We start from the raw sequence: 144,179 nt of genomic DNA, 5'->3' as shown, positions 1-144,179 counted from the left end.
TTGATATCTGACAAGGCAGTCCTCTGCTACACCTGCAGCCAGAGCCATGTGTAATCCTTGGTTGGTGGCTTAGTCCCTGGGAGCTCTGGAGAGTCTGGTTGGTTGATATTGTTCTTCCTATGGGGTTGCAAATCCCTTCAGTTCCTTCAGTCCTTTCTCTACTTCTTCCATTGAGGACTCCACACTCAGTGCAATGGTTGGCTACAAGCATCCTTCTCTGTATATATAAGGCATGTGGTCTGTTAATTGTATCTCTAGTATTCTGAGCTTTTGGGCTAATATCCAATTATCAGTGAGGGTATACCATGTGTGTTCTTTTATGACTAGGTTACCTCAGGAAGATATTCCTTAGTTCCATCCATTTGCTTAAGAATTTGATGAATTCATTGTTTTTAATAGTTGAGTAGTACTATCAACTATTGTATAAATGTACCACATTTTCTGTATCCATTCCTCTGGACATCTGGGTTCTTTCCAGCTTCTTGCTATTATATATAAGGCTGCTATGAACATAGTGGAGAAAATGTCTTTATTACATGTTGGAATATCTTTTGCATATATTCCCAGAAGGGGTATAGCTGAGTTCTCAGATAGTACTATGTCCAATTTTCTGAGGAACCACCAGACTGATTTCCAGAGTGGTTGTACCAGCTTGCAATCCAACCAGCAATGGAGGAGTGTTCCTCTTTCTCCACATCCTCATCAGCCTCTGCTCTCACCTGAGTTTTTGATCTTAGCCATTCTGACTGGTATAAGGTAGAATCTCAGAGTTGTTTTGATTTGCATTTTCCTGATGACTAAGGTTGTTGAACATTTCTTTAGGTGCTTCTCAGCCCTTTGAGATTCCTCAGTTGAGAAATCTCTGATTAGCTTTGTTCCCTACTTTTTAATATGGTTATTTGGTTCTCTGGAGTCTATGAACTTCTTGAGTTCATTGTATATATTAGATGTTAGCCCTCTATCAGATGTAGGATTGGTAAAGATATTTTCAGCATCTGTTGGTTTCCATTTTGTCCTATTATCAGTGTCCTTTGCCTTACAGAAGCTTTGCGGTTTTATGAGGTCCTATTTGTTGAGTCTTGATCTTAGAGCATAAGCCATTGGTGTTCTGTTCAGGAACGTTTCCGCTGTACCTGTGTGTTCAAGAATTTCCCCCACTTTCTCTTCTATTAGGTTCAATATGTCTGGATTTATGTGGAGGTCCTTGATCCACTTGGACTTGAGCTTTGTACAGGGAGATAAGAATGGATAAATTTGCATTTTTCTACAAGTTGACCACCAGTTCAACCAGTGCCATGTGTTGAAAATACTGTCTTTTTTCCACTGGATGCTTTTAGATCCTTTGTCAAAGATCAAGTGACCATAGGTGTGTCGGTTCATTTCTGGGTCTTCAATTCTATTCCGTGGATCTACTTGCCTGTTACTGTACTAATTCCAGGCAGTTTTTAACAAGATTGCTCTGTAGTACAACTTGCGGTCCTGAATGCTGATTCCCCTAGAAGTTCTTTTATTGTTGAGAATAATTTTCACTATCTTGTTTTTTGTTTTTTTTTGTTTGTTTTTGTTTTTTGTTTTTTTTTTTTTGTTATTCCAGATGAATTTGCAAATTGCTCTTTCTAACTCTATGAAGAATTGACTGGGAATTTTGTTGGAGGTTGCATTGAATCTGTTTTATTGCTTTTAGAAAGATGGCCATTTTTACTGTATTAATCCTGCTAATCCAAGAGCATGGGAGATCTTTCTATCTTCTGATATCTTCTTCACTTTCTTTCTTCAGAGACTTGAAGTTCCTGTCATGCAGATCTTTCACTTGTTTAGTTAGAGTCACACCAAGATACTTTATATTATTTGTGACTATTGTAAAGGGTGTCAATTTCCATAATTTCTTTCTCAGCCTGTTTATCCTTTGAATATAGGAAAGCTACTGATTTGTTTGAGTTAATTTTGTATTCAGCCACTTTGCTGTTTGTTGTTTATCAGTTGTAGGAGTTCTCTGGTGGAGTTTTCTGGGTCACTTAAGTATACTATCATATAATCTGCAAATAGTGATAGTTTGACTTCTTCCTTTCCAATTTGTATCCCTTTGAAGTCCTTTTGTTGTCTAATTGCTCTAGCTAGAACTTCAAGTACTATATTGAGTAGATAGGGAGAGAGAAGGCAGCCTTGTCTAATTCCTGATTTTTAGTGGGATTGCTTCAAGTTTCTCTCCATTTAGTTTGATGTTGGCTATGGGTTTGCTGTATATTACTTTTACTCTGTTTAGGTATGGGCCTTGAATTCCTCATCTTTCCAAGACTTTTAACATGAAGGGATGTTGAATTTTGTCAAATGCTTTTTCAGCATCCAATGAAATAACCATGTGGTATTTTATTTTATTTTTTTTGAGTTTGTTTATGTATAGGATTACATTGATGGATTTCCTTATATTTAAACATCCCTTCATCCCTGGGATGAAGCCTAATTGATCGTGGTGATTGATCATTTTGATGTGTTCTTAGATTTGGATTGTAAGAATTTTATTGAGTATTTTTGTGTGGATACTCATAAGGAAAATTCGTCTGACGTTCTCTTTCTTTGTTGGGTCTGAGTGAGGTTGTGATATAAGCATATCTGCGGCTTCATAGAATGATATTTGGTAGTGTTCTTTCTGTTTTTATTTTTTGGAATAATTTGAAGAGCATTAGTATTAGATTTTCTTTGAAGTTCTGATAGAATTCCTCACTTAACCCATCTGTTCCTGGGCTGTTTTGGTTGGGAGATTTTTAGTGACTGCATCTTTTTCATTAGGGGTTATGGGACTGTTTAGATTATTTATCTGATCCTCATTTAACTTTGGTATTTGATATCTGTTAGATAATTTTGCATTTCATCCACATTTTCCAGTTGTTTTGAGGATAGGCTATTGTAGTAGGATCCAATGTTTTTTTGAATTTCTTCAGTTTCTGTTGTTATATCTCCCTTTTTATTTCTAATTTTGTTAGAATTAGAACGAATTTTGTTTCTAATTTTATTTCTAATCTGGTTAGTCTGGCTGAGGGTTTATCTATCTTGTTGATTTTCTCAAGGAACCAGCTTCTGGTTTTGTTGATTCTTTGTATAGTTCATTTTGTTTCTACTTGGGTGATTTCAGCCGAGTTTGATTATTTCTTTCTGTCTGCTCCTCTTAGGGGTAGTTGCTTCTTTTTGTTCTAGTGTTTTTTGGTGTGTTGTTAAGCTGCTAATGTATGCTCTCTCCAGTTTCTTTTTGGAGGCATTTAGAGCTATGAGTTTTCCTCTTAGTACTGCTTTCACTGTGTCCCATAAGTTTATGTTGTGCCTCCATTCTCATTAAATTCTAAAAAGTCTTTGATTTCTTTATTTCTTCCTTGACCAAGGTATCCTTGAGTATTGTTTAGCTTACATGTGTATATGGGCTTTCTGTTGTTTTTGTTGCCATTGAAGATCAGCCTTAATCTGTAGTTATCTGATAGGAGGCATGGGATTATTTCAGTCTTATATCTGTGGAGGTATTTGTGACCAATTATATGGTCAATTTTGGAGAAGGTACCATGAGGTGCTGAGAAGAAGGAATATTCTTTTTATTTAGGATGAAATGTTCTATAGATAGCTCTTAAATCTATTTGGTCCATAACTTCTGTTAGTTTAACTGTGTCTCTGTTTATTTTGTGTTTTCCTGATCTGACCATCACTGAGTGTGGGGTGTTGAAATCTCCCACTATTATTGTGTGAAGTGCAATGTATGATTTGAGCTTTAGTAGTTTCTTTTATGAACGTGGGTGCACTTGTATTTGGAGCATAGGTCTTCAGAATTGAGAGTTCTTGGTAGATTTTTTTCTTTAATGGGTAGGAAGTATACTTCCTTACCTCTTTTTGATGACAATTGGTTGAATGTCGATTTTGTCTGATATTAGAATTACTACTCCAGCTTGTTTCTTGGGACAATTTGCTTAGAAAATTGTTTTCCAGCCCTTTATTCTGAGGTAGTGTTGTCTTTGACACTGAGGTACGTATATTATGTACAGCAAAATTCTGGGTCCTATTTACTTATCCATTCTGTTAGTCTGTGTCTTTTTATTAGGGAATTGAATCCATTGACATTAAGAGATATTAAGGAACAATGATTGTTACTTCCTGTTGTTATGTCATTTTTATGTTTGTGTGGCTATCTTCTTTTGGATTTGTTAAAAGATTACTCTCTTGCTTTTTCTAGGGTATAGTTTCCCTCCTTGTGATGGCTTTTCCCATCTATTATCCTTTGTAGGGCTGGATTTGTGGAAAGATATTGTGTGAATTTGGTTTTGTCATGGAATAGTGTGTTTTCTCCATCCATGGTAATTGAGAGTTTTGCTGGGTATTGTAGTCTGGGCTGGCATTTGTGTTCTCTGGAGGTCTATATGAGATCTTCCCAGGATCTTCTAGATTTCATAGTGTCTGATGAGAAGTCTGGAGTAGTTCTGATAGGTCTGCCTTTATATGTTACTTGACCTTTCTCCCCTTACTGCTTTTAATATTCTTTCTTTGTTTGGTGCATTTGGTGTTTTGACTATTATGTGATGGGAGAATTTCATTTCTGGTCCATTCTCTTTGGAGTTCTGTTGGCTTCTTATAAGTTTAGGGATATCTCTTTCTTTAGGAAAGTTTTCTTCTATAATTTTGTTGAAGGTATTTTCTGGCCCTTTAATTTGGGAATCTTACCTTTCTTCTATACCTATTATCCTTAGGTTTGGTCGTCTCATTGTGTCCTGGATTTCCTGGAAGTTTTGGGTTAGAGCTTTTCGCTTTTTGCATTTCCTTTGACTCTTGTGTCAGCATTTTCTATAGTATCTTCTGCACCTGAGACTCTCTTCTATCTCTTATATTCTGTTGGTGATGCTTGCATCTATGACTCCTGATCTCTTTTCTAGGTTTTCTTTCTCTAAGGTTTTCTTCCCCTGTGACTTCTTTATTGTTTCTATTTACATTTTTAGAACCTGTATGGTTTTGTTCAATTCCTTCACCTGTTTGTTTGTATTTTCCTGAAATTCTTTAAGGGATTATTGTGTTTCCTCTTTGAGGGTTTCTACCTGTTTACCTGTGTTCTCTTCTATTTCTTTAAGGGAGTTATTTATGTCCTTCTTAATCATGCCTTAATTATGTCCTCTATCAGCATCATGAAATGTGATTTTAAATCAAAGTCTTGATTTTCTTATCCAGGACTCAATGTAGTGGGAGAACTGGGTTCTGATGATGCCAAGTAGCCTTTTTTCTCTTGCTTATATTTTTGCCCTTGCCTTTTGCCATCTGGTTATCTGTGGTGTTAACTGTTATTGTTGTCTCTGACTGTGTCTTGTCCCTCCTGCAAGCTTCTGTGTCAATACTCCTGGGAGACCAGTTTGCTCTTGGAAGAATTTATTAGGTATGAAGGGCTGTGGTGCATGATCAGCTTCAGGGTGCAGACAGAAACCAGGAGGATCCTGTTCCCAGCTGTTTCTTGGTTCCTGTGACCATATGGCTCTGGGAAGGTTGCTATTGAGCCAGGAATTTGAACAGAAGTGGTGGTCTTACATGTGCTCAAAAATGTGTTGGCTCTCTTGGGGAGCTGTTTGGGTATGAATCCCAGTGGCAGAGCATCAGTTCAGCTGGCGCAGATGAGAACTGAAAGGCTCCTGTCCCAGGCCACTCCTAGGTTCCTGTGCTCTGAGGATTCTGGGTGGGTCCCTCTGAGCAGCAGTGGTGATTTTCCCTGTATGCACAGGCTTGTTGGCATTCCTGGGAGGCTAGCTCTCTCCCTGAACTAATTGAGTATGGATACCTCATTTACTTTTTAAAATGATTTTAATTGAAACAGAATTATATCAGAAACTGCTTTCTTTTTTCAGCTCCTCTAAACTACCTTTTCTTGACTTCTCCTATGTCCCTGTTTCAAGATGACACTATTTTTATTTGATTATATTTATTACATATATATATATATATATTCACAACTTCCCCTTCCCCTCTGTCTGTCTGTCTGTCTGTCTGTATCTATTTTTTTGTTGGTAATATAGTTTCAAATTTGGCCACTCTACATTGGACAAACAGTAAGTAGGCTCAACCATGGGAGAGGCTAATTCTCCTTCTATAATACTCTGTACGACTTCTATAAGGTTGCTTGTTTTGTTTTCTTGTTTGTTTGTTTGGTTTTGTTTTGCTTTTAGTCTAGGGGCAGGACTGTTAGAAAAATTTCCCCTTTCAATGGAAGGAAGAAATTAAACAATCCTTCCCAGCTGTAGCACCTGTTCTTTACAACATTTAGTATCAGGGTTAAGATAAGCATTACATTGCAGGATGTGGCACTAACATTTTGGTGCCAATGAACATCTCTGTCTTAATCTCTCCTCAACAGGCAGGGCATTATTCCTAGTATTGAAAACATAGATAGATTCCTAGGGCAAGTTAGGTTATGAGTCTTACAAAAAACCTACTGCTGCTACTTTTATAGACAAGCATAAATCTTTCAATATTTTAAACTTGCTCTTTTACTCACTGATAACTGTATCTACTATTGCTTATCAAAAGAAGTTTCTTTTTATGACAAATAGACTATTGTAGAAAACAATAATTGGACACAATGTACTCATCAACAGATCATGGGGAATCCAGAATCAATATGATTTAGACAAAGCACTGTCTAGTTTAGTTCTCAGACATCTGCATCCTGGAATGCCAATTCTCCTGAGCACTTTTTTCCTTCAAGGAAGGACAGTGACAGTGGAGCACCACTTCACCCTTTAGAGATGGAAATGAGCTAAGTATTCCTTTGCCTGAGTTTGAAGTTTACCTTCTTTACTAGTGACAAAACTTGTGGTGATTTTTTTTAAATATGCTATTCATACTGTTAGTACAGCTATGATTGATGTTTTTACCATGTACTTTGCATAAAGTCCTTTGTTTTAATAATTTTCCTTTATAATAATTTTGTTTTATTAATTTATAACAAAATAATTTGTTTTAATAATTTTCCTTCCTAATAAATTTTGATGGAGCTGGAGAACATCATACAAAGTGAGGTAACCCAGTCTCAAAAGATCAATCATGGTATGAACTCACTAATAAGTAGATATTATCCTAGAAAACTGGAATACCCAAAACATAATCTACACATCAAATGAGGTACAAGAAGAATGAAGGAGTGGCCCCTTGTTCTGGATAGACTCAGTGTAGCAGTATTGGGCAAAACCAGAACAGAGAAGTGGGAAGGGTTGTGTGGGAGAACAGGGGAAAGGAAGGGGGCTTATGGGACTTTCAGGGAGTGGGGGACCAGAAAAGGGGATATCATTTGAAATGTAAATAAAAAAAAATATATCGAATAAAAAATTATTTTTCTTAATGCTTCAGTCCCTTAGGGAATAGGACACTGTTGCTAATTAGAACTAAGATTAAAACCTTTCTTAATATTTAATGTTTGAGATGTATCATTGTTTAATGTTTGTTTTATTTTACACACGATAAGGCCCAAATCCAGGAACTGGCATGTGTAGGTAAGGATGTGCTTTGCACCCTCTGAAATATAGTTTAAATTTCAAGTGGTTCCTTTATCATATGCTGATTCTCTGATTAAAATATAGATATTTTAAAAAATGTTTCAAAAATTACAGGTTGAGAGTTCCCCATACAAAGATTATAATGGGTTCATGAATTTGAAACCAAAAACCAAAAACCAAAAACTCAATGTACCAATATGATGCCACAAGAAGACAATTCTATTGATTTTATGTCATGACATTCAGTCAAATAGGTTACACTACAAATGGAAATATTAATTTCTGGCTTTTTATATAAAATATATTTGAAACAGTAATGAAGTTATACTTTGACTGTAGACATCCCTATTATGCCTCATTGTAAATACTTGAAATTGTGTATATCTATATATTTATATCTATATTTATCATCTATCTGCTGCCTATCTATCATCTATCTGTATCTTAATCTACATCTACATTATCTCTCACTCTCTCTCTCTCTCTATATATATATATAATATATATATAAATATGTGTGTGTGTGTGTGTGTGTGTGTGTATCCTCAACTCCAAACATTTCTAGTTCCTAGTATTTTGATCCTCAGCCTGCACTAGAGAATTTAGGTAATGAGAATCAAATTTGAACCTTGGCTTATTTCTTGGAAAAAATAAATTTATAATTTAAAATATAAAAAAGTATAAAAAATAATTGTCATAAAAATAATTTAGCCAAGAAAGATGTGAGCTGTACAATACACCAATATCAAGAGACAAGGAAGGAGAAATGGAATGAAGGAAAAGAAGGAGGTGATGCAGTATTAAATAGTTACAGAAGACAGTTTTCCCAAACTGATTAAAAGAGAGAAAAGTATACACATTTAAATACCAAATTCTAGGTCTGTTGGACAAGAGAATAAATAGATATACAAGGGCAGGTGGTAAAAATTTCAACTCTAAAATCAAGGGGAAGTTCTGCAAATTCTAAATGAAAGTCATAGTTTACTTAAAACAGTTTAATGTTTAAATTGTCAGCAGAGATGAAATATTAAAAATGTGGGCAAAAGTATTTTAACTTAAAAGTTTCTAACCAAGAGATTCAGCTGCTGCCATGAAAGGAAAATATTTTGAACAACTCTTTTTATGCTTACACATATACAATATGAGAACGACATTCAATAAAATATTCTAAATGTCTCATGACTCATTTCTAAAATTTGCAAAAAACAAAATCGAAGAAGCAAGACTGTTGAAAACCACTCTCTCTTCTCTGTTCTTTTACTTTTTCAGAACTATGGATATATTAAGTAAACAATGATTCTTCAAATACGAAGACATAGTACAAGGCAGTGGGTTGAATTATAAGAAGAATGAAAATGCCTTGAAAGCAAGGATGTGGGAGGCAATGTTTGGTTACTTTAAAGTGTCCTCAAGTTCTCCTTCTACATGAAGGTGGCAGACTGTGTCAAAGGAGGGAGAAACATTTTTGTAATAAGAAATAGTTAAATAGTCAACATTACTAAGAATAGAAAGAATATGTTTGAATGTGAGAATTGGGAAATGAGATATACATTCAAGAAAAACAAAAGCCTAGAGCTTATATACTGTAAAGAGAAAAGAATCATAATTTCAAAAGTAGTCATTGAGGCAGGAAATCCAAAATTAATCATCAGGTAAGAGAGAGAAATGCAGTGAAAGCTACTAGTGAGTCAACTTAATGGAAGAAGGCTGACTTCAGCTATTAAAAATACGCATTTAGTATTGTGCTGGAAGTCATAATCCAGCTATACATAGTTCATGAGAGCCATCTAGACAAGTTGAAAAATAATGAAATGGGATAAAAGATACTGAGAAATGCAAATAAAAAGAAAACATGGATTCAACATGAATATTAAGCAGGGTGAAGTCTAAGAATATAAAGACTAAATAGGATAAAGAAAGATTATGTGATCCCTAGAGCTATAATTTGTCAGGAAAGTATGACAGTCATAAATCTTTCAGGTCCAAATAACAGTTCATCTAAACATGTAAATTGAAAAGTATTAGAAATACAAAACCTTGATTAATATGTTCTTTGATAAGAGCACTTTAATTGAAGTTTTTCATAAGATAGTAGAAAGTTATTAGAAAAAAGAAAAACATAATAAAATAACTCAATCATCAAGACTATTTTATAAATATTCATACATCTTAACATCATCTAAAAAGGAGAGCATAATTGTATCATTTACACATACAAAATTCTACCAAGTATTAAGCACACGCAAAATCTTATCACATTATATAAGGGGAGATATAATGAAAACTGTATGTTGATAATAGTCTAGTAAATTTAAAATTTGAAAGAGTAAAAATTAACTAAAATTAAACTTCTGACTAAAATTAACTAAAATTAATCTTGGATTACTGAATATCAAAAGTCAAATTATAAGCAATTTCCCTAAAAAGGAAATGAAATTATAGTGATAAAACTTAGGCAATATAACTGTAACTTATTTAGAGGTGCTTCAAGAGACAAATGCTTTCATAAATTCAGAAAATTAAATAATCATAATTCAGGTATAGAATAATAAACTCTTTAAGTTAGGAATTATAGACTACTTTATCTCATTGGCAAATATAATGGACTAGAAGAAAAATGACCTAGAAAGGAAATAATTTAAAAATTGTGTATTGAAATTCAATAAATAAATAAATAAATAAATAAATAAATAAATAAATAAATCACAGTGAAACACTAATGCTGTGCTTTTGAAACATGCTCAAGATACAATGCCCACTCTAAGAAATATTGTCCAGTGCAATTTGAAATGTTAGACACACCTGTATGCAAAAATTCACTTAATAATAAAGGTATCATTTTAATGAATATATTCAATACAATTTATCTAAAACTGTAGTTCTTGTAAAAATACATCACAATTCAGACATTTCAAACTATCGAAGATTTCCCACTATTTTTCTCAAACACTAAAGATTAGGAAACTTAGCCAATACTTCAAAAATACTTTGAAATTTTAAAAGCAGAATACAGCCTTTCCAGAGTTCCCTGTTATGAATTCTTGGTTTAGTTCTATACCCAACATTTTGTTTGTTTTTTGTTTTTTCGAGACAGGGTTTCTCTGTGTAGCCCTGGCTGTCCTGGAACTCACTCTGTAGACCAGGCTAGCCTCAAACTCAGAAATCTGCCTGCCTATGCCTCCCAAGTGTTGGGATTAAAGGTGTATGCCACCACCGCCAGGCTTATACCCAACTTTTTGATTGTGTTGCTTGTTTTTTGGTGATTAGCTTCTTGATATCTTTATATATTTTGGATATTACCCATCTATAGGATGTGGGGTTAGTGAATATTTTTTTCCCAATCTGTAGGTTGCCATTTTGACTTATTGACTATGTCCTTTGCCTTATAGAAGCTTTCCAGTTTCATGAGATCTTATTTATCAATTCTGGAACTGAGAGCATGAGCTGTTGGAATTCTGTTTAGGAGATTTCCCCTGTGCCAATGAGCTCAAGGCTCCTTCTCACTTTCTGTTCTATTAGATTCAGTGTATCTGGTTTTATGTTGAGATCTTTGATCCACTTGGACTTGGGCTTTGTGCAAGGTGACAAATATGGGTCTATTTTCATTTTTTTACATACAGATAGCCAATTAGACCAGCACCATTAATTAAAGATGCTTTCTTTTTTTCTATTGTATACTTTTGGCTTCTTCGTCAAAGATCAAGTGTGTGGTTTTATTTCTGGGTCTTCAGTCCTATTCCATTGATCAACCTGTCTGCCTCAGTACCAATACCATGCAGTTATTTTTCAGTAAAAATTATTATTTTATTGGATATTTTCTTTATTTTCATTTCAAATGTTTTTCCCTCTCCATGTGTCCCCTTCAGAAACCTCTTATCCCATTCCCACTTGCCCTCCCTTAACGAGGATGCTCACCCACTCTTATCTTCCCACCCTGGCATTCCCCTACACTGGGGCATTGAACACCAAGGGCCTCTCCTTTCACTGATGTCCATCAACGCCATCCCCTGCCACATATTCGGCCATAGCCATGGGTCCTTCCATGTGTACCTTTTGGTTGGTGGTCCAGTCCCCAGGTGCTCTGGGGGGATGATTGGACTGTTGACTATGTTGCTCACGCCGTGGGGCTGCAAATACCATCAACTCCTCACTATTGCTCTGTAGTAGAGCTTGAGGTCAGGGATAGTGATTTCCCCCAGAGGTTCTTTTATTGTTAAGAATTGGAACAACTGGAGGTCAGCATGCAGAAAAATGCAAATCAACCCCATCTTATCTCCTTGTACAAAGCTCAAGTCCAAGTGGATCAAGGATCTACACATAAAACCAGACACACTGAAGCTTATAGAAGAGAAAGTGGGGAAGAATCTTGAACATATGGGCACAGGGGGAAAGTTCCTGAACAAAACGCCAATGTCTTATGCACTAAGAACAAGACTCGACAAATGGGACCTCATAAAACTGCAAAGCTTCTGTAAGGTGAAGGACACTGTCAATAGGACAAAATGGCAACCAACAAATTGGGGAAAGGTCTTTACTAATCCTACATCAATACAGGGCTGATATCCAATGTATAAAAATAACCCAAGAAGTTAGTTTCCAGAGAGTCAAATAATCCTATTAAAAAATGGGGTACAGAGCTAAACAGGGAATTCTCAACTGAGGAAACTCAAATGGCTCTAAAGCATCCTTATTTATCAAAAAATGCAAATCAAAACAACACTGACCTCACACTGGTCAGAATGGCTAAGATGAAAAACTCAGGGGACAGCAGATGCTGGAGAAGATGTGGGGGAAAAGAAACACTTCTCCATTGTTGGTGAGAATGCAAGCTGGTAATAACCACTCTGGAAATCAGTTTGGCAGTTCCTCAGAAAATTAGACATAGTACTAACTGAGGACCCAGCTATACTCCGCATATACCCAGAAGAAGCTCCTACATGTAAGAAGGGCACATGCTTCACTATGTTCACAGCAGCCTTATTTATAATAGTCAGAAGCTGGAAAGAACCCAGATGTCCTTCAACAGAGGAATGGATACAGAAATTGTGGTATATTTACACAATGGAGTACTATTCAGCTATTAAAAACAATGAATTCATGAAATTTTTAGGCAAATGGATGGAACTGGAAATTGTCATCCTGAGCGAGGCAACCCAATCACAAAAGAACTCACATGCACTCACTGATAAGTGGGTGTTATCCCAAAAGCTCAAAATAAACAAGTTAAAATTCACCCAGCACAGGAAGCTCAAGAAGAAGGAGGACTTAAGTGAGGGTGCTTTGGTTCCTCTGAGAAAGGGAACAAAATATTCACAGGAGCAATAAGGGAGACAAAATGTGGAGCAGAGACTGAAGTAAAGAGACTTCCCTACCTGGGGATTTTTTCTATAAACAGTCACCAAACCCTGACACTACTATGGAGGACAAGAAGTGTATACCAAAAGGAGCATGCCATGGTTGTCTTCAGAGGAGCCCTGCCAGAGCATTACAAATACAGAGGCAGATGATAGCAGCCAACCATTGGTTTTGGGTTGGGGTCCCCAGTGGAGGAGCTGGAAGATGGTCCAGAAGAGCTGAAGGGGTTTACAGACCCATGGGAAGAACAATGATGTCAGCCACCTAGATGCCCAGGACTCCCAGGGACTAAACCATCAACCAAGGGGTACACATGGTCCCAGCCAAAAATTTGGCAGAGAAATGCCTGTTGGGCATCAATAGGAGGAGTGGTCCTTGGACAGATAAAGGCTCAATAGATGCCCCAACACAAAGAAATGGTGGGAGGAAACCAGGAAAGGTTTTACCATTGGAAATGCAAATGAAGATTATATTCAATAAATAAAATTAAAAAAAAGTTGTTTTCCAATCTGTTGGTTTCTGTTTTGTTCTATTGACAGTGCCCTTTGCCTTATAGAATCTACGTAATTTTATGAGCTCCCATTTGACAATTCTTGATCTTATAGCATATGCTATTGGTGCTTTGTCCAGGATATGTTCTCCTGTGCCAATGTGTTCAAGGCTCTTTCACACTTTTTTTTGTATTGGTTTCTGTATATCTGGTTTTATTTGGGGGTTCTTGATCCACTTGTACCTGAGCTTTGTATAAGGAGATAAGAATGGATCAATTTGCATTCTTCTACATGCTGACTACCAGATAACCGGCATCATTTGTTAGAAATGTTGCACTTTTTCCACTGGATGGTTTTGGCTCCTTTGTCAAAGATCAAATGACCATAGGTTTGTGGATTCATTTCTGGGTCTTCAATTCTATTCCATTGATCTACATGCCTTTCCACTGTACCAATATTATACATTTTTTTTAGTCAGGATTGCTGTGCAGTACAGCTTGAAGTCAGAGATGGTGATTCTGCCTGACATTCTTTCATTGTTGAGAATAGTTTTTGCTTACCAATCCTATATCTGATAGCTTACCAATCCAATATATACAAAGAACACATTAAGTTAGATTCCAAGGAACCAAATGACCCTATTAAAATGGGGTACAGAAGGAGTGCAGTGGTGGTGCATGCCTTTAATCCCAGCACTTGGGAGGCAGAGGCAGGAAGATTTCTAGGTTCAAGGCCAGTCTGGTCTATATAGTGAGTTCCAGGAGAGCCAGGGCTACAAAAAGAAACCCTGTCTTGAAAAAACAAACAAACAAAAAAATTACTATAAAAATGGGATACAGAACTAAACAAAGAATTCTCATCTGAGGAATATCAAATGACTGAGAAGCACCTAAAGAAATGTTCAGCATCCATCATCATCAGGGAAATGCAAATCAAATCAACACTGAGATTTCCCCTCACACCAGTCAGAATAGCTAAGAAAAAAACTCCTCCATTGCTGGTGGGATTACAAGCTGGTACACCACTCTGGAAATCAGTCTGGTGGTTCCTCAGAAAATTGAACATAATACTCAGCTTACCACTCCTGGGAATATTGCCAGAGGATGCTCCAGCATGTAATAAAGACACATGCTCTACTATGTTCACAGCAGCCTTATTTATAATAGCCAGAAGCTGGAAAGAACCCAGATGTCCCTCAACATAGGAATGGGTACAGAAAATGTACATTTACACAATGGAATACTATTCAGCTATTAAAAAACAATTAGTTCATGAAATTCTTAGGCAAATGGATGGAGCTAGGAAATACCTTCCTAAGTGAGGTAACCCAATCACAAATGAACATACAAGGTATGCCCTCACTGATAAGTGGATATTAGTCCAAAAGCTCAGAACACCAAAGATACAATTCACAGATGACATGAAGTTCAAAAAGAAGCAAGACCAAATTGTGAATACTTTGGTCTTTCTTAGAAGGAGGATCAAAATACCCATGGGAGGAGATCAAAGACAAAGTGTTGAGCAGAGACTGAAGGAAAGGTCACCCAGAGACTGCCCTACCTGGGGATACATCCCATGTACAGTTACCAAACCCAAACACTATTGTGGATGCCAACAAGTGCTTGTTGACAGGAGCCTGACATATCCGTCTCCTGAGTGACTCTGCCAGACCCTGACAAATACAGAAGTGGATGCTCATAACAAACCAATGAACTTATCACAGGGTTCCCAATGGAGAAGCTGGAGAAAGGACCCAAGTAGCTGAAGGGGTTTGCAACCCCATAGGAGGAACCACAATATGAACCAACCAGTACCCCCAGAGCTCCCAGAGACTAAACCACCAACCAAAGAGCACACATGGAGGGAGCCATGGCCCAAGCTGCACATGTAGCAGAGGACGGCCTTGTTGGACATCAATGAGAGGAGAGGTCCTTGGTCCTGTGAAAGTTGGATGACCCAGTGTAGGGAAATGCCAGGAGATCGAAGAGGAAGTGGGTGGGTTGGTGAGAAAGGGGTTAGGGGGTGGGGGTGGGGGTGGGGGTGGAATAGTGTTTTTTGAGGGGGAAATGAGGAAAGGGGATAACATTTGAAATGTAAATAAAGAAAGTATCTAATTAAAAAAAAAGAAAAATAAAGAAACAAAAAGAATTGTTTTTGCTATTCTGGGTTTTTGACCTTTCCTGATGAATTTGAGAATTGATTGTCTTTGAAGAATTGTGCTGGGATTTTGAGGGGGATTGCATTGAATCTGTAGATTGCCTCTGGTAGGATGGCCATTTTTACTATGTTAATTCTGCCAATACATGAGTCCTTAGTGATCAGAAAAATGCAAATCAAATGGACACTGACATCCTACCTTATGCCAATCAGAATGGCTAAGATCAAAACCTCAGGTAACAGCACAAGCTGGCTAGACTGTGGAGAAAGAGGAACACTTCTCCATTGCTGGTGGAATTGCAAACTGGTACAACCACTCTGGAAATCAATCTGGTTCCTCGGAGAATTGGAAATGGATCTACCTGAAGACCCAGAAATACCATTCTTGAGAATATACCCAAAAGATGCCCCACCATGCCAGAGGGGCACATGTTCCACTATATTCATGTTGGCTTTGTTTGTGATAGCCAGAAGCTCGAATCAACTCAGATGTCCCACAACAGAAGAATGGATACAGAAAATGTGGATTATTTACACAATGGAGTACTACTCAGTTATTAAGAATGAGGACATCCTGAGTTTTGCAAACTAGTGGATGGTATTAGAAAATTTCCTGAGTGAGGCAACTCAGACCAAAAGGACATGCATGGTATATACTCACAAATAAGTGGATATTAGACAAAAATAATAATTAAAAAATACAGAATACCCAAATTACAGTCCATAGAACTCCATGTGGTCAACAAGGGGAAGCACCCAAGTGGGGACCCATCAGTCCCACTTGGGAGGGAGAAGAAAGCAACCACAAGTGGGGATGGAGGGAGAGACCTGGGAGACAAAGAGGACTGGAGGCAGGGAGAGAGGAGCGTGCTTTGGTATTGGGTGGGAGAAAAGGACTGAAGCCCTGAGGGCCAGTAGCATGAATGGAAACAGGCCAACTTGGGAGGTAGGAGGTTAGTGAGACTCTCCAGAATGTACCAGAGACTTGGGAGGTAAGAAACTCTCAGGACTCAAAGGAAGGGACCCTAGATAATAATGCCCTACAGTGGGAAGAGGAGACTTGTAAAGCCTACCTTAAGCAGAAAGACAAGGCATCAAGTGAGGGATGGCGGTTGTTATCCCACAGTCAAAACTCTCACCCATAATTGTTCCTGTCTGAAAGAACTGCATTGATGGACATGGAAAAGGGGCTGAAGAAAAGAAGGTCCAGCAACAGGCCCAAAGTGGGATCCAGTTCAAGGGCAGGCCCGAAGGCCTGACACTATTTCTTTCTTTTTTTTTATTGTTTTTTTATTTGTTATATTTTTTATTTACATTTCAAATGATTTCCCCTTTTCTGGCCCCCTACTCCCTGAAAGTCACATCAACCCCCTTCCCTCCCCCTGTTCTCACACCCACCCCTTCCCACTTCCCTGTTCTGGTTTTGCCTTATACTGCTACACTGAGTCTTTCCAGAAGAAGGGGCCACTCCTCCGTTCTTCTTGTACCTCATTTGATGTGTGGATTCTGTTTTGGATATTCCAGTTTTCCAGGCTAATATCCACTTATTAGTGAGTGCATACCATGATTGATCTTTTGAGACTGGGTTACTTTACTTAGTATGATGTTCTCCAGCTCCATCCATTTGCCTAAGTGTTTCATGAATTCATTGTTTCTAATGGCTGAATAGTACTCCATTGTGTATATATATATCACAGTTTTTGCATCCATTCTTCTGTTGAGGGATACCTGGGTTCTTTCCAGCTTCTGGCAATTATAAATAGGGTTGCTATGAACATAGTGGAGCATATATCCTTATTACATGCTGGGGAATCCTCTGGGTATATGCCCAGGAGTAGTATAGCAGGATCTTTCGGAAGTGACATGCCCAGTTTTCTGAGGAACTGCCAGACTGATTTCCAGAGTGGTTGTACCAATTCTGACACTATTTCTCATGCTATGGAATGCTCACAAAAAGGGAACTATTATGATTGTCCTTGGAAAGATTCAACAAGCAATTGAGAGTCAGATACAGATATTTGCAAACAACCAATGGACAGAAGCTGTTGACCCCTGTGGTTGAATTAGGGAAAAGCTGGAAGAAGTTAAGGAGGCAGGCAACCCTGTAGGAAAACCAGCAGTGTCAATTAACCTGGACTGGCAGACACTGGATCACCAACCAGCCAGTATACACTAGCTGATACGAGGCCCCAAACACTCTATAGGAGAAGACGGTGGTCCTTGGTTCAGTCAGAGAAGATGCAGCTAACCCTCAAGAGACTGGAGGCCTCAGGGAATTCAGGAGTCTTGTAAGATAGGGGAGATAGGGTCATCTTCATGGAGACTGGGGACGTGGGGCAGGGAGGATGTATGGGATGTGGAACAGTTGGAGGGTGGACCAGGAGTGGAATAAAATCTGGAGTATAAAAAATAGCTAAAAAGAAAAGCAGAGCACAAGTTCTTTGATTTGATTGTTGATTATTGAAAGGTCAGTTGTAAGGAATGAGACATGTAACCAGGAATTGGTGTTGTAGCCTGATTTCTTTTTACTCATCCATTGACATCCCTTGAATGAAATATGCATGGCACTCTGCTCCTCCATTCATGATTTGTAGGAGTGGTGCCCACCAAATTATTATGGCTGATGACAGGTTACAGGCTTGCCGACATTCTCAAAAAGCAATTCTGTTTTGTTTGACTCTTTCTAGATCATCTCTAGGTAACTCCAGCACTTTACTAGAGTGGAAGGGTCCTGTATTTGGTGTCCCATGCCACTCTACAACCTGTGGAGTCTTGTCAACTTTTTTATTTTTTGGCATCAGCATTCATGACCATTGTTTTATACATATATATTTCATTTTTGAACAAAGGAAGTTTAACAGAAATATTTCCTAATTTTTTTCTTTAAGATGTCTAGCTTTGTTGTTGTTGTTGATGATGTTGCTGTTTTGGTTCTTCAAGACAGGGTTTCTCTGTAGAGCCCTGGCAGTCCTGGAACTCACTCTGTAGACCAGGTTGGCCTTGAACTCAGAAATCAGCCTGCCTCTGCCTTCCAAGTGCTGGGATTAAAGGCGCGTGCCACCATTGACTGGCAAGATATCTAGTTTAAATTTGACAATGAGAAGTAAGATCTAGTGTTGTGCTCCCAAGACAGCCCTGGGAGTGAGATTTATCACCTGGGCCTTCAGGGAATAGCCTCTGAGGCTACAGGAAGCCAGAATTACCACTGCTGTTGTCAGTAGGTCTTGGGATCTCTCTACTTCCTTAAAACTAACAGTGATTTTTTTCTTCCTTCTTTCCTTCATTCCTTCCTTCCTCCCTTTCTCTTTTCTTTTTTTTTTCTATTTCTATTATTTTATTTACATTCCCTACCCCTCTTGGACCCCACCCCCTTCCATAGTTCATCATCCCATTCCTCTTCCCCTTTGCCTCCAAGAGGGTGCTGCTACCCTCGACAGCAGGCCTCCCAATTCCCTGGGCCCTCATGTCTCTGAAGATTAGGCACATCTTCTCCTACTAAAGCCTCCCCAGATAATCCTCTGCTATATTTGTGCCAGGGGCTTCAGATTGGCCTTTGTATGCTCCTGGTTAGTGACTCAGTCTCTGGACGCTCCCTGGGTCTGGGTTAGTTGAGACTGCTGGTCTTCCTATGGGATTGCTCTCTCCTTCAGCTTCTTCAATTCTTTCCCCAATTCAAGCATATAGCTCCCTGACTTCAGTCCAAATGTTGGGTGTTTAAGTCTGTCTCAGTCAGCTGCTGGTAGGGCCTCTCAGGGGACAGCCATGGTAGGATCCTGTCCATAAACACACCATAGCATCAGTAATAGTGTCCAGCCTTGGTGCTCTCCCATGAGATGGAACCCAATTTGGGCTGTTCATTGGACTGCCTTTCCTGCAGCCTCTTCTCCATTTTTGTCCATGCAGTTCTTTTAGACAGGAACACTTCTGGGTCAGAAATATTGACTGTGGGTCAGTAACCCTGTCTCTCCACTTGAGGGCTATCTACTGAAGGTGGGATTTTTGAGTTCCCTCTCACCTTTGGCTAAGGTCATCCCCAATGAGTCCTTATAGTCTGTTACTTTTAGAAGGGCCCCCAAGCAACCCACACACTCTCATGCTGCTTATCTCCATTCGTTCTCTTGGTCCTCTGGGCTTTTCTCCTGTCTACAGCTGCCCCTTCCCCAGACATACCTGATCCTGATCCCGTTCACCCCCCTCTACCCTCTCCCACTCAGATCCCTCTCTCTTGCTGCCTCCCATGATTAGTGATTATTTCCTTCCCTCTTTTTTTGTTTTGTAAATTAGGTATATTCTTTAGTTACACTTCAAATGTTATCCCCTTTCCTGGTTTCCCTCCTCCTCCCAAAATCCTGTAAGCCATCTCCCCTTCCCCAATTAACCTACCCCCGCTTCCCTGTCCTGGTATTCCTCTATTCTACAGTATCAAGTCTTTCCAGGACTAAGGGCCTCTCCCCCATTTGTTGTCCAACAAGATCATCCTCTGCTGTTGATGTGTCTGGGGCCATGGGTAACTCCAAGTGTACTCTTTGGTTGATGGTTTTGTCACCTGGGGACTCTGCTAGTGCATGACAAATAAAGAGGGAAACTCAAAGCCAGCCTTTGAACTGAGCACAGGGTCCCCAGTGGATGAGATAGAGAAAGGACCAAAGGAGCTGAAGGGGTTTGCAGCACCATAGGAGGAACAACAATATGAGTCACCAAGTACTCCCAGAGCTCGCAGGGACAAAATCCTTCCCTCTTCTAAGTGGAATTGAAACACCCTCACTTTCTTACAGTCTGTGGGTTGTATCCTAGGTATTCTGTACTTTTTGGCAAATATCCACTAATCAGTGAGTACATACTCTGTATGTCCTTTTGGACTTGAAATTCATGAAGTCCTCATTTTTAATGACTGAATAGTATTCTATTGTATAAATGAATGAGATTGTCTCATTTGGTTGAGGGACATCTAGACTGTTTCCAGCTTCTGGATATTACAAATGAGGCTGCTATAAATATGGTAGAGCATGTGTCTTTGTGGAGCATATTTTGGGTATATACCCAAATTTCCTATGCCTCTAAATGGTTCTGGAAGCACCAGATCTATAATATACTTCTTGCTCGTAGTATCCAATAAATATCAAAAGGAAAATTTTCTGCCTATTTCAGAGGTCACAAGGAATTTGTCTTTCTTGAAATATCTATTTTTATAATTTGCATATATATATATATATATATATATATATATATATATATATATATATATATATATATTACTACAATTAATGGTTTAGTATCAGACATTTTGAAGCACAACAATAATTTATAAAAATAACATATTTAACTTTAAAGTAAGTATCACAATTGTCAAGAGGGTTATATATTTCAGTTCTCTGACAGAAAATACGATTATAATAAAATATTTGAAAGAGAAAAAAACACATTTATAACATCTTTTAAAATACAAAATGTGTTCATGAAAGTATCATTATATAGTTAGGAGTACCAAGTCATTATGAGTAAATCATGTCCTCAGATATTTCTGGAGGCCCCAGCTATACCACTCCTAGGCATATACCCAGAGGATTCCCTGGCATGCCATAAGGACACATGCTCCACTATGTTCATAGTAGCCCTATTTGTAATAGCCAGAAGCTGGAAAGAACCCAGGTGTCTCTCAGTGGAGGAATGGATACAGAAAATGTGGCATATTTACACAATGGAATACGACTCAGCAATTAAAAACAATAAATTCATGAAATTATTAGGCAAATGGTTGGAACTGGAAAATATCATCCTAAGTGAGGTAACCCATTCAGAAAAGAACACACATGGAATGCTGTCACTGATAAGTGTATATTAGCCCAGAAACTCTGAATACCCAAGATACAACTCACATATCAAATCTCTCACAAAAAGAAGGAAGGAGAGGGCCCTGGTGCTGGAAAGGCTTGATGCAGCATTGTTGGGGATTACCAGGACAGAGAAGTGGGAGGGGGTTGATTGGGGAATGGGTGGTGGGAAGGGGGCTTATGGAACTTATGGGGAGGGTGGAACCTGGAAATGGAAAATCATATGGAATGTAAACAAAGAATATAGAAAATAAATAAATAAATAAATAAACAAAATTTCCATCAATAAAGAACATAAAATAAAATACACAATGTGTTTGTGAAAGTATCATTATATAGTTAGAGGAGTACCAAGTCATTATGAATAAATCATGTCTATAGGTAATAATAATACTTTTCCTTGATAATTTACCAAGAAGATTCTCAGGAATCAACATATAGCTTTGTTTACATCTGTGACTTATAGTAAAATAAAGGGAAAAGTCATAGAGGGTAAATCTTGGAACAACAAAAGGAACTTCAAAAGGTTTCTTTCCTGTAATCATAGGTGTGATGCTTAATTCACCCAGCAATATGCTAATGCCAGGTTGCTAGTCCCGGAGTCTCACAAAAGACTTAATGGCCAGTTATTTTGGTAAAGTGTTAGATACATACACATTCACATACACTTACACAAACATATACACATACATGTTCACATATACAGACATAGTGCTATGGTTTATGTAGATCTTCAAGGGGAAAATTCTACTCCATAAATACTTGCATCAAAAAGAAGTCAAACAAGGTATGGAATTAAAGTGATAGCTGACATTAAATGAAACAATGATAAAATAGAAAATAATAAAATAACTATAACAAAAGCCAGGTAAAGCTAAAATTTGGCTACATTTTCAGGAAAAAAACAAGATAAAGGTCAGAAAAATTGAAAAAAAAACAAAAAGAACAATAATGGGAATGAACATGGAAACTGTCCTATAGCATAAAAATTTAAATGTAACATAACTATGTCAACACTTTATTTTTTTAAGTTAATGTTGTAAGATGTGGTAGTTGAGTCTCCTTGGCCTTCTCATAGTGTTCATGTCTATTTCCTGGGAATTATGACAATTCCACCAACAGACTAGGGGAGGAAAATGGGCTTCTTTTCATCTGGATTCAGAATTTAAGATGCCTCTGTCACTTGGAACACTGCTTGGACCTGAGGTACTCTACTTTATTGAATTCAAGATATCCACATGGAGAATAACGGAGGCCTCTATTCAACAGGGCAGGCTGGAGTCCCAGTAGTGAGCTTACTAACCAAGAAAATAAGCTATTTTAGACATGAACCATTTAGCTTCATCAGCCTCCATATTTAATGCCATGTGGAGCACACACAATCTAAGTAATCCCTACCCAAATTGCAGATTAGTGAGCCCAGTAAATTATTATTGTTTGCTTCTAATCTACTAGATTTTGGGGATGTTTGTTGCACAACAGTTGCAGAAGAATAAGTTGTGATGAAATGATTTTACAAGGAAAAAGATGTCAGTAAATTTACTCAACACAACGATCAAAGCCAAGGTAGCTCCCTCCCAGTGGAGATGTTAAATTAGGGATTGTGGCATATACCTTTAATCCTATATTTGGAGACCGAAGTAAGAAAGTCAGGAGTTTATAGACAGTCCTAGTTACATAAGACTTTATATTTAAAGAAAATAAATGAAAAAAATATGAAGTTAAAATTTCCCATGGAAAACAAATCAAATGTTTATGCAAAGCTCATACATTCTATTCAGATTGAGGTCATTGAGCAAACAGAAGAACAACAAATGTTAGTAAGGATGGGGGCAAAGAAGACCCTTTACACTTTGCTTGTGGTATCAATATGGGAGCTTTTCAAGAACTTGCAACTAGAATGACCATATGACACTGTTGCTCTTCTTCTGGGTTTATACGTGAATTGCTTTAGTTAACACACCACTGAGGTTTCTGCATTGTTCTTAACAGCAGCAAAGTCACAGAATCAATCCAGATCCCTATCATGCGAGAAGGCATGAAGGTAACCTAACAGATGTACATATGGACTTTTGCCTTGCTATTAAGAACAATGTAATGTAATTTTGAGGAGCGTGTATGAAGCTGGTGATATGTCAGCTCAAGTGGGAACATTTACAAAGCATAGTGTTGTATGTTTAATTTCATATGTACAATCATTAAATAATATGTTTGTGGTAATGTGGGGAGGATATGAACTAGTAAATATGGTCAAAGTACATTATATACATGCATGAAAGTGTTATAAAAGCCATGAAATAAACAGAATTGGGAGGGTATGGATGTAGGTCAGTGGAAGTCTCAGTTTTATTTTTTGTTATGATAAAACACCCTGAAGAAAGAAGCTTAGAAAAGAGTAGCTGATTTTAATCTGCACATCTAATGTATGTTATAAATGAATGTATATAATAACATTAAGGCACAATCAAAGCAAAATTATACAAAATAAAACAACACACTGACCATTATCAAGAATCCATTAATAAATGAATCAACACTCCAGAAAGCTGGGAAGAATTTCCTTAATTTCAGAGGAAATTTCTTTCTTTTTTTATTGATATATTTTTTATTTACATTTCAAATGATTTCCACTTTTCTGGGTCCTCACTCCCCGCAAGTCCCATAAGCCCTCTTCCGTCCCCCTGTTCTTCCATCCACCCCTTCCCACTTCCCTGTTCTGGAATTCCCCTATACTCTTGCACTGTTATATTTTACAATTTAATTCTTAATTTTACAGTTATATATATTTAAAGATAATTGACACGTTTGATATCAAATTCTACAATTTATCAATTTCCTTATTGACAAATATAATTCAATGAACACATTTTCCACAAACTTGAAATATTTTATAATGATTGACGTCTCTTATGACTTGAATCATAAGTCTAGAATCTTTGAAACATTTACAATAGTCATTTCTTTGTATGATTTAATATGTGATGGGATTATGCATGGAAAAATGTTTAAAAAATTCTCTGTGAAGTTTTTTTGTTTGTTTGTTTTTTTGCATTTTTCACTGTTGTATTTTGCTTTTTTGTTTTTTTTTTTTAATTTTCTATATTCTTTGTTTACATTCTGAATGCTTTCCCCTTTCCTAGTTTCCCCCTCCCCATCGGTCTCATAGGCCCTCTTCCCTCCACACATTTCCCTGTCCTGGTATTCCCCTATAATGCTAGATCAACTCTTCAGAACCAGGGCCCTCTCTTTCCCTCTTCTTGGTTATCATTTGATATGCTAATTGTGTCTTGACAATTAAGAGCTTCTGGGCTAATTAATACCCACTTATCAATGATTGCATTCCATGTGTATTCTTTTGTGATTGGGCTACCTCACTTAGGATGATATTTTTCACTTCCAACCATTTGCCTAAGAATTTCATCAATTCATTCTGAAACTAATAGAAAAGAAACTGGAGAAGACCCTTGAGGACATGGGCACAGGGGAAAAGTTCTAGAACAGAACACCAAAGCTTATGCTCTAAGATCAAGAATTAACAAATAGGACCTCATAAAATTACAAAGTTTCTGTAAGGCAAAGGACACTATCAAAAGGACAAAATGGCAACCAACAGATTGGGAAAGGATCTTCACCAACCCTAAATCTGACAGAGGGCTGATATCCTATATATACAAAGAACTCAAAAAGTTAGACCCCAGAGAAACAAATAACCCTATTAAAAATGGGGTACAGATCTAAACAAAGAATTTTCACGTGAAGAACTTCGGATGGCTGAGAAGCACCTTAAGAAATGTTCAACATCATTAATCATTGGGGAAATGCAAATCAAAACAACCCTGAGATTTCACCTCACACCAGTCAGAATGGCTAAGGTTAAAAACTCAGGAGACAGCAGGTGTTGGCGAGGATATGGAGAAAGAGGAACACTCCTCCACTGTTGGTGGGGCTGTAAGATGGTACAACCACTTTGGAAATCAGTATGGCGGTTCCTCAGAAAACTGGACATGACACTTCCGGAGGACCCTGCTATACCTCTCCTGGGCATATACCCAAAGGATTCCCTGGCATGCAATAAAGACACATGCTCCACTATGTTCATAGCAGCCATATTTGTAATAGCCAGAAGCTGGAAAGAACCCAGGTGTCCCTCAATGGAGGAATGGATACAAAAATTGTGGTATATTTACACAATGAAGTGCTACTCTCTGTGAAGTTTAATGGTAAAGTGTCTGTCCAACAAAACAAGGTAGCCCAAAGCAGCTCTCATTTTTACTGCAACTTCATATGTTAATAGTCTGTACTCAGGAGAATGGTAATTTTGTGATATTAAATCTCTCTATGAAAGAGTTTGGCAAACCTTTCTTTTTCCTTTTAGTATGGATGGTAGCAAACTTTCTAGTATAGTAAGCACTTAATGGTAGGCCAACCAAAATCAGAAGCACCTGCCTAAGACATTTGTATTCATTTTTTTAATGTTCCTCAGAAGTTATATTAAGTTTTCTTGATGCCCATAACTTTGGCAAACTTTGATAGTATTTCATCTTTAAATTACTATAGTACCTAAAAGAACCATCACTCCTCTGTAGAGGACTTTTAATCCAGCAATATGACTGACCCAGTAAGAGATCACACTCTTTCAGTCCCTCTGACTGGATCACCCTTAGCATACACCCTTAAGGTAAAATTAGTTTGGAGAAGGAAGCAGCCACATTTGAAAGTGACATCTAATTGATGGGCAGGCAGAGTGATGAGTCAGAGAAAGACTTGATAGAATGAGTCAGGGATAGACTATGTCTAATTCTCATGAGAACAGTATTGGAAAGGAAAACTATTTAAGAGCACTGCAGAGAGAGAGTGAGTCAGTTCTATTCAGTGAGTCAGTTCACTTGCGTTGACTTCAGTGAGCCAGTGGTGAATCACTGCAGTGAATACAGTATTGAGTTCATTCTTGGGCTCATGCAATTCAGCAGAGACAATTGAAGCCAGTGAATAAGAAGGAGCAAGAAGATTAGAACAAATTGCCAGAGTTACTTTAAGGTCAAGCAGAAAAATTCAGTAAGAATCTAGAGAAGCCGAATTGAATCAGTCAGCTTGGAGAGGAGTTTGAGCCAAGAGAGCTGAGTTGTACCAACCATCCCTAGCTCAGAATATAATAATGAGCTTCTTCATCAGTAAGCCTCCGAGACTACAATTACATATGGTAAATAAAGGTTACTTTTACCCTTCTCTATATTGTTACATAAGACAGGCAATTCCATTGTACACCAGTCTGATTTCTGCTGCTATGAAAAAGACCATGACCAAATGCAGCATGGAGAAGAAAGTGTTTATTTCATCAAACAGCTCATAGTCTTACCAAGAAAGGAAGTCAGGGCAGGAATCCATATTCAGGAATTGAAGCGAAGACTGTGCTCACTGACTCACCATGGTTTATTCCGTCCACTCTTTTATACAACCCAGGACTGTCTGACCATCACCTACAATGAACAGAGCTTTCCTGCCTAAATCTTTAATGAAGAAAATGTACACTGCTGCACATGTGGCTGGAGCCAAGGGTCCCTCCATGTGTACTCTGAGGTTGGTGGTTTAGTCCCTGAGAACTCTTGAGTGGTCTGGGTGGTTGGTATTGTGGTTCTTTCTTTGCCCCGGTATACAGTAATGCTGGTTTGGGGAGGTGGGTGGGGAAGCACCCTCATAGAAGCAGGGGGAGGGCGAACAGGATAGGAGGTTTCTAGAGGGGAAACTATGAAAGGGAATAACATTTGAAATGTAAATAAATAAAATATCCAATAAAAAAGAAAAGAGTATGGCCTACAGGTATACCTATAGGCCTTTCTGCTGAAGGCTTTTTTTCAATTCTTGTTCTGATTTTTCTGATGACAAAAAACTAATTCGTGTCTATCCATTTTGTTCTAGGGTTCATTACAGGAAAACCTACTTTCTAATCACAATTTATTCTAGCCAATCCAAGTGTTTCTTTCCCCTTTGATTTCAGGACCCCTCCTTTCAGGTTTTCATCTTAGCTACATGTAATACATTGCATGTTGGGGTTGGAGAGATGACTCAGCAGTTATGAGCACTGACTGATCTTCCAGAGGTCCTAAGTTAATTCCCAGCAATCACATGTTAGCTCACCACCATCTGTAATGGGAGACAATGATCTCTTTTGCTGAGTCTGAAGAGAGCAACAGTGTCCAGTGTACTGACATACACAAAATAAATAATCAATCTTTCAAAAGTATATACTGCATGTATTCTAATGTATTCTTGCTTTCTAGTAGCAGCATGTTCCAAACACAGTTTTCTATTTATCCCAATTCAAAGAACCTGGTTGCTTCTAACACGAGTTGGTGTACAAGGATATTGTTATAGGAAAATTGATTCCCCTCCTATGTCTTTCTTAATGTTACCTTTCAGGATATAATAATATATGGCTTACCTCAAGCATTGCTGTTTTTGTTTACTTTTAATAAAATGTATTTATTTTCATCAGAATATTGTCTCTATCTTTACTTCCTCATCCAAAGTGCCATGTTTTTGTTCTCTATAATGTTGTCAAGAAGATTTTTTCATTACACTCTATGCAATGAGACAAGAAAGCAAAAATAATTGCAACAGATAGTGAGTAAAATATTTGAATACAGAAATGCTCTTTACTGAATTAGATACCTTAAGAAACAATAAGATACCAAAACCAGAACATCTCATAAAGAAATTTAGTAATGCAGTTGGATGCAAGGTTAATATGAAAAAGGATTAACTTTATATTTATTACAATAATACTGCAGAAGGTGCTATACATATTACCAGAAGATAAAAGTACTTTTAATCTTACCTAGTTTTGAACTCTGAGAGATACAATAATGCCTATCATATCAAACTATAATAATTCCTGGCCTGGCATATAGAGCCTAATGACATGGTATAATGACATGCCTGATTACATAAACCTACTGGTTTAACAGTGGTACAAATACCATGGAAGAAACCAAGCACTTGCTTTTTCGATTTAAGTATTGCCCCACAAGTTGAAAGCCATACTTAACACAGTCATCAATAACAAGAACATTGGCTAGACAGGTCCAAGGCCCAAGGGGAGAGCCTGCTACTTTCTGTTAATGAGATCTTGTGTTAAAGAGACTATGATTTCTCATTATATTCATAGATTTAGTGGATACCTTAAGCCTCATCTGAGAAGCTTTTTTACAGTACATGGAAATGAATGCCAAGACTCACACTGGATTAGATGTAGAAATAAGTGATTTTAGAATATGATTTTAGCCCTAAATGGGACATCTGCATCATATCCCCTCCTCCCAGTACTCAGGAATCATTTCAGGAGAGGTGGGTAAAATGATTGTAAGAGCTAGAGGTGGTTGCAAGGAAGCTGTGTTTTATGGACACAGTAGGGAATTTACATATACAAAGTAGTTACAACAATGGACAAGTCCTGTGCAAATCAAGCTGGACAAAATTCTAAGATGAAGTTGAGGAGCTGTTAGCAAATGATAGCTTCTGAGAGGGATAGTTTTCTTTAAGGGTCTGGTTCCTAGTAAGACTAACATATAACAGACTACAGTGTGTGGCCACACATCTGAGTATATAGGCAGTGCTGAGGGGAATCAGTGAATTAAAACAAACCAATGAGAAAATGGGGAATGTGGATTAAAAGAGAATGTATGAAATTCTCAAAGAATTAATAAAAATATAAGATATAAAGCCTGTGAATTTCCATCATATAATATAAAATAAGATCTGAAGAAAGTGGAAAGACATTATTTCTCTATAAATAGCATAAAAATTTCTTTTATGGCCTATGTATTATAGATACTATTAAACTTTGTATGAAAATATTTATCCAAGAATAGCTAAAATATGTGGAAAATGATAGATATGAGCTGTTTTCTAAGTTATTAAATTCTGTACATTAAATACATTCGTACTGTATCAAACAGGGTTTGTTGTCATAATGTACACCTCAAGCTGTCCACATCTCAGTGGCTTACAGAGTAAGCCCTTTTCCTTGTCGTGTGTATACAGATTGGCAGAATTAACTACTTTATATTATATTATTGGCTTTGATCTAGCTTTCTAGTTAATTTAAATCTGCTTTATTATTTCTTCACATTATTTTTTGGACTAGCAGTTCCCACCATATCTCACAAAAGGACAACAAGCTTGACTCAAAATGAGCTTGTGAAAGCCGTTGCACAGAGCAAGGTACCTGCCCAGGCCCAACATCTCTGCATGCAGTACCATTTGTGTTATAACAACACTTTAAATCTGGATGCACTGCTATCTTCAAATCATCTTATCCATAGAAATATTAATAATTTCCCAAGATCTCACAATACGGCAATAGTATAGATGGATCTGAACTCAAGGCAATCTCGTCTCACTTCTCTCTATTTTTCTTACTGTCTTTACCACTATCTCGCCTGTACTGCAACCCCTTCTAGCAGGTATCTGTTCAGATGGTAGTATCTCTGCTTTTGCTACTGAAATAATCCTTCTCATTCTGTGGGCTATTTTATAATGTCAAAAATTGTTTGTAGGAAAATATTTGTTGGTAATTTTATACTAACCTTCAAGCTCTCATAGGAAATACATCATCCTGTAAATATGTTAGCATTCAGATAGATTGATATATCTTTTAAATACATTTATATTTCATTAATCACACAAAACCTATAGTCATTTAAAAACAATAGTGATGCAGGCTAGCAAATTATCTCATGATTTGAAAATGCATGGAACAAATGTGCATCTGAACATTCTAAATGAGAGTTTGGAATCTCCCTGGGGAAGCTCTTCATCATAGCTGGATGTCACTGTCCTGTGAGATGTCGGCATCTGTTCCTCCTGTTCTCTTATGTTATCAGCCTCCAGTGTGCACAGGCTGACTCTCACATTAATTGTTAATCTATATTGATCTTTGACTTATTAATTACTTCAGTTCCCAGGCTCATTCTGCATTCATTGCATTATCACAGCTACTAAAGTGTTCTGCTCAACACAACAGAAGGTGATATTGAATTCAGCACTCATAGTTGTCAGCACTGTTTGGTCCTCAAGCAACTATTGAGATACGTGTTTTTTACAGACCCTTTTCTCCTATGCTCCAAGCCTTGAAACAATACTCAAAATTTCTTTCTCTATCTACTCAACTTCTTGCAATTCATTTCTAAATAAGTATCTCTTTATGCCTTCAGCTTGTGTCTTATTTCTCAAATTCATGCTATCAATCTAGACTACTACATACACCTTTACCAACTCAATCATAGCACAATTTAATCTATTTGGTTATATAGTTAGTGGTCTATGCAATTTTTGGTTTTGGTATAATCTGGGCTGTAGGTATGAGAGGTAAATGAAGAAATTCTGACTTGTATTTGTTAAGAATAGGAATTGTGCTTTCCTTTTACCATGAGTTGCAATTCTAACTCAATTGATAGTCTTGTCTATAATTAATTTAGTCTTTTGTATAACTAACAACCTGTATTTATAAAATTTTCCCATTGTTATAGAACTTTTCTCTAAGGACACTTGGTTATAAGAAGGTATCATGTCACCACTAAATTCTTGTCACAGCAGCTGCACCATCAGGGGTTTATGTTCCATAGAATTTTACTCTGGTATCTAGACTGATTACGTGCCAGAAACCAACCTGTTTTATTTATTCCCAACTCTATTACATTTTTATGTGCAAATTTTATTTGCTCTTTTTCGCACTTTGTAATTTTCTTCTACTACTGGATTAGATGTTTTAAAGATATAGCTATTTAACATTATATGGACAGATACTATTTCTTCTCATTTTTCTATTCTTGCCCAAACTGTGAGTGAAATTGATCACAACCCTAGAAATCATACTTAATGTCTCACCATAAAAGAACATTTCTATAAAAGAACAAAAGTCAATAGTAGTGAAGGTAGGATTTTTCTTACCCATAGTTACGTTGGATCAATAGAGTCTGATAAATAGAAAAGTCTTAGGAGACATGTTAAATCTGAAAAAATTGTACAAGAACCAATGACTAAGTCCTAACTAAATTGCAAAAAAAGAGTCATAAATGAATATGCAATGAATTTAGAGAGTCAAATAAAAATGTTATTTCTATCTCTGTGTGCATATAATAAAAATAGGCTTTCATGAACAATACTTGCTATTTACTGCATAAATTATTGCATCCTATAGTAACACTTGCTTGAAACCATAGGATATAGGAGGGGAATCAATATGTTTTTGGCTGTCTTTGTCTAGAGAGCAAGTGCCAGGCCAGCCGCAGAAGTAGAGAAGACACTTGTCACAATAAATAAAACTTGGCTTTCCTTGCTTTATTCTTGTGGATAAAGATATGGTCTCTCAGCATGTTTATCCAGATGCCCATCTTCCATTATTGACTCTATGAAACTGTAAGATAGAGGAAACTCTTCCTTCCATTATTTATTTATAATGTTTTATCACAGCAAGAGAAAAGTTACAAATACATAAGTTTCTACTAAAAGTCAGATGTTGAATTTGAAGAACCTGACCATGTATAATTTGAGGAATGCAAGCAATTTGGAACTTTGGTCTAAAAAAGTTGTTGAATGCTGTGAGAAGAATTTTATCAGCTGTTTCAATAGAATCTGGAAAGACAGTAGTGCTGGCAGTAATGTGTATTATAGAGGTTCAATAGAAGAAATTTCAGAAGAAGCAAGTACTTTAACAGCAAGTGAGCTAATGGTTATTTCTGTGACATTTTGTCAAATAATCTGGCTGCTTTCTGCGCATGTCCTAAGAATTTGCCTGTGGCAAAATTTAAAAGTAATGGACTAATTTCTCTGGTAGAGGAAACTTCAAGACTTTATAATGTTGAGTCTGCACTATAGTTATTATTAATTTCCTTCATGAAGGCCTATGATGAAAATGAGAAACTGCAGCAGAATGGAACATAAAATGAACAGTGTAGAGAGAAAAAGGGCAGCCAGGAGCTTAATGTTACAGTCAAGCTATATGCTGAAAGAAAAGCTATACTTGCTAAGCAGATTAGCACCATTAAAGAGAAACTGTTTTATATTATAAAAATAAGAAAGGTACTTCCCAGGCAAGAGCTCACTAAGCCTAGTTCCAATCTGTGAGAGAGAGTTTAAGAAATTTATAGCTTCTAGAAAATACCAATATTGCTACATAGAAGACTCCAAGGGGTAAGAGTCCATCCCAAGCTGGCAGCTAAACTTGTCCAGGTCATCCTTGTATGCATAGTTTTAGAAACATAAAAGAAGTATTTATTGATGAGGTACGTGTAGATTTTATTCTCTGAAATTTCAAAGAGCCACTGAAGCTGGGGAACCTGTGGCAGTGGAATCCCTGTGAGAGGCTTTTTTGTGCAGTTGTAAAAGTGAAGTGTGGGTTGCACAGAACACCCATGATATTGGAAATGACCATTCTACTCTGTATCTGCCAAGCAGTACATACAGAAAGCAAAATTCTTTCAGTGTATCTTCTTATATCCTAATTATTCCTATTGTCCATTACACTGTGGTTCAGAAATGAAACCTGTATTTTTTTGCAATGGTTTATATTTCAAACTTAAGGTGGCGTCTTATCAATTTAGTTTAGATTGTTAGAAAATTTGAACAATATTTTGACATCTTTAACTTTCAACATGGCACTTTCTTATGATAGAATGTAGACTGGGATTCTAAGTTAAACACACGCTTTCCCCTTATGTTAATACTGTCAGAATATTTTATCACAGAAAGAGTAGTTAAAATAGAACAAGCATATTATCATTTCTACACTACTAAGTATTAGTTATAAATTTAACATATTCTTAACTTTTAAGCAACTCTTACTACAGATGATACTTTAGGGAAATTAAACAAACTTACTGTATAGTGAGTGAAGTGAATGAAACCAATTCATCGATTGAGACCAGACGTTTTCTTGTGATACCTAGTGACAAGACAATCCCTCTTATAGGTAGGAAAATTACAATAAAATAATGAAGAATCTAACATCTATTTTTGCTTAACATTCACTGATAGAACTATTAATTCAAGCACATTTTCTAGTATTTTGCCAGAAACAATTACAGTTAGCCCTAATCAGAATATCTTAGCCTTAGTTAAATCATTGACTGAATTTGTAAATGATATGCTAATCAAAAGGTATTATGGAGGACACAGAACAGGAAGTAATTTCTAATATTTTGCATAATATAATTAGTATTTAAAATTAAATTCAATATATTTAAAGCATAACAATCATAAATATAATGTCCTACATTTATAACCAAATAAAAAGGCTAAATCCCTAATGAAATTCTACTAGCTAAAATATCATAGGTAATGACAAACTATATAATTCTTATTATGTCAACTAGAGAAAGAAATAAAAGTTACATTTTAAAAACTATGTATATGATCTTCAATAGCTCTTAAGATAAAGATCCCTCCCTGATGAAATGGCTCCCCAGATATTTCCTACCTGGCGCTTCGGCCATGTGTGAGTATGAATGAGGCCATTCTTGCCATGGGGCAAAGGTCATCTGGGGAAAACAGAAAGTAGTTTAAGGGCAATGGCCATATAAGGTAGAGTGAATGGCTGGAAGACAGTCACCTCAAACTTAGGATATGTTTTTATGTGAAAATTTGCTAAACAGTGGGACAGTGATGTAGGGCTTGGGGAGCTCAGTTACTAGGATTAAGTGTCTGTAGACGTTATATTGCTTAGGAGAAGAAGTCTCACTTGAGAGAGAGGAGCATATACCAAATACAGAAAATCTCATTGGAAAATGTAATTGAATGACTTTTGACTATGCTGAATTCCCGACAGAGTGTGAAGGTCAACCCCTCGACTCACCATGCCAATACAAAAAATGGTATACTCTTTCTTGGGGAAATTTCTATCAGTTAGAAAAATGTATGTTCATGCATTGATTTATGTGTTTATATAATGTATATAATACACAATATAATGTGTTCAGTGGTGTATGATGGAGATGTTAGGACAACTTGTTGGAGTGAATTCTACTTCTCTTTCTCTTTTAAACACAGGTCATAGGAAATAAGGATGCTGATTCAGGTGAGTTATCTACCCAGAGTTTCACAGTTCATTCCTGTGGATCCTGGTAATCAGTCTAAGATCTGTAAGAAGTGACTTTACCAACTGATCCATCTCACAACCTTCATGTAAAATACAAATTCAGTTTTTCATACATATTCTATCTGGCATACAACTTAAAAATTAACCCATGCTAATTAGCAAAACAGTATGCTCAATAATTTAGAAAAAATATATCAACAGAAGAAGACAGATATTCAGTTGATAAAGACTACAGTATAAATAGAGTGACTAAATAAGAGAAAAATGTCATAAAAGAGAAAAGGGGAATTCATTAAATAATTATAACCTATAAAATAAATAAGTACTAAAATACTTAATATGTTAAATCAGATTGAACATAGGCATGAACAAAGTAAAAGACTGAATCTACAGATGAATAAACTTTCCAAGATGCATAGAGACAAGAAGAATAAAAGGGTGAAAAAATAAAGCATAAAATATAGACAAATAATTTTATTAATGTGTCACTAGATCATTAGTAAGATATGAGCTGGCAAGTGCACCGGGACCAATATTTGAAAAGATAATGACTACTAAGTTTCTAAAATAGATGAAAGAAATCAAACCAAAGACAAAAGAAACACAAGAGTCTGGCAAATGTATTGTGACTGAACTTTTGTAAATTGAGAATAAGTAGAAAAAGTTTAACACAAGACAGGGGGAAAAAACATATTACTTTTTATGAAGCAAGATTGGTCAACCACAGAACCTTTAGAAGGAAAATCCAACTTAGTCAACTAGTCAATTAAAGAACACAGTGCGTTCTTACTGATAAAAAGGCAAAGAATAATAGGATGTTGGGATGTTGTAGAAAATCTCCAGGTGGATAACTCACTTGAATCAGCACCCTCATTTCCTACAACCTGTGTTTTAAGTGCTCAGCATCTAGAAGTTCTGCTGTTTCTTTACTTAGAGTGTAGAGCCTAGAGAAGGTTTAAGAAACGCAGCTCAAGGGGAGGGCCCAAGACCTGGCACTATTACTGAAGCAATGAAGCGCTCACAAAAAGGGTCTTTTCAAGACTGCCCTCCAAAAGAAGAAGCAGCTGAAAGAGTCAGAGGCAGATTGTAAAACACACAACCAGTGGACAGAAGCTGCTGACCCCTGTAGTTGAATTAGGGAAATCCTGGAAGAAGCTGAGGAGGAGGCAACCCTGTAGGAGGACCAACAGTCTCAATTAACCTGGACCCCGAGATCTCTCAAACACTGGATCACCAACCAGGCAGCATACACCAGACAATATGATGCCCCCAACCTATATAGAGCAGAGGACAGCCGGGTCCAGGTCAATCAGAGAAGATGAACCTAACACTGAAGAGACTGGAGGCCCCAGGGAGTGGAGAGGTCTGGTGGGGTGGAAGCTGGGATCTGAGGGGTGAGGACATCCTCTTGGGGATGCAGGGAGAAGGTGTGGGATGGGAAACAGAGGATAGACTAGGAGGGGGATAAAAATCTGGGGTGTAAAAGAAAAGATTAAATATTTTTTAAAAGAAATGCAGTGAACTAGTAAATATCATCAACAACCTATATGCCTGAGGAAGTATCAGTATGTCAATCACTGTTGGGCATACCCCAACCCACATAGACACAGCTACTCTCATGAAGGGTCTTGGGGGCACATGCATATTACCTTAGCATGCAAGAGGCTAAGGTACAAGCGTTCTACATTTTAAGTCACTTGGGACTATAGTGCATGATGGATTAGTTCAAGGATAGACTAGCCTCCAGAGCAAAACCCTGTCAAGAGCTTGAGTGTTAGGGATGGCAAGTAAAATAGGAAAATGAACTTGGTGCTTTTACTTCCCATTGCTATCCTATTACTGGAGCCTCTTTTTACTATGACCTATTACATCATAAAATGTTGATGCATTTTCCCCTTTCATACAGGTTTGAGTATAGATGACATTTTGGATTTTATTAAAATTACTCATCACATAGTTTGTGATGCTTCTTGAATGTTACAGCGTCTTTGCTTTCTCACCCTGTATCATCCCTTTTACATATTGTCTTACATGAATGTTTACCTGTATGGAAAGAGTTAGGTAAGTTTCACCTAAGTTTTATCACAAATAGCACCCAGAAGTCAGTGACTTTGAAAATCACATTATTTGTCATTTATATAAGATATATAATCAGACAGATGTATTCTCTGAGTCTTTTGTAGGGTGACTTGGCAGCATTGGCAGCTAGAATGGTGTGGATTTGTTTTCTCATGCATGACTACTATGACAGAGTGGATCTCCCATGGCATTAATCTAAACTACTCACATGAGCATACATAACTATAAAAGCTTGCAGAATGGACACTGTTGACAATGAGCCTCAACTTGTCCACAGATGCATAGTTCATAAATGTACTTTTAAACTCAGCAACTCAATCTCTTCGTATTACTTAGATCACAAATCTCTTCAGAGATATTTTGATAGTCACTTGAGCTACATGTGTTTGAGAATAAAAAGTTCATGTCATGAACTTGCCAAATAAAAATTGTTACTATAATGTTTTTCTTGCTCTTTTACTCTTCATGATACTGTGGTATTTGGCCTGCTGTAGAGGAAATGGCTGACTATTCCAGCAGCATTGAACTCCACTTCCCTCTTTGAGTCTTAAATGTTCAGATAGAAGTCAATGAAAATCTGAACTATTACTGATAATTGCAATGGCTTCACTCACACAAAGTAAATGTATTATTTTAAATAGTTTAATATATAAGCATTAATTATCAAACATTATGTATTCAAAACATACTAATGGTTGTGTTATGATTACATGTAAAAGCTGTTTTATGTAACTGAATAATATATTTGAGAAGCATAAATCAGGGTGAACATTTTTAAAGTGGAAGTCAGCTAGACACTTAAGAATGTACTTATACTGTGAAAACAGAGGGATAGCTAAGGGAGCTTTCTAGGGGAAACATTTCTCCAACAGCCTGGAAGAGTCTCTTTCTGTCTCTGTCTCTGTCTGTCTGTGTCTTTGTGTTGGTGCCTGTATCTCTCCCTCCCTCTCTCTTTTTCCCCTGTATGCTATGTGTATTCATACATACATATGTAAATGTGTATGAATATTTGTGCCTGTGTGTTGGAGAAGGTGCTGCTATTGAGGTAAGAACAGTGACACGGTGGTACAGTGGGCAAACTAGTCTGAAACACAGACTTTTTTTCTCCCTTCTGTGGTCTAACACTGTGAGATTACAGGTTGGCAAGTTTATAAAAATCATGCTGACTCACAAGGAAGTCAGACTTCTGTAACAGAGGGTGGGTGAGTCAATAGTCAGGAAGCATTGGAACAGGGTGAAAGATGGTGGTTGTATGGACCGAGTCTGGAGTCTGGCTGGCAGAAGTGATGAGTCATTGTTGAATTCTTTCACTGCTTAGGGGATACCAGTGAGAATGGCTGTGAGTGTGGGGCATGAAAGAGAGAGAATGCTAAGTAACTTCAAGGTCTGGCCTATGATAATCAGAACAATTAGAGGAACATACAGCCATGGAGAGATTAGGATCGCATTATTTGTTGTGTTAACTTTCAGAGTTGAGTTTAGACCAAGAGACAGAAGGAGTTCATGCGTGTGGATTTAATTGTAGGTAGTATGTCAGGATATTGCTAATTTAAACCCACAACACTAGATGGGTTTCAATGAAGGTACTGTTTTTGCTTTAAAAGTACAATACATTTAAAGCTCAAGGTCTAAACCCATTTGAGTATTAAAAGGTCTTGGTACAAATAGGAGCAAACAAGAAGAAAAATTAAACCAAAATAAACAAAAACAAAGAGCCTGTGATAGTTCTTCAGAGAGTTAATTGTACTAAACACTGCCACTGCATTGCTGTTAGTACAGCATAAAATAGGAACTGAGGATCCACCATTAACTGACCTTGTAGTCACTGGGGATTGGGATGACATGGTTATAGGGTTGTGCCATGCAGGAAGGAGATCTGTGAGTGGGCAGTAAAAGCACACTCCCTATAGCCTGCTCAAGCTACTCAACACATCTATTTGTGAGTATAATTTATAACTTGCTTTAATGACTTAGAAAACACAGCTATATTTACTCCATCACTTCCCAGAAGCATGACTTCTTATGTTTACATGCAAGCATAACAACTCAGTGAAAAAGGCTTTCAGTCCTCGATAGTGGACATGGTGTATGCTGTAATCTCCTTTAATCTTTCCCCACAGAATGGCAGGGAAATAGAGGCAGGTAGTTAACAACCATATCTAAAACTACAAATTTTTTGTTTGTGCATATTTATAGTCACAGTACCCAGAGAATGCCCAGCAAATCGCAAGCAGTTTGTGAGAGCTCTCTGAGTATAGCTGCAGTATGAACTGAGCCCTGGGTGCAGGGTCTCTAGGAGGCTTTCCGTCATCTCTGTATCCACAGCTCTTCACTCACATAGCTTTAGTTGAGAAGAACTAAATCAAAGTGCATATTTATTCACAAGCTAATTTGTCAAGAACTAAGAGAATGGCTTTTCTATTTCTACATGTGACCTAGGACATGTTTGGCACAATCTCAGTGTTCAACATAATCACAGATTTGTACATTCAAAAGCCACTTCATTATGCCAGTTATATTAACATTTGTTATCCTGCCAAATAATTCATTCAATAAATTTAAATTTAAAATATGTCTTAAATGCTGATATTTTACTGATTATAAAAGAGCATATGCTTATTATAGGAAGTGGGGAATATGCAGAAAAATCCAAAGGAGACAAACAGTTCGCCCTCAGTCCCAGAGTCAACAGAAAACACTTTTTATAGATTTGGTGATTGCTTTTTCTTTGTCATTTAAAGTTCACTGTTCTGGAAGTCATCGTAATAATCACAACTGTGCTGCTTATTCATACACAAGGTAAATTATTTTGCTTAAATATACTAAAAATCTTTTAAAAATAGTATTAAAACATTTCAGAAGAGACAAGAGCAAGACAGGAAGTCTGGGTTGTCTGCTCCATGGTACAGTTTCAACCCCACAGATGCCCTTGAACTCACCCCTCTGGATTCAAGTGCTATTAAATCTAATTTTCTCTCAGGCTGATAAGGTCTTTTCTGCTTTTAAATGCCCATTGCACACACTTTAACAATTAAACCTCTCTCTTGAAAGCCATCATTGATTGAGCATCTCAAAGACATAGGCCTTTTTGGCCTTGCTTTCTGATCCTCACACATAGTTTGTAAGTATACACTTGCCCCTTAGATGTGTGGTCTTCTGTTATTTGTATGCACAGAGAAAGTTATTTGATCACAATGTAAATTATTGACAAAGCAGAGGTGCTGAATTGAACAAATTGTCCAGGTGATGACGTCCTACATCTTGCTCTTTACCCCTGGACTGCATTTGGGGTTCACAACTCTCTTCCATGACTTGAATGTCAGTAAAGGGTAAGGAGAGAAAGAATTGCTCATGCTTTTCCTTTCCATGTAATATTACTTTAAAAATCTTATGGGGTAAAGGGTTGAGTGCTTTGGAATTGGAAAGCAGGGGCAGACTTGTCAGACATGGTTTGACACTTCATGAATCCATCCTGTGGATGACAGTGACAGTCATTCCTTAGTACCATGAGTAGTTCTCTCAAGGAGAGCATTGTTAGACTTATTTTCTGTAAATGAGCCCTGATATGTTAAGAAGGGAAATAAATAGCTTGGTTTCATTTTAATCTTATTTTTTTTTCTAGAGAAGACAGAATCACATCTTTGAGATACCCAGCTTTGAACAGCCTGCCAAGGTTGCTATTACCATCATTTGTTACAGTGGCTTTAAAAAACAAAACAAAAGATGCCTATATTCAATGTGTCTCTTCAGAACGCCTTTTATTTTTAACACCCAGTCATGCTTCTTTGCTGATCTTTTGTACTGTTGCTGTGCTGGCACTGGCTTTGCTATTTATGATTTCTGCATTTCCATTATGATGCTCACATGTTCATTGCAGTGCAGAAATATATTTTGACCTGCCCTAAAAATCTATTCCATTAGAATATATATATATATCACCCAAATTTTGGTGATCTCATCCACATATGAAAAGACAGGACATCCCCATTTGAATCCATTAAAAATTCAGAGGTCATTAGCTTTTCTATGGTCTCCAGGAGGCTAGTGATCTATTTTGGGGAAATACAGTTATTGTTCACCTTAATGAAACAGTAAACCCTGTTTGCATTTTAGCTGTAAAAGTTCAGGCATGGTCCTGCCCCATTTACTGAATTCCTTAATAGTGCTTAACTCTGTATTCCTGTAGGGAAATGCACATGGTGTTCTGGTTTAAAGCTTAAACACCAAGGTTGAAAGCCTTCCTCTGCTACTCAATGGCTAGACTGGAAAGACATAGATAGCACTTATGTTTGCTACAAGGAGTCTTTCTTTTTGTTGTCACAGGCTCCCCAAGTGTCACTGTTTTGTCTTAGCCCACTTCCTACCTAATATTTCTTTTGGGATGAAATGCTATGCCATTTCCTGACATTTCTGGTCATCCATAAAAACTAATGCACTTTACATTTGTATATATATTCACAGTTCTTATGAATTCCATTTGTCCAAATATGAATTAGGCAAATGGTTTCCAAGCATAGAAACATTTGCCAAATAATCCTTTAATCAATTTATTATTATTTTTTGTGTGTGATGTGTATGGGTTGGGATTAGGTGTCTGTCAGCCAGGGCAAGCATGTGGAGGTCAAAACACAACATTTTGGAGTCAGGGCTTTCCTTCCATCAGCCTAATGACAGCCTGATGACGTCAGGCTAGTGCAGCAAACACCTTTACCAGCTGATCCATCTCACGGGCCTATCATTGACAATTTTTGAATGTCTTGAATGAGGTAGGAAGCACATTACTTTTTATTGGAGGGCAGAGGTATTATAAAGCACTCAAAGATGAAAGGAAAAGCCCCTCACATAGAACAATCTGTTCCAAAATGTCCTCAGTGCTAAGATTGAGAAATGTTGCTGCTGAATTCTGGATATGAGAGCTCCGAAAAAACAACAACAACAACAACAACATAATTCCATAAAACAAAGCTTTTACAGGTAGTATGGTAAAAAGGAGTCACTCCTTGGGTTGGAGAAGGTATAACAAGTGTTACTCGAACTTCTGTTTGGAGAAATTTCAGAATGTCATTGGAGAACAGAAAATCCCTTGTCAGGCACTTGAATAAAAACTGGAAATTTCTCTTGGAGTATAGGGATCAGGTAACAGTGCCATGCAGGCATTGAGTGCAGGCAGGACAGGAGCTGCTATTTAGAGTTCTGTTCTGGAAGAATGGATCCTCTTCTCCATCACTGATATTTTCTTAGGAATAGTTCCTACCAAAGTACAGGAAAAGACAGAGAGTAAATACTTGGACACTATGTTTAGATGTTCAACTAAGAGATTATTTTCATAGTGTGGAGCTGGAGAAGCTGAAGGTGCACAAGGGACACCCACAGCCATGGACACTTGCTGTTCCATCTTCTCCACATATTACAGGCACTGTGCCATATATCAATTAAAAGTGACTAGATTATTTTCTCTCAGGTCAAAGAAACAATTGCTATAAAAAGGTGACTAATCATGTCCTAGGCACATCATTTGTTCTTGTGCACCTGGTAATGCTATTTATCCTTGAAAGTAAATCTGTAGTATATATATATATATATCATCATATATGTAGATATATATATCATCTTTATTTACATTGCCAATGGTAAACCCTTTCCCGATTCCCCCCTCCCCAAAGACCCTGAACCCCTCCTCCCACCCCTGCCTCCACATATATGCCCCTGCACCCAACCCACTGCCACCTCCCCCTTCTCGATTTCCCTTTGTTGGGACATCTTTTGAGTCTTCACCTGACCAAAGATCACCCCTCCCAATGATGCCCAACAAGGCATTCCTCTGCCACATTTTTGACTGGAACCATGTGTACCCCTTGGTTGATTGTTTAGTCCCTGGGAGACCTTGGGCATCTGGGTGGCCAAAATCATTGTTCTTCCCATGGGGCTGTAAATCCCTTCAGCTCCTCTGGACCACCCTCGATCTCCTCCATTGTGGACCCCATGCCTAGACCCATGATTGGCTGCTAGCATCTGCCTCTGTATTTGTAAGGCTCTGGCAGGGCCTAAAAGAACATGCATTTGTTTTTAATTCACATATATGAATGATTTGCCTGCATGTATGTCTGTGAACCAGTGAATATGAATACAGTGTCTGTGGATACCAGAAACAGGCATCAGATTCTCTGGAGCTGATGTTGCAGTCAGTTGTTAGCTACTATGTGAATGATAGGAACTGAGTAGTTGCCGAGCCATCTCTCCAGCCACAAAGCTGAGAATCTTAAAGTATATTCTTGTTTTGCTTACCTTTCTCAGTATTGACTTCCATTTCCTGCAATGGGGATTCAACAGAGGAGCAGAGGCTAACTGCAAGTAAAGAATAGGAGACCTCGTTATTAGTTGCTCAATTTCCTTTTGGATGCTGAAGAAAAGGTATTCATGAATGTTCAGAAAAAGTCTACCAGCAATGAACTTCAAGGTTATGAGCAAATATAATACAAAACAATAAAATAATATTGAGAAAAACAGGAGGACACATGGTATCCTGAAGAGAATTGTTGAGTTATAAGCCAGCCAGATCAGAGGAATCAGGGCTACCCTGGAGGAGGAGGACAAATGTGGTCCACCAGGAAAGTCTGATATTAGATATATGAACAGAAATGATCTTTGTATTATTGTATACATATGAACTGGATTAGGGGTAGAGTCAGATTACTCGGATTTTATTCTATTGGTTATTTTACTTATTTACATTTCAAATGTTATCCCCTTTTCAGTTTTCCCTCCACAACCCCCCCATCCTATTCCACCTTCCCCTGCTTTCATGAGGGTGTTCCCCCATCTACTTACCCACTCCTGCCTCACTGTCCTAGCATTCCCTTATGCTGGGGTATTGAGCCTTCATAAGACCAAGGGCATAATCTCCTACTGATGCCATATAAGGCAATTTTCTGCTACATATGCTGCTAGAGCCATGGGTCTCTCCATGTGTACTTTTTGGTTGGTGGTTTAGTCCCTGGGAGATCTGGTGGGTTCTGGTTGGTGATATTGTTGTTCTTCCTATGGGGTTACAAACCCCTTCAACTCCTTCATTCCTTCTGTTAACTCCGCCATTGGGGTCTCTGTGCTCAGAGACTTCTATACCCTAATTTATTACAATACGTGTATATTGTTTTTAAAACTAACATTGTTATTATTGATGTATTATTTACATGTAATAGAACATAACCTTTTCAGGAAAAATATAATTAGATATTTTCTGACTTTTTTATCCTTATAATCTCCTTACTATTAAAACAAAGTAGTTTGCTAGCTTAAGATTTTCACTTAAAGTCCCTAAAATTGGAGGAGGCACTACCTTTACAATAATTTCTACCCTGCTTCCTCCTTTTATAAATGTCTTGTTTTGCTGAATCCCTTAATCACATGGAGACAAATCTATAAAACCAATAAAAATTTGTAAATTTACAATTTATCAATGTAAAATAAATATAAATGTGAAGATTTTCCATTATCACCCTTAGGTTTATAAATACAAAACACTGGGTCAAAATACTGAGCACTATTTTAGGATTAGAAAGGATTAGAATGTCTGGCCTTGCTGGAAGAAGTGTGTAATTAAGAGGAGGGCTTTGAGGTTTCTTGTTTTTCTTTTTCTTTTTAAATTTTTTTATTGGACATTTTCTTTATTTACATTTCAAATGTTATCCCCTTTATAATTCATCCACCACAACCCCCATTCTATCCCTCCTTCCCTGCTTCTATGAAGGTCGTTGTTTTTAATAGCTGAGTAGTACTCCATTGTGTAAATACACATTTTCTGTATCCATCCCCTCTGCTGAAGGACATCTGGGTTCTTTATAGCTTCTGGCTATTATAAATAAGGCTGCTATGAACATAGTGGAGCATGTGTGCTTGTTATATGTTGGAGCATCTTTTTGGTATATACTCAGAGTGGTATAGCTGGGTCCTCAGATGGTACTATGTCCAGTTTTCTGAGGAACCACCAGACTGATTTCTAGAGTGGTTGTACCAGCTTGCAATCCTACCAAACAATGGAGGAGTGTTACTCTTTCTCCATATCCTCACCAGCATGTGCTGTTACCTTAGTTTTTTGATCTTTGCCATTCTGATTGTTGTGAATTGGAATCTCAGGGTTGTTTTGATTTCATTTTCCTGATGACTAAGGATGTTGAACATTTCTTTAGGTGATTCTCAGCCATTCAATATTCCTCAGTTGAGAATGCTCTGTTTAGATCTGTACCTCATTTTTAATAGGGTTTTCAGGCTGTCTGGAGTCTAACTTCTTGAGTTCTTTGTATATATTGGATATGAGCTCTCTATAGGATGTAGCTTTGGTAAAGATCTTTTTCCAATCTGTTTGCTGTCATTTTGTCCGACAGTGTCCTTTGCCTTACAGAAGCTTTGTAATTTTATGAAGTCCTATTTGTTGATTCTTGATCTTAGAGCATAAGCCATTGGTGTTCTATTCAGGAAAATTTCTCTTTACCCCATGTTTACAAAGCTCTTCCCCACTTCCTCTTCTATTAGTTTCAGTGTATCTGGTTTTATATGGAGATCCTTGATCCACTTGGAATTGAGCTTTGTACAGGTAGATAAGAATGGATCAATTTGCATTCTTCTACATGCTGACCAGCAGTTGAACCAACACCATTTACTGAAAATTCTGTCTCTTTTCCACTGAATGGTTTTAGCTCCTCAGTCAAAGATCAAGTGATCATAGGTGTGTGGGTTCATTTCTGGGTTTTAATTCTATTGCATTGATCTACCTGCCTGTCACTGTACCAATACCATGCAGTTTTTAAGTACTATTGCTCTGTACTTCTAAGCCATTGCATTGAAACCTGAATTCCAGTTGGAAGCTCTGGTGGCCTCTAGCCTACATCCTGTAAAGTATGCTCTGACATGGGAATACTATGCCCATTGAGATTCCCCACCAACAGATGTGTTCTATATTTTGTTACCAGTTTCAGGCCACTTCTCATTTTTCTTCCATTTTTAAGCATGTTGTTTGATAAGTAATTATTAATATTTGGGCCAGATTCTTAAAATAGGAAAGCCATATGAATTATTTCATCAACAGTTTATGGGATAGAAATGAAGAAATCCATTTAGAAGGCAAAGAAATAATCTGAATAAGCGATAGCATCTTCTGGAAGGAAAAGATGAAAGGCAGCAAATAGTAATTTGAATAGCACAATGGATGGCTAATGCTCAATAAGGAAAACAAATACATGGTTTGTAGAGGGAGAATAAGACACGATATGCAAATAAATCACAGAAGTTATAGCAGACTTGAGTGCTATGGTTAGGTGACTAGAAGTGCAATGATACAGCTGAAATTAGATAGTCCAAGCTCATGGAGAAGAGAAACAAACAAATAAAAGCCAAGCAAGCAGCAAGGAAACAAAGAAGAAAAGAGAAGGGAAGAATTTAAAGTCACCTCCTTGGGGCTTGAAGAAATCACTCTTTGTTCAGATAAAGTGAGAAAGTGCAGTTCAGTAAGGAAAGTAGTTTTCCTCCCGAGGAAATTTATTTTTCAAAGTCTGAAGGAATATGACAATATGAAGATGAAGATTGAAAGAATACAAACATATTAACATGGGAATCCAAGACTTTCATGTCTCTAAGTTATCTTAGTAGAAGAGGTGTGAAGAAACAAAATCAATAAGGTGTGAAGTTTAGGTGCTGCATGCTAAGCTTGCATATATAAAGCCCTGAGTTTTTTCTAGCCATACATGCCCCCTAACATCACACAAACTGTTAACGGGTGACAATACAATAAAGTGTTACTTCAAGTAAGAATGGATGGTATATAATAATGGAATGAGGAAAAAAAAGAAATAAGGGAAGGAGGAAAAGGTAAGGAGGAAGGAAAGTCCTGAGAGTGGAATTTTCATTTCATCATGTGTGTTATAAACAGGGCTAGAAAGAAGGTACAGATCACACCCATAGGAACTAATACTGGGAAGAGACCAGAAAAAGGAAGGAAGCATTCACAATGTACAGTTAATTGGGAAACCAGTGTGTTTGTTAAGAAAACTCAGCTTCATTATCAGTTCTTTGGGGGTTTTCTTTACCAAAATAACTCTTTGATGAGTAGGTATCTTATATAAAATACCTTAGCTTCTAATGTCTGGTATCCAACATTCACAAATAATCTATTATAGTGCACAATCAAAAATGCTATTTTAGCAGGCCAAGTGGCTTAGCATTTGAAATTGTATGTGATTCAACTTACTACTACTACTACTACTATTACTACTGAGGATAGATTTCCAACAGAAATATAGAGAAGAGACACGCCATGCCAGTGTATGTGTCTGCCTTTTGGATCTCACCTAGGTCTTATATACTGACAAACTTAGTGGATTACTTAAGAATTATAAGAAACTGTTCCATAAGAAAATATACCACCTGAGTTTCAGTGGTTTTCATAATTGGTTCTATCTGCTGTTAACTATTCTAACTCTATGGAATTTTTGCCAAGCTAATTATGGCCAGAGAATAGTGGAATGTGTGGTCAGTGTGGAGATTAATAAAGGATATGTCTACTATAGAATTAAAATATCTGGAAGGCATCATTTTAGTTGAACTACCTTGGGAGAATTATTATTTGAAAGGAAAGAAAACTAAATGCTCTCCAGAACCAAAATAGAAACAACAACCAACACCCTGTCTGGAAATACAAGGTAGCTGTCCCAGCTACATGTTGGTTAAGATGCTAGAGATCTTCCATATGTTCCAAGAGAATCTTTAAAGTGTTTCATTGCCCTCTGTAGGCCAGGGGAGTACAATATTGTCTGCTTTTTGAGGTACAGCACACTGCCTTTCCTATCACTTATCTCTTTTTTAGAACCAAATAGATTGACAAGAAGCTCATCTTTCTCTGCTTTTGTTCAGACTACCTCTTCCTTTCTGCTTTTCTCCATAATATCAAATGGTACTTTGGGATCTTTTACTTAAGCCTTTATGCTAAGATTTAATCAATAGAAAGTACATTTTTCTCCTTCTTAAAAAACAAAAAGAACATTTAAGTTTAAACTTAAACTCTGTGTCAAAGGAATGAGATAAAAGTTAAATTCCTGCATCAAAACAATTTTGACATTGGTAGCCTGAGACAATATTATAATGCCCTCAAAATGGTTGCAGTAGTATTGTCTCCATCCTTTAAGATAAAAGATACATTTCAGATCGTTTTGGATTTTTTCTTTTTATATGCATAAGAAATGATTGGCTAGGAAAGGTTTCTACAAAGGCTTACTAAACTTTGCAGAGAACACAAAGAAAATGAAATCTTTCTTGTGATAAATTCATTTATCATGTAACGCTAAGAAAGGTTCTTATCTGCATATTAAAGGGCTTTGTCATTCTTTTGTTTCTTTTGTCTGATTGGCTACTAGATAATGTCCTCTGGTAAAAAATGGAAAATTTTCAAATTACAGTACTTAAAAAAATTGCTGGGTACTTTCACAGCAAAACTGACAAAACACAGCATTGTGTAAGCAGTGGGGATGTGGACTATGAGGGCTCAGAGGCAAATTGTTTTTATTCCACTGCCCTAAATGCAAACAGACCTACCAGGATGTGTTTCCTTGGAGGAAGAAGAACTAGCATTTTCCTTATGGACAGTGTTCTTAATTCAAAGCAAGACAGAATTTCAGTAAAGAGAGAGAATGCTTGCTCTGTACATTATGAAGAACAGATTTATATGTACTTCTTGTCTGAGCAAAGGGGATACACAATGTTGTTGTTTTCATGAAAAAAGATGGTGGCTCCCACTTTTTGCTACTCTTGCTCTGACACTCAATTTTCTCTAAAATGCATACATACTTCCCATTAGGCATCTGGTATAGTTTTCTCAGCCAAGGAGGGTGCAGGATTATTATAACCTCTACTGTGTGTCCATATCAAAATGCATACACCAAAATATAATACCCAATGTAATTATATTTAGCGGTGGTCTCAATGTATTCAGCTTATGAGAATGGAGAATTCATGAAGAGGATCTGTGTTCTTCTAATTACATGGTGGCTGAATTCCAAATTCTGAATCACTATTTTTGGAGTTAACAAATGAACATTTTAGAGGATCAATTAAATAATATTTTGAAGCTTAAAACAAAACTCTGGTAGATCATATTTTGTTACTTAAATGGAATTGAGTTGCAGAGGAATGATCTTCCCCATTGGATAGCACTAGTTGTCTTTCACCCCATACCAAGCTATGAAGGAACAGCATCGTTACCCCTTCTTTGGGGAAGTCTGACTTGGGTATTCATTCCTCTGGGACTCACAGATGATCCTTTTTCTGTACAAGGAACTTTATGGTTATTTTCAGAGATAATAATTATTCTGTATGCATGGATATGATGTATGTATGCACATATAGGTATGTGGGAGAGGATACACACCCATGCACATGGGTGCAGAGACTGAAGGAGAATATTGAGAGTCCAATTTCATCATTCTCTTCCTTACTTTCTTCAGTCAAGATCTATCAATAAACTCTTAGCTCACCATTTCTGGCTTGGCTCTCTGACCAAGAAGCCTTAGTGATCTTTCAGTCTACCCTCATTTCACGAACACAGGTGTTACAGGAGCCTCTGGCTACAGGTACCTTTACAGGGGTGTTGAACATCTTCGGCCCACATATTGAACTCAGGTCGCCATGGCCATGTAACTAATACGCTTGCTCACTGAATTGTCTCTCTAGCTTAAGATGTAAATTTTAATTCTTAAATGTAGTCAATTTTAGGATACCCACAAAAATTTCTGGATTTTCTCCGTGATTAAAGTTTTCTTTGTAAAACAGAGTACATGTGAATGTATGTGTATGTTGTAGGAGGTAGTCACAACTAGGAAATGTAGTCCTTTTCTTGTGAGCATTGATAGTAATTGGCTGTGTGTCCCTGACTAATGTGTGCGTGTTTCTCATGAAAAAATTCAAAAAGACCAAATAGTTCATACAGGAAGCTTGAGCTGCAGATGGTTGTGAGTTGCTGGTATGGGTGCTGGGAACTGAGCAGCACTACGTTCTGTTAATTACTGAGCTAGCCTTCAGGCCCAATAACCTTTTGCTGTTTTGTTTTTAAACTATAGTTTCCTACCTAAAGGAAGTAAGGTGGGTGTTTAGGCTGGCTTTTTCTGTTGCACAACATGCTTTTCTGAGTCTGAGTTTTCATTTAACTGTCCATTGACCTCTGAGTCTTCTAGTGAAGATTTTAGCTAAGAAGAGCTCGAAGGAATTTAACTGTCACATTGATACTAAAATTTCTTTCCAAAATTAAGCTGGAGATCTCTGTATTTGGGACAAAATGTTGACTACATTTAAGCTTTTGAGCAAGACTTCTTGATCCATGGAAAAGAAGCACCTGCTTCAAAGAATATTCCAAAATGTGTGACAGCTAGAAACAGAGAGAGAAAGAAAGAGAAGAGAGAGGAATCAGGCAGGGGGGGAGGAGAGAGAGAGAGAGAGAGAGAGAGAGAGAGAGAGAGAGAGAGAGAGAGAGAGAGAGAGGCAGAGAGACAGAGAGACAGACAGAGACAGACAGAGATAGACAGAGATAGACAGAGGCAGACAGAGACAGAGACAGAGAGACAAAGAAAGACAGAGACAGAGATAGAGAAAGGCAGAGACAGAGAGACAGACACAGAGACAGAAAAAGACCGAGACAGAGAGAGACAGAGCCAGACAAAGACAGAGAGACAGAGAAAGACAGAGAGACAGAGACAGAGAAAGACAGAGACAGAGAGAGACAGAGATAGACAGAGAGACAGAGAAACAGAAGACAGAGAGAGACAGAGAGAAAAACAGACAGAGAGACAGAGAAAGACACAGAGAGAGAGAGACACAGAGAGAGACAGAGAAACAGAGACAGACAGACAGAGACAGAGAGAAAAACAGAGAGAGAGAGAGACAGAGAAAGACACAGAGAGAGACAGGCACAGAGAGAAACAGACACACAGAGAGAGACATAGAGAAAGGATCTTGGATCTGTCCATATGGAGGTCATCTCCATTACCCAGCTTTGCTGTACTGTAAAGATGGGCAGTTAGGAGGGAGGCAGCAAGGGAGGAAGATGAATGGAAACAGCATTTAAAATGTCATAGTCAAAACCTATGTTTTGTATGCTCTGTTGTACAAGTTAATAAAGTAAACAACAAAAGCAACAAAAAGGACAGGGTTACAACAGGAGCACAGGTCTCACTCTTTCTTGGCTATAGGTATAGAGTGTTCTGTGTTCTGTGTCTTTCCTGAAAGCGTTCATATTTTTTTTAAATGGCCATCACCATTACAGAGGCCAGCTGTGGAAGCAGACACCATGCAATACAGATGTAGCCTGCTACACAAATGCACCAGAGGGCAAGTTTTAACAGCTAGGGAGAGAGATGCAGAGAAAGGATTTGGAAGCTCGGTTTCAGCTCAAGCATTTCAAAATGCCACATTCTCTACCAGCATTTACAGGGAGAAGCCCGCAGCAGACCACACTCCCCAACTCCTGACCTGTGTGTGTAATGCTCAGTGTAATCAAGAAGAGGGTTTGGCATCTGCAAGCCAACTGCTTTTCTTTTGCAGTAGGCGTGTTTGAAAAATCTTGTGATATGTGGTCTCTCCTCACATCTAAATGCACAGCATAACCTTCGTCTATGAAGTGTTTCCATGTTGGAATCTCAGCCGTCAAGAAGAGAAATGCCAGTAGAATTGTTTCTGACAACAAGATGATATGCAAAATAGTTTTGGATATCAGTTCTCCTGGAAAAGTCTCAAATGTGAAAGCTTATTTATTTGGAAGAGAGGAATTCTCTTTAGCAGCAAACAGAGTAACAAAACAGTCAGGGGGAGTGAATGTGATTAAATAGAAATGGAGTCAGTGAAACAGCATTACATTATATTTTCCTCTAAATCTAAGTTACTATACCTGAATAGGAGCAGGGAGCAGAGAAGCAGGTATGTAGAAAGCTCGCGTCCATCCTAATATCCAAACACACAGGATGTAAGAAAGCACCAGCTACATGCCATAAGATCTAATTACCAAGAATTGCCTTTCCTGCCCCACAGCAATCATTTTGATGACAGGCTTCTCTGCACTGTAAAACAAAATGGGGAGTCTGTGCTGTATAAACTGCCTCATGCTTCTCTCCTTCCTCTGCTATCAGACTCCCTATCTCATTTATTTTCCACACATTAATGGTAGCAGTCACCTTGAGCTGGTGATGCAGAGTAATTTTCACAGAAACCTTGATCAGAAACCATAAATCAGCCTGATGTGCTTTTATGGTCTAATAACATTCCGTTTGCTCCTACAGGTCTGTATGTAAAACCGCATTGCAGTGAGTCCTCTGGATGTATTCCCCTCCCCCCTCGCCTTTGCACAGCTCACTCTTGCTCTCAAGCATGCACTTACCCGCCCTCCCTCCTTTATCCTTCCCCTGCTCTGCCTCTGTAGCATGATGTCTCCTAGGCATCCACAGGCACATAAACATCAGCAAGCCACATCAGTATACTTAATGTCTCACAAAACTGCATTTAACCGGTGTTATATGAATGCCAAGGTAGCAGGGATGCGTATTCTTTCAGAACGGTAAAATGGTATGTGTGTTAGCTTCTCAGTGGTCATTCTTAACAATGAAGTATCTCTGACCAAAAATGTGACATTGAAGGAGTCATTTGGGTGTTTGGAATGATTTTGCTACTTGTGCTTTTGTGAAAGCAAGTGGTGCAGCTGTACAGACTGTGCTGTAGCTTGGTTAACGTCACAATGAGGTCTTCCTCTGTGTGACCGTCTTCTGCAGTGTACTGATTGACAGAGGCTTGCACTCTTGCCTCACTCCCTCAGACATGGTGTGATATGGAATGGAGTGGGGGCTATTGGGATGGCAGGAAGGAGATCTGTGAGCTCAGAAGCAGTGGTGACCTTGAGTCCAAAGCAAACGCAGTAGGAGGAGAAAGGTAAAGAGACTAGTTGGGTTAGCAGTGCAGAGGACTCAGTCACAGCTGAGGGACTGAGCGTATTGAACAGATGCAACAGAGCCAGGACTGATAAGGAAGCCTCAGCATTTCATGAAGATGATGTGTCATCTGTACGAGTTAAGCATGCTGACCGTCCACCTCAGACTTCAACATATTCAGAACATCTCTATGCGTTTTGGCTCAAGGGCCAACAGTAAAAGGAAACCACCTAAACTCCAGTCTGTACCATCTCAGCCACCTGTGAGTGTACCAGCTACAAATCTTCTGGGTTTATACTTTTACTTTTTTTATTTTTTTACTTACATATACTGTTCAGTTTACTCAAAAGAGTATGCTGTAAGGGTCTCACTGTATCAACGAGAAAGACAGTAGAGCTTTCTTTCTTTCTTTTTTTAAAATATTTTTATTTTCTATATTCTTTGTTTACATTCCAAATGATTTCCCCTTTCCCAGATCCTCCCTCCCCATATGTCTCACAAACCTTCTTCTCTCCATCCATTCTCCAATCACCTCCTCCTTTATCTCTGTCCTTATATTCCCCTCCAATGCTAGATCAATCCTTTCCAGGATCAGGACCTTCTCCATACTTCTTCATGGGAGTCATTTGTTATGCGATTTGTGCCTTGGGTATTCAGGGCTTCAGGGCTAATTAATATCCACTTATCAGAGATTGCATTCCATGTGTATTCTTTTGTGATTGGGTTACCTCACTTAGGATGATATTTTCCACATCAATCCATTTGCCTAAAAAATTTGTGAATTCATTGTTTCTAATTGCCGAGTAGTATTCCATTGTGTAAGTATACCACATTTTCTGTATCCATTCCTCCTTTGAGGGACATCCATGCAGAAGAATGCGAATTGATCCATTCTTATCTCCATGTACTAAACTTCACTCCAAGTGGATCAAGGACCTCCATGTAAAACCAGACACACTGAAACTAATAGAAAAGAAACTGGGGAAGACCCTTGAGGACATGGGCACAGGGGAAACGTTCCTGAACAGATCACCAATAGCTTATGCTTTAAGATCAAGAATTGACAAATGGGACCTCATAAAATTACAAAACTTCTGTAAGGCAAAGGACACTGTCAAAAGGACAAAATGGCAACCTTCAAATTGGGAAAGGATATTCACCAACCCTACATCTAATAGAGGGCTAATATCCAATATATACAAAGAACTCAAGAAGTTAGACCCCAGGGAACCAAATAACCCTATTAAAAATGGGGTACAGATGTAAACAAAGAATTTTTCACCTGAAGAAATTCAGATGGCCGAGAGGCACCTTAAGAAGTGCTCAGCATCATTAGTCATTAGGGAAATGCAGATCAAAACAACCCTGAGATTTCACCTTACACCAGTCAGAATGGCGAAGGTCAAAACTCAGGAGACAGCAGGTGTTGCCAAGGATGTGGAGAAAGAGGAACACTCTTCCACTGTTGGTGGGGCTGTAAGATGGTACAACCACTTTGGAAATCAGTCTGGCGGTTCCTCAGAAAACTGGACATGACACTTCCGGAGGACCCTGCTATACCTCTCCTGGGCATATACCCAAAGGATTCCCCGTCATGCAATAAAGACACATGCTCCATTATGTTCATAGCAGCCTTATTTATAATAGACAGAAGCTGGAAAGAACCCAGATGTCCTTCAAAGGGTCTATACTTTGTAATGTGTAGCCATTTCTCTATTTTAAACTGAAGACGGAACACTGATGTCAGTGTTTTCAATAGGAGAGAAGCATGTGCAATTGAAAAAAAAAAGTCACTTCTGCATTGCCACTTGGTGAATTAGTGCGGGAAATGAGCAAAGATCCTTTGACTCAGACTGGAAGAAAGTCAAGCTTTGCCTTGGAAAGGGGGTGGGCGGGGAGCTGGCAACAAGCTCTGATTTTTCACTGCTAATGTAGTGAGTGCTAATTACTCCCCAGTAGACCTCCATAAATTCCAACATTCTTAACTGGTGCTTCATGAATATACCAAAGGACTGAAATGTACCCGGGTGTATTAATCAAAATTTCTAAGACACTATTCCTTACTCAGTTATGAGATACATCTCTAATTATTCATACCTATATCTATTTTAATATCTGCAGGCACTGCTCCTGTGCATGTGAGTGGTCTCTTGCATTTGGGATGCTAGTATAGCAAGCATTCATAAGGACACTCAAAATGTCACTGAAAGAATAACTGTAGAACACAGATATCGGCTTCATCTACGGGGCTTTTTGTTTTCAACTGTGAATCCCATCCATCCCCTTGTCTCACATGCAATAGTACTCACTTTAGGCAGTATTGCCGGGTTGCTATTTGTTTAAATTTATTTCTTTTAGCAAGAAAATGTTCTTTATTCTTCCATCATATCACAGTGTCTCATAACCACTGCTGCACCCTAGTCCTCAGTAACAGTTCAGCATTGAATTTTCAGAAACTGACAGGCAATTTCTCCTTTTTGCAATAGCTGGGGCTTTTCAGTGCTGCGGTAGCAAAGGCTAAATGTGAAAAGGAAATGGGGGTGAGCATAAGTCCTTTCTCTCCTGTGTCCACTGCCCTTGGATTCACAGACCAGCATTTGCTGTCTGTGTAAGAACAATTTCTAAACCCTCGTCGCTAGAGGCAATGTACACCAGACTAGTGGGGTGGGAGTAATAAAGGAGAAATTCAGTAAGGAACAAATTCTTTTCAGATTAGCTGATTGGCAGCTGTGAGTAACTGGGCTCTGGCAGGAAGGCAGCAAAGAGCAGCCTCAACCTTGGCGCTCATTATTTAGCTGTAAGCCTTTCCTGCCAAGAACATTTTTCTCTTTCAAGTCTTAAACTACTTTAACTCCTTATGATCCAATCCTGCATCCAAAAGAGCAAACTAAGAAGATCTTTATATGAACTCTTAGGTTGTTGAAGAGAATCGATTGCAAGATACAACTGCTTTCTCAAACAATTCCAATCAGGACTGAAATTATATTAGGAAAGTCTGTATTACCCAGTAGGTTATATAAACACAATCCTGTGACAAGTTTGACAGACAACTTGAGAAAAAAAAAAGAAATTATCAGAATACGTAGATTTTTACAACTGATATCATAAAGAATTTAGCCAACCTAAAGGAGCAAGACGGTACATGAAGTGATTATTTCCTGATTATTTTTTTAATATTTTTATTTTCTATATTCTTTGTTTACATTCCAAATGATTTCCCCTTTCCCAGATACCCCTCCCCATATGTCCCATAAACCTTCTTCTCTCCATTCCTTCTCCAATCACCTCCCTCCTTTTTCTCTATCCTTATATTCCCTTCCAATGCTAGATCGATCCTTTCCAGGATCAGGACCCTCTCCATACTTCTTCATGGGAGTCATTTGTTATGCAATTTGTGCCTTGGGTATTCAGGGCTTCTGGGCTAATTAATATCCACTTATCAGAGATTGCATTCCATGTGTATTCTTTTGTGATTGGGTTACCTCACTTAGGATGATATTTTCCAGGTCAAACCATTTGCCTAAAAATTTTGTGAATTCATTGTTTCTAATTGCTGAGTAGTATTCCATTGTGTAAATATACCACATTTTCTGAATCCATACCTCCTTTGACGGGCATCTGGGTTCTTTCCAGCTTCTGGCTATTATAAATAAGGCTGCTACGAACATAATGGAGCATGTGTCTTTATTGCATGCCGGGGAATCCTTTGGGTATATGCCCAGGAGATGTATAGCAGGGTCCTCAGGAAGTCTCATGTCCAGTTTTCTGAGGAACCTCCAGACTGATTTCCACAGTGGTTGTACCATCTTACAGCCCCACCAGCAGTGGAGGAGTGTTCCTCTTTCTCCACATCCTTGCCAACACCTGAGTTTTTGACCTTAGCCATTCTGACTGGTGTAAGGTGAAATCCCAGTGTTGTTTTGATCTGCATTTCCCTAATGACTAATGATGTTGAACACTTCTTAAGGTGCCTCTTGGCCTTCCCAAATTCTTCAGGTGAAAATTCTTTGTTAAGATCTGTACCCCATTTTTTAATAGGGTTATTTGGTTCCCTGGGGTCTAACTTCTTGAGTTCTTTGTATATATTGGATATTAGCCCTCTATCAGATGTGGGGTTGGTGATTATCCTTTCCCAATTTGATGGTTGCCATTTTGCCCTTTTAACAGTGTCCTTTTCCTTACAGAAACTTTGTAATTTTATGAGGTCCCATTTGTCAATTCTTGATCTTAAAGCATAAGCTATTGGTGATCTGTTCAGGAACTTTTCCCCTGTGCCCATATCTTCAAGGGTCTTCCCCAGTTTCTTTTCTTAGTTTCAGTATGTCTGGTTTTACATGGAGGTCCTTGATACACTTGGAGTGAAGTTTAGTACACGGAGATAAGAATGGGTCATTTCGCATTCTTCTGCATGTTGACCTCCAATTGATCCAGCACCATTTGTTGAAAAGGCTATCTTTTTTCCACTGGATGTTTTTGGCACCTTTGTCGAAGATCAAGTGACCATAGGTGTGTGGATTCATTTCTGGATCTTCAATTTTATTCCATTGGTCCACTTGTCTGTCACTGTGCCAATACCATGCAGTGTTTAACACTATTGCTCTGTAGTATTGCTTGAAGTCAGGGATACTGATTCCCCCAGAATTTCTTTTGTTGTTGAGAATAGTTTTAGCTATCCTGGGTTTCTTGTTATTCCAGATGAATTTGAGAATTGCTTTTTCTAACTCTGTGAAGAACTGAGTTGAGATTTTGATGGGGATTGCATTGAATCTGTAGATCGCTTTTGGCAAGATGTCCATTTTAACTATATTAATCATGCCAATCCACGAGCATGGCAGATTTTTCCAATTTCTGAGGTCTTCTTCCATTTCCTTCTTCAGAGACCTGAAGTTCTTGTCATATAGATCTTTCATTTGTTTTGTTAGAGTCACACCAAGATACTTTATGCTGTTTGTAGCTATTGTGAAGGGGTCATTTCCCTAATTTCTGGTGGAGGTTTTCGGGTCACTTAATTAGACTATCATGTCATCTGAAAATAGTGATAATTTGACTTCTTCCTTTCCAATTTGTATCCCCTTGACCTCCTTATGTTGTCTAATTGCTCTAGCTAGAACTTCAAGTACTATATTGAAAAGATATGGAGAGAGAGGACAGCCTTGTCTAGTCCCTGATTTTAGTGGGATTGCTTCAAGTTTCTCTCCATTTAGTTTGATGTTGGCTACCGGTTTGCTGTATATTGATTTAACGATGTTTGGGTATGAGCCTTGAATTCTTGTTCTTTCCAAAACTTTTAGCATGAAAGGATGCTGAATTTTGTCAAATGCTTTTTCTGCATCTAATGAGATGATCATATGGTTTTTTTTTCTTTGAGTTTGTTTATGTAGTGGATAGCATTGATGGATTTCCTTATATTGAACGATCCCTGCATCCCTGGGATGAAGCCTACTTGATCATGGTGGATGATCGTTTTGATGTGTTCTTGGATTCGGTTGGCAGGAATTTTATTAAGTATTTTTGCATCAATATTCATAAGAGAAATTGGCCTGAAGTTCTCTTTCTTTGTTAGATCTTTGTGTGGTTTTGGTATCAGCGTAATTGTGGCTTCATAGAAGGAGTTGGGTAGAGTTCCTTCTGTTTCTATTTTGTGGAATAGTTTAAAGAGCATTGGTGTTAGGTCTTCTATGACGGTCTGATAGAACTCTGCACTGAAGCCATCTGGTCCCGTGCTTTTTTTTGGTTGGGAGACTTTCTATGACCCTTTTTATTTCTTCAGGTGTTATGGGACTGTTTAGTTGATCTATTTGATCCTGATTTAGTTTTGGTGTTGGATATCTGTCGAGGAAACTGTCCATTCCCTCCAGCTTCTCCAGTTGTGTTGAGTATAGGCTTTTGTAGTAGGATCTAATGATTTTTTGAATTTCCTCAGTTTCTGTTGTTATAGCTCCCTTTTCATTTCTAAGTTTGTTAATCTGGATACTGTCTCTGTGCCCTTTGGTTAGTCTGGCTAAGGGTTTATCTATCTTGTTGATTTTCTCAAAGAACTAGCTCCTGGTTTTGTTGATTCTTTGTATGGTTCTCTTTGTTTCTACTTGATTGATTTCGGCCCTCAGTTTGATGATGTCCTGCCTTTTACTCCTCCTGGATGAAATAGCTTCTTTTTGTTCCAGGGCTTTCAGGTGTGTCATTAAGCTGGTAGTGTATGCTCTCTCCATTTTCATTTTGGAGGCACTCAGGGCTATGCGTTTTCCTCTTAGCACTGCTTTCATTGTGTCCCATAGATTTGGGTAGGTTGTGTCTTCATTTTCATTGTGTTCTAAAAAGTCTTTAATTTCTTTCTTTATTTCTTCCTTGACCAAGGTATCATTGAGTAGAATATTGTTCAGTTTCCACGTGTATGTGGGTTTTCTGTTGTTTTTGTTGCTATTGAAGACCACTTTTACTCCATAGTGATCTGATAGGAGGCATGGGATTAGTTCGATCTTCTTATATTTGTTGAGGTCTGTCTTGTGACCAATTATATGGTCAATTTTGGAGAAGGTACCATGAGGTGCTGAGAAAAAGGTATATTCTTTTGCTTTAGGATAGAATGTTCTATATATATCTGTTAACTCTAATTCTTCCAAAGCTTCAATTAGTTTCATTGTGTCCCTGTTTAGTTTCTGTTTTCCTGATCGGTCCATTGAGGAAAATGCAGTGCTGAAGTCACGCACAATTATTGTGTTAGGTGCAATATGTGCTTTGAGCTTTAATAAAGTTTCTTTTATGAAAGAGGGTGCATAGATTTGGAGCATAGATGTTCAGGATTGAGAGTTTTTCTTGTTGTATTTTTCCTTTGACCAGCAAAAAGGGTCTCTCAGAGCCTCTTTTGATGACTTTGGTTTGAAAGTCAATTTTATCTGATATTAAAATGGCTACTCCAGCTTGTTTCCTGAGACCATTTGCTTGTAAAATTGTCTTCCGGCCTTTTACTCTAAGGTAGTGTTTGTCTTTGACCCTTAGGTGTGTTTCCTGCAAGCAGCAAAATGTAGGGTCCTGTTTACGTATCCAGTCAGTTAGTCTATGTCTTTTTATTGGGGCATTGAGTCCATTGATGTTAAGAGATATTAAGGAATAGTGATTGTTACTTCCTGTCATTTTTGACGTTATTTTTTAAATTTGAATGGTTAACTTCTTTTGGGTTTGATGAAAGGTTACTATCTTGCTTTTTCCAGGGTGAAGTTTCCCTCCTTGTATTGGTGTTTTCCTCCTATTATCCTTTGTAGGGCTGGGTTTGTGGATAGATATTGGGTAAACTTGGCTTTGTCATGGAATATCTTAGTTTCTCCATCTATGGTGATTGAGAGTTTTGCTGGATATAGTAGTTTTGGCTGGCATTTGTGTTCTCTTAGAGTTTGCATGAGATCTGCCCAGGATCTTCTAGCCTTCATAGTCTAAGGTGAAAAGTCTGCTGTGATTCTGATAGGTCTTCCTTTATATGTTACTTGGCCTTTTTCTCTTACTGCCTTTAATATTCTTTCTTTGTTTATTACATTTGGTGTTTTGATTATTATGTGACGGGAAGTATTTCTGTTCTGGTCCAGTCTGTTTGGAGTTCTGTAGGCTTCTTGTATATTCATGGGCATCTCTCTCTTTAGGTTAGGCAAGCTTTCTTCCATAATTTTATTGAAGATATTTTCTGGCCCTTTACGTTGTAAATCTTCACTCTCATCTATGCCTATAATCCTTAGGTTTGGTCTTCTCATTGTGTCCTGGATTTCCTGAATATTTTGGGTTACAAGCTTTTTGCATTTTGCATTTTCTTTAACTGTTGAGTCCATGGTTTCTATGGTATCTTCAGCATCTGAGATGCTTTCTTCTATCTCTTGTATTCTGTTGTTGGTATTTGCATCTATGTCCCCTGATTTCTTCCCAAGGCTTTCTATCTCCTACGTTGTCTCCCTTTGGGTTTTCTTAGTTGTTTCTACTTCTGATTTTAGATCCTGGATGATTTTGCTTAGCTCATTCACTTGCTTGTTTGTGCTTTCCTGTAAATCTTTAAGAGATTTTTGTGTTTCCTCTTTCATGCCCTCAGCCTGTTGACCAAAGTTCTCCTGTATTTCTTTAACTGTTTTTTGTGTTTCCTCATTATTGGCTTTTGTATTCTCCTGGATTTCTTTCAATGATTTTTGTGTTTCCCTTGCAAGTGCTTCTAACTTTTGATCCATTTTCTCCTGAATTTCTTTAAGTATGTCCTTCATGTGTTCCTGTACCAGCATCATGACCAGTGATTTTAAATCCAAATCTTGTTTTACTGGTGTGTTGGGGTATCCAGGACATGCTGGTAAAGGAGAATTGGGTTCAGATTTTGCCATATTGCCTTGATTTCTGTTAGTGACATTCCTGTGTTTGCCTTTTGCCATCTAGTTCTCACTGGTGTTAGTTGGTCTTGTCAATGCTGGACTCACCAGTGCAAGCTGCCCCTTCCCAGGTGGCCTCTGGTGCACAGCTTACCTCCTGCACTGCCTGGAGACAGGGTGCTGTTGCCCAGGCTGTTCAGATCTGGAAGCAGACACCTGAAGGCTTCCGCTGGGGCCTGCTGGATTCACCAGAGCACACTGAATCCTCACAGCTGGCCTCCCGGAAGCCCCTCTTGCCTCTTGCAGGACCTGGAGATGTAGAGTTGCCGCCCAGGCTGATCTGGATCTGGAAGCAGAGAGATCTGAGGGCTCCCACCAGAAGCCTCAGGACTTGAACCTAAGCTCCGTGCCACCGGAGCAAGCTGTGTGCTCCCAGTCTGCCTCCAGGTGCACACCAGGTCTCCTGCATTTCCTGGAGACTGAGTGCTGTGGCCCAGGCTGTTCAGATCCCAAAGCAGGCACCTGAAGGCTCCTGCCGGGCCTCCTGGGTTTACCAGAGCACACTGACTTCTCCCAGCTGCTATTTCCTGATTCTTAAGGGCGTATCTTCTTGACAACAAGGATGATGCAGTTGACAAGGCAGAGTTCTTAAAGCGTTGTAACCCAAACAAGAAAGCTTCATCAGATCATCAAGAGGCCACATTGACTCGAACTGCTTTATGAGAAACAAAAGAAATATTAATCTTAAAGCCATAGTCCTACAATTTAGCCACAATATGTTTATGCATATTCAATTAAGATATCCTATTGACGGAACAAGAACTTTAAAAAAATTTGTCTCTCCACACATATCCCTTGGGTGTATATTGATATATTTCTATAGATATGTATAATAAAGTTGTTTTTACCCATGAAGCTCAAAGATTTCATTATAGTTTTAAATTATTGATGCCATTTTTCTTACTGTAAATCAATAAATGTTTAAATAAAGCATTGAATAAGAATATAATTTATCTAAAAACTGCTTTGTGAGTTATTTTACTTGTGAAAATAGTGACGGCATATCTGCAGGAATCTTAGTGATACTCTTTAGAGGGAGGAATTAATAGATCCATATTGACAGAACCTTGTCTTTGCTTTATTAATTATTGCAGTGCAAAAAAACCTAAGTGTGGTAGTTTACATCTGCCATCATTTTTCTCAGCCTTGTAGAAGGTGTGCTTGCATTTTGTGATTAATATACAAATGTTGTATAAATATAGGCTATGGGTCCTTAATAGCTAGGACAATATACAATTCATTCTTAAAGAGAGGTGTTTTTTAAAATTATATAGTAAAATAACGTAACTAAACATTTTTATGCAAAAAACAACAACTTGGGAAAATACACTTTTTTTTCAAAATGACTAGCATTTTGTTTCATCACTCTCCTCTGATATATTTGCTAGGAGATTAAGAGATCATTTTGTGGATTAATGTGCAAATATCAGAGGTTATATATAATATTTATTATAGCTAAGGCTTAAAGCCTTATCAATCAACTCTTACTAAACACTTGCTATTTAATGATTTCATGTGGTATTTTATTTCTCAATTTTTAATGATGCCAGAGACATGAGTCAATTGAATCCAAGTCTGTCTTAGTAAGAGACAGTTTGGGGTCTTTATTGCTTCAGATGTTTCTGTATAGGTGCTTCCATAGTACAAGTAGATAGAATTGTTTCTTTCTAGATGATACATGGTAATATTCTCTTATACCTTCACTTCATTGAAGTTCTGTTCAGTGCTATTATACTATAATCCTATGACAAAGCCAACAATTCCAGCCTTGAGTCTGACCTTATTTTCCTATCTGCATTTTTGTGCCCATTCTTGACTGTTCTGCCCTCCCACAGTGGTACTCAACCTTCCTAATGCTGAGTCCGTTTAACACAGTCTCTCATGTTTTGGTAACCACTATCTATAAAATTATTTTTGTTGTTACTTCATACCTATAATTATGCTACTGATATGATTGTAATGTAAATATATGATGTTCAGCATATCTGATATTTGACTCTTGTGAAAAGGTCCCTTGACCTCCAAAAGGTTCTTGACACACAGAGTGAGTACCCCTGATCTAATATATGATGCTCCTTGATTACCTTTAGGACATTTTCACTGTCCTTACAGGTCCATCCTAAATAGCATCTTCTTAAGACAATTTTCTTTCAGCAAATATGCCCATCTGTCTCTTTGATCTCTGTCACTCTCTCCTTAAATACTGACAGCTCATTTTTCATAGGTCCACAGTGCAGTCATAGTAGGCTTATGTTCCTCATTGGGCTGATTGCCGATATTGACTTCTACATACTTTTATTTATAACTACACAAAAAGGGAGTGAAGCATGACTCATGTAATAAGTCTAACTATGCTTACTGCTGATCTAAAGTCCTAAGCCTTTGCCCTCAGTATACTTAGTTTCCATTTATTGTACTTGTCCTTCTAAATATTCAGAAATTCTATTTTGTTCATTTTTGGTCTTCTGAGTCTGGTAGCATAGTCTTACAAATGTGTAAAATTCTATAAAAATTTACATTTAAATTAATTTATTATAACTTATATAGAATATATGAAATTCAATAGAAGCATAAAATTTTCCTTATAAATTCCTTTCCAAATACTCAGTATGGTTGAAGGCAGAGCACATAGAACATAGCCTCTTCTTTCTAGAAAACTATTATTTAGGAGGAGCTCGACTGATAGTTACAACTAAGTAAAAGTTAATGTAAATAATAGAAGATTACAGTTTGCTAGTCTTTTATGGGAACTCATAGAGGCACACCTATTAGAAAAGTTTTTTTATTTATTCCTTTTTATAAACCTTTTCAAAATGCTTTATATTTCTGAGAAACAGAAGTAGATAAAAGAAAGCAATAATAATACCAGAAACTGTAGATGTGAGAAAAGGAGTGTTATATACAATACTGTTTATATCGGGTAAAAAGCCCTAAGCAGTGAGTGGCCAACTTCTAAGCCAGACTCTCAGAAGGATTCCTAGAATGAAGCTCTCTTCCTAGATTGCCAGGAGGAACAGCAAGCGCAGTCATTACTGCATTCTGATTTTGTATGCCTGGTGTCAGTATTCTTTATGAGTTCACAATAACAACTCAGTTGTACAAGTTATGCCTGTGCAGAGTAACATGGACTTTAAAAGCATTATTAACCCTCCACAATGCATCTAAAAATTCCTTTAATATTTTTGATATTTATCATGTCCTATATATGTTTTTCTGTTTACCATTGTTTCTGTAGCATCCAGAGCAAGTTCAGCTTCCGGCCCAATGCTTTTCCCCGTCTCTTACAAATATTTGTTGAAAAAAAAAGTAAGTAAATGAATGTGAAAAGAGACAAGTCAGCCTATTAAAAAAGGGGATCAATACATTTTCCATTTCAGGACAATTCTGATTGTAGGATAAAGTAATTTGGTGTTCTTCATAATTTACCTACCAGTCATTATTATCTTAGACAAGTGAGCATGTGGCCATTTCTCAGGATGAATCAGGCTACATTTTAATAGTTAGTTCCGGCAGTTCAAAGTGGAATGGATTTATTTCAAGAGGTTCAAGAAAACCTCATTTTGAAGGCTCTAATAAAAAGTAAGGATGATAAAGAACACTGTTTTTCATGATAAGGAAAATTCTGCCTTTCAAGAGAGACATCATAATTTCTTCTAATTATAAGAAAAATGTTGCTGCCTTGAGTGCTCTTATTCATGTGTACAGCCAAAGGGATTTTCTGCATAAAAGAGTAATTAGGTTCTATCCCTTCATGCTAAAAAAAAAGTAATCTATTTTACTTTTCTTTTATACCTCCCCTGCCTCATATTCTTTGACCTCTACTCTGCTGAATCTTTTATATGTCATGGAAAGAGAGATTTAGAGGCTTTGATTGCTCAATGCCTTTAGTGCCTGGCAGTGTTTGCTGTGCTGAATTTGGAAGTGCCTAATTTGGGAGTTCTGTTCATGTGGGGCTATAAATTGGTCAGATTTCATTTTATGTGTGAAGATCATTTTCAGTCCATGAACTTAAGCCTTTTATTTTTCTGAGATACATTCTAAATAATGCACTGTGGGCTAATTCTTAGGGAACATCAAAAGGTGACTTGATTTTCAAGACAGAGGATATTGAGGGAGGTTTCTTTTTTTACTATCTGAAAATTCAGAAAAAGGCTTATGAGTGAGAGTCACCAAGAAGTTCTAGACTGGTGATTTCAGACCACATTTGGAACTGTGGAATTGAAAAGAAATGTGACATAGAAACTAGGCTAGACCCAATACCACACATCTATAATCCCTCATGGAACACTGAAGCAGGAGGAAGCTCAGGTTAGCCTGAGTCGCACAGAAGGTTCCAAGTTAGCCTGGAAATTTTACACACACACACACACACACACACACACACACACACACACAAACACACAAACATACACACAAACACACAAACATACACACACACAAACACACACACACACATACACACACACACAGACTCCACAATAGAGCACAGTTAGAAACTCTCATTAGTCTGATTTCTGTGGTCTATCATTTTCAGTTGTATGGAAAACCACTGTGAACATAAGTGTGTAACTATAATAAATTAAATCCAGTAAACTGTGCTAGTAAAGAGAATGGGGGACTACTTAAACTTACACTGAATAATACTAATAAAATGGTTTCAGCTTTTTATTTTTTTATTTATTTATTTTTATTTTTTTGGAGTTGCTAGACATTGACAGAAATACAATTAGGGGCTTTTGAAAGGGATCATCAGGTTTAATACAGACTAGAAAAGATGTCCTAGGTGTTAAAATACCCTAAGCAAGTTTTATGTGTATTGAAATGATTATAATAACCACCATTAATTGATGACTAATTCTGCACTAAACCTGATTTTAAGAATTTGAATTTTAAGAGTGAAGAAGAATATTATCTTCACTCCATATAGTAACTGCAAGAAGCAAAAAAATGCAGGGTGGACAAAACAACTAATTTATTTAAAATGAAAAAAAACACACATGGTTAGGAACTCGTCAAAGCAGAAATCAAAATGATTTTACATGCCATCAAGTTCAGCATGTGAAAAACGTAGGTTTCATATAGAGTTTTGATATATAAGCTGTACTGAGATATAGTTATGAAATAACGGGTTTACTTTAAGGTAATAGCATAACTTTGGCAGAACATCTTTTAGTCAGTGGAAGACTGAGTTACATTATGTTAAAGAGTGCTTTGTCTCTCTGCTGATGAGGGCTCTTTTTCTATTAATAGTTGGTGAAATTCTACCCTTCTTTTGTACATTTATTCTCCCCTCTCCCTGTTTTATTTAAATTAAGCTACCTGTTATTTATAAAGTTTTATGTACTGTAATATCAAAAGGTGCTAAATGAAATTGATTTGCATACAAAGAAGAATGCCCACTAAAACAGGATGCTCTCTGTTCTAATGAGCCTGGGCATTGTACTCAGAGTGGTAGGACAGTGTGCAGTTGAGAGCAAAGAGCAGAGGGCTGGTGCAGCACAGACGCCCAGTTCCTCTATATGTGGTTTGGGATAAGTCATTCACATCCCTGTGCTTTAATTTTATCACCTGTAAAATGTTGCTTACCACACAGAATATGAGAGTAAATGAGTTTGTGTTAAGAATGTGTTGAGAATAACTGAGTATTTAGTAAGTGGTACTGAAAAAGTGAGTGTGAAATGTTTAGATTAATTCTCTCACTGAAGTCTCACTATATTGTACAATGAAAGTCATGTTATATTTATTAAATAGATTTCTAGATGAGCCTCATATCAACTAACTTGTTGATAATTAGCTTGCAACTATTCAAACTTCAATGGTCAGGATCTCAAGACAAGTTGATATATGAATTTAGAATCTGTGATATTTTATTTAAATCTAGATAAGACCTTTAAAAGACCTAGTTATCATACTCTAAAGAAAGTCTGATATAAATTTCATTATCGTCTGGAATTCAGGGCTTAAATAATTTCAGTAGTAAGGCTCTCATATATAGTTACCTGATGTTCCACTCTTTACAAACAGTAATTCCCCCCATCAGAGACTTCTATCTGTGCACACATACAAATCAACTATAAAAATATCTAACTTTGATAATATATATTGTGTGAAAGTAATCTTTGCTTTTTGTTGTTGCTGCTAATTTAAGTAAAATATCCTTGGAGCTTTCATATTCATAGAGGCCACTTTTCAGATGAAGATAATCTTAGAAACTTTTTCTTGTCCTTTTACTGCATTTATATATTTAATCTATAAACATTATCACTTTATATAGTTATTACTAGGTATTCCCATTAAAAGATGAGAATTTCTGTGTGTGTGTGTGTGTATATATATATATAATATTCATATGTTTGCACATATATGTAGTACATATACACATATATGTGTATTTATATATTGCATAAACATGTACATATACATACTATATGTTATAAAGTATGAATATATAATATATTACATATTACATATGTATAATATAATATACTCTATATTATTATTATAGATTTCATATGTCTATCATACATACAAACATATACTTATATACATATATACATATATATACATCTATATAGATATATATGTAAATGTGTATATTAATATGTATGTGTGTCATAATGAAACATTTTATGCTTAAAATTAATAAAATCATGAAAATTGTATAGTCTGAATATTCATAAAAGTATAACTTCTTGAATTCATTTTTCAAGTTGAGTGTTTTGAAGCTAATTTAATAAGAAACAATAAATAAATATTTCTTGTCATAAGTTGGGAGTATTTAATATTTAATGTGTCCACATACTGATAGTAGGAAGAAAACATTGTGAATATCATCTAGGAATAAAGTATAATGGTCTCATAGAAGCAGGGTGATGGGGGATTGGATAGGGAGTTTCTTTGGGGGAAAACTGAGGTAAGGAGATAACACGTGAAATGTAAATAAATTAAAAATTTAAATAAATTTAAAAAAGAGAAGTGGCATATATAAAACCAATTACTCAGTAATAAAATAATTTTAAACCAATTAGAGAAGGTTAAAAAGATAAACACTTAGGCAGCTACTACATGAATTATTACAACAGAGTCATACCAGTCTCAGATTTTTACAATAAAGTTAAATAAAATGTAGAAAGAAGTAAGATGTATTAATTCACAAGAAAGAGGCAGGAGCTTATGTGCATGTATTCATAGAATCCTCAAAATAGCAGGACTAGTAGTAATCATTAGCCCATCCTGCATGAAGAGAAGAAACCTTTAAAAGAATAATCAAAAGTTACATAATTTTTAAGTGGTAATGTTATATTTTCACCAATATTTATTGAGTGCAAGAATAACTAATATTAAAATGGGATGCTTAGAAAACCAAAGCAATATGGCCATCTTGAGTCTAAACTAGAGTAGAATGCATATCCATTGAGTTTAACCTGACACACTGAAAGGAATGGGCTTCTGAGAAGGCTTTTTAGTAGTTGATGGTAAAAGAACAGTATCAAGATTATTTAAGAACATTAACAGGTATAGTATTTAGGGAGCTAACCAGTGACTTTAAGGTTTAGAGATGGACAGCTAGCTTAATGGGAACTGGACAAGGAAGCAGAAATTAGGGCAAAATATATATCATCCTGACAGGTAGCAGATGAAGATGTAGTTCATTTTTCTGAAATGGACTCCTCCATCTCTGCACATCCTATAAGATTTCTTCTATCTCCATTATCTACCAGGAAAGGATCAGTCATCATGGTTCATGCACTTTTTTTATGTCAGTGTCACCCAAGTGACAGTCACTACACCTATCCCCTGTGTTCCACACCCTTTCAATTATTGCATGCTGGTGCCTTACTGATTATTATGTAGGCACAATGCCTATAAATGTTCACAAAGTTGGTGTTATTGTATATCATCTTCCAGAAATTTTCATAGAATTTAGATTTCAGTAAATATATTATCCTTTACCCATTGGCTCATTAGCTCCTTTACCCATTGGCTCATCTAAATGTCATTAACTTGATTTTACCTTTATCTAATCATTCCCCAATCTTAAGTTTTTTTTTAATTTTTTTCCTTTATTGATATATTTTTTTTATTTCCCCTTTTCTGGGTCTCCACTCCCTGCAAGTCCCATAAGCCCTCTCCCCCCCTCCCCCGTTCCTCCATCTACCCCTTCCCACTTCCCTGTTCTGGTATTCCCCTATACTGTTGCACTGAGTCTTTCCAGAACCCGGGGCCACTCCTCCATTCTTTTTGGACATCATTTAATATGGGGATTGTCTTGGGTATTCAAAGTTTCTAAGCTAGTATCTACTTGTCAGTGAGTGCATACCATGATTGATCTTTCGAGACTGTGTTACCTCACTTAGTATGATGTTCTCCAGCTCCATTCATTTGTCTAAGAATTTCATGAATTCATTGTTTCTAATGGCTGAATAGTACTCCATTGTGTAAATATACCACATTTTTTTGTATCCATTCCTCCGTTGAAGGATACCTGGGTTCTTTGCAGCTTCTGGCTACTACAAATAGGGCTGCTATGAACATAGTGGAGCATGTGTCCTTATTGCATGCTGAAGAATCCTCTGGATATATGACCAGGAGTGGTATAGCAGGGTCCTCAGGAAGTGTCATGCCCAGTTTTCTGAGGAACTGCCAGACTGATTTCCAAAGTGGTTGCACCATCTTGCAATCCCACCAGCAGTGGAGGAGTGTTCCTTCTTTCTCCACATCCTCGCCAGCACCTGCTGTCTCCTGAGTTTTTGACCTTAACCATTCTGACTGGTGTGAGGTGAAATCTCAAGGTTGTTTTGATTTACATTTCCCTAATGATTAATGATGTTGAACATTTCTTAAGGTGTTTCTCAGCCCTCAGAAGTTCTTCATGTGAAAATTCTTTGTTTAGCTCCATACCCCACTTTTTAATGGGGTTATTTGGTTCTCTGGGTTCTACCTTCTTGAGTTCTTTGTATATATTAGATATTAGCTCTCAGGTTTTTAAATTACTCTAGAATAGGTGATTATCTTTATCTTTGCTCATCTCTACCAGATGATCCACTAAACGATATGTCTAATATGTCTGTTTGGTTATATCATTCATGTGCTAAAACCTTCAATTTTCCCCTATTGTCGTAAGGATGAAGTCTGAACTCAGTCTTTCAGGTTTATGCAGGTGTGTATATGTGTCTATGTGATTATTTTCTGCATATGTGAGGGTACCTGTGGAGACAAGAAGACATTATCAGATCTTTTGTAATTGAAGTTTCAAGTGAACAAAATATGGGAGCAAATGTGGTGACAATGTGCAGAGCAGAGACTGAAGGAAGGGCCATCCAGAGACTGTCCCACCTGGGGATTCATCCCAGATACAGTCACCACACTCAGATACTACTTTCCTGAGAGGTCCTGCCAGAGCCTTACAAACACAGAGTTAGATGGTCATAGTCAAACTTTGCAATGAGTGCAGGGTTCCCAATGGAGGAGTTAGAGAAAGGAGTAAAGGAGCTAAAGGAGTTTGCAACCCCATAGGAACAACAACAATAGCAACCAAACAGAGCTCTCAGGGACTAAACCACCAACCAAGGAGTACACATGGAGGGACCCATGACTCAGATTGAATATGTAACAGAGGATGGCCTTGTCAGGAATCAGTAGGAGAGAGGTCCTTGGTCCTATGAAGGTTCAATAAATGTAGAGGAATTGAGGGTTGGGACGTGGGAGTGGGTGGGTTGGTGGGTCCAGGAATACCCTCATAGAAGCAGGTGGGGGGTGCGAAATAGGTGGTTTCTTGAAGAGAGGTAACCCGGGTAAGGGGATAACACTTGAAATATAAATAAATTGAAAATAAATAAGTATAAAAATAAGTGAATAAATAAATAAAAAGTTTTAATAAAAGAAAGAAAAAATAAAATAAAACCATCCTGGGATCTGAAATTGGATCTTCTGCAAGACTGGTATATGCTTCTGATTACTGAGCCTTCTCTGCAGCTCTGAAATCCTAACTAATTTTGTGTGAAATATAAGCTCCTTTCTTACTTGGTTTTTGTTAACCTGGGTTAACCTCCACACTTTACATTCCCATGTTATTTGTGCTTTGGAGAAACATTGTAAAGTTCCTGAATATCCTCCTTCCCTCTGTAGCTGCATTTAAGTATTCTTGTGTTCTCACTGGACCTTTTTCTTGTATTTACACTTAATGTAACACTTATCATAGTTCATTGAAATTATTATACTTCTCACTAAATAGTGAACAGTAACTCATTTGAAGAAGAAATGAAATGCTTTTTATTGTTTATTGAAGTGCATTCCTGGCACTTCTCAAAGCAGTTGGCACATAATCATGATCAACCAATAATAGTTAAGTAAAGAGAATGAGTCCTTGGAGAAGTCACACTTGCTTCAGGAGCATGGAACAATTCCAAACTCACTGTCTGCAGAGTGACAGTCTGATAATGGCTATGGTTTCTACTGACCATAGAAACACAATCTATAGCATGAACTTCTTCAGCAGCATCAGCATCAGCATCAGCATCAGCAGCAGAAGCAGCAGCAGCAGCAGCAGCAGCAGCAGCAGCAGCAGAAGCAGCAGCAGCAGCAGCAGCAGCAGCAGCAGCAGCAGCAGCAGTCCAATGTGTTTGAAGCCAAGTACAGCTGATTTTAGAAGCAAACTATAGATGTGTTCTACACATTAGATCTTTATCTCTTGTTTGCTTGTTTGTTTGGTTGGTTGGTTGGTTTGGTTTGGTTTTTCGAGACAGGGTTTCTCTGTGTAGCCATGGATGTCCTGGAATTCACTCTGTAGACCAGGCTGGCCTTAAACTCAGAAATCCACCTGCCTTTGGTACTAAAGTGCTGGGACTAAAGGCATGAGCCACCAGGCCTTGCTTAGATCTTTAGATTTCTTTGTGCTTATTCCTAGAACATTAATCCAGGGGTTTCCTCCATAATGACTGAGAGATGCTCTATGCTGTATCTGACAAGTTTGCTTCAATGACCTAGTCTCATCCTTCAGAAGATTCATTTGTAGTAAATAATTTCTGGGACCAAACTAAAGGAAAAGATGGTGCTATCTGGTAAGATTAAGCAAGTTAGCAGATCTTACATTATTGATATAATTGAGACATATCTTTTAATTCTTTATGTTGTGTTTTACATACTGAATACTAGAGTCCCTTAAAAGCAGTACATATGTACAGTATATACATATTTCAATTGGTGGGCCACACAGAGAAAATTCTGTTTTAGTTCATATAGAAATGTCAGAGAGAAAATCCATCCATTGGCATGAGGTGAATTATATAGTCCCTTCCCCATACTTAATCTTTTAGCTATTCCTTTGATCACCAGTACAAATCCTAATTAAGATTTCATCTGATAATTTGATTTCATCATAAAAATCCATTCTGAATCAGGAGCTTTGACTCCTTAAAATCTTGAAGTTAATGAAAATCTCTAATCCAATGGATAAACAAGCAATGAAAAAAGTCAAATCATAACTTTCATGTTTTACAAAATATTTTTAAGGATTCAGGGGCCTTTACTCTGAAGAAAGATTGAGATGTGAACTTCACTGAGAGAGAGAGAAAAAAAAAACTTTGTAAGTGGGAGTGGACACCAGGAAAATGGCTTTGCTATATTAAAAATACTATAATTTCTAATGCTGCAAACCTCCCAATTGTTTAGGTAATTCTCTTCCTAGATACAAGAAAGGTCAGGAAGGTGACCCTGAGATGCATAGCACAAAGACAGGTAGGACTCTGAGAGTGGAAGCTGGGGCCTTCGTTGTTCCTCATGCTCTTGTTCTATGGCTTCTGGGTTTCTAAGAAGATGCCTCACCTTAAGTCAGAATAATGCTGAATTAATCAAGAAAAGGCCATATTTTTTCACCAGGCACCAATGAACAAATTAGGGAAGTAAATGATAAATTTATCTTTTTGAAATCCCAGGAGTTTTGGAAAATTATAAAAGACTTTTACCAATTTCCCCAAATATCCAGAGCTAATAGCAGCACTAGCATATTAACACAAATAGTATGTTATTAAGGTGTGTGCAGTAGGATGAAGCCACATTTATTTCACAGAATTTAATTAAGTATGAGAAGAAAAGGGAACTAAGAGGAAGATAGAGGCGATAAGGTCAATGTATGAGAAAACGGGACAGAGAAAAGCTCTATGGGGGCTAAATGTAAAGCCACCTATAGTTCACTATTTTGAATATTGCTGTGCAATACTATATATAGATACCTCTACAATTCCCTTTAAATTCATTTTTATATCAATCACCGAAGATGCATGTTTGTTTGATAACAACATTACAAACAATGCAGAAAAGCATACATGAAACACTTTTGCACAAATATTCCTTCAAAAACTAAAATTAAAAACCATATATATATATACTATGGTGCAGTTTCCCCTGAAAAGTTACTGCTTTTAATTTTTAAACTCATGTTTTGTAAGAATGTGTATTGATACTTCTACCCTATTCCTGAGAAAGAGCTCTTCTTTTTAAGTATAGAAACTAGGGAGTAGGGTAGGAAATGCAATCTATTTAGAATTATAGAAAGATACTAATGATGGGAAAGCTACTGCCTATTAAAGCCTTCAGGAATACTTTTTGAAAGACTTTTGTGTCTTGTGGCTGCTTTGAAGTGAATGTAAATCACCAGTCATTGAAAACTTTAACACAAAATGAGCCTCTTGCCAAAGTATACAGCTAAGAACCCTACTGTTCTTTGGTTTTTAAAATTGGTGGCTGTTTCTCAGCAAGATTTGTAGGGAAATATAAGATTTTTAGGGAAATAAAGCAGAAAATATAATGAAAAAGAATTTATCCTCTATTGTTACTGTTTCTTAGTGTGAAGAAATAACCTTCATTATTACATGAAAATGTGTGTGTGTGTGTGTGTGTGTGTGTATGTGTGTGTGTGTGAGAGAGTGTATGTGTCCTGTAATTGCTCGCATGTATGTGCATAGGACAGTGGTTCTGAAAAGAATACACAGAACTGCATGTACACACACAGCACACACACACACACAAAATACATACTCACACGCACACACATTTTAGGATTCTCTATTTTATATAAAGAACTCAGCAATTTTTATTCATATAACATACCACAAATTGAAAGTATCCTTTTAAAAAACAAAAACATATTTGAATTTGTCTCTATTTTTGCCAGATACAGCCTAAGCTATATCTAAATATAAATAACTCATGCACAGTGGACCTTAAACATAATATATCTAAATGCAAAGTAGTTATAGGAATAGAACAATTGAATTTTATAATAGATTCTTCATTTCAATACAGATATAAGCAACCATCACACACATATAAATAACTTCTCCATGGAAGCTCTTCCTCTACTATTCAATAGGACAACTTAAATTTTAGATCCAAGTATTTTCCCAGAATAATGGCTTTTATGAAGTCCAATTACCAATAAAATCACTATGTATTCCTATCAAACTTAAGCAAAATAATAAAACTCTTATTGATAGTTTTCTGTATATAGTTATGCTCTTAGAGTATGGTCAAAATATGGAGTGTGAGGTCAAACTATCAGCCCTCCAGTGACAAAAATATTTGCTCCAAGATAAACATTCTTTCTAGATGCTATATGATGACAGAAAGATGAAGAAAAAGTACATCATAATACATATGCATATATATGCATATTTTCAATGTAATTAAGAGTCAGAAGTAGTGTAGTAGATAATGATTCAGATTCAAACCAAAGAGCATTGATTTGAATTCAAGCACTATGACCTTCTTACTATTTGACCCTTCGGTATGTTAGTTAACACTTGAGCATCTTCATTTCCTTTTCTTCAACCCCAACATAATAATAAACTCTAACACAGAGCATCAGTGATACATTAAAGGCTTAATCTATGCAAAATGTTCATCTAAAAGTCAAGGAAAAGGACTTATTTTGTGTGTATCCAATATTGCAATTATTATAAAATGCAAAGCAAATATCACATACACATGCATAGGTAATGTCCATGTTGTACATATGTAATGTACAAATAATTCATGACCATACACCCATATGAAGTTAATTAAAGCTATTAGAAAAAGAGACATAGTAAAGATGGAATGAAGTAGAAAAGTCCAAATAACAAATTTAATGGTACAATTGGCTAAAAAATATATGGGTTCTTCAAGACACTTATCTTTGTTTGCATTGGTTATTATTACTTCATAAATTTTTACTGTTTATTTTAAAGGGATATGGAAAGACCCAAAAATAAATTTAAAATTTTGATCCCATACACACAGTAGTTTTTATAAAATGTAGATAGACATTATTGGGTTTTTATTTCAACAATAGAATATAGAATTATGGTATTCTATTATAAATGAAGCCATGGATATATGAGAATATGAATTTTAATATAACATATGAGTGATCCAGGAACTTTTATAGATGATAATAGAAAGCTAGGCATTGTGGTCCATGCCTAAAATGCCTGTAATCAGAAGAATCAAGAATTTCTAGAAATTCTGGAAATCAAAGCAGTTTCCAGACAAACCTGTAATGCATAGTGAGGCATGTCTCAATGAAATAGACAAACTGTTTCTACTCTAATTGTAAAGCTGGGAAAGTAGAAACTAAAACTGAGGTGGACTGAAGTCTACAATATCAGTGTCAGACAATTTATCAATTGTAGAGGAATTTTAATGCAGCAACATGGCCTATCTGGCACGGGATCACATCCAAAGGCCTTGTAGGTGGGCTATTTGATCTGGCTGGAATGACATAACTTTAATACCTCTGGCAGGAATATAAATGGACCCTTAGTACACACCTTTAATCCCAAACAATGAAGATGAAGTTAGTTTGTAAAAGGAAACAGCCATGTTTGAAAGTAACATCTAATTGAGGGACAAAATGATGAATCAGAGAAAGATTTGATGGAATGAGTCTGAAACAGGATATGCACAGTTCTCATTGGGACAGGAAAGAGAGCCTACTTAATGAGAATGAGTCAGGCAGAAAGGATAACTCAGTGGAGTGCTATGCATTCCAGTGTAGTGGAGATGAATTGGGAATGAGTTCAGTCAGTTGAGGTAGTTGAGTTGATTTCAGTGACCAGTGGTAGGTTTGAATTTGTGTAGTTCAGTGCAGGTCAGCAGAGGAACTTTCAGCCAGAGAATAAGAAGGAGCCAGAAGATTAGAATAAATTGCTAGAATTAGTTTGTGACCAAGCAGAGTAATTCAGTGAGAAACTGAGAGAAGCCAGATTGAATCAGTCAGCTTGGAGAGGAGTTTGAGCCAGGAGAGCTGAACCAGCTAGGGAGAGTTCATAAAGGATTACAGTGAACATATTTCTCAGCAAGTATCCAAAAGGACAATTGCATTTAGTGAATATAAGCTACATTTACAGAATATAAGGACATTCGGAAGCCATGTGAGCAACTTGTTTTCAAGTTGTAAGCAGTCACAAGGGCAACGTCCTATGAGGTTAGGCTGCATACATTAAGGGCAATAATTCTTGCATGGAAATATCATTCTAATTAACAATGGGTAATATGATGTGTAATCTGAAGCTAAACCCATTCTTATTTACTACAGCTGGGAGTGGCACAAAAGCACATTCCATGATCAAATCCATGTAATGGAAGAACAGCAATTACAGTCTCTTCTTTTGTTTACTTGGAATTTTCTTACAAGCTCTCAGAAATTTCCTCATACAGCTCTCTTCATGGGCCATGTTCTGACACAATCATCAATAAAATATAATATCTAATATCAACTACACTTGTCATTGCTTAGTTTCCTAATGTTTCCCCCCCACTGGAAACCAACTTTAACATTAAATTTATTTATCCAAATTTGCAGCAGAAATTTTCTACCACAAAAGGTAATTGGGGAAAGACTTCATTCAAATCTATTCCAGCAAGGAAGTAAGAATAACAAAATAGAAAAGGGAGAATAAATACAACTCTACAGGAACAAAAGATAGGCAGTATATAAGATAATCTACTGAAAAGCATTGGTGGGCCTCAGAGGTCAAATGTGTGAAAGGAATGAGGCCATTGGTGTTTGATGTTTGGTATTGATTAGAATTAAGCTCCTGAGCTCCCCTAGAAACGAACAGAAGAAAAAATAGTGGAATTTCATGACTCCATCCTCTTTTCAATATGCTACTTTTTAAACCATTATTATTATTATTGTTATTATTTTTTTTTAGAAGTTCATACATAGGAACTGTTTTTGTCACTACTCTGCTGTGAAGAAACAATATGATGACAGAAACTTATAAAAGAAAGCATTGTATTGGGGACTTGTTACAGTTTCAGAGACTCAGTCCATTAACCTTATGTCAGGGATCATGGGAGCATACAGAAAGACATGGTGCTGGGGAAGTTGCTGAGAGTGCTCCATCCTGATCTGCAGGCAGCATAGCTGCCTGGTGCCACGCAGTGATCCACTTTCTCCAACAAAGTCACACCTTCTAATCCTTTTCAGGTAGTACTGCTCCCTGATCACTACTAAGTGCTTAAATAAGTGATCCTGTGGAAGACCATTCTTACTTAAATTACCATAAGGACTATATTTACATCACATCTTCCATACTGTCTCACCATTTCCCCACTCTGCTCATTTGTCTACTCTCCACACCTTCTCAACTTCATGAACTCTTCTTCCATAATTATTAGTAGTAGTACATACAGCCTGTAATTAGCAATAATCACTTGGGATTGAATAGTTTATCTGTGGGCTTGTCTGTAGAGAAACTAATTATCCATACTTCTCTTAGCAACCACCAGTTGCCTTTAGCTCTTCATCAGGGATTGGGCCTTTGAGATTGTTTTCATTCACTTCGAGATGTCAACTGGTTTTGTCATTATACAGGCTTTGTTTAGAGGGAAGTTAGAAAAATGGAGGAGTGGGAACTTTATCTGGGGAAGGAAAGAGAATAAAGAATACTAAGGATAATTTTAAAAGTCATGAGAAAAATATGTTATTTTGTGTTTATTTTTAAAAATGCATAAGTATATGTTCACATACACATAAAAAATTAAATCTGATCCCTCTGATTAATGGAATCAGACTTAGAGAAATTCAAGCATATCTTGTATATTGGTAACATTGAAATGTTGTCAGATGCTGTTCTACTCCACTTAAAAACTGGCTCTGCAGATAGGATTTGGCTTGCCCACTCTACACTCAAACATCTTTGTTTATAAGGTTCCCCTAAAACCTCCAAAACCTGGGTCAGGCTTGCCACCTGGTTCTATGACAGGGAAAAAAATAACAAAACTCAACAGACCAGAAAAAGGACACAGCTCTTCAGCATGGCTGAGAGGTGAACTATCTTGAACGGAGGGTATTAATTGCTAAATGTAATCACAGGTTTTAGTTCTCTGAATAATGCCCCCTTCCTTTGCTTTGTTTACTCTCTTTGAAGATCCTGTTGAAATGCAAACGTTCTGTATCTCAGGTTCTGTAAAACCCTTGAAGGATAGTTGAAGAAAATCTATCCTATCTAAGGTCATGGATATCTTTAAAGATTTTGTTGAAATGAAAACTTTTTTTTAATCTCAGACTTTGTAAGACCATTGCAGTGTGGTTTAAAAAACATCTATAGAACTCTAAGCAGAAAAAAAAGTTAGCTTGAAACTTGTAACAAAAAGTATTGATAACTAAAAAATCTATGTATCGGTAAGATGGTCTATTTTATTTTATTTGCCCTAGACTAAGGATACAACACCAGGCCTAGAATCACTTGAAACTTTACCTACAAACCTCACAACTTTTCATTTCCCCTCTGCCACACCCTGACTATGCTAGGTTCATAGATGGAAGCTCATCTCACAACTCTACTAGCTCCTATCCAGTGGGTTATGCCATACTCTCTTCTGATCAGGCTATAGAGTCTGTCTCTATAACAAGGCCCCAGCTAATGAGTGATACAGCTTTGGGAAAATAATGCTTTTTCTGACACAGCTGCTAAAGAAGTCAGTCAACATCCCTAAACTCCTTCCTCTATTTTCTTGGCTCCTCCAAGACTAACTTCAACCTTCTCCAAGTCCTAATAATAGGGCCAATCTTCATCAGATGATTTAGAATCCCTCCCATCTGTTGCTACAACAGCAACCAGGCTTCGGCCTGATCAATTCACCCATGCTGGGAAGTCTGAGTTCACCTTAAAAGCATTGTAGCTTTACAATAACTTTAGGTGTAAAAGATGTACACGAAGCTTTCTGAGGACACAAGTTTGAGAACCTTAAAGGAGAGTTTAATTCTTAAATAAAATGACTTTGAAACTGAGGCTCAATTACCCATTGCCCTAAATTGGTTTCAAGTGTAAAATCCAGGCCTTAACTTTTCCTAGAGCTAATAGGACAGGTTTCAGGGAAAAATCATGCTGTTGTTATTGACTTAAAAATTGCCCGTACTATTCTTGCATGCTCCAATTATGCTTTGAAGAGGACTTATTATTTTTTTTTCAGTGACTACTCTCAATAGGCAAGTTGTAATAAAGGTTTAAATGATTAGATGTTTTCAGATTGGGGGTGGGTGGGTTATGTGCATTTTCCAGATCTTAGAAAGCATTTTAAGGTATAAGAAAAATGAGACTCAATGTTCAAAATTTAACTTGCCAGTGTTAAGCCTCTATTTAAATAAATGGAAGCTCATAAATCATTAATCTAGTCTCAGGAACAGTTATTAACACTGGCTACCAAAGTTTTCAGTGACAGTTGTAAACACCAGCTAAAGAAAGATCATGCTTCTATCATGAAAGTTGCTGGCTTTACTTTTAGTGTGGCTCAAAAGCACCAAAAGTCTGGAATGTGAGGTACAGTGTTTCCGCTACAAATGACAATGCTGGTGACAATGCCCTAGACAGACAGACACTAGTCAGGTGGACAGAAAAACTGTTATTGTGCAAACAGATCCCTAAATTCAGGAAGTTCCCTTACTACACACCAATGGTCACCTATTTCAGCAAATACAACTAGTTCCTGGTTAATACTGATAGCCTGAATCTGACCAAGAAACACAACTTGCTGACTGTCAGAAAATCTGTTTGGTTTCTGCCATTTTGCACACCACCTCAAGTCTCAGGAGTTTGATATCTATGAAACCATTCTTTTGCCCAAGCCTTTGCTGTTTAATCTTCACAAAAACATTCTTTCTATAGATAGTGTGTTCTAGTTTGGTGGTTTCACAAAGCCTTCACTTACAGTAAGACGCTATTTCTGATGACACCATACAGTTCACCAGGACATGGAGGAATTGATCTGGAAGTGACATGGAAGCCTTCTCTCTTAGGAATTCCAGTGATTTCTTCCAAGCTATGCAAGCTGGCTACGGAGACAGGTTATCAATAGTCCTACCCAGCTGGAAAGTCTATGAACCATTACAAAACCCAGCATCGAAAGTATCTATAATGACATAATAGTGCATTGACATATTCAGTAGGAGGGAACTTTAATGGAGACCTAGTTAACTATCATAGCTGTTGAGATCATGGAACCTAGGGGAGAATGTATTCTGCTTTCCTAAACCACAATAATTCCTAACTGCATTCAAAAAACCTATACTAATATCCACAGATAAGTGTAGCCCTCATACCATATGTTCTATTGCTGTGAAGAGGTACTGTGACCAGGGCAACGTTTATAAAGTATTTCATTGGGGCTTGCTTACAGTTTTAGAAGTTTAGTGCATTCTCCTCATGGCAAGGAGCAAGGTGGCATGCAGACAGACGTGGTGCTAGAGTAGCAGAGAATTTTACATAGGATCTGCAGGCAGCATAAAGAGGAAGCCACTGGACATAGCTTCGGCATTCAATCCTCTCAACTCACCCTCAGGGACACACGTCTTCAAATAAGGCCATACATCCTAATCATTTTAAATAGTAGCACTCCCTAAGCATTCAAATATATGAAAGTATGGGGGACAAGCTTTTTTTAAATTAGATATTTTATTTCTTTACATTTCAAATATTATCTCCTTTCCAAGTTTCCCCTCTGGAACCCTCTGTCCAATCTCCCCTCCCCCTCCTTATATGAGGGTGCTCTCCCGCCCTCCACCCTGACATTCCCCAACACGGGGGCATCAAGCCTTCACAGGACCAAGGGCCTCTCCTCCCATTAATGCCAGATAAGACCATCCTCTGATACATATGCAGCTAGAGCCATGGGTCCCTCCCTGTGTACTCTTTGGTTGTTCAAATTACCACACTCCTCATCAAAAAAGCTTCTTTTGGCAGTAAACAGAGACGGTAACAGAAATTAACAACTTTTCAAAATACAGAGGACAACTGACATTGGAGTGCATATCCAATTAATGTGTTTACGACCTAGTCCTCACTCAGGCTCAGGGACTATCTCAGAAGATGGTGCAGAATGATGTTATGGGCCGGAGGGGCTGGACATTTGCTGTGAGATGATATCTCCTTAGATGACAGAGAGTTGCGCTCACAACATCTTAACAATATGTTGTTGCTTTAAAGAAGAGTCTCACTCCATCATTCCTGATGATTGCTTCTTCCAGGAATGACTCCCGGGCCCCTGAGACAGACATTTCTGAATTATAAAAGTGGCAGGAGCCAGGGAGACTATTAGTATCTTAAAGTGTCAGAAAAAGAATTTATATTTAAAAACTTGAAGATGAAGGAGTTCAGGGGTCTACACTTAGGATAAACCTCTTCTGAAGTTTGTCAACCTGAGGAGAATCATGAATAACCTTAAAGATAGAAAATTTCGCACACCCCCAATATAAAAAAAGAAAAAGGTCCTATAATTGGAATAAAAATATTATAGCATAAAATCTGAGATACAGTGTGCTATATTCAATTGGATGATTTTTGTAGACTGGCATAAGTCCAGGCAGGTGCCATAGATTCTCTCTCTCTCTCTCTCTCTCTCTCTCTCTCTCTCTCTCTCTTTCTACCTTCCTTGTTTCTTTGTCCCTTCCTTTTCTTTCTTTCTTCCTTCTCTTTTTCATTCATTCATTCATTCATTCATTCATTCATTCATTCATTCTCTTTTTTCCTTTTTTGTTTTTTCTGTTTCTTCCTCCACTTTGTTTTTTGTTTGTTTCTTCCTTCCCTTTGTTTTTGTTTGTTTCTTTCTTCTCTTTTTTCTTTCCTTCCTTCCTTTTCTTTCTTTCTTCTTCCTTCCTTCCTTTCTTTCTCTTTCTTCCTTTTTTGTTTTTTCTTTGTTTCTTTCTTTCTCCACTTTGTTCGTTTCTTTTTCCTTTCCTTTGTTTTTCTTTCTTTCTTTCTTCTTTCTTTCTTCTTTCCTTCCTTCCTTTTCTTTCTTTCTATCTTTCTTTTCTTCCTTCCTTCCTTTCTTCCCTCCTTCCTTTCTTTCTTTCTTTCTTTCTTTCTTTCTTTCTTTCTTTCTTTCTTTCTTTCTTTCTTTCTTTCTTTCTTTCTTTCTTTTATACTTTATTTACATTTCAAATGTTATTATCGTTCCTGGTTTCTCCTCCAGAACCTGCCTAGCTCATCTTTCCAGCCCCTGCTTCTATGTGGGTGCTCCCTGACCCAACTACTTCCACCTCACTGCCCTGGCATTCCCCAACACTGCAACGTCAAGCCTTCACAGGACCAAGGCCCTCTCCTTCCACTGATGCCAGATAAGGCCATCCTGTGCTACATATGCAGCTGGAGCCATGTGTCCCTCCATGTGTACTCTTTAGTTGGTGGTTTCATCCCTGGTAGTTCTGGGGGCTCTGGTTGGTTGATATTGTTCTTCCTATGGCATGGCAAACCCCTTCAGTTGCTTCAGTCCTTTCTCTAACTCCCCCATGCTCACTCTAAAGATTGGCTTCGAGCATCCACCTCTATATTTTTCAGAATCTGGCAGAGCCTCTCAAGAGACAGCTATATAAGGCTCCTGTCAACAAGCACTTCTTGGCATCAGCAGTAGTGTGTGGGTTTGGTGTCTGTATATGGTATGGATTGCCAGGTGAGGCAGTCTCTGGATGGCCTTTCCTTCAGTCTCTACTCTACATTGTCTCTGTATTTCCCCCTGTGAATATTTTGTTTCCCTTCTAAAAAGTAATGAAGCTTCCATACTTTGGTTTTACTTCTTAAGCTTCATGTAATTTGTGAATTGTATCTTGGGTATTCCAAGCTTTTGTGCTAATATCCACTTATCCATGAGTGTGTTCTTTTGTGATTGGGTTACCTCACTCAGGATGATATTTTCTAGTTCCATCCATTTGCCTAAGGATTTCATGAAATCGACTGGCAGTGGTGGCACGTGACTTTAATCCCAGCACTCGGGAGGTAGAGGCAGGCAGATTTCTGGGTTCCTGGTCAGTCTGGTCTACAGAGTGAGTTCCAGAACAGCCAGGACTATACAGAAAACCCTGTTTCAAAAAAAAAAAACATGAAAAAGGGGGGTTTAATTAGGTCATTGTTTTTAATAGATGAGTTGTACTCCATTGTGTAAATATACCACATTTTCTGTATCCATTCCTCTCTTGGAGGACATCTGGTTCTTTCCAGTTTCTGGCTATTATAAATAAGGCTGCTATGAACATAGTGGAGGATATTATATGTTGGAGCATCTTTTGGGTATATGCCCAGGAGTGGTATAGCTGGGTCTACAAGTAGTACTGTGTCCCGTTATCTGAGGAACCTCCAGACTGAGTTTTCAGAGTAGTTGTGCCAGCTTGCAATCCCACCAAGAATGGAGGAGTGTTCCTCTTTCTCCACATTCTCCCCAGAATCTGCTGTCTCCTGAATTTTTTATCTTAGCCATTCTGACTGGTGTGAGGTAGAATATCAGGGTTGTTTTGATTTGCATTTCCCAGATGACAAAGGATGTTGAACATTTCTTTAGGTGCTTCTCAGTCATTTTATATTCCTCAGTTGAGAATTCTTTGTTTAGTTTTGAAACCCATTTTTAATACGGTTATTTGATTCTATGTAGTCTAATTTCCTGTGTTCTTTGTATATATTGGATATTATCCTTCTATCTGATGTAGGATTGGTAAAGATTTTCCTAAGTTGTTGGTTGTTGTTTTGTTCTATTGACAGTGTTTTTTGCCTTACAGAAGTTCTGCAATTTTATTAGGTCCCATTTGGTGATTTTTGATCTTATATCATACGCTTTTGGTGTTCTGTTCAGGAAAATTTCCCCTCTGCCCATGTGTTTGAGGTTCTTCCCACATAAAAGGTCATAAGAATGGATTGATATGCATTCTACATGCTGACTGCCAGTTGAATCAGCACCATTTGTTGAAAACACTGCCTCCCCCCCCCCCCCCCCCCCGCCCCGGATGGTTTTAGCTCCTTTGTCAAAGATCAAGTGACCATAGCTGTATGGGTTCATTTCTGGGTTTTCAATTCTATTTCATTGATCTGCCTTCCTTTCTCTGTACCAATACCATGCAGGTTTTGTTTGTTTGTTTTTTATCCTGATTGCTTTGTAATAGGTTGAGATGAGGTTTGTTGATTCCACCAGAAGATCTTTTAATTTTGAGAATAGTTTTTTGATATTCTGGGTTTTTTGTTATTCAAAATGAACTTGTAAATTACTCTTTTTAACACTAAGAAGTATTGAGTTAGAATTATGATGGGGATTGCATTGAATCTATAGATTGCTTTAGGCAAAATGGCCATTTTTACTATATTAATCCTACCCATTCATGAACATGGAAGATCTTTCCATCTTCTGAGCTCTTCTATTTCTTTCTTCAGAGACAAGAAGTTCTTGTCATACAGATCTTTTACTTGCTTGGTTAGAGTCACACCAAGGTATTGAAACCAACACAGCTGAATAGTTTCTGGTATGTCTACTAACTGGATACATAATTTCACCATCCTTACAATACTACTAAAAAATGGTAACCTGAATCTAATCATCTTAATTAGAAGAATTCACTAGCCAAACCTACACTGAAAGACATTTTCTAAATTATTTTACATTTCTCTCAGATGTTATCTATATCATTGAATAAATATACATGTTTTGAGTAAATATTTTAGATTCAAGGGACCTAAAGAGATAGAACAGCAAGAGCAGAACATGGTCAGAGGTTCTTATTTACTTAAAGAGAGACTGTTGGTGTTGTGGCAACTTGAAAAATCTAAAAACACAACTGCAGGTTAGCTAGTAATATTTTACCAAAGATAGTGTTCTGATTTGCTTAAATAATGCAGTGACAAGTGCATTATCGTGGGTGCATATTATGAAGGGTGATTGTGTTTGTGTGTATGTCTGTGTGTGTCTGTGTGTGTGTTTGTGTATGGGCATGTGTGGGTGTGTGTGAGTCTTTGTGAGTGTGTATGTATAAATGTGTGACTATATGTGAATGAGTATGTGTGTATGAGTGTGTGTGGGAGTGAGTGCATATGTTTGTATGTTTGTGTGAGTATGTGAGTATGTTTGTATGTGAGTATGTGTGTCAGTGTGTGTGAGTGAGTGTGTGAGTGTGTGTGTGAGTGTGTGTATGTGAGTGAATGTGTGTGTTTGTGTGTGTGAGTGTGTGTGTATGCGAGTGAATGTGTGTGTTTGTGTGTATTTGTGTAGGAGTGTGTAAGTGTGTATGTGAGTGAGTGTGTGTATGTTTGTGTGTATTTGTGTAGGAGTGTGTAAGTGTGTATGTATGTGGCTTTGTGTGTGTGAACATGTGTGTGTTTGTGTGTATTTATGTGTGAGTGTGTAAGTATGTGTTTTGGATATGTGTGAGTGTGAGTATGTGTGTATGTGTATATAGATGTGTGTGTGTGTGTGTGTGTGTGTGTGTTTGTTTGTGTATGTATATACAGAGGAAGAGAGGAGAATAAAATCCTGAACAATGTTGACAGGTTCCATGATGTTTGTGTAGGTCTTTGGCATGTAATCTCAGTTGCTGTGAGTCCTTGTCACGTCCAGAAGAAATTTTTGGCAGCAGTTCACCCTATTGTCTCTCCTCTCCAGGTTTTCTGCTCTTTTCCTTTATGTTCTCTGAGTCTTGAGGGGAAGGCATACAATGCACATGTCTCAGTTCAGGCTAATTTTGGGGATAGTAATTCTATTAAATGATCTAGGTATCCACATTTTTATCAAATCTTGTAGGAACCAAGCAGAAACATCATGTTCACAGGGCGATTTGAAGATACTGGACCACTGGCCTCAAGATAGAAGAGTAAGCTATAACACAAGGCACACAGAGGGCTTTCAAGAGACTTCGAAATACAAGTAAGAAATACAACTCTGGTGACATTTAGATTTTTGTTTACCAAATCGATAAATTGCTAGTTATTTGTTCTAGCAGTAATACAAAACTAATTGAAATTCTTGAAACTTTTCTGTCAGTTTGAAATTATTGTAAAAATGAGCTTTGAAAATAAGTTTCTAGACAATATCATTTAAAATGAGAGTCATCTTTTGGATTCTGATTTCTAAAATCTCAGAGGTAGGGTTTTTAGTTAAATTATGGAATTTACAGAAAAGAGAGTGAGTTACATAAAATACTCAGAAGCTACTCAATGAATGCCTGTCCTAAATATAGAAGTATTTTTCACACCTTAACAAAGCCACCATGCCAACATTTATGAGCAATGAGTAGTAATGTTCTCAACTATTTCAATTATACATGCTATACTTCCTTCGGAAGAGAAATAACCATTTTAATTATAACTATTTCAATTGTAAATGTTATACTTCCTTCAGTAAAGTTATCAGTTGGAAGAATGATTGCATTTTGTCCTATCTAGTTCTCCCAACCAAGTCACAATTTCTTTGAAGATGATTGTTCATATCTTCTCTATCACTAGTTAAAACAAAAAATAATATCCTATATTTTTTCTTCAACAAAATATGGACAAAAAGATAGCCAAAAGTACACAGGTGGATACTAAATTGATAAATGATACTGGAGTAAAAATCAACTCTCCAAAGACTGACTATTGCACAGCTCAGAAACTGGTTAATTTTTTTTTAAATTTTTTTATTCGATATATTTTTTATTTACATTTCAAATGATTTCCCCCCTTCTGGCCCCCCACTCCCCAAAAGTCACATAAGCCCCTTTCCCTCCACCTGTTCTCCCACCCACCCCTTCCCACTTCCCTGTTCTGGTTTTGCCTTATATTGCTACACTGAGTCTTTCCAGAACCAGGGGCCACTCCTCCGTTCTTCTTGTACCTCATTTGATATGTGGATTATGTTTTGGGCATTCCAGTTTTCCAGGCTAATATTCACTTATTAGTGAGTGCATACCATGATTGATCTTTTGAGACTGGGTTACCTCACTTAGTATGATGTTCTCCAGCTCCATCCATTTGCCTAAGAATTTCATGAATTCATTGTTTCTAATGGCTGAATAGTACTCCATTGGGTAGATATACCAGATTTTTTGCATCCACTCTTCTGTTGAGGGATACCTGGGTTCTTTCCAGCTTCTGGCAATTATAAAAAGGACTGCTATGAACATAGTGGAGCATATATCCTTATTACATGCTGAGGAATCCTCTGGGTTTTTGCCCAGGAGTGGTATAGCAGGATCTTCTGGAAGTGAGGTACCCAGTTTTCTGAGGAACCGCCAAAATGATTTCCAGAATGGTTGTACCAATTTGCAACCCCACCAGCAGTGGAGGAGTGTTCCTCTTTCTCCACATCCTTGCCAACACCTGCTGTCTCCTGAGTTTTTAATCTTAGCCTTTCTGACTGGTGTAAGGTGAAATCTCAGGGTTATTTTGATTTGCATTTCCCTGATGACTAGTGAAGTTGAGCATTTAAAGATGTTTCTCCGCCATCCGAAGTTCTTCAGGTGAGAATTCTTTGTTTATCTCTGTACCCCATTTTTAATAGGGTTATTTGGTTTTCTGGGGTCTAACTTCTTGAGTTCTTTGTATATATTGGATATTAACCCTCTATCTGATGTAGGGTTGGTGAAGATCTTTTCCCAATTTGTTGGTTGCCGATTTGTCCTTTTGATGGTGTCCTTTGCTTTACAGAAACTTTGTAATTTTATGAGGTCCCATTTGTCAATTCTTGATCTTAGAGTATACACTATTGGTGTTCTGTTCAGGAACTTTCCCCCTGTACCGATGCCCTCCAGGGTTTTCCCCAGTATCTTTTCTATTAGCTTCAGAGTATCTGGCTTTATGTGGAGGTCCTTGATCCATTTGGAGTTGAGCTTAGCACAAGGAGACAAGGACTGATCAAATTGCATTCTTCTGCATGCTGACCTCCAGTTGAACCAGCACCATTTGTTGAAAAGGCTATCTTTTTTTTCCATTGGATGTTTTCAGCCCCTTTGTCGAGGATCAAGTGGCCATAGGTGTGTGGGTTCATTTCTGGATCTTCAATCCTTTTCCATTGATCTGCCTGCCTGTCACTGTACCAATACCATGCAGTTTTTAACACTATTGCTTGGTAGTATTGCTTGAGGTCAGGGATACTGATTCCCCCAGAATTTCATGAGCTGGGCAGGGCTTCTTTAGAATGCAAGACTTGACTTAAGGCTTTGAGCTAGTAGCGTGGTTCAATATCTAGCAAGCTGTTGAAAATAATAGTTTTTAGGATAAGCTGATAGAGCCGATGGAGAAAACAAGGTTAGTTGATGGGTGGTTTAATAAGCAGATATCTAAGTAAACTGTGAATTTAGGGTGTGATTAATGCCAAAAAGTTTAAAAGTAACACATTGGGATTGAGTTAGAAGTTAATGGGAATTTAAATTTTAAAGTTTGTTTAGCTTCTGAAACTACCCTGAAGCACTGACTGCAATTTTTCTATTTTATTTGCAATGTGTAAATGGCTTATTTTGGCTTTTCACTGTTACTTTCATAGTCATAACTAATTACCTATTAATTACAGCAGATTGAATTAAAAGTATTTATCAAACTGAGTGTGTGCTCAGCAGCAGGCAAACGAAACAGGCCATACCTGATGCTTTAATATATACTTTGGCTCTATCTTGTTAAAAGTATGAGCAGACTCTACAGTTCCACAGATACCTGCTAATTACCTTACTGCAAAGAACAAATGTGTGGAGAGCATCTCAGCCCTGTGTAGGGGCTGTTTGAGTCTTTGTTGGTTTAGGCTAGACCCTTGATATTATTTAGCATGGTTTATTGTACATAATTAGATTCTAATTTCTGGAGAGAGACACATTTATTTTCAGCACTGAATTGGTAATTCGAGAGAGGGTAGTTTTAAATCCAGCCTGAGTGTTATTCATGCTGTATACTAACATACTTTAGAGGTAATTGTTTCTACTGCTTTTTAGGACACAGCTTGATGAATAAAATAAATTTGGAAAAGGAGAGACACAAAATGCAGAAATATAGACCATTAAAAAGCTTATAAACCGACAACAAATACTTTAATTACATTGGATGAATATAAATCATGAATGCCGAGCAGCTGGATGCTATGAAAATGTAAATGCAAACTAATCAGTGGAAGTAGAATAAAGTTGGTGGCAATATAAATCAAAACACCCATTGGGGGAAGGGACATCTTTCAGGCAGGTTTTACATTGCCAAACACTGGGACATTCCAGCACATATAAAACACTGAAGATAATAGCAAGATGTTGGATTGGGCATCCACCCTAACATTTCTCCCAGGATTATTATTTCCATAATAAGCTTACTTGAAACACGTACCTGATTTAATTTTTATGAAGCCACTAAGCTAACCTTGCTATTTTAAAGATTTGGCTAGAGCAACAGTTTTAAGCATTTTTTTTTCTTTTGAGCTTTTCTTATGGCATTCATCATAATATGTGAGGTGAAGAAAAGCAGACAGTGGAAGGTTCAGAATATCATTTGATTAGCTCACCTATGTTTTCTCTCGTGCATATTTTCTAATAGAATAGGAAGTCACCAATATTCTTGGTTACTCTGCAGAGTAACATCCAATTATTCAAACCCAGGTGTAAATTTGCCTCCTCTTAGTCTTATTAATTTAAACCTTCACATTTCTTCTACAAGTACAAAAATCTGCTTTATCTACCTATTTTCCTCCTACAACAGAAACAGACCTCCCTTAGGCCCTAGGTGTAATATACATCAAAAAACTAGATTAGAAGAAAGTTTCAAACCTGTGGGTTTCTTCCCTAATGCATTTAGAAAAACCTGGCTTTCTCTACATTTTGGCTTTAGTGATTCCCAAGCCTCAGTAAACATTAAGTTTCCCTGGGGAATTTGAACTACTATGGTTGGTCCCCTTTCACTGGAGATCTCATTTAAACTGGCTTGTAGTAGGTACTAAGAAACCAAAACTTTATCTAAAATTTCCTGTGTGATTTAAAAAAAATAAAATGCTTGTGTGATAAAATAAATATATTTATGTATGTATGGGGATATATATATATGCCAGAGATCAATTTCACTTTTCTTAGAGCTGACTCATTGGTGTTTATTTTGTTGTTTGAAATAGGATATTTCTTTGGAACCTGGTGCTTGCCAATTAGGTGAGGCTAGGCAGTCAGCAAATCTAAGAGATCATTTTCAATCTGTAATTATAAACAGGACTGTAAATTTAAACAGGATGCAGCCATCCACAGCTTTTTATATGGATCTGGAAATGAAATTCAGGTCCTTGTGACTGCATGTCAAGCACTCTGTCAACTGAGCTACCTCCCTAGAACATTATCTGTGAAGATGATGATGATGGTGATGATGATGATTGCTATTGTTGTTGTTAATTGACTGAATTAAAACAGAGTCTGGCCATAATATAATACTTACTCTGGCCTTGAACTCCTGGGCTCACTTGTTCTGCCCCCTGAAGCTCATAAGTGACTAGAATTTCTGTCATGTTCTGCCAGATCTGGTATCTAGACTTTATTTTAATATGCACAAGAGTTGTCAGAGCTGTGCTAGGTCTTTCATGGTAGTCTTTCTAAAGTGGTGAAAGTTGCACCAGCCCAAGAGCTCTCTGAACTCTCTAACAATATACACACTCCAGCTAATTTTGATATGCCTTGACTAGATCAATGGCTGGCACTTCCAAACATCCTTGTGGGTAGCAAACATTTCCCTCTGGTATTCCTGGTATAACACCTTCTAAATCTATATTTTTATCTTTGGTGCCTTATTACCTTCTGGGCAGCCTCCCAGACACCCTTCCCTCCAAATAGGGCCACGTTCCCTCTTCATCAACATTGCTGGATGATTTCTCTCCTGCAGCTCGTAAATGTCATCTCCCTTATGGTGATTGTCCTCTCCTTCCTTCCCCTCTGACTCCCTCCCTTTCCCTCTTTCTGTTGTCCCTTGCCCTCACAATCTAAAAGTCCTGCCCCGTCTCCTTGCCCAGCCATTGGCTATGTGGCAATTCTTTATTATCACCTAAAGGCAGCTTGGGGCAGAGCCACTCAGGCCTGAAGCATTGCTTTTGGGACCCAAAATAAGACAAAACATTAGAACCAATTCCCAACACCTTTCTTTTGAAAAGTCCCTGTTTGTAGAATTTTTTTGAAATGAGCAACTTCATTTTCATTCTCATTTATCACAGGACTTTCTCTCTTGTTTCTAGAAAAAAAAACTCTATCTCTTTCCAAGACCTAAGATTTAATTATTTTTCTTTCTTTGCTTATGATGTTGGCAAAGAAACTTTAATTTTTCATTCTACTCAAACCATTACTATTTCTTTTCTTCCCACTTTGTTATGCTTTTCAGTGGCTCCCACCTGGAACCTTAGACTCTTGGGACTCAAAGGTAGGGACCTTAGATGAAATGCCAAGAGTAGGGCTAGGGAACTTATAGAGCCCTCCTCGAGCAGGAAAACAGGGCAGGAAGTGATGGAGGGGGTTGCCATTAACATCTACTCCAGTGTGTAACAGGCCTCCAGACTTTACCACAACTGACTCAGTGACAGAAGTACCAGCCAGGCCTTGGAACCCAGAATGTAGACACACAAAACCGTTCATATATACATATGAACTGTTCTTATTACTGAAGTGTTTTATGACAAGAATTTGGAAGACTTTCATCAGTGAATGATAAACAATAACCAAGAAAATTAGAGAATCAGCCCCATTCAAAGAGCTTCAGAAAATCCTGCGGGCTTGCCATGAATTACATCACAAGGATTAAATCATAAGGATTAACATCTACCAGGAATGATTCTGCTGTAGTAAAAGAAAAGCTACAATCAGCTCACACACAACAACCAAGAAGGTCTGATAATTTATCTAATCACCATTTTTTCCTGGTTGAAATATCAAGAAAGGTTTTTACTCAGATTACATCATTAGAAGTTTGACTTATGTGTCTGATAATATGAGGAAATCTTAGGGAACAGATATCCCCGTGTCTGTGGATGACTCCATCTTGGCCTTAGTTTTTCCTGTCTGCAACATGATCCAAGGCACAGCATCAAAGGAACAAGAAAATATTGGTTGTCTTAGGGCATTACTTCTATCAGGGAGAGTAAAGTTTCTGTCAAAGACAGAGCATGAATATTTCAGTTTCACAGGTGCATAGACGCTACAGCATCCTCTAACAATTATTGCCAATTGTAAGGTAACTAACAGAAAAAGCCATGGGTTTACACGTATTGGAAGTCTTTAATAGTCTGCCAGTGACTACCCTGGGCTTTGGGGAACTCAGTGTAACCTCAAGCCTTTCTCAGGTTAGGGATAGACACAAAAATCATACCCTCTGTTGAGACACCTCAATTAGCAAGAACAGTTCGTCAGAAGCAGAAACATAGAAGTCAAAAGGCAAAATTTCTCCATTTATGGACTTTCCCAGAATTATGGAATTTGATGGATTAGGTGTTTGTTTTTCTTTGTGTGGCTTAATTCTGGGTTCCAAGGCCTGACTGGTATTTCTGTCACTGAGTCTGTTGTGGAAAAGTCTGGAGGCCTGTTACACAATGAAGTAGGTGCTTCCATAGATAATATGTGGGAAAATGCCCATGTGAGAATTTGGTCCACAGCCTGAAGATTGCTCATTTCTGATACACTGCAATGGACTCATTGGTTTATTACATTTCTCCATTTCATATTCAATAATTACACAGAGAGACACTCCTAACAATTTCTAAATTTCTAATTCATTTATTATCAGCAAACCCAGATATAACATCTGTATACAACTTGAAGCATACCACAGGAAAATATTCTCTATTAGTAAATACCAGTGGGGATTTAATTAGATTGCGGAAAACATATTTTACATCGTGTATTTACCTCTATTTAACTACCTTCTTTCATCATCCTATCCTTGTAATTTCAGTTTCTCTAGAATCAAGTAATGGATGATAGAACAGGATGGAATCTTGCCCATCCTGCAGTACTATATGATCTCTTTGATGATAAAGGATTTTATTTTCTCCTTTCTTTCATCTCTTTTCTCCTTTCTCCTTTCTCTTTTTTCTTTCCTCCCTCCTCTTTCTCCTTCCCTTCCCTTCTATTTCTCTCTCTCCCTTGTCCCTCTTCCCCTCTTCCTTCCTTCCTTCCTTCCTTCCTTCCTTCCTTCCTTCCTTCCTTCCTTCCTTCCTTCCTTTCTTATTTCTTCCTTTTTTCCGTTTATGGTCTCAGGTATGCAAGACTAGTCTCATTCTATTATACGACAAAAACTGATGTTATTCTGATACTCCCATTTCTACCTCCTTAGTAGTGCTGAGATTAAAACTGTGCACCACTATACCTAGATTATTCTGTCCTGGTAGTGACTCAGGATTGGGCTGATGATCAATGAGAATTTTAACAGCTGAGCTACATTCCCAGTCTTCATGATTAATTTTGTATGGTATGCTTTTTAAGGTCTATATATTAGCATGAAAGGCAAATTCACACATGGAATGCATGTCTTCTGTGTGCAGGATATCTCTCTGCCTCAGGTAGAGTAGAAGAGGTGTTAAAAAGAAGGATCCCTTAGGAAGTAGCAGGTTATTCCATATTGGAAGAACAGTATCAGATCATGTGGTTGCCAGGGTAGCTATTTGACTTCTTCAGTGGATAAACCATTCCTTTTTAGCGGGATCCTGTGCCATTTGGTTCAGGGACACTCTTGATTATATAGTTAATTTGTCAATAGTGTAGAGGCTGAGAACAGAAGCTGGCAAACAGAATCTGATTGAGTCAGTATTCTTTCTTCCAGGCTTGTTTAGTGCTATTCCATAGGGGTTTAAAATCCTGTATTGTGGAAGAGTGTCTCACTGTTAATAACCCACTTATCCAACTTTATGTTCTGGTCTGGTTTACCTGTCAATATCAGAATTACATAGATGCAAGAGAAAATACAGCCAAATTGTTTTAATCAAGATGATCAACAGTTCCCACTGACAGGCCTAATGAATGTTTTAACATGTATCTATTTCCTACTTTTCTTCAATGGTGGTCAAAATGGCTTGTCATACTTTACCAGTTCTGAATGAATCCTAGTCCCTCAATGAAAGAGAATCTGGTGTTGCATAGGAGCTTGGTTATAGCAGGTTCCCACCATAGGCAGACTTCAATTGTGATATTCTTTTACTTTCTTCCTTTTTGCTTCTATTCACAGCATGGACAATTCATTTCTGAAGGTATTAGATGGAGTAAAGGATGTCAAGGTTCATTAAGGATGAAAAAGGGAGGAGCTGTGGTACTCTGAAATACTCTACAGAGTCTAATCATGGTGAGGTGGTTGGCACAGTAGAGCAGCATGGTATGTACATCAAAGTCCCCTCAGAGCATCTGGTGAGAGCCTATGAAGAGAAGATCTTTCATTGTCAGGAGCTAAGCAGGATAAAGAGAGCATTCAAGTATAGGATGATGTGGCATCATAAGCTAAGACTGCTCTTTCCATGGAAAATCTTATCATCAAACATACAATGTATTCATACATATGTATGAGTTAACCTATTCTACTTCAGTGTTTGCTGCATTAATATTGCTGATGTAATTTATTCATCCTTCTGACACTTTATTTGCTTACCTTTAGGAGAAGCTTTCTGTACTGCCTCTCCTCTATACATCATTCTTCCTACATTCCATAAGCAATATTGCCAGTGTATATAAACCCATGCACGCATCCCTATATCTTAGACAAATATCTATGATTGACTATAAATGAAGGACAGGTAAGATGCACGCTAAGATCTATTTTGGAATAATAGGTGTACTAGTACTAGTATGGTGACTTTCATTGATAAAAATGGGCTATATATTTCCAAAAGCTAGAACAAAGGGTTTTGAATAGATTCATCTTGAAGACATAAATATTTTAATATCTTTAAAAATGAAGCTCTGAATACCCAAGACATAATTCACATATCAAATGATTCCCAAGAAGAAGGAAGGAGAGGTCCCTGGTCCTGGAAAGACTTGATCCAGCATTGTAGGGGAGTATCAGGACAGAGAATTAGGAGGGGGTTGATTGGAGAACAGGTAGATGGAAGAGAGCTTATGGGACTTATGGGGAGGGGGGAACAGGGAAAGGGAAAATCATTCGGAATATAAACAAAGAATATAGAAAATTAAAAAAATAAAAAATAAAAATATCCTTTAAACACAAATCAATGTATATACATATGATTATATATGTATATATCACACATATACATAGTATATGTAAACATTTAATGAATGTTCCCATTTATGAAAGCATCACAGGGTGTCTCATTATATATGGACTTTTACACTTCAGTGTATCCATCAAATATAATTTGAAATAAAATTTAGAGCTTAAATAATTATTAATCTATAGGCTTTCATTTATTTTTAAAGAAGAAGTAAACACTTTCCAATATCTGTATCAAAGGTCTTGTTCTGCAGAATGCTTTTAAGATTCTCAGTGTCATCACTCTCACCTCTAGTTACTAGTTTTTAGTTTTTCTTCTTTTCTGTTGGATGTTAATAGTCTCTATTTAACTCATTAAGCCAGAAGTTAGGAATTATGACTATGCCCTTCCCTGAGTCTTACTCATAGTCAGCTCACCACATTCCACTGACATTACTTGGAATGCTTCTCTGGAGCCTGTTTTATTTTCTTCTTGCTCCTTTCTATTTCTACACCTCAGTGCGGACTCTTTTCATTTTTTAGTAAGATGATTGCAAATGACATCTTGGTCTGCAATCTTATTTCTTCCAATTCATTCTCCACACTGCTTCTAGTGATCCTTTGAACTGAAAATTTTTATAATCATATCCCTCCTGCTTAAATTCTTCAAGAGATTCCCATTGCTACAAAAATATCTTAGTACTGTGTACAAGACTCTCTGGTCTCACCCTGACTGCTCTTCTATGACAATCTCCCACTTGGCTTCAATAACGTTTTACACCCTTGTATTTGACTGGGATGATTTGGAACAGGTTTCTACTGTGGATATACCTGAGTCCTGCCAGGAGACTTAAAGATAATTAATTGTCTCTATTTGTCTTCAAGGGAATTTGCCCTTGAAATAAACCTGGAATAAACAGTATATTTATATCTTGAGTCAACGAGTTTCTGAAGTCATCAGAATTGCACTCTAGGAGAAGGAGATGAAAAATAACAGAAGGGCTGCAGATCTACCAATCTCTCAAATTTAATTTCATGGACCTGAATCTACAGACAATAAAGAAAACCCTTTCCAGTCATTTTTATAACAGAAAATAGATACTTTTGAAACAAGGAATAGAGAATGGGGTGGAGTGTGGATGTATACTTAAAGTATATCTAAGTTCTCTTAGGCCCTAGGTGAATGTTGAAGTACAGAAAATACTCTGGGATTAAGGGAAATAGTGAAGAGCACTAATAAAGCATCATATGTCCTACATGTCCAAGACAAGTACGCAAGTAGTGAAAATCTGAAATCACCTAACATTACTTGAAAACACCATTAAATTCTTGATCATGGCTAACATTTTTGTTCTAGTTTAAAAACCTTTGGGAATCAAAAGAATTCATTTCTAGATTTTTGCATCTATTTCACAGGACCATACTAGATATACCTTACTGAATGTCACCTGGTCAGATCTGTTTATACAAAGTCCGTAGAGCCAGAGAAAAACTGAATAATAATATTCAGGATATATTTGTCATCTGTTTGGGGGCAGCATTTTACTATTTGGGGGTACATTTTAAGAAAATTGTGTATTTTAAAGTAGTGGACCAATTACACACATTAAAATGTATGTGATGGACTGTGGTTTTATTCCACTGTGCTCTTCATAATACATAGCACATAGGCTCAAGTGTACTTGATGGCTAACAGGTAGGAAATAACTTGTTATTATCATTTAACTGAGTCACATTGATCTGTAGATGTGTAATATTTTGACTATAAGCTGCACAGCTAATCTTCTACCAGCACACTGATATTCCCATCTCTGCATGTGCACAGAAAACGTGTTATATTTAAAGTCTGAAATTTTTCTTTGTCTTTCTTCAACATTCACTGACCACGTTCCCCAAAATTATTTCTTACAATAATAGTATTCTTATTTCATTATTAACTTTAAAAACTGCATGGACCCAGAGAAAGGATAGGGTAGTGGTATTTAAAGAGTTTACACAAAGAATATTTCTGTTCAAACAAGCTTCCAAATTACCTATGTGAGGCTACTGAAATAGTACATACATCTGAATACCTAACCAGTTATCATGAAAACTGTCGACCAGCTGGGGGGTGGTGGTACACGCCTTTAATCCCAGCACTTGGGAGGCAGAGGCAGATGGATTTCTGAATTTGAAGCCAGACTGGTCTACAAAGTGAGTTCCAGGACAGCCAGGGCTACACAGAGAAATCCTGTCTCGAAAAGAAAGAAAGAAAGAAAGAAAGAAAGAAAGAAAGAAAGAAAGAAAGAAAGAAAGAAAGAAAGAAAGAAAGAAAGAAAGAGAGAGAGAGAGAAAACTGCCAACCATGAGTTAATGAGAATGTGTTGACCATTTTGTACCCAACCATACATCCTTGGTACAGATTAGGTATGCTGAAAGACAGCCTTTTTCCCAGTAGCTTTTTTTTTTATCTTTAATTATGCTGCTTCAACTTACATTTTCACTGTCTTTGACTAGACAATGACAATCTAAGCACATTTCTACAAAGTGTGCAATTTCCATAGAAATTGAAAGTGCACTCATAAATTTAAAGTTCAGCTTCTTGCTGATCATCTGATACTTTATTTCCCACACGGACCTAAAGTACCTCATTTGGGTGTGGAGCTGGGAATAAGTATGCGTAGAGCAAATGCCTCTCTGATCATTATATTCTGCTAATTTGAAAAAAATATAAAAACTTTGAATTCCTTTTGTTCTTTTATTTAAATGCCTTCTTTGAAAATAATTTTTCTCTTCTCAAGGTTTATGCTCTGTACTTTAAAAGGCTATGACTAATTATTTAAGAGTAAATTAAAACATGACAGAATGTCTTAAAGAACATAGTTTATTAAGGTCATGGCTTAAAAATAGTATTTCAGAGAACTTTTACAATCACATGCAATTCTCTAGAAAATTGGCTAAGAAAAAGTGAAATATAAACTATTTATTTTACAATTATTTTGTTGTAGACTCCCCCACACTTCTCTTCTTTAGCATGATGACTTTTATTCATCAGACTTCCCATCAGAAGATACCCAGGGCAAGTCTGTGTTTAAAATATGGACGCTATAACTCTGAAGTACATCAAAGGCACTACCTGGTGCTGCTTACAACATGGAACATCAAGTGTCAATTATTCAGTAGGTCTGTACTATGTATTTGTTCTATGCTGGGTATCATTTAAAGAAGGGATAAGAGGCATGAGCTCTTAATTAATTCAAGATAGTGATTTGGATAAAACAGATGACAAAACAATCCTCGCAGGTAGAGACATGTTATAAAATAAAATGAAATTCAAAACATTGTGTTAAGGAATGTTGGAGATTTCGTATACAATAAAGAACATATACTTAATGGGTTAAATAAAATAATTACTTCCTTTACTCAATAGTTGCCAGTTTTTCAGGACTTGGCTGAACAGCACACCCTATCATATGATGCCAGTAGTGGTGACTTGACCCTCAGACTCCAGGTTTTCATTGACTATTGGTACTTCATCTGCACAGGAGTTTTTTGTAGAACAGTCTGGACTTACTCACTGTGGCTGATGAGTCTCAGAGTACATGTCCCAAAAGACTCCATGAGGAGGGTGGAAATCTGTGACTACACTCCTGAAACCTATGAAAGGAGTTTACTGATCTGTTGCTAAGAGAAGTGGCAGATAATTTAGCTCAGATTATTATAGAGAGTAAAAGAGAGACATTGGTGATCACAGAAAGAAGTAGTCAGAGAGGAACTCATTGATGAGTTGCTCTTTAGGTTAAGATCTATTGGCTTTAAAGAACCCAAGAATATAGAGCTTCACTATTATTCTTTCCATAAGCATGGAATACTTTTAGCTTACAAGGTACTTTAAAATGGTATATATGTATGAATAGCATATAATAATTATTTGGGATCTTTGCATTCAGCTGACAGGGCATTTTATGTAAAAGAATAACGAGACAGTATAGTAAATTCGTTAAGACAACAATATATAGATGTGCTGTTACATAGGAAAAGATTATAAAATGTGCATGCAGAAATCAGAAGTGACTTGTCTGCAAGCCATGTTTAAATTCCATTTAAAAGAGTAAATCTATTATATGGAAGATTAAGGGGAAAGAAAGCAACTGTGGTGATGCTAGGAAGGGGATGCGTATTTTAGAGAATATAAATATGTATGGAAAAATAGCGCCTCTCAGAAAATTAAAGCAACCAATAAGTACTTTTGGGGACAAGGCCTGATTTGAATCTAAGATAGACAGAAGCTTGGGCTGGACGATGAGTCAGGTTCAACAGCTTGAGTCAGTGTTCTGCTGAGAGTTAGGGTTTGATCCCGGTTAATGAAAAACCACAGGAACCTTAGCTCTAGTAATATTCTGCCATTAGAGTCAATATAGAATGGAGAGTTATGTTGAAGTATTTAAAATGCCCAATTTTCCTTTTGTATTATATCATATGCTCAGTTTAAACTACAGTTTCTGGAACTAAGATGAATGAATTAAAATTCTGGTACCAGTACTTTTTCAGTGTGAGATACTTTATTTTTCTGTCTCTATTTTCTCCCTGAAAGATAAACATAATCACAGTCTGTTTTTTCATTGACTTACGGAACATTTAGGAGAATCATTGTTTCCACAGAATCTGCATAGGAGATATTAGTCCTCCATGTTGTCATAATGATGCAATGCTCTAATTGCTTTATAGACTTCTTCCATGCCCACCTCTGCCCTCTGAGTGCTTCACAGCTATTGGAGGACCCATATTATCAACAGGGGTCCTGCTCCCAAACTTTCTGGAATTTAGATGATTTATTTATTTATTTATTTATTTATTTATTTATTTATTTATTTATTTATTTATTTATTTATAAGTATTCTATCTGCAGGTATACCTGAGTGCCAGAAGAGGGCATCAGATACCATTATAGATGGTTGGGAGCCACCGATGGTTGCTGGGAATTAACTCAGGACCTCCAGAAGAAGAACCAGTGCTCTTAACTTCTGAGCCATCTCCAGCCCCAGATTTTTCATTGTAAAGTGTTAACTATAAATATCAGTTAGACCATGGATCTTATTTCTACCACATTTGACATAAACTATGATAATTGTTTTGCCTTTTAGAAGAACTTTCTGAGTAAATTATAGTCTTCTAAACACAATGTCAATTTAAACACAGCTGGTAAAATAGTCAAAGAAATAGACCAATGAGCACTTTGTTTTTCATTGCTTATCCCATTTTATGAATATTTGCTCCCCATCAAGTTTCCTTCCACTTTCCCTCTTCTCCATAGCTTCCCAGCTCCCTGCATCTTCCACACAATACATGTAATTCTTTTCTCATATCTAATTAAAAAACATCTATTTATGAATATATTCATTAAAAATATACTCTGGTCTTGTAAAGATCTCCTTTATTTTACTTACTTTTTTCTCATATATTACATCCTGACTACATTTTCCTCTTCTACTCCTCCCATTTTCTTCCCTCACCTCTCTTGTCCTACAGTTCCACCCTTCTGTGTCCCTTCAGAAAAGAACAGGATTCTGAGAGATATCAACTGAACATGATATAACAAGTTATGAATTGACAGTAATCTAACTTGAAGTGATGTTGTTTTGTCTTAGATGCTAGTGCTTTGAAATATCCTGCAGTAGACAGTTTCTATAATATATGCATATCCACATATAAAAAGGCTTTAAATGAAGTAACCCCATAATAGAGGACATGTGTTTCCCAGGCATCATAGGCTATCAAGTAAGAAGTTCAGTATTTCATATGGGTGTTGGTTTTCAAGGTGTTGGTTAGTAGAGTCCCATAGAGTTTCACTAGAACATACTACAAGTTATTGTTATTGCTATTGGCTACCCTCTAGAACTTGATGGTAAGAGCCTCTTGCTGAAGATATCATATACTTAAATCAGAAGACAGCACATTTCTTATGAAAGAAATTTAACACATTTAAAGGTAAAAGAAGTATTAAAATATATTTCCAAAAAGTCATTTTAAGCAAATGGTGGTCACTATATGGAAAAATATGGCTAAATCCATAGTAACTATTCATGACTAGAATAGATGGTGAAAGGGCATGTGAATTTTTTCTTCAAATTCCCTGTTATTCTCATGTTAATTGGGTGGCACATTTCCTGCAGGCAATGATGCTGGGCCCTAGCATGCATCAACTTCCTTGCTGAGGGCAATGGCTTTTGTTGTTTCTTGTGCTGGCATGTGAGCACATGCATGAAGTTTCTAAGGCTCCAATAGCACACTGCTTCCTGACCCATGCAGTAACTAGTTAGCACAGATATCTAGAAGCAGCTGCTTTTTATTTTTCCTACAATAAAATAAAATCAACCAACAGAAGACAGACAATGCTGCAAAGGAAAAAAAAAAAAAAACCAAAAGTCGGTGCCATTGGTATGTAAACGCAAAGCAACTATTTCAATCTCACTCTTGGAAATTACAAGCTATATATGGTGTTACCATTGTTATTTAGCACATATCAAGTACCAACTGTGAAACAGGTTCTGAATAGAATATTAAGAACCGACTCTTGTTTCCCAGGAGATCTGCAACTTAGATAAGACAATCAGCAAATGAAGAAGAATACAGGTCCACAATGATAAAAGACTGGTGACTGACTTCTCACACATCTGTGAGCTCTTTGTTCAGAGGACTTGATTGTCCTTTCATTTTCCATTATCGACTCTGGTGTGTACAGCCACCCAGCACCACTGATGTGCACACATATCAGCCCTACCGAATAAATGCTTCAGATGAAACAGAACTGATTGCTCTGTTCTGTGTGATTTTAAAACTGGCATTGTCTTTTGGGGGAATATGTTGCATATTGGCATATGTAGGGATCTAACCACAATAAAAAAATCTCATTCTAAGCAAATCCAGATCTTATTTCTTTAGTAATGCTACAACACTCAACTTTATTGACAAGTGTTCAGACACTAATTATAAAAGTGTGGGAGTTTAATAATCTTATGAAGATTTGAAATCAGTATACTCATTGTTAATTATTAGTAATACTTGGAAATTTGTGAATTCTTTTTTTCAGTTAAGTCTGCCTTCCTTTTTGACTTGTTAATTTGAATTTGAGGTATACATTCAAATGGAAATGCTATAACTACATAATGCAAAACCCACAGATTTATCATATTTTTAATATCAGAAAGAATACGCTATATATTCTTTGCCAAGGGTCACAAATACAGATTTTTAAAACATAGAAGTCAGCAGAATTACAAAAATCTTCTTTCAAAAACAATTCTTTCCAAATAGCCCCATCTCAAGGATCACAGGTTTGGCACGCTCTTCTCTAGACTTTATAGTCATTTGACAGTGACTCTCCCAAGCAAATGTAAAAAGCAGTCAATTGACAAATGCAAATGGAAGCTTAGAAATAGTAATGGTGATTTAGATATGAATATTTAATACTTACCTGGAATGAGGAAGGAAGCTAGGCTACATCCTTCCTGTTTACATCTAAGACCAAGGTATTTCCCAGAGCTTTTCTATGAATTCTTGATAGGATTCATAATGATGATAAAGTGGGAACTTGCAAGTTGTGCTGAGTGAGTTTGACATCAGTATAAAGGCTGTTTCAGAAACAGAGGAGCATGTTAAATATGAAATACCCCCAAAGAAATAGGGTTTCTGTGAAAGGTTAAATCATGGTCAAGGATTTTATTTACCTACCTCACATATGCATGCCTTACTTTAAAGCTCTAATTTAGGACCAGAGTGTTGACACACTTTCAGTCCCATCCCTATAAATCACCTCCTTGGCAATCACATTGCTTCTTTTTTTTCCCATTTTTTTTTATTCGATATGTTTTTTATTTACATTTCAAATGATTTCCCCTTTTCTAGCCCCTGACTCCCCGAAAGTCCCACAAGCCCCCTTCTCTCCCCCTGTCCTCCCACCCACCCCTTCCCACTTCCCAGTTCTAGTTTTGCCGAATACTGCTTCACTGAGTCTTTCCAGAACAGGGGGCTACTCTTCCTTTCTTCTTGTACCTCATTTGATGTGTGGATTATGATTTGGGTATTCCAGTTTTCTAGGTTAATATCCACTTACTAGTGAGTGCATACCATGATTCACCTTTTGAGTCAGGGTTATCTCACTTAGTATGATGTTCTCTAGCTCCATCCATTTGCCTTAGAATTTCATGAATTCATTGTTTCTAATGGCTGAATAGTACTCCATTGTGTAGATATACCACATTTTTTGCATCCACTCTTCTGTTGAGGGATACCTGGGTTCTTTCCAGCATCTGGCAATTATAAATAGGGCTGCTATGAACATAGTAGAGCATGTATCCTTATTACATGGTGGGGAATCCTCTGGGTATATGCCCAGGAGTGGTATAGCAGGATCTTCTGGAAGTGAGGTGCCCAGTTTTCAGAGGAACCACCAGACTGATTTCCAGAGTGGTTGTACCACTTTGCAACCCCACCAGCAGTGGAGGAGTTTTCCTCTTTCCCCACACCCTCTCCAACACCTGCTCTCTCCTGAATTTTTAATCTTAGCCATTCTGACTGGTGTAAGATGAAATCTCAGGGTTGTTTTGATTTGCATTTCCCTAATGACTAATGAAGTTGAGCATTTTTTAAGATGCTTCTCTGCCATCCAAAGTTCTTCAGATGAGAATTCTTTGTTTAACGCTGTACCCCATTTTTTAATAGGGTTGTTCGGTTTTCTGGAGTCTAACTTCTTGAGTTCTTTATATATATTGGATATTAGCCCTCTATCTGATGTAGGATTGGTGAAGATCTTTTCCCAATTTGTTGGTTGCCGATTTGTCCTCTTGTTGGTGTCCTTTGCCTTACAGAAACTTTGTAATTTTATGAGGTCCCATTTGTCAATTCTTGATCTTAGAGCATACACTATTAGTGTTCTGTTCAGAAACTTTCTCCCTGTACCGATGTCCTCAAGGGTCTTCCCCAGTTTCTTTTCTATTAGCTTCAGAGTGTCTGGCTTTATGTGGAGGTCCTTGATCCATTTGGATTTGGGCTTAGTACAAGGAGACAAGGATGGATCAATTCGCATTCTTCTGCATCTAGACAGGACTGCCCCCTTTCTCCTTATCTTTTCAATATTGTACTTGAGGTACTAGCTCGGGCAATTTGACAACATAAGGAGGTCAAAGGGATACAAATTGGAAAGGAAGAAGTCAAACTATCATTATTTGCAGATGACATGATAGTCTACCTAAGTGACCCAAAAAACTCCACTAGAGAACTCCTTTAGCTGATAAACAACTTCAGCAAAGTGGCAGGTTATAAAATCAACTCAAGCAAATCAGTAGCCTTCCTATACTCAAAGGATGAGAAAGAAATTAGGGAAATGACCCCCTTCACAATAGCCACAAACAGTATAAAGTATCTTGGAGTGACTCTTACCAAACATGTGAAAGATCTGTATGACAAGAACTTCAAGACTCTGAAGAAGGAAATGGAAGAAGACCTCAAAAAATGGGAAAACCTCCCATGCTCATTGATTGGTAGAATCAATATAGTTAAAATGGCCATTTTGCCAAAAGCAATATACAGATTCAATGCAATACCCATCAAAATCCCAACTCAATTCTTCAGAGTTAGAAAGATCAATTATCAAATTCATCTGGAATAACAAAAACCCAGCATAGCTAAAATTATTCTCAGCAACAAAAGAAATTCTGGGGGAATCAGACCTCAAGCAATACTACAGAGCAATAGTGTTAAAAACTGCATGGTATTGGTACAGTGACAGGCAGGCGGATCAATGGAACAGGATTGAAGATCCAGAAATGAACCCACACACCTATGGCCACTTGATCCTCGACAAAGAGGCTGAAAACATCCAATGGAAAAAAGATAGTCTTTTCAACAAATGGTGCTGGTTCAACTGGAGGTCAGCATGCAGAAGAATGCGAATTGATCCATTGCTTCTTTTACTGACTTGAGGTGGATTTCTATGGAATCAGTTCTGTCCCAAAACTGCTTTGGTTTTAGTTCAAGAGCCTAGTGTTCTCTCCTTTCAGCTTATTTATACCTTCATTTCGAATGAAGTTAAGTCCATCAAGATCTTTCTGCTAACTCTGATCTATTCTTGTATATGAATTAATCATTTTTCTGTGGAACCACCATGATCAAATTTAAATGCACATATACTCCTCTCATATAAATAAATCCCTTCAATCTTAAGCATTACTCAGAGTTCTGTATTCAACCTGACCTCTTTCAGCCTGGTTTCATGAAAAGATGTTCTATGTATTGCAGTTTTTTGTTTGTTTGCATATTGTTTTTTTTCCTCATTTTGCATCCCAACTGCAGTTTTCCTCCCCTCTCCTTCCAGCCCCTCCCTGGACTGCCTCTCTTTTCCTTCCACTGCAGCCACTCCTCCTCCACTTCTTTTCAGAAAAGGACAGGTCTCTGATGGATATCAACCAGCTATAACATATCAAGGTTAGTAAGACTAGGTACCTTCTCCAATATTAACATTAATAGTCCTGTAGGGGAAAGGAGTCCTAAAGGCAGACAGCAGAGTCAGAGAGAGACAGCTCCTATTCCCACTAGTAGGAATCCAACAAGAAGGCCAGGCTATACAACTGTAACATATGTGCAGAAGGCCTAGGTGAGGCCCAGGCAGGCTTTCTGGTTACAGGTTCAGTCTCTGTGCATTCTATGGATCCAGGTTAGTTCTGCTGGTTTTCGTTTTGTGCCCTTCACCCATCTGACCCCTACATTCCTGCCTTCCCTCTTCCAAGGGATTCACCAAGCTCTGCCTAATGTTTGTCTGTGAGTCTCTGTATTTGTTTCCATCAGTAGTTGGGTGAAGCCTCTCTGATGACAACTGAGCTAGATGGCAGTCTATGAGTACAGAACAGCATATCATTAGGAATCAAATTAGCTTTTTTTTTCTTTTTGTCAGTAATGTTTGGTTCTTTTGCGGCTTTTTGGATTATCCAGTCTCTTCTTCCTGACTCTGTAGGCAGTGTCACTCTCTTGGGTGGACTAATTCTCATGGCATGTGTTGTAAGATGGATCAGTCATTGGTTGGGTACTCCCACAATTTTTGGACCACCTTTACCCCAGTACATCTTGTAGGCAAGACAAACAGTAGGTCGGAAGCTTTCATGGCAGGGTTGGTGTCCTAATCCCTTTCCTGGATACCTTGTCTGGTTATAGGAGTTGGCTGGTTCATCTCCATATCCCCCATTGCTAGGAGTCTTAGGTAGTATCACATTCATTGATTCCTGAGTTTCCATTGCTTCAGGTTTCTATCAAGCTGATCCCAGAAAGGCTCTCACCCAAGATTCCAGTAGTCCCTCACAGTACTCTCTCCCTCCATCCTACCCCTAAAATAAATCTGCTTGCCAAAACTGGTTGACCTCTTACTAGCAAGGTAAGAGGCAGAATTACAAAGGTTTCAGACTCATGTTGGCAGCTCTTCAGGTATTTTTGTTGTGTTTTACATACCAGTCAACAGCTACTGAGAAAAGAAGGTATGACTCTGTACATCAAGGTCTTTCAAGCTTATTCCTGATTTGTTTCTAGATAGGTGTTCCACTCTAAATAGCCCATTGTGGTCACCAGCCCAGGCTTTAAACCCGCTTTAATCTGCTCCTCTTCTGTGTTTTCATTGGTCATAGTAGTAATTGCACTGCCATGCATTTGCTATGCCTTCAACTCTCTCAAAAATTTCTTGAAACTTGCATTATAATATATATTAAATATAAAAAATATAGTTCTATGAGAATTTCATACAATGTTTTTTGATAATGTTAATCTGCTCTCCCATCATCTTCCATATCAAACTCTCCTTCCTTACACACTCAACTTTGTTTCTTCCTTTAATTTTCATATCTATTAAATCCAATTTGTGATATTCATATATTTTTGTGTTGTGTAGCCTTTCATTAGAGTATCTTGGCTCCTCAAGGGGTAGACTCTAAAAAAACTGACTTTCTCTTGGTGGTTATCAAATAACAATAGCTTGTGGCCTAGTGATATATGCCTACCTTTACTCTACATAATGGGATTAGTAGGGGTATGGGTTTGCCCAGGTCTTGTGCTACAATCAGAACTATTGTAACTGTCCTGCTGTGTCCAAAAGACACTCTTGTAGTTATCCACAACTTCTGGCCCTTAAACTCTCTGTGTTTCTTCTCATTCAATGATCCTTGCATCTTGAAAGACAGGGGTGTGATCAAGATGTCCTTCATAAGACTGAGCATTTCATAGCCCCTAATTTTCTGTGTATTGAGCATTAATGGTTGTATTAATCACAATATATTTTAATATATCATTTCTGATGATTGAGAAAAGCATTAATCTATGAATATATTTCATATATAAGAAAATAAAGTTATGCTATAACCTGACTCTCAATTCCTGCCTTGAATTTATGTCCTTACTTTCTTTATGATGGACTACAAGTTATAAAATGAAATAAATAGCTTACTACACAAGTTGCTTTTAATATTTGTGCTTTATTACAGCAATACTACCCTACCTAACATAGACAATAAGGTGCTATTGCCGAGGATACCATATATTTGAGTGATAGAACACAGAAATAGCCAAGAATACCAATCTGAAGCCTTCATTTATTTATGGCTTTTACTATTACATTCAAAATAAACTATTGAAAAATTACTGAAATTCTCAATGGATTGTGCTTTGAGTCATATAGCAATTGAAATCTACTAAAGTAGAAATATATTAATGACTTTTAACTCATGTTGAAGTCCATTCAGCAGAGTGACTTCAATATTTACATAATTGAATTTTCACTGTTTTCCTCTTGTGTATGTACTATAGAACTTTTATATTTTTGTAATGTCTAAAATGAAGTCAATATTACAGAAGGTTTCAGTTACAGTACATTTTTCCTACCTAAGTGAATAAGTTATTAGTATGATATTCCATCATACTAGTCTTAGACTCATATAGCACAAAGTCATTCTTTTTATGCAAAACAATATGATCATGATTACCAATATCAATGATTTATGAAAGCATTACATTTTAATATTTGAGGACACTAAATATTCCTATGTGGTAATTATATATAACCTCTGATCAGAACATTAAAATTATGGCAAGATATAGAAACTTCTGGTCAGTAATAAGATACACTACAATTCACCATAGCTAGAGTTACAAAATAAAGTGTAGGGGTTTAAAACTGATAACACATGAATGCATAAAAATGAAGTGCTCTAAATATTAACTATATACTAGGCATTAGTTTCATATGCATTTCTCATCTTTAGAATCTTATAGGTACAGATTATTTACTTATATTTCATTTTTTCCCATTCATTCTCCTGGTTCTCTTGGATTCTCTCCTGTTTCCTCCCATACCTGTCCCTGCCCCTTTTCCCCTCTCCCTTCCCATCTTTCACCCATGTCTCTCCATCCCATTGCCTCCCATAATGAGTTTGTTCACTGTTCTAAGTGAAATTGAAGCATTCTCACTGGGGCCTTCCATCTTATTAAACTTCTTATCATATGGTGGGTATATCAAGGGTATTCTGTATTTTTGGCTAATCTCCACTTATCAGTGAGTACATACCATGTGTGTACTTTTGGGTCTGGGTTACCTCACTCAGAATGATATTTCTTAGTTCCATCCATTTCCCTGCAAAATTCATGATGTACATACCATGCTTGTCCTTTTGGGTCTGGGTTATCTTGCTCAGGTTAATCAATGGAATAAAATAGAAGATCCATAAATAAACACACATACACCTATGAAATTTGAACTTTGACAAAGAAGCCAAAGCCATACACTAGAAAAAAGAAATAATCTTTAATAAATAATGCTGATCCATATTCATTACCTTGCACAAAGCTCAAGTCCAAGTGGATCAAGGACCTCGACATAAAACCAGATACACTGAATCTATTAGAGAAAGTGGAGAAGAGCCTAGAATACATTGGCACACAGGAAATTTTCCTGAACAGAGCACCAATGACTCAGTCTCTAAGATCAACAATTGATAAATTGGACCTTATGAAACTGAAAAGCTTCGGTAGGGCAAAGGACATAGTCAATAGGAAAAATGGGCAACCAACAGATTGGGAAACGATCTTCACTAAGCCAACATTTGATATGGCTAATATCAATATCAAATATCAAATAATATCAAATATATATATATATGTATATATATATATATACACATATATATATAAACTTCAAAAAGTCAAAAAGCCATATTTAAAGATGGGTACAGAGCTAAACAGAATTCTCAACAGAAGAGTCTGGAATGGCAGAGAAGTATTTAAAGTGATCCCAAAAATTACACCAGAGAATACCTAAGCCTGATAAACTACTTCAGCAAAGTGTCTTGATATAAAATTAACTCAGACAAATCAGTGGCCTTCCTTTACTCAAAGGATAAACAGGCTGAGAAAGAAACTAGGCAAACAATGCCCTTCACAACAGTTACAAATAATATAAAATACCTTGGTGTGACTCTAACTAAGCAAGTGAAAGATCTGTAAAACAAGAACTTGAAGTCTCTGAAGAAAGAAATCAAAGAAGATCTCAGGAGATGGAAAGATCTCCCACATGTACTGGCAGGATTAATATAGTAAAAATGGCCATTTTGCCAAAAGCAATCTACAGATTCAATGCAATTGCAATAAAAATTCCAACTCAATTCTTCATAGAGTTAGAAACAGCAATTTGCAAATTCATTTGGAATAACAAAAAACCCAGGATAGTGAAAACTATTCTCAACAATAAAAGATCTTCTGGTTGAATCAGAAGACTCTCAATAGGGCAAAATAATAACCAACAGATTGGGAAAAGATCTTTACCAATTCTACATCCGATAGAGGACTTAGATCAACTATTTACAAAGAACTCAAGTAATTAGACTCCAGAGAATCAGATAACCCTATTAAAAATGGGGTACAGAGTTAAACAAAGAATTCTAAACTGAGGAATACTGAATGACTGAGAAGCACTTAATGAAATGTTTGCAGCCCAGTAGGAGGAACCACAATATGAACCCAGCAGTTCCCCCAGAGATCACAGGTACTAAATCACCAACCAAAGAGTACAAATAGAGGGAGGGACCCATGACTCCAGCCACATATGGAGCAGCAGATGGCCTTGTTGGACATCAATGAGAGGAGAGGCCCTTAGTCCTGAGAAGGCTCCTTGCCCCTGTGTAAGGGAATGCCAGGACAGAGAAGTTGGAGTGGGTGGCATAGTGAGCAGGGGAAGGGGGGTGGGATGGGAGCTTTCAGAGGAGAAACACAGAAAGGAATAACATTTGAAATGTGAATAAAGAAACGGTCTCATATAAAAAGAAAGAAAAAAGAAAAAGAAGGAATAATAAAAAACAAAATCAATAAAAAAGAGAAATGGTCAAGATTCTTAATCATCAGGGAAATGAAAATCAAAACAACCCTGAGATTCTACCTCACACCTGTCAGAACTGCTAAGATCAAAAACTCAGGTGACAGCAGATGCTGGGTCGGATTTGGAGAAAGAGGGAAACACCTTCATTGCTGGTGGGATTGCAAGCTGGTACAACTACTCTTGAAGTCAGTCTTGTGATTCTTCATAACATTGGTTGTAGTACTACCTGAGGACCCAGCTATACCACTCCTGGGCATATACCCAAAAGATGCTTCAACATGTAATAAGGACACATGTTCCACTATGTTCATAGCAGCCTTATTTATAATAGCCAGAACACAGATGTCCCTCAACAGAGGAACAGATACAGAAAATGTGGTACATTTACACAATGGAGTACTAGTCAGCTATTAAAAACAATGAATTTGTGAAATTCTGAGATAAATGCATGGAACTAGAAAATATCATACTGAATGAGGTAACCTAATCACAAAAGAAGACACATGGTACACACTCACAGATAAGTGAATATTAGCCCACAAGTTCAGTATATCCAAGATATAATTCACAGACTACATGAAGCTCGAGAAGAAGGAAGATGAAAGTGTGGATACGTCAGTCCTTCTTAGAAGGGGGAACAAAATACCCATCGAAGGTGATACAGAGACTAAGTGTGGAACAGAGACTGAAAGGCTATGGAGAGACTGCCCTATCTGAGGATCTATCCCACATAGAGTTACCAAACCGAGACACTACTGTGAATGCCAACAAGTGCTTGCTGACAGGAACCTGATATAGCTGTCTCCTGAGAGGCTATGCCAGCACCTAATAATTACAGAGGGTGATGTTTTCAGCCAACCACTGGACTAAGCACATAGTACCCAATGGAGGAGCTAGAGAAAGGACACAAGGAGCTGAAGAGGTTTACATCCCCATAGGAGGAACAACAATATAAACCAACCAGTACCCCCATATTTCCCAAGGACTAAACCACCAACCAAAGAGTACACATTGGGGAACCCATGCCTCCAGGTGAATATATACAGGAGGATGACATTGTTGGACATCAGTGAGAGGAAAGGTACTTCTGTGAAGGCTTGATGCCCTAGTGTAGGGAAATGCTAGGACAGGGAAGCAGGAGTGGGTGAGTTAGTGAGCAGGGGTTAGGGGTATGTGAGGAGGGTTTTTGGAGGGGAAAACAGGAAAGGGGATAACATTTGAAATGTAAATAAAGAAAATATCTAATAAAGTTAAAAAAGGAACGAAAGTTAAGGAAAGATCCAGAAACCAAAATGAAAATATTTGCTTTATGCTTAACAAAAATCAAGAAGCAAGAGACAATGGACACACAATGAAGAGTCCCACAAATCTGTAGTGTTAAGTAAGACATCCAGTCACGGGGAATCACATGAACCTTTATGACTATGTCTCACAAGAGCACTGAGCCAGGGCTTTGCAATATGACCAGGTATAGGATGAACAATAATATCAACCGTGTAGCCCCCACAGAGCTCCCAGGGACTGAACCACCAACCAAAGAGTGTACATGGAGGGACCCATGGCTCCAGCTACATATGTAGCAGAGGATAGCCTTGTTGCACATCAATGGGAGGGTATGCCCTTGGTCCTGTGGTGTCTTGATGTCTCAGGCTAGGGGAATGCCAGGACAGGGAGATGGGAGTGGGTGGGTGGGTGTAGAGGCACCCTCTTAGCAGCAAAGAGGAGGAAGGAGCAGATGGAGGTGTGTGGAGGGGAGACTGAGAAGGGAACAACATTTGAAATGTAAATAAAGAAAATAATTAATAAAATTCAATGGAAAAAAAGAGAGAAATGTTCATAGTACGTAGTCATCAGGGAAATCAAAAATAAAATAACACTGAGATTCTTCCTTACATCCATCAGAATGGCTAAGATCAAAAACTCACTTGACAGCAGATGCTGGTGAGGAAGTGTAGTAAGGAGAACACTCCTCTATTGCTGGTGGGATTGCAAACTGGTACAACCATTTTGAAAATCAATCTGGTGCATCCTCAGAAAACAAGAAATAGTTCTACCTGAACACCCAGCTATCGCTCTCCTGGGCATATATCCAAAACATGTTTCACTATACCACAAGGACACATACTCCACTATGTTTATAGCAGCCTTATTCACAAAAGCCAGCTACGGGAAGCAACTCAGATGTCCCTCAATAAAAGAATGGCTGCAGAAAATATAGTTCATTTACACATGAAATACTATTCAGCTATTAAAACCTATACAGATGACAAGAGAATGATGCAGACATAGAGATTGATTAGATATAGATTGAGACATTGCCACTCAAACTTGTAAAGTTTATTAATATATTCTTTTCTTGTAAAAACAGCGGTCTCAAACACCAAGATTTCCCAATGGAATGGTTACCACTAGCAACTGAATCCTGTTGCTAGGCAAGTTCAGGTCAGTTCTGAGAGTACATATGCAATTGTCAGTTGCAAGAGGCATGGGAGGAATCATAAACAGCTCTCCATGACCCATGTAACACATCGTGGTAGCCATTGGTTTATGTCAGCTCAGGAGAGAGCGGCAGACTTGTTAGAGGACCTTACTTGATTACACTCATGCACACTTTCAAATGCTAGCAGGCTTTGATCAAAAAAAGATTGTTTTTGCACAGATGTTTTTGTTGATTGAAACAAACCTTGAATTCTGAATATAAATCAGTAAGAAGACACTATTTTCATATGCCATATAGCTAAGATATATTTTTATAAATCTGGAAAAGGTTTAGAATATTGTTAGAAAAAGAGTAAGAAAATAAAACCTTCACAACACTGTCACTGTAGCACTTTGAGACAAACTGTGATGCAGAAGATCTGTAAGAGTTTACTTGGTGGAAGATAATATTTTAATTGCAGTGTCAAAACTGAGAGTAATACTGAACGTAACACACTATTGATTGGTCTAAATGTTACTAAAGGGGACATGAAAACCTGAGTCAGAGAAAATTTTCATTCTGCTTACTGCATGACTCCCTTATGAAACCTGGAAGTCTAGAAAGTAGAGGATTAAAATGTTTAGATTATAAGAAATATTATCACATTTTTGTGGTTTTGTAGAATTGAATATTTTACTTGTCTAGCAAACTTTATTAATCCTTTTAGATATAGTTGAGTTTAATAAGCCAGAACTTAAAGAAACCTGTTCATACCTACGAATCTGCTCCTCTGTCCTAGCTAGTCATTCCTTTTTTAATCTTTCCATGTAGGTTGTTCCCAATGTAATACAACCATATTATGAAATCTCATCAACATTTGGTAATTTTTAAAATTTTTAATATCTTGACACATGAATCATGAACTAGAAACATGTTATATCATTTCATCTTCTTGTCACCAATGTTTCAATTATAACTGGAAATATACCTGCCTATATCTTCTCAAAACTAATTTAGGATTGTAGATAAGTTGGTGAATAGATAAGTAGTTCATAATTTTTAATATCTTGATATATACCATTTCCAGTTATTTCAACAAGCTTATTTATTTGCCCATTGAAGTACTAAAGATTGGAGAGATAGAACACAGTTGTTTCCTGTCATACAAATATTCAGTTGCTTTTAGAGCACCTTCAATGTCAACCAGTACCTTGAGAGACATGGGTAGAATTTACTACTACTAAATAGAGAAACAAAAATATGAATCTTCAACATTCCTGTAGTTTCTAACTGAAAACAACTTAAAATTTTAATTATGGATTTATTGCTTATTTTCGTGTGTGAAGAAGAATATTTTGTAGCCATTCAAACAGATTTTTATTTTGAAGACGACATATAAAACAGGTTATATTAACCAGAAATACTTATTGAAAGGCTAATGAATATTTTCTATATTTTCTCTAATCAATAGTTACTATATTCCTTTTAACAAATTAGCTCTTGTGTATATATTTTGTTCAACATCTTAATGATGGTTCATAGAATTATTATAATCAACCATTTGAGCTAAATGCCTATAAACAAAATAGACTACCTTTTATTTCAGATTGGCACTTTATAATTGTAATGTTTGTGTTTTCAATGTTATAATTTTTGATACAAATTTTAACAATTTTATAAATTGTCCGATGATCATATCAGGATAGCTGGAAATACATCATTTCCTTGAAGAACATTTGTGATTTTTTTTTATCTATTTTGAAATACGACATATTTTTATTAAATGTGTTTACGTTGCTCTGCAAAAAAAATAAGGACTTATTCTTATAGTCTAAAATTAATGTTGACAGAGAGTCTAGGTTCTCCATATCCACTAGTGTATATTATATTGGAGCTGTATTGTGGAAATTGTGAGTACTGCAGTGTAAAAAGTAAAGTGTAAAGTGTAAAGGTCAGTATAAAGTAGAGATTAGAGTTTTTGACACCTCTTTGGCATATCTAGTTCCCTTCCTTTAACTATGGAGCTGGATTGTATGTAGTTCTCTCTGTATTGTTTTTCAGAAACTTCGTATTATTTTGTATGATGGATCTGCCAATTTACATTCCTACTAAATTCAAAGGGTCAAAGTGTTCCTTTTTTGCACATCCTCATTAGCATTATTACCTTTGATTTTAGTTATACTCATTCTTATCAGGCTGAAGTTTTATCTCATGGATTTAGTTTATTTTTCTTGATAATAAGTGATACATTATTTTCATACATCTCATATCCATTTGTATATCTTTTACCTATTTCTAAATTTGGTCATGTAGATTTGCAAATGTTAAGGTACTTGAATTTTTATATATTTTGGATATCAACAATTTTTTGGGTGTGTAGCCTATAAAGATATTATTCTAATTTCTACCATCTCATCAGTGTTCTCTGTTTGAAAGAAGATTCTCAGTTTGAAGAAATCCAAGTTGTCTATTTTTTTCCTTTATTGACAATATTTTTTATATTAGATGCCCAAAAATGATTGTTAGGACCAATATTATTAAGCTTTTTGTTTCCACTTTTTTATTTATAGTTTTATATCTTATATTTAACATCAATTTTGTGTTTCAGGTAACATTTCTCTCCCTCTTCTTTCTGTTTCTGCTCCTCTGTCTCTGTCTGCCCCTGTCTCTATCTCTCTGTCTCTCTGTCTATATCTCTCATGCTCTCTCTCTGATTGTGTGTGTTCATGCGTGTGTGTGTGTGTGTGTGTGTGTGTGTATGTGTATGTATGTATGTATTGAGTTTCTAACACTCTATAGGGCCATATCTCATTTCCCAAAAAATATTTGTTGAAAAACTGCTTTCTCCATTACATGTTTTTGGCATCTTTGTGAAAAGACAACTGACATGAATATATAGATTCATCTGGACTCTCCACTGTTCCATTGCTCTTTGTTTGCTGGTTTGCTTATTACAGCCATGCACAATTTGCCATTGGTGAGTGTAGTTTTGACAGTTTTATAATTTCTATTTAGGATTATTGGAGCCATTGGGGGCTTTCCATATATACCGTGGAATTTTATTTCTCATTTTGTGATGGATGCTGAGTAGTATTTTGATAGAGACTGTTTCTAATATGTAGGTTGCTCTGGGAATTATGAGTGTTTTAACAGTGTTTTTCTAGCTTGGGGTAAAGTTTTATGTATGTATCTCTAACTTCTTCCTTAATCAGTGTTACAGATGTTGAGGTGAAGCTCTTTTTCTCTCTTCGATTAAATTTTTGCTAGATAATTCAGAAGGAGAGATGCTCAGCTATGATTTTGTGACTCTCTTAATATCTCCATATGCATTGGGATATCTACATATGCTAAAATTATAGATCATCTGGTAGCATTGTTCTTTGGCTATGATACTTTATTTTCTCCTATAAATCTATTTATTTTCCTAACTGGGAGTTTTAGGTTTTAAAAGGCAACATGAGAAAGATTCCAGATTAATTAATCCCATTGTTCAGTCCCCATTTCTATAGTAGTACATTACAGGGAGCTTCAGAATATTGTTTTCACTTTCATATACACAGAGCCAAGCTAGAAACTAGACATAGATACAGCCTGATTTTCAAAGGCCATGTTGGTCTGGTTAAACTTTATTGTAAGGATGAAAATATGCCCAATTTTGCAGCCCCATAGGAGGAACAACAATATGAACTAACCAGTACCTCCACAGCCCCCAGAGGCTAAACCACCAACCAAAGAGTACACATAGAGCAACCTATGGCTCCAGCTGCATATGTAGCAGAGGATTGCCTTGTTGGACATCATTGCGAGAGGCCCTTGGTCCTGTGAAGGATCATTGCCCCAGTGTAGGGGGAATGCCAGGACAGGGAAGCAGGAGTGGATAGGTTAGTGAGCAGGGAGAACAGGGATGGGATAGGGTGTTTTGGAGGGGAAATGAGGAAAGGGTATACCATTTGAAATATAAGTATAGAAATATCTAATAAAATATGTCCAATTAAGAGTTTAAGGAGGAGCATGCCAGTCTGACTACTAACCAATGATTGCAGTTTATAAATAATAGTCCTGGTTTTGGAAGTGGGAAAAGCATATGTAGATCTCCTAATTTTCCAGCAACACCCTGGGTTCTGCAACACCCTGGGTTCTCACATATTATCCTGGTATGGTTAATGACAGCACACCCTCCACTTTCAATGGTGGCATGACTAGAAATCTCAGGCTCACTCTGACTAGCACACATGATTTTTTCCCCTAGCTGATGATATTTTTACTTTTCTATGCCATGGATCTTAATTGATTTAGCACCAAACTTTTAGGTTATTATGTAATTATGTGTGATTTTCCTTTAAGTTAGGTATCTATTTTTATGTATAAAATACAAAATTATGAAAATATCACTTTGGCTAAATACAAACAAACACATATATACACATACATACAATCACACATACACACACACACACACACACACACCTTGATTCATGTGTTGAAGCCTTTTCTTTATCATTATGACTTCTCCAGTGGATACTTCCATTTCATTTGGCTAGTGAAAGCAGTATGACAATATTTTGAACTCAATCTGTGGACAATTGCAATATGCTCTAGAGTGAAGACACCATGTCTGATGCAGTTTTCCCTCTCAGATCCTGCAACATGGCTAGACATAGAATAGAAACACATTCAATATTTCTTGATAATACTTAAACAATAAGTAATAAGACACCTGGAATTTAAAGACACTTAATAAAATTTCAACACCAGTTTTATTAGGTCGACACAGTATAATGACAAGAGAGTTAATGTGTAATACAGAACATTTTATTGCATTCTGTCTTTTTAATGAAATCTGACTCCTAGAACTTTGTTTTTGTACTGGATGTATTTCCTGCTAGATGATGTTAATTTTTCATTTTGTATTAATAACAATAAACCACACCTCCTAGATTATGGCAGCAATTAAAAATTATATAATTACTTAGAGTTGGCATATTTATGCAAAATTAGTATGACATTGTAATCTCTGAATTAATTGTTACATGTGTGTGTTACATTTAGTTAATGATAGTGTACAGAGTCATCTGAAAGGTGTATTTTGACACATATGATGAAAAATTGAGATAAACATGAAGCGTAGTAACTACGAAAATGTTTGCAAGGTGGGGGCTCTCTACAATTTGTTGTGCTGCATTACACTGGCAATCCTTGGCCCTTCCTGGATTCTAAACTTACCTCTGTATTTCTAGGAAGAACAAACATGTCTCAACAGAATGTCTCACAATATAATGAAACCAGCTTCAATGTAACACATCCTTAATGATCTCTTTCTACTCCACTAGCTTGTCTTAATTGATATCAATGACATTTTCTCAGGGTTTGCGAGGACATGGGTTATACAGAGGGACAATGAATATAATCATAGCATCCTGGGCTAATATTTTTCTTTGCAGTGTCTATACATCAGACTAATTATACAACATGAGATTGACAAAATTTGCTGGGTTGCTTTTGTTCTTCATAAAACAAAGACATTTTCCCTGTAATATCATAAAACTCAGGTCTCAAGTGAGAGTCAGCCTGAGTTGTCCCTAGGGCCTGTAGCCTAGGTGTGTACTTACAGGAAAATGCAGTTTAGCTTGTCCATCTCATTTTTATACTACAACATATTATTCTGAACTTCCAAAGGGGATCAATTTACTCTGTAGAAGGAGGCAGAACTGTAGGTATCTCTCTGGTGCAGCTTTGAGAGAGGACTGGAAGAGCACCAGTTCTATAAGTTGAAACTAGAGGCTCGGTGCAAACTTGTTTTTTCTCCTGGCAGGCGATTTGACCTTGAGTGAATGTCCAAGCTCAGGATGCTGTCAGTTCACGTGGTGCTAAAATAAATGGATTACAGTGAGTAATCTGAAGGTCTTTTCTAGCTATAGTTTTCTTTTAATGCTTTATTTAGTTTAGAAATAGAGGTCTGTCTGGTGGCTTATATTTGACCTGGTGCCTTAAACCTTTTTGTCCTGCAGCCAATTCTCTATAAAGTTAAATGTTCATTCTCACATATGCCATGGTTGATTAGAAATGACTGTCAGGAAATGTGCAGAATCCTATATTTAACATCTCAGAATGGGATACTAGTTTGATATAAATAGCAAGTTGTTATCTGAGTAGATTACAATGGATTTACTATCAAGCAAATTAAATCACTGGGGACAGATGTGTTTTTAGAATTGTCTGAGACAATCAATCTGCGAGTAGAAAAATTTTGGTACCTGCCAAGCTGTCCTGTATAATTCAAAGATACGTCACCCCAGAACTTCCTTTATTATGGCAAAGAGAGAGTATTAACAGGAAAGGATTTATCAGAAAAGGCCAAGTACACAATAATATGAAGTGTACACTGAAGGCTTCCTGGAGAATGTGAAACATTTAAGAGAATGAACAAAGGCAGGCAGAGCAGTTACACAGGAAGGGACATATTGAGAAACAGGACACATAGGAAACAGATGAAGGAGAAGGAAATTGATTTGAAAATACTGGCTAGCTAATAATATGTGTGAATTTTACAGAAAGGGTAAATTCGAGGATGTTAATAATGAAATTCCTGAGAAGAAATCTTGTCTGATCCTGTTGGAGTGGAAGAAGAATAGTCATGGAGAGGTGAGTGGTCATGAGTCCAAGGCAGTGCACAACATGAGTAGGAGGAACAAGGACCATGAAGCTCAGCATTGGAGGCAAAGGATGTTTATGCTGGCAAAAGAATTTCCCAATGGAATTTACATAGTCATTGCCACTAGCAGTATCCATGTCTTTATATTAAAACACAGTCAACATTGGCCAACTAGAGCATTGCTTTCTCAAAGTAAAAATGTTGGTTACTGACCTAGGCCTTCCTGACAGTGATTTTGGTAGATTAAAGTTAGCAATTCTACTCCGTAAGGATTTTAGTCTAAAATGACATTATTCCTTATGATTGTTTATTTTGGCAATAACATAGGTAATGCCTACCTTACAACTTTATAAATTTATATATTATCTTATATCTTTAAAGGTCTGAAGGTCTCTAATAAAGACATCAAGAGAGAATCCACTTGTTTTAAAACTATTGGATTTCCTCCATTGCATGGAGTGAGACCTCTTTATCAGCCTTCAAATAGCAACCTGTGCTTCAGATCTCATTTTCTGGTGCTAATATTGGGTCTCCTAAATTCACAGAAATCTTATTTCAAAATCTGCAAGTGAGTCATACACAAAATGTCTCCTATGTCAGCAATGCTATCACATGTTCTAGGAATTAGGACATGGATATCTTTGGAGGAATCTCTTCTATTTAACACATGAGTATTTTGATAACTATTTGCAACCATACAACCTTGCCATTGTAGAGGGAAGACAGGCAGAGAGACTACATAAAGCACTAGAGAGATGATTACACAAAATCAGTATTTTGATATTCATGTCATTGAAAATAGAGTTTTTTCTCATGTAATATATCCTGATTACAGGTTCCTCTCTTCTGCTCCTCCCACTTCCTATCTCCTTCCATCCATACCCACTCCACTTCTTTCTCTCTTTAGAAATCAAATAGGATCCTAAGAGACAATAATAAGTAAAGCATATTAAAATAAAATAAAAACTAACAAATGTGATAGGATGCATGGGATTATTTCAAATGTGGTATATTTACACAGTGCAGTACTACCCAGCTATTATAAACAATGACTTCATGAAATTCTTAGCTAATGGATGAAACTATAAAGTATCATCCTGAGTGAGGTATTCCAGTCACAAAGAATACATATAGTGTTCACATACTCACTGATAAGTGGATATTAGCCCCAAAGCCCTGAATACCTGAGATACAAGCCACAGACCATATGAAGTTCAAAAAGAAGGAAGGTCAAAGTATGGATGCTTCATTCCTTCTTAGAAGGAGAAACAAAGTACCAATTGGAGAAAATATAGAGACAAAGTGTGGAGTAGAGACTGAAGGACAGGCCATCCAGAGACTGCCCTACTTGGGATCCATCCAATATACACTCCCCAAACCCAGACACTATTGTAAATGCCAAGAAGTTCTTGCTGAAAGGAGCCTGACATAGCTGTCTCCTGAGAGGCTGTGCCAGAGCCCGACAAATACTCACACCTAAACATTGAACTGAGCACTTGGGTCCCCAATGGAGGAGTTAGAGAAAAGACTGTAGGAGCCAAAGGGGTTTGTAACCACATAGGAAGAATAACAGTATCAACCATGCAGACCCCCAGAGCTCCCAGAGACTAAACCACCAAGAAAGGGGTACACATGGAGGGACCCATGGCTGCAGCTGCATATGTAGCAGAGGATGGCCTTATCTGGCATCAATGGGAGGAGAGACCCTTGGTCCTGTGATGGCTTGATGCCCCAGTGTAGGGGAAGTAGGGAAATGAGAGGGTGGTGAGACAGGGGTGGGTGGCTGGGTAGGGGAGCACCCTCATAGAAGCAGGAGGATGGGATAGGTTATTTACAGGGGAGGGAGAACAGGAATGGGGATAACATTTGAAACTTAAATAAAGAAAATATGCATTAAAAAACAAAAAACAAAAATACCTAACAAATCAAAGTTTAACAAGACAAACAAAAGGAAAAGAGCTCAAGAGAAGGGACAAGAAGCAGGAACTCACCTGTTTGCATATTCAGAAATCCCATGAAAACACTAAACTGGAAGCCATAATATACATAGAGCATTTAATGCAGAACTGAACTGTGTAAGTCCTGTGCATGCTATCTCAGTCTCTATGACTTCATGTAAGCTTTGATCATGTCAGTTTAAAGGGCCTTGATTTCTTGGAGTGCTTCATGCCCTCTGGTTCAGGGTTCTCTGAGGGGGCAAATTTGATAAAGACATCCCATTTAAGACCGACTCTTTCAAGGTCTCTCACTCTGCATAATTTCTGGCCATGAGTCTCTATAATTGTTTCCACTTCCTCAGGGAGTTATGTTACCTGAAAATTGCTGAGCAAGACACTGACCTATGAGTACTTTAAAATGTCATTTTATTAGGAGTTGTTTTATTGACATGTGATTTTTTTGATGGTGTTGTTGTTTGCTTTCTAATCAATAGTATTTTGCTTTATCCTGGGTCACTGGGATATCTAGTCTTTGGTGCTTGGTCATTCAAGCAGTGTCATATATGAGTTTTATTTTGTGGAGAGTGCTTTCAGTCAAATCAGATATTGGTTGGGTATTTCCACAAGGTTTGTGCCACCATTGCCTTAGCAAGCAGTGCACCATTGTAAAGCAAAGGGTTTAAGGTTTGCTTGGTATTTACATTTCTCTTAGTACATAGAAAGCAACTCCATGTACAAAAGACATTAGGAAACAGGGGAAGACTCCATACAGGCACAACTTCAACTTCTCATGTTTAATGAGTTGTGTGGGTGTTGTGTTCAGCAATGGGGCATCATTGTTGGTTTTTTTTTTTTATTATTCGATATAATTTATTTACATTTCAAATGATTTCCCCTTTTCTAGCCCCCCCACTCCCCGGAAATCCCACAAGCCCCCTTCTCTTCCCCTGTCCTCCCACCCAACACTTCCCACTTCCCCATTCTGGTTTTGCTGAATACTGTTTCACTGAGTCTTTCCAGAACCAGGGGCCACTCCTCCTTTCTTCTTGTACCTCATTTGATGTGTGGATTATGTTTTGGGTATTCCAGTTTTCTAGGTTAATATCCACTTATTAGTGAGTACATACCATGATTCACCTTTTGAGTCTGGGTTACCTCACTTAGTATGATATTCTCTAGCTCCATCCATTTGCCTAAGAATATCATGAATTCATTGTTTCTAATGGCTGAATAGTACTCCATTGTGTAGATATACCACATTTTTTGCATCCACTCTTCTGTTGAGGGATAGCTGGGTTCTTTCCAGCATCTGGCAATTACAAATAGGGCTGCTATGAACATAGTAGAACATGTATCCTTATTACATGGTGGGGAGTCTTCTGGGTATATGCCCAGGAGTGGTATAGCAGGATCTTCTGGAAGTAAGGTGCCCAGTTTTCGGAGGAACCGCCAGACTGATTTCCAGAGTGGTTGTACCAATTTGCAACCCCACCAGCAGTGGAGGAGTGTTCCTCTTTCTCCACACCCTCTCCAACACCTGCTGTCTCCTGAATTTTTAATCTTAGCCATTCTGACTGGTGTAAGATGAAATCTTAGGGTTGTTTTGATTTGCATTTCCCTAATGACTAATGAAGTTGAGCATTTTTTAAGATGCTTCTCCGCCATCCGAACTTCTTCAGGTGAGAATTCTTTGTTTAACTCTGTACCCCATTTTTTTTTTTTTTTTTATTATTCGATATAATTTATTTACATTTCAAATGATTTCCCCTTTTCTAGCCCCCCCACTCCCCGAAAGTCCCGCAAGCCCCCTTCTCCTCCCCTGTCCTCCCACCCACCCCTTCCCACTTCCCCGTTCTGGTTTTGCTGAATACTGTTTCACTGAGTCTTTCCAGAACCAGGGGCCACTCCTCCTTTCTTCTTGTACCTCATTTGATGTGTGGATTATGTTTTGGGTATTCCAGTTTTCTAGGTTAATATCCACTTATTAGTGAGTGCATACCATGATTCACCTTTTGAGTCTGGGTTACCTCACTTAGTATGATATTCTCTAGCTCCATCCATTTGCCTAAGAATTTCATGAATTCATTGTTTCTAATGGCTGAGTAGTACTCCATTGTGTAGATATACCACATTTTTTGCATCCACTCTTCTGTTGAGGGATACCTGGGTTCTTTCCAGCATCTGGCAATTACAAATAGGGCTGCTATGAACATAGTAGAACATGTATCCTTATTACATGGTGGGGAGTCTTCTGGGTATATGCCCAGGAGTGGTATAGCAGGATCTTCTGGAAGTAAGGTGCCCAGTTTTCGGAGGAACCGCCAGACTGATTTCCAGAGTGGTTGTACCAATTTGCAACCCCACCAGCAGTGGAGGAGTGTTCCTCTTTCTCCACACCCTCTCCAACACCTGCTGTCTCCTGAATTTTTAATCTTAGCCATTCTGACTGGTGTAAGATGAAATCTTAGGGTTGTTTTGATTTGCATTTCCCTAATGACTAATGAAGTTGAGCATTTTTTAAGATGCTTCTCCGCCATCTGAAGTTCTTCAGGTGAGAATTCTTTGTTTAACTCTGTACCCCATTTTTTAATAGGGTTGTTTGGTTTTCTGGAGTCTAACTTCTTGAGTTCTTTATATATATTGGATATTAGCCCTCTATCTGATGTAGGATTGGTGAAGATCTTTTCCCAATTTGTTGGTTGCCGATTTGTCCTCTTGATGGTGTCCTTTGCCTTACAGAAACTTTGTAATTTTATGAGGTCCCATTTGTCAATTCTTGCTCTTAGAGCATACGCTATTGGTGTTCTGTTCAGAAACTTTCTCCCTGTACCGATGTCCTCAAGGGTCTTCCCCAGTTTTTTTTCTATTAGCTTCAGAGTGTCTGGCTTTATGTGGAGGTCCTTGATCCATTTGGATTTGAGCTTAGTACAAGGAGACAAGGATGGATCAATTCGCATTCTTCTGCATGCTGACCTCCAGTTGAACCAGCACCATTTGTTGAAAAGGCTATCTTTTTTCCATTGGATGTTTTCAGCCTCTTTGTCGAGGATCAAGTGGCCATAGGTGTGTGGGTTCATTTCTGGATCTTCAATCCTGTTCCATTGATCCTCCTGTCTGTCACTGTACCAATACCATGCAGTTTTTAACACTATTGCTCTGTAGTATTGCTTGAGGTCAGGGATACTGATTCCCCCAGATTTCCTTTTGTTGCTGAGAATAGTTTTAGCTATCCTGGGTTTTTTGTTGTTCCAGATGAATTTGATAATTGCTCTTTCTAGCTCTGTGAAGAATTGAGTTGGGATTTTGATGGGTATTGCATTGAATCTGTATAGTGCTTTAGGCAAAATGGCCATTTTAACTATATTGATTCTGCCGATCCATGAGCATGGGAGGTTTTCCCATTTTTTGAGGTCTTCTTCCATTTCCTTCTTCAGAGTCTTGAAGTTCTTGTCATACAGATCTTTCACATGTTTGGTAAGAGTCACCCCAAGATACTTTATACTGTTTGTGGCTATTGTGAAGGGGGTCATTTCCCTAATTTCTTTCTCAGCCTGCTTATCCTTTGAGTATAGGAAGGCCACTGATTTGCTTGAGTTGATTTTATAACCTGCCACTTTGCTGAAGTTGTTTATCAGCTGTAGGAGCTCTCTAGTGGAGTTCTTTGGGTCACTTAGGTAGACGATCATGTCGTCTGCAAATAATGATAGTTTGACTTCTTCCTTTCCAATTTGTATCCCTTTGACCTCCTTATGTTGTCGAATTGCCCGAGCTAGTACCTCAAGTACAATATTGAAAAGATAAGGAGAAAGGGGGCAGCCTTGTCTGGTCCCTGATTTCAGTGGGATTGCTTCAAGTTTCTCTCCATTTAGTTTGATGCTGGCTACCGGTTTGCTGTATATTGCTTTTACTATGTTTAGGTATGGGCCTTGAATTCCTGTTCTCTCCAAGACTTTAAGCATGAAGGGATGCTGAATTTTGTCAAATGCTTTTTCAGCATCCAATGAAATGACCATGTGGTTTTGTTCTTTGAGTCTGTTTATGTAGTGGAGTGTATTGATGGATTTCCGTATATTGAACCAACCCTGCCTTCCCGGGATAAAGCCTACTTGATCATGGTGGATGATCGTTTTGATGTGTTCTTGGATTCGGTTGGCAAGAATTTTATTGAGTATTTTTGCATCGATGTTCATAAGGGAAATTGGTCTGAAGTTCTCTTTCTTTATTGGATCTTTGTGTGGCTTTGGTATCAGCGTAATTGTGGCTTCGTAGAAGGAATTGGGTAGTGTTCCTTCTGTTTCTATTTTGTGGAAAAGTTTGAAGAGTATTGGTGTTAACTCTTCTTTGAAGGTCTGGTAGAATTCTGCACTGAAGCCATCTGGTCCTGTGCTTTTTTTGGTTGGAAGACTTTCTATGACTCCTACTATTTCTTTAGGCATTATGGGACTGTTTAGATGGTCTAGTTGGTCCTGAGTTAATTTTGGTATTTGGTATCTGTCAAGGAAATTGTCCATTTCCTCCAGATTCTCCAGTTGTGTTGAGTATAGGCTCTTGTAGTAGGATCTGATGATTTTTTGGATTTCCTCAGTTTCCGTTGTTATATCTCCCTTTTCATTTCTAAGTTTGTTAATTTGGATACTTTCTCTGTGCCCTTTGGTCAGTCTGGCTAAGGGTTTATCTATCTTGTTGATTTTCTCAAAGAACCAGCTCCTGGTATTGTTGATTTTTTGTATGGTTCTCTTTGTTTCTACTTGATTGATTTCGGCCCTGAGTTTGATGATTTCCTGCCTTCTACTCCTCCTGGGCGAAATAGCTTCTTTTTGTTCTAGGGCTTTCAGGTGTGTCATTAAGCTGGTAATGTATGCTCTCTCCATTTTCTTTTTGGAGGCACTCAGGGATATGAGTTTTCCTCTTAGCACTGCTTTCATTGTGTCCCATAGATTTGGGTATGTTGTGTTTTCATATTTATTGTGTTCTAAAAAGTCTTTAATTTCTTTCTTTATTTCTTCCTTGACCAAGGTATCATTGAGTAGAGTATTGTTCAGTTTCCACGTGTATGTGGGCTTTCTGTTGTTTCTGTTGCTATTGAAGACCACTTTTACTCCATAGTGATCTGATAGGAGGCATGGGATTAGTTCGATCTTCTTATATTTGTTGAGGTCTGTCTTGTGACCAATTATATGGTCGATTTTGGAGAAGGTACCATGAGGTGCTGAGAAAAAGGTATATTCTTTTGTTTTAGGATAGAATGTTCTATATATATCTGTTAAATCTAATTGGTCCAAAGCTTCAATTAGTTTCATTGTGTCCCTGTTTAGTTTCTGTTTTCCTGATCGGTCCATTGAGGAAAGTGCAGTGTTGAAGTCACCCACAATTATTGTGTTAGGTGCAATGTGTGCTTTTAGTTTTAATAAAGTTTCTTTTATGAAAGAGGGTGCCCTTGCATTTGGGGCATAGATGTTCAGGATTGACAGTTCTTCTTTTTGTATTTTTCCTTTGACCAGCAAGAAGTGTCCCTCAGGGTCTCTTTTGATGACTTTGGGTTGAAAGTCAATTTTATCTGATATTAAAATGGCTACTCCAGCTTGTTTCCTGAGACCATTTGCTTGTAAAATTGTCTTCCAGCCTTTTACTCTAAGGTAGTGTTTGTCTTTGACCCTGAGGTGTGTTTCCTGTAAGCAGCAAAATGTAGGGTCCTGTTTACGTATCCATTCAGTTAGTCTGTGTCTTTTTATTGGGGCATTAAGTCCATTGATGTTAAGAGATATTAAGGAATAGTGATTGTTACTTCCTATCATTTTTGACGTTATTTTTTAAATTTGAATGCTTAACTTCTTTTGGGTTTGATGAAAGGTTACTATCTTGCTTTTTCCAGGGTGAAGTTTCCCTCCTTGTATTGGTGTTGTCCTCCTATTATCCTTTTTAGGGCCGGGTTTGTGGATAGATATTGGGTAAACTTGGTTTTGTCATGAAATATCTTAGTTTCTCCATCTATGGTGATTGAGAGTTTTGCTGGATATAGTAGTTTTGGTTGGCATTTGTGTTCTCTTAGAGTCTGCATGAGATCTTCCCAGGACCTTCTAGCCTTCATAGTCTCAGGTGAAAAGTCTGCTGTGATTCTGATAGGTCTTCCTTTATATGTTACTTGGCCTTTTTCTCTTACTGCCTTTAGTATTCTTTCTTTGTTTAGAACATTTGGTGTTTTGATTATTATGTGACGGGAAGTATTTCTGTTCTGGTCCAGTCTGTTTGGAGTTCTGTAGGCTTCTTGTATATTCATGGGCATCTCTCTCTTTAGGTTAGGGAAGTTTTCTTCCATAATTTTATTGAAGATGTTTGCTGGCCCTTTAAGTTGTAAATCTTGACTCTCATCTATGCCTATAATCCTTAGGTTTGGTCTTCTCATTGTGTCCTGGATTTCCTGGATATTTTGGGTTACAAGCTTTTTGCATTTTGCATTTTCTTTAACTTTTGAGTCCATGGTTTCTATGGAATCTTCAGCATCTGAGATTCTTTCTTCTATCTCTTGTATTCTGTTGTTGATATTTGCATCTCTGTCCCCTGATTTCTTCCCAAGGCTTTCTATCTCCAAAGTTGTCTCCCTTTGAGTTTTCTTAGTTGTTTCTACTTCTGATTTTAGATCCTGGATGGTTTTGCTTAGCTCCTTCACTTGCCTGTTTGTGTTTTCCTGTAATTCTTTAAGAGATTTTTGTGTTTCGTCTTTCATGACCTCAGCCTGTTGACCAAAGTTCTCCTGTATTTCTTTAAGAGATTTTTGTGTTTCGTCTTTCATGACCTCAGCCTGTTGACCAAAGTTCTCCTGTATTTCTTTAAGTGTTTTTTGCATTTCCTCCTTGTTGGCTTTTGTATTCTCCTGGATTTCTTTCAATGATTTTTGTGTTTCCCTTGCAAGGGCTTCTAACTTTTGATCCATTTTCTCCTGAATTTCTTTATGTATGTCCTTCATGTGTTCCTGTACCAGCATCATGACCAGTGATTTTAAATCCAAATCTTGTTTTACTGGTGTGATGGGGTATCCAGGACATGTTGGTAGAGGAGAATTGGGTTCAGATGTTGCCATATTGCCTTGATTTCTGTTAGTGAAGTTCCTGCGTTTGCCTTTTGCCATCTAGTTCTCACTGGTGTTAGTTTATCTTGTCAGTGCTGGACTCACCAGTGCAAGCTGCCCCTTCCCAGTTGGCCTCTGGTGCACAGCTTACCTCCTGCACTGCTTGTAGACAGTGTGCTGCTGCCCAGGCTGTTCAGATCCCAAAGCAGGCACCCGAAGGCTCCCGCTGGGGCCTGCTGGATTCACTGGAGCACACTGACTTCTCCCAGCTGGCCGCCCGGAAGCCCAGCTAGCCACTTGCAGGACTTGGAGAGGTAATGCTGCCGCCCAGACTGATCTGGATCCGGAAGCGGAGAGAGTAGAGGTAAGGGCTTCTGCCTGAGGCCTTGCCCCAGATTTTGTCTGTGGACCAGATGGAGCCTGTGTGCACCCCCAGGGAGTGCCGAAGGTGTATGCTACTGTGACCTCCCCTGTGTTCCGCTCACTCCGCTGGGCAGCCGATCCGCCAACCGGGCTGTCGCACACAAGGTTAGCCTGGCCGCCCAGTCCCTGAGTCCAGGCAAAAGCCTTGGAGGCCAAGGTCCAAGCAAAGTTCCCCTAGGGCTATGACTGTTAATTGGGTCTGCCAGGTGACTAGGATGGAGGGCGTGCGCGCCCGAGCTCCCTGAAAGTGCTGGGAGAGTCTGCTTTGCTAACAATCACCTGGGCGGGTTGACTCACAGATGGCCCACCATGCCGCCCAGTTCTTGGGGTCAGTCCTGTGCCTTTTGGGGCCTGGACCCCCGCTTTGTTAGCCTTAGGCTATGCCTGTTACAGGTCTGCCCGCCTGAGCTCTCTGTCGTCCTGCAGGCAAAATGGCGGCGGTGCGCTCGCAGGCCTGGGCAAAAAACCTCCTGGCTGGGTTGGCACCCCAATGGCCCCCCGACCCGCCCAGGGCCTGGGTGCAGGCCAACGCCCGTCGGGCTCAGACCACCGCGGTGTTGGCCTCGGATTATGTTTGTGTACCTTAGTCTGTCAGATCCCTGGAGTACGGAACCAAGATGGATGCACCTCTCCTGACTGGTGGGAGGCCGAGTTCTGAAGTGGCCTCAGTGCAGGACAGGCGCAGCACAACTGCAGCTGCTTGCCGCCCGGCTGGTCAGCGAAGGTCAGTGGTCGTGGGCGCAGGGCCTAACTGGTCCCTGTGACGCCTTGGTTCCACTGCTGATGGCCCTTCAGCTGGAGCAGCCACTGCTGCCGCTGCCGCTGCCGCCGCCCCATTGTTGGTTTTTGAAGGGCAATCTATCCTCTTGTCAACAGCTTGGACCTTTGGAGCTTCTCATAAGATTTCTTTGGCCAACACTTCAATTATGTAACACAATACAGGTATAGAAGCTTTTGACAAGTGATATCCACCTAGGCCTCTGTCTTCCTCAGTCCTTGGCGATTTTGTTTAGTTCACCTTCATATATATAAGTAATTTTAGGAAGCTTCTACTGTATTAGGTTCCCATTATTTCCCTTAAGTGGCCTCTATTTTTTTCTGTCTCTCTCCATTTTTATACCCATCCTCCTTACCTCCCTTTCTAGCTCTCTATCCATCTCTATCCAATTCCATTTCCCCTTCCAAATAAATATCCTCCATTTCCCTTATCTTCAAAAACAGACCATGAGCTGGACTTAATGTTTAGACTATACTTTAGTACCTCATAGAGTTGAGGTTTTCAAAAGACAACTTAGGTATTTCAACTGGGAGCAACTTTAATGCAAAGAATTAGAGATTTATTCAAGCACTGCAGGAGCTGATGAGAATGAAGAGAGCCATGGTTGTGTGTTATTGCAGAAGTCTCTAAGGTAGAAGCATGAAGGAGGAGAAAATTGAGACCTGTCATTTGCATCACTGGCCTGGACAATCTTTAGGAGGAAGCCCTGAAGCTCTAGAGCATTGTTAGAAGACACAGTAGCTAGAAGTAACGATGATGAGGTGCTCTAATTTTCCCTCCAGCCTTCCATACTTACGATGAATGTTTCTGGGATGGAATGGAAACAAAGACCTTCTGGAAACAAAATCTTGGAACCTAATTTTCTTTGGGTTTAACTTAGGAGGGTTTTGATGGTCTTCAAGACCATTAGTATATAGGGAAGTAATAAAATTTGGTTTAAAGATAATATGACATATATGTGGTACTAAGAAATGACAGAAACACAGATCTAACAATATTTGTGAAAGCATGAATGGGATTCTTTCTACTCAAGAATATTGCCCCATTGTATACTTTTTCTGATTATGAACTATAATACAAATGTGCGAGTATGCATTTTTTCTTTTTCTTTATTTTGTTTTCACAAAGTAGAAATTTGTGGGCTGTTACTATGAATATGAGTTGAGTCTCAGCTAGAACCCAGTACTGCCTCCATTATTTTTTGTCTGTCTGACCATGTAGACATACCTTAGCATTCACTGTATTAGTTGCCTTGCTCATAAGACAAAATTCTGATATATTATGACATAAAATTTGACTAAGAAGAGACTTACCCAATAAATGTAAGGTACTTAGTATAAGATTGATGGTAAATATGTATTATTTACCTTTCCTTATTACTGTCTGAAGCCAGATATCTTAGAGAATTTTAAATAAGAAACAAATTATCCATCAGATATTCTTTCTTATCAAATCTCTCACTCAAATTTTTAAAATCAATTATATGTATCTTATATATAATTAGCCAGGCATGATAGCTCATATCTCTAATTTCAGTTTTGGAGATGATGCATCAGGACCATTCCTGCAAGACAAAAATTATCTTGGACTATGTGGTGAGTTTCAAAGCAACTGAGTCTATAGAGTAAGACTATTTAAAACAAAACAAAGTAAAATTTCTAATTATGGCAAAGGATCTAAGAAGCAACCATTTTTGCCACCTTGATATATCCATTGCAATAGCTTCTAAATCTTACATGCCCTCAGAAGTTCTAGTGGAAGATGTTTCTACTTTTGTATTTTCTTCACATACTCCTTTCCTCACTTATTCTTATTCACCCTATCTACTATTTGTTCTCAGAGAAAGAAAGTACATTTTTACCTGCAGCTTTACCAGCAAGAAATCTTCAGATAATCCAAATTAATATGATCTGTATGAGAACATGTCTATTCATGGATACATGCAAATGTAATGAATGCACTCTGTTAATAGAAAATAACTAGCTCATGAGTATGCATGCTAAGTTCTGTGATATGCTATCTGCAGAAATCTGAGCGAGCTATTGACAGTCTGAGTCCAAAGGCTTGAGTACTAGGGGAACAGATGCTGTGGTTTCTACTCCACTGGCAGAAGACTGATAGCCCATACAATGAGTCAGAGGAGAGAGCAACTCCCTGCTTTTTTCCTTTCTTAGGCCTTCCATGAGTTACTGGGTGCCACTGTCATTGTGCTCTTATTTTCCACAATTTCCTCACAGACACATCCTCAAGGAATGCTTAACCAGATGTCTAGGCATTCCATAGCTAACACAAAAAATTAACCACTCTAATGTGATAAATAGGATCTAAACCATATGGTCATATTGACTAATTTTGTGGAATTGACAATTCTTGAAGAAGAAAAGCATTCACTTTTAGACTTTCACCTCTGATACATGCATGCTCTTTTCTAGCTTTAATAAGCTGAAATTATGACTTCTGCTTTGTCCAAGACCTGTGGTCAGAACTCCTGGAAGGAAAGAGGCAAATTATACAATTCATGCAATAAACTACTCTGTATCTTGAACAGATGGTTCGAGATACTTTCTATTATTACCTTTGGTTAATAATGACTTTCATTTAAAAGTCTACCAGTACAAAGCCAAACAACATGCTTTACCTTTTGCTTATTATATAATATATATAAAACCTTCAGCAAAACCCAAAATAGATTTCCTATAGACTTTGTACTTTTAATTTCCTCTTTTAGGAGTGCATTCTCTTTTTTTGTATAGCAAGCTGGTTTTAAAAGTTGATCTCTGCTGGGCAGTGGTGGCACATGCCTTTAATCCTAGCACTTGGGAGGCAGAGGCAGGCAGATTTCTGAGTTTGAAGCCAGCCTGGTCTACAGAGTGAGTTCTAGGACAGCCAGGGCTACACAGAGAAACCCTGTCTTGAAAAACCAAAAATCATAAACCCCAAAACAAAAACAAGCAACCAACCAACCAACAACAATAACAACCACACTACCAAAAAGTTATCTCTGTGAAATGGCTGCTATCTTATGAGAATAGTTGCCGAGCATGGAAGCATGTGCCTTTCACTTTTCTAACACATTACATATTTTATGCATATGAAAATTTCTAGTGTCATTATCCTTAAAGAAGACAGATGTGTAGCTTTCCCATTGACTATAAAAATAATTGTAAAAATGTCTTAAGAATTTGTTAGAGACAGAAATTTAATGAATAAGTATTCATACTGTTTATTATACTTTTCCCAACTTTAGTTCTTTTTGTTCTAGCTCTACTGGACAGAGAGTTTCCCCGTATATACCTGCCTAGGAGCTGCTTGCAGCCTCCACACAAGGAGATGCCCTGCAGTGAGTCAGAAATCAGCAGTACAGCTCGGCAGAGAAACCCTCCACTGAAGATCATCCCAGAGGCAAGAGCAAGTGAAGAATTTGCTGTCAGCTCCTGGCAATCCTCCCTGTACAAGAAAGCAGTGCTGGCTAATAGAGGCCAGAGGTCTCTCTGGCCTTGGGATGAATTCAAGTTTTCAATCACTGAGCAGTCGAAGGGAGAAGACCTCGCCTAAGGATGTGGGTAGTAAAACCTCTCCTATGAAGCAGAAAATCAGCTGGAGCAACCCACTCATAAGGGATACACTAGCGTCCCTGACTTGTTCAGATGACTCTAATTGCTGTGCAGTCTATCACTTCAACAGAAAGATGAATCACATCTCTAAGCATCGTGCAAACATTTGCTGCCCAATTTACAAAATTACAAAATTTGTTTACAGATGCTCATTTTCTTGCCTTTAATATCTGGCATTTTATAAGAATAGAAAGCATCACAAATAATATGAGGAGAAAAATTAAAATACTTGAAGGTAGACATATAGAAAATCTAGAAGTTAAACACCTAGCTGAAAACATGGTGAAAAGGAAAGCCTTCTCAAAATATTTCAGATATAAACCTGAGGCTAAGACAATCAATGAATCAGAATCAGAATGTATCAGAAAGTATAAATTTCAGAATTCCAGGGCTGGAATTATCGTTTAATTTCTATAAATTAATTTTTTTTATGCTTTGAGTTCTCCATGAGAAATGTAGGGTCTTATCTATCAATTCACTGGTTTTGATAAAAGCAAGTTATAAACAAACTGAGAAGTCAGCTTGTGTTAAAAAAATCAAATACTGAAATATCATGGAAATCTGGGATATTTCATTTAAGGAACTGCCCCTCATTAACTGAAAGGCAGCATTGGCTGCCAGTGTTGGCTCCAACACTACAATCCAAAATGAAATTTGTCTCCTAGCATATATTTGTTCAGATTCACAAATTCAGCTTAAATTTAAGAAGACACTTTGATTGAGGATACCCTGAAAGAAGACAGAAGTTTGGGGACCACTGGAGGACCGCCACTTCTGATGTTGCATTCCCCTTTCCTCCATCATCATCCATAAAAATAAAATGCCATGGGAAATCTACAGATGTTGCAAGGCCATATGGCATTTCAGAGTCTCCTTTCTGCAGAATGATATTGTTGCAAAGAAGTATGTGAATTACTAAAGAGTATTTGTTTGTCCTCAATGAAAAATTCACTCCTGGAGTAAAACAAGAGGTGCTGCTAAAGCTGTGCCTGGTGTAATAGAAAACAATCGGTGGGGATAAACACAGAAGTAAAACTATGATTGTTAGCCAACTATTGTTCTTTGACTGCATTTGCATTTTGTTTGTAGTGTAAACCCTGGCATCTACGTGGAATTGACTTTACAGATGGAATGTGACAGGTAGAATTTGGACTTGTACCCTGCAATGTATAACTAGGAAAGGAATGTGGGGAAAAAAAAAACACCTAGAGAGCCTCTCTGTGTACACTGTGGCACACAGTTAAATCATGGGATTCTTGTTTCTGGGTTTTTGTTCCATATCTTGCCCTACTAAAGGAACCAGGATAATTTCTCAAAAAATGTTGAATGTGTCCTGCCATTGCTGAAAAAGCTAACATGCAGATTACACATCTTTTAGTGAGGAGCCATGCCTCTATCACTATCATCTCATTTGTCTGCTAAGATGGAGATAAATAATTTTGTCTCCATCTATCTGATTTGGCTGCTAAGATGGAGATAAATAATTCATGGTAGTTTTCATATTAAGAAATTCTTTTTTTCAAATGCCTAATTGATTTTGTTTATATATTTATTTTTATTTTTATTGGTTATTTTATTTATTTACCTTTCAAATGTTATCCCCTTCCCAGTATCCCCTCGTCAATGCCCCATTCTCCTTCTCTCCCACTTCCTCTATGAAGGTGCTCCCCTACCTGCCCATCTACTCCTGCCTCAGCAGCCTAGCATTCTCCTATCCAGGGTTATCAAGCTTCTACTTGCCCAAGGGGCTCCCCTCCTAGTGAGGCAATCCTCTGCTACATATCCAGCTGGAGTCACAGGTACACTCTGCATACACTTTGGTTGATGGATTAATTCCTGGGAGCTTTGGGCAGTCTGGTTCACTGACCCCTTCACCTCCTATAACTTCCTCATTGGGGTCCCCATGCTTGGTCCAATGTTTGGCTGTGTGCATCTGCATCTATATTAGTTAGGATCTGGGATGGCCTTTCCTTCAATTTCTGCTCCACTCCCTGCATTTCCTTTTGACAGGAAGAATTCTGGATTAATATTTTTGAGGTGAATGTGTAGCCTCATCCCTCAACTGGGGACCGTGCCTATCCATTTGATATGGTCTCTACAGGTTCTATCCCCCCATTTGATGGGTATTTTGGCTAGTGTCTGATCCCTCACTATTGGGACCTGGGAACTTCTTGGGTCCCTGGCATCTGGGACTTTCTAGTGGCTACCCTCAGTTCTCCCTCCCCCACTGCTATACACCTAATTTCAAATTCCTGACCCTCTGTATGGGAGGGGATAGGAGAGAAGTAAAGAGGGCCAAAGTCTTTATATTTCAGAATATTAGTTTTTCAACTTGAATCTGCTACATCCTTATCTTTCTTTGTGTTCCTCTTTAAATATGAGGCAAGTTTCCAAAATGTGCTTGAGATGGTAACCTTATATAAATCACTGAAATGGGGATTTATTTACAAAGATCTACTTATAAGGTTATACAGTTAGGAGATGATGTGCTTTGTTCATCCAGATCCTGGCAGCAGTCGTTTGCTGTTAGTAGCTTTGGGCAGGAACAGCAAACAGAAGATGAACTTTGGAAGAATGTAAGGACAAATACTATGACCTTAATGGCTTGTCATATGTATGAGTGTGATATATATCTGTGTGCAATAACAATAAATGAATTTGAAAAAGATGGAGGGATACATAGGAGACTTTAGAGGGATAAGAAAAGGAGCGAGAAGTTATAAATGCAAAACTAAAACAAATAAGATAATCACAATATACATGAAAGACTTAGATCAATTACAAAAATTTATCGTTTTATCTAGATATCAGAAACGCATTTAAGTACACATTTAAGTACAAGTACACTGCCTTTGCAGTGAAGTAATTCAGTCTGCCATCCCTTAAACCTCCCATGCTCATGGATCGGCAGGATCAATATAGTTAAAATGGCCATTTTGCCAAAAACAATATACAGATTCAACACAATACCCATCAAAATCCTAACTCAATTCTTCACAGAGTTAGAAAGAGCAATTCTCAAATTCATCTGGAATAACAAAATCCAAGGATAGCTAAAACTATTCTCAACAACAAAAGAAATTCTGGGGGAATCAGTATCCCTGACCTCAAGCAATACTACAGAGCAATAGTGTTAAAAACTGCATGGTATTGGTACAGTGACAGGCAGGAGGATCAATGGAACAGGATTGAAAATCCAGAAATGAACCCACACACCTATGGCTACTTGATCCTCGACAAAGAGGCTGAAAACATCCAATGGGAAAAAGATAGCCTTTTCAACAAATGGTGCTGGTTCAACTAGAGGTCAGCATGCAGAAGAATGCGAATTGATTAATCCTTGTCTCCTTGTACTAAGCTCAACTCCAAATGGATCAAGGACCTCCACGTAAAGCCAGACACTCTGAAGTTAATAGAAAAGAAACTGGGGAAGACCCTTGAGGACATTGGTACAGGGGGAAAGTTTCTGAACAGATCATGTATGCTCTACAATCAAGAATTGACAAATGGGACCTCATAAAATTACAAAGTTTCTGTAGGGCAAAGAACACCATCAAAAAGACAAATTGGCAACCAACAAAATGGGAAAAGATCTTCACCAACCCTACATCAGATAGAGGGCTAATATACAATATATATAAAGAACTCGAGAAGTTAGACTCCAGAAAACCAAATAACCCTATTAAAAAATGGAGTACAGAGTAAACAAAGAATTTTCACCTGTAGAACTTCGGATGGCGGAGAAGCATCTTAAAAAATGCTTAGCTACATTAGTCATTAGGGAAATACAAATCAAAACAACCCTGAGATTTTACACCAGTCAGAATGGCTAAGATTAAAAATTCAGGAGACAGCAGGTGTTGGTGAGGATGTGGAGAAAGAGGAACACTCCTCCACTGCTGGTGGGGTTGCAAATCGGTACAACCACTCTGGAAATCAGTCTGGTGGTTCCTCAGAAAACTGGGCACCTCATTTCCAGAAGATCCTGCTTTATCACTCCTGGGCATAATATACCCAGAAGATTCCCCAGCATGTAATACAGATACATGCTCCACTATGCTCATAGCAGCCCTATTTATAATTGCCAGAAGCTGGAAAGAACCCAGCTATCCCTCAAAAGAAGAGTGAATGCAAAAGATGTGGTATATATACACAATGGAGTACTATTCAGCCATTAGAAACAATGAATTCATGAAATTCTTAGGCAAATGGATGGAGCTGGAGAACATCATACTAAGTGAGGTAACCCAGACTCAAAAGATGAATCATGGTATGCACTCACTAATAAGTGGATGTTAACCTAGAAAACTGGAATACCTAAAACATAATCCACACATCAAATGAGGTACAAGAAGAATGGAGTAGTGGCCCCTTGTTCTGGAAAGACGCAGTGAAGAAGTATAGGGCAAAACCAGAACAGGGAAGTGGGAAGGGTTGGGTGGTAGAACAGGGGGAGGGAAGGGGCCTTATGGGACTTTCGGGGAGTGGGGGGATAGAAAAGGGGAAATCATTTGAAATGTAAATAAAAAATATATCAAATAAAAAAGGTACAAGAAACACAAAAACACTGAATAAAAAAAATAATCTCCAGTCTATGCCAGGAATGAACACTGCTCAAAGTTTTATGCTTATTATCACTGTGCTTTGACCCACACATCTTCTTTTACTGTATATAATATATATGCAATACTATTCAATACATAATAATGTCAGCATTATCACTTCACAATATATAATAAGCAGTCTGTTTTGTACTTAACTAATCTCTCATGTTTTTTGTTCTAATGTCAGAATGCCAGGATGTATTTGATTAATCCCATGCATTTTTATATATGCTCATTCTTATTTTCTTGTTGATTCTAAATCTATGCAATAATTACCTTAAAATTATTTTTTAGTATACATGATTTATTTGTCAATTATACATCAATAAAGTCAAAGACAGAGTAAAACAGTGAGATAGAGATGGTCAGTAGGACTACACCATATACCCCTACTAGCAAAGAAGACTTTGAGAATCTAAGAATGAGCAGAGAGGTTTGCTTTGCTTCCATGTATGCACAGAAAGTCTCCCATGTAGTCTCTGGTAGATTGAAAATTCTAATATAAGAGAATGACAAATGACTAGGTAAGTAATATATGTACCAGTATTATTATATCTACAACCATTGGAGGCCTACTTAAAATTCTCTGGAAATCTCTTCTACATGAAGATTTTTTCAGGTTTTTTGGTAATGGTGGATAACAATGCAATCCCATGACCATGGAGAATGTATGATTCATAAGTGTTAGGATTCTGTCTAAGCTCCACTGCACAGTTACCTGGCAATAGCCAGGTAGGTCTGCCCACTATAAAATGGGCTCCTGCCCTTTAGGCTCTTCCCTTCCCCCCTCTCTCCATGTGGTGGTCATGGCTGGCCTCTACTTCTCTCCTCTCTCCTCTCTGCCTTTCTCTGCCTCTACTACTCTCTTAACTCCCCTCCCCATTCCCTGAATGAACTCTGTACTATACTGTCATGGGTGTGTTCCCTCAGGGAGAAGGGATGCCTAGGCATGGACCCACTGAGGTACCCCCTTCCCCCACCCCTTACCACACCCCCATAGAAGTTATTCTTTGCCCATTTCTCTTTTTATAATCACAAAAATTAAGTATATCTTTTTCACCTGAAAAACTGACTTCTGTTTATCACTGCAAGGAATATCACTCCATCCGCATCCAGTATTCCAACAATGACTTATTATAAAACATTGTTCATTGTCACTGCTGGGCTGATCCCTGTGCCAGAATGTGGCACATTTTAATTATTTGATTCTGTAGGTTACATAATTCCTTAGGCTAATGAACCAAAAACCGAGTTGCTAGCTCAGAGGATATATATCAAATGAAAACATTCCATCTAACATATCAAAGAAAATTGTGCTATGATATATAAGCAAAGCTTAATAAAATTAAAATAATGTTTATTTACTGTCAATGCAATAGATACATGGAAACTTATTGAATGAAGTTTCACTAGAACCTGCAGAGCTACTCAGGTTTTCTGCTTTAGTCAAACCACTGGAGAGTTGAATACAGTTTATGTTTCTTCTGTCACCTTATTACTGCTTAACATATTTTGGGAGTAATTACAATATGTTTGATTCTAGAGACACAGTAGACAAAGTGTTCCTTAATACCAATGTGTGGTCCCACTTAGTCTTATCTTCATACTTCCAGGTGATAAGTAGGATTTATGAGCTGTTTGGTGTTTAATTAAACTCTTGATGCTATAAAGGACCATTTATAGCAATGATTCAAATAAAATCTTGATTGAGTTAGAAAATCTTGAGCTTAAGTAGTCTTGTCCTTTCTATTATTAGTAGTAATGACCCTGCCACTAACAGAATGCAGATTTTTATGCCTTAGAGGCAAAGTATTTTTGCAAATGTCTCTCTCTCTCTCTCTCTCTCTCTCTCTCTCTCTCTGTATGTGTGTGTGTGTGTGTGTGTGGTGTGGGTGAATGTAACAGAATTGTGAATGTTCCACAGCTGTATTTTTGTCACAAGTGACTGAGGACTGGTAAGATAGCAGGGATGACTTGTTTACTAATTCATTTAAGACATGGTTTACAACATCTTTGAAATACACTTGGGATGAAATGTGTTGATTGTTTCCATCTTACCTAGAGACAGAAGAGGATTCAGGGACACCTCCTTCATTTTTTATAAGCAGTTGCCCCTCTGATAACAGGATAATTTATCAGCAAGAACATGAAAGAGTGTAACAAATTCCAGGAATCATGGAAAAGAAAGGAGACAATCCAAAAGAGGCAGGCAAAGGGAGGGACAGAAGAAAGGAAGGAGGAAGGGAGAAAGAGAGTACAGAAAGGAGAAAGAGGGAGGGAAGCAGGAAAAAAGAAAAGGAGGGAGGAAAGAGGAGAGAAATACACACATAGTGAGAAGTCAATTGGTTTCTCTGTCAAATAATTTGGCAAAAATTTCTAGAGCCTTAAACTTTTCTACTCCTTATGATTTAACCTGGGAAATATTTGGTGATATTTGTAAAGATTTATGATATTTATTCCAGAGTTATGTAAGAATACACAGATAAAAAGAATTCATGTAAATGTCCACCAATAAAGACTTGGTTAAAATAAATTACAGTATACCTATCTGATTTATTACTATGCAGCAGTTTATAATCATATTTTCAAAGACTAGCTGTAGGCATGGGGAAATATTCACAATACAAACAAATTAAAGCTGTCAGACACAAACAAACCACATAGATAGCTATCACTTATTAAACATTAATTTTGCACTGTCTTTATAAACACCTTATTTAATAATCTTCTAACAAAATTGGGGTATATCTATTGTTATTCTTAATATATATGCCTTATATCTGAAGTAAGAGAGTTAAGGTATGTTTTCCATCTAAGTTCTAATACTATGTAAAGCATCCTCAAATGTGTAAAGGTCACCAGGGTAAAAATCTCCATATTGCTTTCTAGGATTTGAGAATTGTATGTGCAAGGGCTAGAGAAAGGAAAGCTGGTTTCCATCATGTCCCTTGCCTTAAATTAGCCTGGTATTTGACAAAAGATTACATCAAGAATTTTAAGAAAGGAAGAATATCATTGTTTGGGGTAATAATTGAAGAACTCTTTAGATAGTAAAATTGTCATAGAGTATGTGAAATCATTTACACACCAACTGATAAAGGTTATATATGTAGAACATAATGAAGAGTGGTAGAGATAACGAGAAAGTAAAATAACCCACAAGTTATGTACACATAGTAAGTAAAGATGTAACCTCTAAGACAAGGAAGATAGAAATTCTAAGGTTCAGAAGATAATTATGCAGATAATTTCTAACATGATTGGCCATAGCTACAGCATATCTAATGATGTAGGAAACTCCACTAATTGTTCAAATACAAACTAGATCACCGTGAATTTGTCTTTTATGTGAGAACATTCTTTGCTGAAGACATTCAGAAGAGATGATTTTGGAGTTCAAAAAAGAAAACTAGTATGTTAGTAATTCAAATGAGAGATTTATTTACAAATGAGTCATTTAACAAAGAAGTAGTAGTAGAAAGGTTGTAGAAAAGAATTTCCGGAGGTTGGGGAGAGGATGGGTAGTGTCATGATTGCTTACAGTTTTCCAATTATTCATTCAGCCATTTTCTACTCAGGAGACTCTTTGCCTTTTTGTTAGAAAATTAGAGACAGATCTGAAAAGAGCTGTCTCATATTATTTTAAACTTTAAACTTATTTATAGACCCATAATACACATTTATTAAATAAATGAAATATTTATAGATCCAATTAGAATTCTTGAAGTGATATTTCCTGAAATTATTATAGTCAAGCTAACTCTGACCATATCATTAATTAGAGAAAGGGTGCATCATGCGATAGATTTCCCTTGTATGAACAGACAACTCTGGCAGAGAAATCATTTAGTATGTTGCAACAACAGCATGGAGTTTACATTCTAAAGTTGTATTTATAATTACTGTATCTTTTATTTATCTTCATGGAAAGTTTTTAGGTAAACATATAAATGACTGTTTCATAGCCACTGTAGCCTGAAATCTTCAACAAATTAGGGACACCTCTTATATTTATCACATTGATCCAGTTATGAGACAAAGCAGAGGAATCATAAAAGCAAGTTAAAAATACTATGTTTATACATGATGATACTTGAGTTAAAAAATAGAATGCTAGAGAGAAGTGGCCAAGTTATCTAGGTGAACTGTTGCTAAAAGAAAAGAGATCAAAATGAGACTGGAGCTTGATTCAAGTGTTCGTTTGGGTAAATACTTTAGTAGGTAGATCTTAGGTGATCTCTTTTAGCGATAGATTGAAGAAACAAGATAGTGAATGCATCCAGTTCTTAGTAGAGGATATTAGCAGATATGGTCCTAGTTTACTAATGTGTCTAAACTGCAAAGAAAACCTTTTGTTGTAGATACCAAAGGAATGGAAAAAGTGTCAGGAAATAACAGAAAGCACAGAGAAGTCATCATCTTACACATCTTGCTTGTTCAAGCTCTTGCTACTTTTAATTGGATATTATCTTATGACCATACATACCTTAGATTTTATATATATTAGAGAATTGCTATCCATTGTAACACATAATTTCATTGATTTATAGATTTTTACAGCCAGAATTATTCATCTCAGGGACAAAGGGCCATTGGATGTTAATTCTGTAAATGTTTGGTTTTTGGAATCCTATTTAAGTATATTAGAAAATTTTTAATTAAGTGCAGTTTATACTTTATTCAGTTAGGTTTGGTACTATAGTAGTCACAAGCAGGATATAATCAATTTAGACAAGTTAACTCATAAAGTAGGAGATAAGGACATTGTTGCAGTAGTTGCAATATATAAAATGCAAGCTGATTGATGAGGACCTGAATTCAATTGTGATGGTGGAATCAGAGAATGGATAAAAGACAATAGAGAAAACTTACAGGAGGTAATGACAATCAAAAATAGCCTTTACACGTATAAATTTAAGCACACACATCATTATAACACAAAGATTGTTGTTCTTATATGTGTGAAACCGAATGAATACATAAATATACTTGTTGTAGAGAAGGATCTAATGTTCTCCCTGGACATCTTTTTTTCTTCAGACAGACAACATGTTTTTACCACCTCTTTTATAATCTTTCCCCTCCTTGGGGTCTAGGTACTGAAGCTGGATGCACCTAGAAGCCTGACATTGGATATTCTGTTTCCCCCATATTTGGCTTTGAAAGCCAGTTCTTGAGAGAGTAAAAGGTGAATATTCTTTTAGTTATGCAAAACAAGGAAATATAGGAGTCAGTCAGCAAGGGCACTGTATGGAACATTCAGGATGAGTGATTTTATGATAGCCACACAGAGCATTTATTATTTGACTTTCCCTTAGGGTCAAAGATTTATGAGAATGTATGGCATCTCTTTTTTGATGTTTTCTTCCAGAAATTAGATATTACAATTTGACCGGGCCACAGCTCATTTGACACAGCATCATAATGAGTAATCTTTAAAGTTTGTTATAAATTGGCTGATGCTTTCATATTCAGCCCATCAAAGTATACACCACTGTAAGCTTAGAAAGTAATGTTGCCATAGCTTCATAGCAATCTTGAAGACACATGTTCTGTTTGATCCCTCTTCTAGGCAGGCTTCTTGTCTGATGTGTGACCCAATGTTCAGAAGACCAATGCAGAGTATACCTGATAAAATGGCGACAACATTGACTTTTATTTGTACTATTTACTGGATATTTCATTGCCCTAAGCTTCTTTTGGTTGGGGACTTATGCTGCAGGTCTTCTCGAAGACCTGATTGGTCAGATTAATTTTGAATTTCTGACATCAGTATGAGTTACTACTACTATCTAGAGTCCCTTGCTTACTGTCAGTCTTGAAGCACCAATGTTATCTGAATCATGAGATGTTTATTACTCACAAAGCAAAGAGCTCCCACTATATTTGCTTTTACACATTTCTGTGATTTGTATCCTCAAATAAATACGTAATATTTTCGTCTCTATTAAGACTCACAAAGCAATTCTACATTTATATGAGCATCATCACATCTTTTGAGGTCTCCATGGGAAGCTTGGTGACAACTAATCCCAGAAATTTTTATTTTCCAGAAAAGT

This window comes from Apodemus sylvaticus, chromosome 6 (assembly GCF_947179515.1).
Source record: "Apodemus sylvaticus chromosome 6, mApoSyl1.1, whole genome shotgun sequence".
NCBI lineage: Eukaryota > Metazoa > Chordata > Mammalia > Rodentia > Muridae > Apodemus > Apodemus sylvaticus.
Note: the sequence above shows the minus strand (reverse complement) of the source record.